At 39.9% G+C, this 107,895-nt stretch overlaps 5 protein-coding genes and 1 long non-coding RNA gene across 10 annotated transcripts; 3 read left to right on the forward strand and 3 right to left on the reverse strand.

Annotated features, from left to right (window-relative positions):
• Nucleotides 1-5,802: 5,802 nt before the first annotated feature.
• Nucleotides 5,803-7,135, reverse strand: LOC130082475 (uncharacterized). The gene is made up of 4 exons (XM_056247327.1): nucleotides 6,932-7,135; nucleotides 6,338-6,835; nucleotides 6,020-6,228; nucleotides 5,803-5,938 (listed from the first exon to the last, which is right to left on the reverse strand). The coding sequence occupies exons 1-3, from the start codon at nucleotides 7,110-7,112 to the stop codon at nucleotides 6,059-6,061; spliced, it is 849 nt and encodes a 282-aa protein (XP_056103302.1). The 5' UTR covers nucleotides 7,113-7,135; the 3' UTR covers nucleotides 5,803-5,938; nucleotides 6,020-6,058.
• A 28,178-nt stretch (nucleotides 7,136-35,313) lies between these two features.
• LOC130082425 (leukotriene B4 receptor 1-like) lies at nucleotides 35,314-36,277 on the reverse strand. The gene has a single exon (XM_056247278.1). It carries the CDS (start codon nucleotides 36,196-36,198, stop codon nucleotides 35,314-35,316), a length of 885 nt encoding a protein of 294 aa, XP_056103253.1. The 5' UTR covers nucleotides 36,199-36,277.
• On the forward strand, nucleotides 35,762-66,089 carry ehd2a (EH-domain containing 2a). Of its 2 annotated transcripts, none has more exons than XM_056247325.1 (9): nucleotides 35,762-35,850; nucleotides 45,698-45,754; nucleotides 46,689-46,790; nucleotides 56,999-57,256; nucleotides 58,075-58,251; nucleotides 58,542-58,639; nucleotides 61,622-62,034; nucleotides 64,871-65,035; nucleotides 65,187-66,089. In XM_056247325.1, the coding sequence occupies exons 4-9, from the start codon at nucleotides 57,033-57,035 to the stop codon at nucleotides 65,751-65,753; spliced, it is 1,644 nt and encodes a 547-aa protein (XP_056103300.1). In that variant the 5' UTR covers nucleotides 35,762-35,850; nucleotides 45,698-45,754; nucleotides 46,689-46,790; nucleotides 56,999-57,032; the 3' UTR covers nucleotides 65,754-66,089. The 2 variants fall into 2 exon arrangements, with proteins under 2 accessions (XP_056103300.1, XP_056103299.1); XM_056247324.1 differs by having other exon boundaries at nucleotides 46,689-46,753.
• LOC130082477 (uncharacterized) lies at nucleotides 50,400-51,684 on the reverse strand. Its single transcript, XR_008806777.1, has 3 exons — nucleotides 51,546-51,684; nucleotides 50,774-51,471; nucleotides 50,400-50,586 (listed from the first exon to the last, which is right to left on the reverse strand). It is a non-coding gene; the product is annotated as an uncharacterized LOC130082477 (long non-coding RNA).
• Nucleotides 66,090-67,908: 1,819 nt separating the features above from the next.
• Nucleotides 67,909-70,053, forward strand: selenow1 (selenoprotein W, 1). 2 transcript variants are annotated; one of them, XM_056247328.1, is made up of 6 exons: nucleotides 67,909-68,001; nucleotides 68,510-68,534; nucleotides 68,647-68,700; nucleotides 68,853-68,927; nucleotides 69,513-69,609; nucleotides 69,723-70,053. In XM_056247328.1, the coding sequence occupies exons 1-5, from the start codon at nucleotides 67,973-67,975 to the stop codon at nucleotides 69,588-69,590; spliced, it is 261 nt and encodes an 86-aa protein (XP_056103303.1). In that variant the 5' UTR covers nucleotides 67,909-67,972; the 3' UTR covers nucleotides 69,591-69,609; nucleotides 69,723-70,053. The 2 variants fall into 2 exon arrangements, with proteins under 2 accessions (XP_056103303.1, XP_056103304.1); XM_056247329.1 differs by having other exon boundaries at nucleotides 69,726-70,053.
• A 2,723-nt stretch (nucleotides 70,054-72,776) lies between these two features.
• On the forward strand, nucleotides 72,777-107,487 carry akap10 (A kinase (PRKA) anchor protein 10). Of its 3 annotated transcripts, none has more exons than XM_056247323.1 (15): nucleotides 72,777-73,021; nucleotides 75,182-75,229; nucleotides 77,386-77,571; nucleotides 83,207-83,779; nucleotides 86,489-86,587; nucleotides 86,904-86,988; nucleotides 93,906-94,029; nucleotides 94,434-94,570; nucleotides 96,152-96,296; nucleotides 96,418-96,588; nucleotides 97,623-97,732; nucleotides 98,570-98,652; nucleotides 99,982-100,034; nucleotides 100,145-100,225; nucleotides 106,326-107,487. In XM_056247323.1, exons 1-15 carry the CDS (start codon nucleotides 73,000-73,002, stop codon nucleotides 106,329-106,331), a joined length of 1,923 nt encoding a protein of 640 aa, XP_056103298.1. In that variant the 5' UTR covers nucleotides 72,777-72,999; the 3' UTR covers nucleotides 106,332-107,487. The 3 variants fall into 3 exon arrangements, with proteins under 3 accessions (XP_056103298.1, XP_056103296.1, XP_056103297.1); XM_056247321.1 differs by having other exon boundaries at nucleotides 72,778-73,021; nucleotides 100,145-100,240; XM_056247322.1 differs by having other exon boundaries at nucleotides 72,778-73,021; nucleotides 98,573-98,652; nucleotides 100,145-100,240.
• The last annotated feature ends 408 nt before the right edge of the window (nucleotides 107,488-107,895 follow it).

Raw genomic sequence — 107,895 nt, forward strand, 5'->3', positions numbered from 1 at the left:
CAAACAATAAAATCAAAACCAGCGTTTCAGTTGTTCATTAGTTCAAGTGGCCTTAATGCATGCACGGCTTTTCAAAATTTCACAAAGCGTTTTGAGATTATTTTGAATGAAATATTGAAGTTTATAATTAAGTGTTTTGGCAGACCACGCCGAGTGGCCCTATGCATTTTTCTAAAGTCGGGTTTTATTCGAACTTTTGCTAACGACAAAAACAGTTTATCTGTCGTCTCTGTCTCCGGGAACTGCGCGTCACAAAAATGAACCGAAAGCCACTTCAGCTCAGTCACTATAAGAAATCGGCTCTGTCTAAAGCCTTTAAATGTCTAAATATTCTGGCTAATAAATGTTATCTGATTATGTAATCCATATGAAAACGAGAGGTACAGAGGATGTACTCAAACATGTAGCCTGTAAGCGCTTCCCAATGAGAAAATGACAAGACAAGGGTGAAAATCTCGCTCTAATTAAATGTAGCAGGCTAAATCGCCCTGAATTAAAATGTAAAAACAGATCAAATAATGCATTTGTCGAAATGTTGCGATATTGTTTCATTTAAGTTCATAATTATTCAATACATGTTATTTAATTTAGCAGCATTACCACGAAGCACCGTGGTTCGATATTTATTTGAATAAAAAATAAAAATAAAAAAACTTAATTCACAAATTGCATGCCTGGTTGAAAGGATCCAAAGATCCCTGTAGACTTTAATATTGAGTTGAACATTTTGTTCATGAAAACAAATTAACATGCGTTTTTTCAGATTATATTTAGTTTTGCTTGGAAAAAGCTGGCCCAAACCAGTTTTATTTCATCAATTACTGAAATAATTAAATATTTAGTAATAAGCTTTTATGACAGAAATATCACTAGGCTACATGTAACTTAAATCATTTAATTCCTTCATTATCAACACGGTCTAGAATAGCGATTTAAGTGTGAATTGTGACTTCTCTTTGTGTTAAATCAGCCTCAGACTCCAATAGCCGGTGGGGGGTTGGAGGGACAGTTCAGTGCTGTATCGAGCGCGCAGGACAATAGGCATAGGTGTTAATGTTCCTCTTTCATATGGAGAGCGAGGGAGACTAAATAAACTTGTTAAAAAGAGATTCAGCGCGAGAGAGGCAAAGAAAAACGCATGTTTTAATTTAATTATGTTGCTTTGGACAATTTTCGTTTTGTAGGCCTACTGTTTTAATTGTTTAATATAGCTGTCATTTCTTTGGCAATACAAATTTAAAATGTCGCAAGAATAAGATTAGCCTAGTGTTTCTTATTTTGCATCGCAAAAGAAATAAACTCTAAACCCGATGCAACCCTGTTTTAAATAAAAAAAACTGTCCCGACACTTTATTTAAACCTTGAAATGTTCGAACTTGGTTTCAAACTTAAGTAATTTTAGTGTTCTTTTACATTACACAATAATTTAGCAGACTAAAGACGTGCTTCTTCATTTTCATTTTCTGATGCAATCGGCTGACAATCTTCCTTCATCAGTTTTTGTCCTTTGTGCAGCGGCTGCGGTTCCAGGAATGTAGCAAATTTATGTTGTAATAATAATTAAACAAAACTCTTGACTTTAAATAAGTAAACAGTTATAAACAGTTAGCTATTTAAGCATCAAGAAGGTTAAACATAAACGCTGTAGGGCAACATCGGTTAACAACATGTATGCTACATTGAGATTCGATCCGAGTCGATTGAAGCTCCTCGAAGCTCGTGTTGTTGCGTTAACCACTGAGCTATCGTCTATACGTCTGTGACTGTTTTTATTGCAATGTTTTACTTTTTCATTATTTATTCAATTTCATTTCAGTAGCCTAATTTCAGTATTGTGATTATGAATTATTTTAACTACGTTTCACTTGTTGAATTCATCTGCTACCAGCTTTCAAACGCTCTGAATCAGTGCGGTGCGGCAGCAGATTACGCATTAGAGAGAATAAACAAACACTTTTCAGAGTCTATGATTGTAGCGCCTCTTGGCGGTAAAAGGCAGCAAATACACCCCACATTTTACCGCCGCGGTGGAACGGCTGATGTGGGCATTGTCATGGCTTGCCTCGACATTTGCGTTTGAATAGCGCGCGTCCTCCGTGGGCGTGTCAGATTAACGCGTAATGAAGTGTAATGAGCTGGGGAAAAAAAATCTGACAGCACTCTCTTTTCATACAGATTACATAAACTGAGAATATTTGTTTTTTATATAAATTACATCATTAAAAAGAAGAGAATTCAAGCTTCATAAAGAAAAACCTCTCGTGCCTGTATGACAAGTATTTGCAGAGTTAGAGTTAATTTTTCGGACGTGTTTCAGAATGGACTGCACTGACAGAGAGAAGGCAAAACTCGCATCATGTTTATTTTTCTTTATTTGACAAAAAGCACAAAACTTTGTTTTTATTGTGAGTATACAGAAAAATAATAGACAATTAACAGGATCGATTGATGTATAACACTTATATGTACGATCAAAATCAACAGAGTATTTTAAGTCTATTTTTCTGCTATGTGAAAAAAAAACGGCAAAACGCGCGGGCGCGTTTCTGGTCCCCAGAGGGTTAAGCCAGGTGCTTCACACAACATGTGACTCAGAACATCATGTGACTCAGAACATCATGTGACTCAGAACATCATGTGACTCAGAACATCATGTGACTCAGAACATATCCGTCACACACTGAACCTCTGTTGTGTTAAAGAGAAAGAAAGGGGTCTACCTGGAACTCACCTGGGGCCATTGGACGCCTTCCCAGTAGGGTCGAGAACATGGTAGTAGTGTTGTTTTTGGCGGCCTGTTTTAATTTTAGTTTTAGTCTAGTCTTTGTGTCAAGCTGTCATTTTAGTTTTTATTAGTTTTAGTCACGTTCATACTCTTTTTAGTCTAGTCTAGTTTTAGTTGACGAAAACTGATGACATTTTAGTCTAGTTTTAGTCGACGAAAACTGATGACATTTTAGTCTAGTTTTAGTCGACGAAAGACATAGTCTAGTTTTAGTCAATGAAAATTGTATTTTAGTCTCTTTTTAGTAATGCAATTCTATTTAACCAAGTCAATATAGTATAACCTAGTAGACTAGTATAGACGAAACCAAAATTTTCTTTTAGCCAAACCCATTTCAAACAATCTTATCTTCTTATAGTTATCTTATTATATTATTGTTACCTTATAGACTCAAGAATACATCCATTCCAGACACGGAAGACGCTCTGATTTGAATTTACAACATATTTATTTTACCAACCAAACATGTTAGAAGTAGCCTACACACATGATGAAAAAAGTTTTTCCAAATGTCAATTCTTCTTTTTCTCCCAAAGACGAATCCCTTTCTCTGTGTCAGACTTAACTTTGTTTGTTGTCGTTTATGCTAACGCCTGTTTCACACATACTCCTGTTTCACACATATTCCGTTTGCAGTGCGTATGTGGTGCGTTATTTTTCCCCGCACCCATGTAGAGCCTATGGTTAGAGCGCTAATTAACTAACGTTAACGTATCGTTTAAATATCAGTTTGTTGATGGTTGTTATGACAAACGCTCGATAATCCGAGCTGTTGATTGGCCCAAAGCTGAAAACGCTCGACAAACGTTCGATTACACTAACCACTGATTGGCTGGCATCCAGAGACCATTGCTGGGCATATTAGAATGTGTAATACAGGTGTGAATGGGACAGACAATGTTTTTTTCTTTTTCTTAAACCATATGATAGGCAGCAGACACACAGTATAGACCTATATAACTTGTTAGTGCAAAGAATCAGAATAGTACAAAGACATGGCAATGTATACAGGTGTGAATGGGATACACAATGTTTTTTCAAGCATAGTGTCACTGTGCTGTAGAAGAGTTTTGGCAGGTGTGGACCGGTGTTTGTAGGAAGCCTCCACACCGCGGCAAGGTCCCGGTCCTTGTGGAGGGGAAAGTCAATGTCTTTAAAAAAACAACAACTTTTTAAACAACTATATACACCTGCCCCTGCGAGAATGCGAAATCAGTCCGGGGCGCGACCCTGGTCCTTGTCCTTCATCTCCCTCAGCCATTCCTCCACACTCTTAACCCGCCGCGGCAGAGCAAAAATGTACATTGTCATAGCGGGTGTGTCCGGTCTCCCTCCGCTTCGGCTGGCCGCATTTCCTGCACTTTTTTACTTGTGGCACGCCGGCCCGGGCAGCGACGACTGTTCCTGCCGCTGCCCTCTGCTCAGCCCTCTTCCTCCTCAGCCATATAGTTTTGTACGCAGAGAGAGGCTGAGGAGAGGGAGCAGGAGGTGCATCCTGCACTGCTTGTTATCCTTGCTGTCCTGGCATCAGCTGCAGTGCAGGCAGCTGAGGGCCAGCGTGATGTGCGGCGGCCAGCGGCAGAGGGAGGACGTGTGGGGCTGGCGTTGTCTGAGGGAGCGTTGGTATGGGGACCACCCTCACACTCTGCTGGGGCAGTGAGAGGTCCAGAAAGAGAGGCTGTGTTGCCGGAAAAGGCCCTGTTGCAGCTGCAGCAGCCGGTGGTATAGCCAGGACAACAGCTGAGGGGGCAGGCGGTAAAGGCGCCAGTGGGCGCACTGACGCTGACAGAACAGGCACCGGTGCTGCCACAGCCGGTGCTGCTGCCAGAGGTCCCGCCGTCCTTGGCGCTGCTGTCCTCGCCTGGCCTGTTGCTGCTGCCGGAGAACGATCCACCGCTGCTGCTGGGCACGGCGCCGAACCCGCTGCCGCTGGTGGTCGTCCCTCTGCTGCAACGCCTGAAGCTAGCACAGTCCTCTCCTTCTCCCGCTGCATCCTGGTGAACCTGAGAACGGATTTCAACGTAGAATTTTAGTTACATGTACAATTTCGAGAGCATGCCATTCAAGCATGTCATTACCATAACATCAAAAGCATCAAACGTACCACAGCGAGAGGGTCCTGGCGTTCAGCTCAAAAAGCTGTATGGGCGCCCGAGCCATCAGCCTCTGGTGGCCCAGCACAAGGTCCCGGATGTGCTGGTACCGAAGCAGTATGCTGTCCCACCGCGACCTCCGGGCACCACGCGCACGGCCGCCTGAGGGGATCAAGCGGCAGAGCTGGGTGCATACTGCCTCTACCAGCCGGCTTGTGCTGGGACTGCTGGCAGGTCCAGAGGTCTCTCCGACCAGGCAGCTGTGGACAATGGACAAAAACAATGACAAATATGAGCATGATAATGGGCAACATTACATAAAGCAGCTTGTTTGTACACCAGGGAAATGTATGATGGAAGTGCAGCCTCACCATCTCAAGCTTTCCACACCAGGTATACTGGTGCGGCTTGGCTTCGCTGCCATGAAGCGCCCGTGATTTGGCCTGTCCCTGTAGTGGGGAGGGTAAACTACTCAGGCTCTGTCGTACGGTGACAGGGCCTCGTAGAGCCTGATAAGCTCATCTACCCTCCCCTCGGACAAGGCTGGGTCGTGACGCAACCCCCCCAAGGCCGTGGCCAACTGGACCACGGCCAGGTACCCCGGCTGGTCATCCGGTCCTCTGTAGTCCTGCAGACACACAAGAAGAGATGGAAAACAATAAGTCAGTTGGATGGAACAGAGCGAGCGCAGTTTTTGGTGATGCGAGATGCACTGCAGTCGCAGACCACAAAGAGATGGCGTGCTTACCTCAGCAGCCTGCTGAGGCTCTGGCAAGGACCGGCCGGGGGAGTGGGGTGCGGGCTCCGGGGCACCAGTCGGACTGGATGGCGCGGGTGCGTCAGCCAGTCGCCCTGACTGCGGGTCCGTCTGAGGAGCTGGGAACTCGCCAGACACGTGGAGGGTGAGGTCCTCCACCTCCTGTGGGCCGTCGGCGAGCTCGTCATCCTCAACGAGTTGGGGAACGTCCCCCCCGCGCGTCCGGAATGTCAGGGTCCAAGCTGACGTCCTGCAGCACTCTGCCCGTCTGGGAGTACAGGTACTCGATGCCGATGAGTTCCCCTGAAGTACAACAACAGTCAGTCAGGTACAAATATCATTCAGTGTGGACACGTGTAAGCGCGGTGGCTTGAGTGTTCTTACCAGTGTACTCCCTGGGCTTGGTGTAATCCTTGACCACACTCATGCCAAGCACCCTTTGGCTGAGCTGGTCAAGGGAGTGCTGCAGGGGCCATTGTAGGAGCGGAGCAGCGGCCGTCCCTCCTGTGCCACGGACGCCGCCCTGTCCGCGTTCCACCGCGTCAACCCCTCCAGGAGAAAAGCCTGGAAGTGCCAGGGATTGGCACTTTCTCCTGAGGAGGAACACAGATCTGTTTAGCAGTTTATTCAGTGCACACAATGTGAATGACAGCGAGTCCATGACAGTGAAAGATTGACATGACAGGGAAACATGTGGTCCACCTGGAATGAAGCGGTTGAGATGCAGGTGGAACGACTCCAGGGACGTGGAGCCTCGTGCACAACGGTACACCGGCAGGCTGATCCCCCCCTTGGTCACCCTGCCGGTCTCAGTGTACAGCTCCACGCCCGGCGGGTCCTGGATGCAATGGAGGTGGCGCTGGTGCTCCCTCCAGATCTTCTGGATGCGGTCCTGGTCCAGCAGGGAAATCCCCATGGTGTCTCGTCCGTTGGCACCGCCGAAGGTTTCCAGGAGGTCACCGATCAGCCGCTCCGTCTCCGCCGCTCCACGCGTGCGGCGACGGCAATGGAGAGCCATATTCTTGCGGCTGACGTGCCTCCACGCTCCGGCGTCGGACGAGAAGGTCATCCCCTGCGCCTCAAGCATCCTCTTCTTCGCCTTGAGCAACCGGGCTGCGTCCTCTGGGTCCCACAGGAAGATGCACGAAGACAGCTGCTGCAGGAAGGGTTTATACAGCTGGTGGCTCTCGGTGGTGACACCTGTTATGGAAAAATGCATGTTATATAAAGTTATGGAACCATGATGTCTCTTACTGTGATGCTGTTTGTTTAATTATTGTTTTTGCCACAACGCACCTGACGCGAACCGCCGCATCAGGTGCCAGATGTCCAGCCGGACCACCAGCTTGTCCCACTTCCCGAACATGTCAGCTGTCTTGGATCCCCCGTGGGACGAACAACAGTCCCGGTCGACGTAGAGGAGCTGAGGCGGATCCACCCCAGCGTCCCGATACCGCCGCATTAACCCCGCAGCCATGGACAACAGGCCGGCACCCTCGGCGTCCGTGAGCACGGACATGAGCACCTGTCCGTGCTCGTTGCCGACGTTCGTTGCCCACGCTGCGGTCTGGGCGGCAGCACCGGCGAGCTTCCGGGTCACCTGTTTGAAAGAATAAAGCATCCGAGTAAGGCTGCACGCACATAGCCAGAGTATGAGACTCCACACCACATTTATATACATATATATTTATACATGCATAGCACCACATTTACCTTCTTGGTCGAATCCATGTTCAGGACCGTTCCGAAGACGGAGGTGACCCGGGCCTTCACGTCCTCCAGGCGGGAGAGGATGTCGTGGCAGTACACCATTAACAGCCACGCGTACTGGGGCACGGGTGGCGGTTTTGGTGGTGGGGTGCACATGCGCACGACACCCCGCGACGTGAAGGGCTCCATGACGCTGAGGTAGTGTATGGACCGCCGCATCCAGGCCTCTGTGTGTGCCTCACAGAGTTTTTTGTACAGCTGCGTGGCGCTGTTCCCCCGAGTACGCTCACGCAGCTGGATGATAACCCGCCGGTCGCAGGCAAGCCTACAGAGAGGAGCACATCATGTGTTAAAGAAGAGCCACACACAGACAGAGCGAGGGGCTGCGTGACAGTTTTCAGACAGCTACTTACTTGTAGGTGAGGATTGCAGGGAAGAGGGCGCGATGCCCCTCTCCCAGCTGACTCACGACCTCCTGCGACCAGGCAGCTACCTTCCTCTTTCACCGACGGCACTCCAGGTACTCGGTGGCCATCAAGTACCAGCCGTCGATGTCCAGGACCCTCCGGATGGTCCTGTAGAGCCCACACTTGGTGAGGGCCCTATCACAGCATGTCGGCCGGACGCCCCACAGACGCAGGGGCGTCCAGAGGAACAGCCGACACGCGAAGAAGGCAGCTGGTGAGGCGGGTGGCTGAGTGTAACTCGGCTGGGGCTGAGGGGGGTCCCACCACAGCTTGAGGTCTGTGGTGAGTTTGCTCCTCCCCTCGCTGTCTGTCCTAAACAGCTCCCGGCCGATCCACTCCTGCTCTTCCACGGTGAGAGCTGTCCGCCAGCTGTCAGGCAACCGGGACTGTGAGGAAAAAAAAAAAACACACAAACAAACTGTCAGGAGGCTGAGAGGAGGTGCTACATGCAGTTTGACAGTCAACTTCACTGAGTTGTGCCGTCCATGAGTACGGGCACGGTGTCTCTGTGTGTGTGTGTGTGTGTGTGTGTGTGTGCGTGCGTGCGTGTCTTTGTACCTCAGCCGAAGCAGGAGTGGGTGTTGCGGGCTGCTCCACTTTCCTCTCCTTCCTCTTCCTCTTCGCCGGCGCTGGTGCCAGGGTGGCCTCTCCAGATGGCGTCTCCTCCACGGAGACGCGACGGGGCTCCTCCCTGGTCAACGCCTGTTGAACAAAAAGCCTGTTGAATTGTACTACTTGAAAAAAATATGCATTGCATTAACCCTGCTTGTATTTTAATGCATTGTATTTTTAGGGCTTGCATTTTTATAGGCTGAAATTTAGCATGGTTGAATATTTAAGCTGTGAATATTTCAAATCAAAACATTTCAAACACATTTTCATTAGTAAAATTTCAATAATCCATATTCACCTTTCATATTTAATTTCCCAAATATTCAAACTGATTAAAAATACAACCTATAATATTCAACAGCCGGTTTTCGGTCCATTTTATTTCGCTTTGCAAATTCGCTTCCACAAATTCAGTGGTTCAAATTCGACAGTAAATTCAACGTTGACATCCAGGAGCTGCAGGAAAAGCAGTAGATTACCGAGCATAATCTCCATCTGCTGTTAGTCGACCACACCAGCAGGGGGTGCAAGCGCGTGTTGTTGACGAAGACCAGAGCAACAGTTAGTGCAAGCCATTCATTCATAAAAACTTATTTACAAAAATGTAAGTGTATTTGTGATTATTATGACGTCTGTTTTATGTGAAATTCAGTGTGTTCACGATTACTTTTCCTGTGTAGCCTACATGCATCTTTCTCTACCATGAACGATAATGTTATTCCCCCGATGCGGATGTAACGTTACAGATCCAGTGTTACATTTGACATATTTCTCTTGGTTGTTTAGTTGCCTTAACCTTATATTGCAGTGATGTGCTGCATGCAGTAGGTTTTGGTTTCCCTCAATATGTCAGGATTCCCCTGCTGGACATATAAAACGCTTAACGTAGCTTAAAGACATAAAAGACCAAACTCGCAGGCTAGCAGATGGACTCAGAATATGAATTTAACGCGCAAAGTTTAATGCTGAGCGTTTCCCAGTGATATACTGGCATAAATTTGGTTTGACATTGGACATTCGCACATTTAGGGACCGTCTCTAAAGTTACATACGAAATTGGTATACACGTTTCTAACTTAAATACCATTTGAAAAGAACGACTTATAGTCATAAAACCAACTGTAAAGTGTTCATGTAGGTGTCAGGCTCAGGCATAATGCGCAATTTATTCAAATAGATTGAAGTTTGCTATTGAAGTTAGAAACGTTTAGGCCTATAGGACTTGTTACTTTAGAGACGGTCCCTAAATGTGCGAATGTCAACCCAATTTTACATTTAGTCTTTTAGCTGGCACTTTTATCCAAAGCGACTAGTTAAACTAACAATATAGAACAACAATATGAAAGTGCTACTTCCCAGTTTAATCTAATGCAGTACATGTACAATACATACTTTCCAAATAAGGTGCGAGTTTGGTCTTTTATATCACTGTAGTCCATTAAGCTACGTTAAGCGCTTTGTCCTGACGGAATTCGGGGAATCTTTGAGTATGATGATGTATTGAGGCCGAGGGAAACAGATTATAATCCCGTTCACTGTAGAAAAGGCTGATAACATAAGGCTACACAGGGAAAGTAACAATGAATGAAACATAAAAACAGCTTTTGTGCCTTTATCATCTTTTCCGCATATATACTGACCCAGATAATCGTCACAAAAAACATAATGCATGCTGAGTTTTTATGAATGAATGGCTTGCTCTAGTCTAACTGTTGCTCTGGTCTTCGTCAACAACACGCGCTTGCACCCCCTGCTGGTGAGGTCGACTAACAGCAGATGGAGATTATGCTCGGTAATCTACTGCTTTTCCTGCAGCTCCTGGATGTCAACGTTGAATTTACTGTCGAATTTGAACCACTGAATTTGTGGAAGCGAATTTGCAAAGCGAAATAAAATGGACCGAAAACCGGCTGTTGAATATTATAGGTTGTATTTTTAATCAGTTTGAATATTTGGGAAATTAAATATGAAAGGTGAATATGGATTATTGAAATTTTACTAATGAAAATGTGTTTGAAATGTTTTGATTTGAAATATTCACAGCTTAAATATTCAACCATGCTAAATTTCAGCCTATAAAAATACAAGCCCTAAAAATACAATGCATTAAAATACAAGCAGGGTTAATGCAATGCATATTTTTTTCAAGTAGTACAATTCAACAGGCTTTTTGTTTCAAAAACATTTGGGATTATTTTACTTCCATAATTAACATAACTTGACACAACAGGTAAAAAATTACCCCAGGGTCAGCCCCCTATGCACTGGCAGCCATTAAACAAACAGGCTTATTGTTAATGCATAAAACATACACTTAAACTTTATATTTTGATTTCATGTGGTGATATTATGATCTTAAGGGTCTAAAGATACTAACTGTATGGTCTTTTCATAATTTAATTTTGTTTTCAGAGATCGCCACATGTTGTCCCATTAATTTCCAATGCATTGCATTACATTACATGTTAGCGATCTCTCAAAATGTATTTAATCTTTGATCAGACTACCTGGTTATCTTCCTTAGACCATGTAAATGTAGTTACTACAGTTTGGAGTCGAAATTCGAAGTGTAAATATGGTTTAAATGTGTAAACAGGACGCCTGACGTTGACGTTAATTAACAAACGTTAACGTATTTTTAAATATCAAAACCAGCGATTGACAGCATAATACATCGACGAATTCCATGTCAGTACATAGTAAAAGTACTCTGGGAAGACAATGTTATGTCAGTACATTCGTAATATTCTATTTATTTTTGTTTTACTCACTCACTCGCTTTCTCTCCGTTGGTTGCTATGAGTGACGACAAACGTTTGATTATACTAACCGTTGATTGGCCCAAAACGCTCGACAAGCGCTTGAGTATACTAACTGTTGATTGGCCCAAAACGCTCGACAAACGCTCGACAATACAAGCTGCTGATTGGCCCAAACCCGAAAACGCTCGACAAACGCTCGACAATACGAGCTGCTGATTGGCCGGCATACAGAGAACATTGCTGGGCATAGAGCGCAAAAGATTCATGCCAATCTTCTCTGTTGGCCCCCTTGCGGCCCCCTGCACACCTGGGCCACACCCATTCACCTGCTCCACATATATCCAATATAGACATATTCCTCTCTGCTCCACCGCCAGCATCCCTCTCTGCTCCACTGACAGCATCCCTCTCTGCTCCACCGCCAGCATCCCTCTCTGCTCCACCGCCAGCATCCCTCTCTGCTCCACCGCCAGCATCCCTCTCTGCTCCACCGCCAGCATCCCTCTCTGCTCCACCGCCAGCATCCCTCTCTGCTCCACTGACAGCATCCCTCTCTGCTCCACCGCCAGCATACCTCTCTGCTCCACCGACAGCATCACTCTCTCCTCCACCGCCAGCATCCCTCTCTGCTCCACTGACAGCATCCCTCTCTGCTCCACCGCCAGCATACCTCTCTGCTCCACCGACAGCATCACTCTCTCCTCCACCGCCTGCATCCCTCTCTGCTCCACCGCCAGCATCCCTCTCTGCTCCACCGACAGGAACATCTTTGAGACCTCCTTCTCCTGCCTCTTCTTTCTGGCATTATGCCTACATACAGAAAAGATGACAATTAGCATAGGTAGAGATGGGTGGAATGTGCAAATAGACAAAAATGAAAAATGAACAATTTATTCTTGAACCTACCACTGGGAGAGTGTGAGCCGGGCCATGATTCCAGGGCTGTCCAGGACTACATCCCTGATCATTCTATAGGCCCGGAGTATGGCAGCCCACCGTTTCACCCTGACTCTGGCGATAGTCTGACCAGCAGGGAAGATGTGGCATAGACAGATGGCCTCGACCAGACGACTCGCATTGTGCCACTGAGCTGGCCCACTGGCTTCACCAAGGAAGCATCTGGGAAGTGAGAAAGGGAGAAAGCAATATTAATCTGATTATTTGAAAAATATGGGGCAAACGACTGAATAACACTGTAATGTTGTGAGATACAACTAATAGTGTATATAGTTCATCAACTAATAATCTAGCTCTCTCCAAGAAATAGACTGCTCCAATTACATTTTTTCCCTCGATTTTATTTTAATCTAAGTAACTTAAAGTGCAAAGAAAAGACTATATGCAGATAATCTGCAAAAAAAAACTATTCCATGAAATATTGTCTTGAAACATACGAATGCTCCAAAATAATGGGTTAATTTGGAAACGTACCGCTTCAGACTTTCTATGCCTGGGGTCACACTGGTTGCAGAGTTGCTGCCCTTAAACCTGCTCTTCAGCACTCTGTCACGGTGGCGAGGCGGGTAGATGAGAGGGCCCTTGTCATGCTCTGATAGGCTGTTCCACAGAGCTACAATCTCATCTACCTTGTCCTGTGTGACCAAGCCTTTATGGCGCAGGTCAACCAGACTGTTGGCCAGCTTGACGACATGCTGATATCCAGCTTGGCCATCTGGTCCCACACTCTCCACCTCGGCATCAAAAGAAATTATTACACATCTACACTCACCTAAAGGATTATTAGGAACACCATACTAATACTGTGTTTGACCCCCTTTAGCCTTCAGAACTGCCTTAATTCTACGTGGCATTGATTCAACAAGGTGCTGAAAGCATTCTTTAGAAACGTTGGCCCATATTGATAGGATCGCATCTTGCAGTTGATGGAGATTTGTGGGATGCACATCCAGGGCACGAAGCTCCCGTTCCACCACATCCCAAAGATGCTCTATTGGGTTGAGATCTGGTGACTGTGGGGGCCATTTTAGTACAGTGAACTCATTGTCATGTTCAAGAAACCAATTTGAAATGATTCGAGCTTTGTGACATGGTGCATTATCCTGCTGGAAGTTGCCATCAGAGGATGGGTACATGGTGGCCATAAAGGGATGGACATGGTCAGAAACAATGCTCAGGTAGGCCGTGGCATTTAAACAATGCCCAATTGGCACTAAGGGGCCTAAAGTGTGCCAAGAAAACATCCCCCACACCATTACACCACCAGCCTGCACAGTGGTAACAAGTAGGGCTGTAACGATACGCGATATAAAATCGAAATCGCGATACTCAGGTCCACGATCCTGTATCGCGATGTGAGAAGGCAGAATCGCGATCACACCCCTTCCAACTCCCAGAGTTATCCTTCCTGTCCAGAACCAGGGCTCAAATTTCGGCGCGGGATTGCGGGTATTGCGCATAATTCTAATCATTCCCGCAGGTCTCCCATTTATAATGCGGGAAATTCCCGCAATCGTAATCCACACAGATAATAAAATCAAATTATTCTTTTAACAACTATCTTCCAGACGCAATTTCACAAACAGCGTGAGTGTTCAGCGGTGCCGAAACCGAAATTGACAATTTTGCGTGTTAAAGCAATATAATCCGCGAAAAATAGTTACTAGCCAGCTGTTTTTGAGGCGGATTTTCTATGAATGTGCGCATAGAAAATCCGCCTCAAAAACAGCTGGCTAGTAACTATTTTTCGCGGATTATATTGCTTTAACACGCAAAATTGTCAATTTCGGTCTTTGTGAGTAGGCTATACTCTAAATATAGTCGGTTTTGTCTTTAATTAGCATAAAACGCATGCCAGTATAATGAACACAGGATCCGTGCACTAGCTCTTAAAGTGACGGCAGCCATGTGTCTGTCATTAATTTTGTTGTCAAAACAACAAAAGATGGCTTTAAGTTAAAGGAATCAGGATTAATAGCCTATGTATTTAATTTATTCAGGACTAAAATACTACCCAGTGTTATTTTCCATTTGATTACTTTATTCAGTATCTGTATATGAATACTAGTGTTAGACCTATTCAAAAACTTTTCTCTTTAATTGTCTTTATTTGTATCTTTATTCTATTGTATGTATCCCCCCCCCCCCCCCCCCCCCCCCCCCCTCAGGCCCATGAGAACTACCACATCTTTAAATTACTATTAGTATTATTTGAAGTTAACATTATAAAATAGCCTACGTAGACCTACACCACAAAACTAGTTGAGGATAAATTATTTAAAATTTGGCAATTTCAGCATTATGGACGTGAAATTTGCAGCCAAAACTTGAAATATAAATTCTCAGAAAGTGCATTAAATTAATCCTCAATTGACCGGCAACACGTCCAACATGCAGATGCATATCCTACGGCACCATCCCGAAATCAATTTAGTTGGAGTACAGTTGCAAGTAATCTGGTGCAGAAGCTTCCATCTGTTTTAGGTTTTTTTAGTGATCCACAGAGGGTGCATAAGTTTTATGAAGAAAATGGAGTCCAGCCAAATACTTTTTATTTTAAACAAGTAACAGAGGAGCTGGTACTAAAAAAACTCAAAGGCCTAAATCCTTCTAAGGCTACCAGTTTTGACAACACCCCTGCCAGATTCCTTAAGGATGCTGCTGAAATTATCACTCCTGTCATAACTTATCTTATTAATTTATCCATTAAAAATAACTATTTCCCCAGTAAATTTAAGGTGGCAAGAGTGATACCTTTATTTAAAAAGGGGACCAAATCTGATCCTGGAAATTTCCGCCCTGTATCTATCTTGTGTTCAATATCAAAAATTGTGGAAAGAATAATTTATGAGCAAATAGATAGTTATTTAGCAGAACATAACCTTTTATTTGACTTCCAATCAGGCTTTAGGAAAGCCCATTCCACTGATACCTGTCTGCTTTATCTTACAGACTTTATTAGGAAAGAGGTAGAAAAGGGGAATTTTTGTGGCATGGTGTTAATAGACCTTCAAAAGGCCTTTGATACGGTTCAGTATGATGTCCTTTTGAACAAACTAAAAGCCCTAGGATTTTCTCCAGCATCTCTTCAGTGGGTGAGCTCATACCTGGTGGGCAGAAAACAGGTGGTAGATGTGGAAGGGACCTTGTCCTCACCACTTAAATTAACTTGTGGAGTTCCCCAGGGGAGTATTTTGGGTCCTCTCTTTTTTTTTATTATATGTCAATGATATGTCGTCAGCTATAGACTGTAATTTGTTTTTATTTGCAGATGACTCAGCTATTTTAATCTCTCATAAAGACAAATCAGAGGTGGAAAGGCTGCTTAGTTCAGAACTCCTTAACCTCAGTGTTTGGCTAACAGACAACAAGCTGTCTCTCCACCTTGGCAAAACAGAGTCAATTCTTTTTGGGTCCAGAGATAAACTGAAAAAGGCTATGGGGTTTAGGGTAGTTGTAGGTGATGTTGAAATTACAGCCAAGGAAGCAGTTACTTACTTGGGCTGTATACTAGATAATAAACTATCAGGGGAGCTTATGGCCCGAAAAATTATCTCAAAGGTAAGCCAAAGGACTAAGTTCCTGGCAAGAATATCCAGCCTCTTAGATAGTAAAACCTTAAAAATCCTGGCCGATGCGCTTGTTCAATGTCATCTTGACTATGCCTGTACATCTTGGTATACAGGACTTAATAAAGGCCTTAAAGACAAGTTACAGATCTGTCAAAATAAACTAATCAGAGTGATCCTTAAATTACATCCTAGAACTCATCTTCTTCCTGACTATTTCTCCAGTCTTGGGTAGCTTAGAGTGGAGGAGAGGGTTTCTCAACTAAAACTGTGTTTAGTTTATAAGATAAGAAATAATCTGGCACCCAAGTATTTATGTGATTACTTTTCAAAAAATTAGTGATACACACAACTACTGCACCAGGGGAAGTTCCACAGATTACAGGCCCTGCCGTTTTAAGAGCTGTGTGGGAAAGTATTCTTTCCTATACTCTGCAGCTGTCTTGTGGAATGGTTTACCTTTAAACCTTAAACTGTTGAGCTCTTCCTATTATCATTTTAAATCTTCAATAAAAAATTGGTTATTAAACCTTTAAAAAAAAAAAAAAAAAAAATAGAAATAAGGAAAGAGAAATAGAAATCCTTGAAGTAGTAGGAATACTGTACTGTCCGCTTGTGTGTCTGCTTGCGTCTATCTGGGAATTTAGCCCTTGTTTTTGTTCTTTTTAGTGTGTTTTTATCTGTTTTATTTTGTTTGCATTTTTTTGTCCCCTTTATTGTTCTCAATGTTTTTAATTCATGTATTGTCACTTATCTTCCATCTTAAGGACCACAATGGAAACAAGCCTTTGGGCTTTTTGTGTTTTTATCCTTTTGAACACTTCATGTTGATTGTTGTTGTTCAATAAAGTTTTCAATCAATCAATCAAAACAGAACACAGCCCAAAAGCAGCAGCCTACACTGCCTAGTATAGTTTAAAAATTTGCATAGTTATTATTGTTCTTTGGTGTTTAGATTATACAGGTTTTTCCTAATGTTATTTGATAAAAATACCGGTATTTTTTGTCTTCTCTCAAAATCTCTTTTTTCCACCACAAGCCCCGCCCCCTCAAGCCCCGCCCCCGTGATAGAATCGCGATACGAATCGAATCGTGGGTCAAAATTCGTGATACGAATCGAATCGTGGGTTTGGTGTATCGTTACAGCCCTAGTAACAAGGCATGATGGATCCATGTTCTCATTCTGTTTACGCCAATTTCTGACTCTACCATCTGAATGTCTCAACAGAAATCGAGACTCATCAGACCAGGCAACATTTTTCCAGTCTTCAACTGTCCAATTTTGGTCAGCTCTTGCAAATTGTAGCCTCTTTTTCCTATTTGTAGTGGAGATGAGTGGTACCCGGTGGGGTCTTCTGCTGTTGTAGCCCATCCGCCTCAAGGTTGTGCGTGTTGTGGCTTCACAAATGCTTTGCTGCATACCTCGTTGTAACGAGTGGTTATTTCAGTCAAAGTTGCTCTTCTATCAGCTTGAATCAGTCGGCCCGCTCTCCTCTGACCTCTAGCATCAACAAGGCATTTTCGCCCACAGGACTGCCGCATACTGGATGTTTTTCCCTTTTCACACCATTCTTTTTAAACCCTAGAAATGGTTGTGCGTGAAAATCCCAGTAACTGAGCAGATTGTGAAATACTCAGACCGACCTGTCTGGCACCAACAACCATGCCACGCTCAAAATTGCTTAAATCACCTTTCTTTCCCATTCTGACATTCAGTTTGGAGTTCAGGAGATTGTCTTGACCAGGACCACACCCCTAAATGCATTGAAGCAACTGCCATGCGATTAGTTGATTAGATAATTGCATTAATGAGAAATTGAACAGGTGTTCCTAATAATCCTTTAGGTGAGTGTATATTATCAGTCATATCATTCTCCAATATCAAAGTAACATATAAGGTTATTTATTTGGTATGTGTAGCAGTGAAATATGTAAAATAATCTACAGCTAGCCATTCATTATTAAAAAATAACCCCCTAAATGAAATATCAAAATGATCACCCCATAAAACCTCATTGTTGATTGCTAATGGGTATTTATTTACCTGGCTCTGAGTGGCTGTCTCAGGCAAGGAAGACTCTGCTGGACCTATCTCGGATGATGACAGACTAGGAGGTTGTAGGGCCGCCGTCTGTTGGTGAACGGGCTGCAGGGGATTGCAGATGTGCTCCATAAATTCAACAGGAACATTGAAGCTCAAATCCTCAAACCCCTCATCTCCCTCCAGATCACCCTCCTGGTCTTCATCCTGAAGCCCATCTGGGGTGTCAGGATCGGCAGAGTCTTCATCAAGAGCTCTATTGGATTTGGAATACAGGTATTCTTCACCAATGAGCTCTCCTATAGAAAAACAGAGTGCGTAATGCAGATGTTTTAACAACACAAATACAGCTGCTACCCATAAGTAGCATGTGCACGACCACAATACCTGTGTATTCGCCCGGGCTGGTATAGTCCTGAACCATCCTGAAGCCCAGAAGCTGTTCGCTCAGAACGTTCAGGTACTGCTGAATCTGGCCCCCGTAGCAGATGTTTTCCCTGCTGCCACCTTCAACAGCAGCGACTCCACGTGCTTAGTTCCACTGCACCAGCCCTTCGAGCAGGTACACTTGAAAGTGCAAGGCACTTGTATCCTTTAGTTGAACACCTTTAGTTCCGGAAGACATGTCAGTGCATCCTTAGCATATACAGACAGCAGCCATTGGGTTTGCCCGGACAAGGCACCATCTGTGGTATCCAGGCAGCAAGACGGCTGGGGTCTGTGGCGTGGGTCATGAACTTTGCTACCAATCACAGATCGGTATTCGACTGACTGGGCAACCCAATGCTCTCTATGCCTGATGCACAGTTGCCTGTACAGGGCAGTGGCACTTTTCCCCAGTGCCCCTGCATCATCCTGACGACATCCTTATCACTGGAAAGCCTGCAAGATTAAAGTATAAACACAGCATAATATAAAAAGTCTATTGAGCACAAATCGCCATTTGAAGTGCCGCACATACAGCCTGACAAGCAGCTGGTCCTACTCTGCGAACATAGCGGCTGCCCTGCCTTTGCCCGTGGAAGAGAAACAGTCCCGGTCTACATATAGGACTTCTGGAGGAGCTTCCCCGGCTCTGCAGTAGCGCTCTACAAGTCCAGAGCACATGGGAAGCAGACCATCAGCCTCCGTAAGGACACACATGAGGACCTGCCCAAATTCATTGCCCACGTCTGTGACCCATGCTGCTGTTCCAGCCGCTTCACCAGGGAGCTTCTTAGTGACCTGAAATAGGATTTTAAAGAAGCGTTGATATGGAAAGCTTGCACAGCCTGTGTCTGTGTGGCATATCTCTACTAATATTGAAGTTGTGAGTTTGTGTCCTCTTACCTTTTTTGTGGAGTCCAATTTAAGGATGGAGCCATAGATGGAGGTCACCTTGGCCTTTAGTTCCGGGAGACGTGTCAGTACATCCATAGCACATACTGACAGCAGCCATCCCAAACAAGGCACAGGCACCATCTGTGGTATCCAGGCAGCAAGACGGCTGGGGTCTGTGGCGTGTGTCATGAACTTTGCTACCAAGCACAGAGAGGTATTCAGCTGACTGGGCAACCCAATGCTCTCTATGCCTGATGCACAGTTTCCTGTACAGGGCAGTGGCACTGTTCCCCAGTGTGTGTCCCCACATAATCCTGACAACATCCTTATCACAGGACAGCCTGCAAGATTAAGAAATTAAGAATACAGCATAATATAAAAAGACCATTGAGCATGTAAAACCATTTTCTCATGTTTAAACCTTAAAAAAAAAAAGTCTGCCAACCTGTAGGTCAAAACCGCAGGAAACTTATCATGGTGGACGGGATCAAGTTTGTCCAGGATATCCCGTGACCAGGCTGCCAGCTTTTTTTTGCAGGACCAGCATTCAAGGTACTCGGTACCCATGAAATACCAGCCACCTACATCCAAGACCCTGGAAGATGCCTGGAAGTGGAGGAACACAGATGTGTTAAGCAGTTTATTCAGTGCACACAATGTGAATGACAATGAGTCGATGACAGTGAAAGATTGATATGACATTGAAACATGTGGTCTACCTGGAATAAAGCGGTTGAGATGCAGGTGGAACGACTCCAGGGACGTGGAGCCTCGTGCACAACAGTACACCGGCAGGCTGATCCCCCCCTTGGTCAGTCTGCCCGTCTCGGTGTACAGCTCCACGCCCGGTGGGTCCTGGATGCAGTGGAGGTGGCGCCGGTGCTCTGCACAGATTTCCTGGATGCGGTCTTGTTCCAGCAGGGGAATCCCCATGGTGTCTCGTCCATTGGCATCGCCGAAGGTTTCCAGGAGGTCACCGATCAGCCGCTCCATCTCCGCTGCTCCACACGTGCGGCGACGGCAATGGAGAGCCATACCCCTGCGGCTGACGTGCCTCCACGGACGAGAAGGTCATCCCCTGCGCCTCAAGCATCCTCTTCTTCGCTTTGAGCAACCGGGCTGCGTCCTCTGGGTCCCACAGAAAGATGCACGAAGACAGCTGCTGCAGGAAGGGCTTATACAGCTGGTGGCTCTCGGTGGTGACACCTGACGCGAAGCGCCGCATCAGGTGAAAGATGTCCAGCCGGACCACCAGCTTGTCCCACTTCCTGAACATATCAGCTGTCTTAGACGAACAACAGTCCCGGTCAACGTAGAGGAGCTGAGCCCCAGCATCCCGATACCACCGCATTAACCCTGCAGCCATGGACAACAGGCCGGCACCCTCGGTGTCCGTGAGCACGGACATAAGCACCTGTCTGTGCTCGTTGCCAACGTTCGTTACCCACGCTGAGATCTGGGCGGCAGCATCGGTGAGCTTCCGGGTCACCTGTTTGAAAGAATAACGCATTCTGTATTGAATTTTCTAAAGAGTCATTTATATGATGAACAGATTGAATTTAGGCTTTTATTCACATTTAAACATTAATCTCGAACAGAAACAGAAACTCAACCGAACCTGTGTAACACGAGAATGAATCTCATTCAGTCCCTCCAGAAAAACGCGATTATGCGATCGCATGATTTAGTGCATAATCAGCCAAAGTCCGCATATTTATGCGGGGGGGCGCATTTTTTCAAATACGCCGCACTTTCGCCGCATAAATTGCAGATTTCCGTGCAAAATATGCGGGACTTGCATGATTTCATAATCCTCGCAATTTCGTTGCTTCACACAAGAGCAGCCATATTCCCCTTGTTGCCATGGGAACGTTGTGAAGTGACGTAATTACGCAAGGTGAACATCATCGAAAAGCTGTAAAACAGGAGAACACTTTATTTTTTTATTTTTTAATTTTTACAGAAGTTGTAGCATATTCCTTTTGTAAAGCTACAGAACTTGTTTGACTCATCAATGTTTTGTAAGTTTGATGTTTTTATTAAGGTCTGAAATAAAACAAGATGAGAACTTAAATATTCCCAGCACTTTCTGTGATGTAGTATGATTGCTTATCATAGGAAGTAATAAGAAATGACTCTTTACATTAAGGTAGTAGCCTAGTGAGAACAGGGTGTTTGGTGAATTACTTTTTTTTCCATTTTCATCAAACCGCAGTTTTTGCAAGTTCCCGCAGTTTTTGCAAGTTCCCGCAGTTTTTGCAAGTTCCCGCAGTTTTTGCAAGTTCCCACAATTTTTGCAAGTTCCCGCAATTTCATCGCATAAAATTGCATAAATATCCCGCATATTCCATCGCATATTTTAGAAAATTGGCCGCATAATCAAGGACTTTTGCCCGCAACAATCACAAAAAAACTTTTCTGGAAGGACTGTTCATTCATTCTCACACATCAAGCGAACATACTTGAGCTTTCCTTTACCACAACTGATGTGTGAGTTGATAAATGTTTGTGTGAATAAAAGCCTAAATTCAAACTGTTCATCATATAAAGCGATCTTTTCTCTTCAAATTTTTTTTACTACACCGCTTGATTCATATTAATTAGTCTTACGATCTCTTTATGAACTTTTTAAAAGCGTCAAAGTGGTAGTTGCGTAGCTGTCAACGGAGGGACAGAAAGCTCTCAGACTTCATCAAAAAGATCTTCATTTGTGGTCCAAAGATGAACGGAATTCTTACGGGTTTGGAGCGACATGAGGGTGAGTAATTTATGACAGAAACTGTCAGGTAAGATTTCTAAACAAATGTCTAAAATAATTGTTTTTCTTTTACTTTGTCTTTTATAGTTCCTCCATGTGCATCGCTGGCTGTGCTCCCTCCTCCATCGGCTATGGCTGATGCAGCCCTTAAACAGGTGCCAAGGGTCACGGCTTGGAGATGGAAGAGAGCTGAAGAGGACAAAAAGTTTCGGTGGAACTTCCACTTCAGCTGGAAAGTAAAATGTTGTTAAAAAAAACATTACACTACTGGATATTACCATTAAGAAAATGTTTCTAAATGGCTGTCTGAGCAGAAGAGGCATGTAATATGAACAAGAAAACGCGAACAGAGTAAACAGAAAACGACACTAAAACAGAACATGCATGCAGAGGTGGACAAAGTACACAACTTCCTTACTTGAGTGAAAGTACAGATACTTTGAAGTCCATAAAAGTGCATCTATTCATCATAAAAGTGCTCCACATGGCTCCGGTGGAGTTAATTTGGCTCTAAAAGAAGCTACTTACCAGACAGAAAGTGTCCGCTGATTGACCTCGAACAACTAAATCTAGGTCTGTCCCTTCAGTGCAGGGCAGTTCCCCAGCCTCAGTATGGCCTGGTAGACTTGTAGAATGGCAGCCCAGCAGTTTATTGAAATGCCAGTCTGTCAATCAATTTATGGGCAGCAACAGTCTATCTGAAGCAGATACGTAAAAAATAAACAGGAATTTTCGGACTTTTGATCATACTGGTATGTAGCCTACACGTTGTCATGTTTATGACGTTTACAGACGGTAGGCCTATAAATCAATCTAGTGGAAACTAGGTTTGAACAGAATAAATGAATATGAAGCAAAACACCCTTAAATTCTCCCTGTGTCCTAGAGCCTGCGGATAATAATAAGATAAGATAATACCTGACAGGACTTGAACACATTAATTCACACTAATAACCACAAATTAGGCTATAATATTGTGTAGCATTATAAAAGCGCAATGATCTCATCGCGAATGCGATTCGTGTATTTTCCTAATACGCATGAGTCAGAAATTAATTGAACTTTTGAATCGGTTCTTCGAATCGATCAATTGAATATAAAAAAGTAACCGCTAAATCGGCTTAGCTTGCTGGCTGCACTCTGTGACGTTTCTGTTTCTGCGAATAATTTTTCCATATAATCAGCAAACTTTCGACGGGACACGGAGATAACTTGATAAACATGTAAACACTCATTTATAGTGTGCATTTACATTGGATTAACCCTCTGGGGTCTGAGGTGTTTTTGGGGCCCTTGAGATGTTTTGACATGCCCTGACATTTGTGCTTATTTCAGCTACTTAAAACATACCATTTGCCAACATATAAATTTGCTGTATTCATCACAAACTCTGCTACAATAATATGTGAGCAAAATGGATGTACATGTTTGCATTTTATAGAAAAAAAAAAATTATGCGTGGTTAGTACGTTTTGGGGGAAAAAATGTCACCGCAATAAGGCCATTTAACACATACTGAATAGTTGTCCACAAGACTTTTGAGTTACTATTCTTGTAGGCTAGAATTTTTACTTCAAAATGAAGTGAAAATCATTCTGACCACTCTTTCACAAACAACAATATAACGATTTACATTTCTTACGTCAGTTTTTAGTCAGCACTGCTGTATGCGTGGGAGTGTGAATGGCCATGAATATTAATGTGATTTACACCTGGGTGGGAAGACTAAAGACACTCCCCCAATGGCCCATCAAGGTGCTGTGAGGCAGCCTGAACTAAGAATGATTCACTGATGAATAAAAAGTTAAAAAGAACAGCATTTATTCAAAATAGAAATCTTTCCTAAGAACGTAAAGACTTAAAGTCATTCCTATCACTTAACACATCCTTTCAAAAGGCGTCGATTTCGGTGGGGGCGGTGGGTACGCGTCCCCACCAGATTTCGTCATGAGTCATTTTGTGCCCACCACTTTTGGAAACATTGAAGCACGGATGTACCTAATACAAATAAAACATCTCCAGTTAACTAGCAGAGCATTCATTTAATCCGCTCTTAAATAAGAGATCTAGCGCTAAAATGTTTTGTTTTTGAACTCAAGCTAAGCGCTCGTGTCCGCTGCTATCAGTGTCATGGATACAGTGTTCTCTTGTGGCGGCGTGCGCGCAGTCTTCACTCGGACGCGCTCTTCAATCTATCGCTGTTTCGGCGGACACTATTCATTCCGGTGTAATCACAAAATAAAAGGCACACAACTGCTTGATATAGACTGTAACCACTGATGAACATATTCGGTTTTGATGAGAGAAAAAAACTATACCGAGGGCGGATTAGAACCCGTAACCTCTGACACGCTTGGCAAAAGATCTGCCACTAGACCACTGAAATACTCAAGCAAAACTTGCGGATCGATATATTTCACTAAATCATTATAACCTAAGCAGTTATTCAAAAAGTTTACACGAGCGTATAGGTAATATTTCCTATGTTAAGAGTAGGGATGCAACGATACCGCTTTTTCAAAACCGATCCGATCCGATACCAAAATTCTGAGTATTGGCCGATACCGATACCAATCCGATACCAGTGCAGTTTTTTTTATATATGAAGTAAAATTTCTATAACTCTGTGTTTAACATTGTGTGTTAAACACAGAGTTATAGAAATTTTACTTGATATAAAAAAGAGTGATTATCAGTTCAACACACAATCTACTTAATACAGACAACTTCATTTTAAAGAAAAACAACAAATCCAAAAAATGTATGATCATAATCTGTGACAAAAATGCTATTATAAACTAGATTAGCGGATAATTCAGCAGTAAAATTTAGTCTAGAAAAATCACGAGTGCACAATAATTTTATAAAATCTGAACATTTAGTGAAAAAAAATTAGGGGAACAAATAAGAGACAATAAGTGTAACACTAAATCTGGTCAAACGTTACAAATTGCTCTTTGTATTGTTGTAAAATACATTCATGAAAAACAAGATAACAAAAATCAAAAAGATAAATTATTATATATAGCCTATATAGGCTACTATAAAATTGAGACATGTTTTAAATGTATAGCACAGCTGTTTAATGAGGCAGCAACATATGATAGATAGGACAGAACAAGAAAGGCTATTAATAATCTTTCATTGCGCAAAAGTAGTATGATATGATTATGAAAGACTCCAATACAGTGCGGCACACATCGCTTATGCGCATCCCGAGCGCAGAATGATGTGCTTGAAGCAACACGGAGTCACAGCGCGTCGAGTCCGCATTGAAAAGTTCAAAGCACAAAGGAAAGACATATCGATGCGTAGTGTATTGTACACAGTATCTATCTATGCAATCGTTTATTGAGCCTTTTCTTTCAACAGTTTTAAATTTCAGTTACTGTGCGCGTGAAGAACAATTATAGTGCTCTGAGTCTACTCTAGTGTTGCGATCTAACAGACGCCCCATAGAAAGTAACATGATTTAGTTAAAGCAATAAAGTCCAGCAATATAAAGTTGTTTTATGCGAAACCATAGACCTTTATCTACAGATCAAGTATAATAATAGTAACATTGAATCATCTTGGAGAGTTTCATCGTGTTGACTCTCGTACCCCAACGCAACGCGCTGTTTGATGCTGAATGGAGAATGACTGACAGCCGCAGCGGAGGGAAAAAGTTTACGTGGTCTTGAATTTAATGACTTAAATATTAATTTATATCTCACATTATACTATATAATGGCTTCAGAACACTTAGAAGATAGTGCATGAAAACTTTATGGTGCTTTATAATGTTTTTGTGCCTTTTGTGGGGCTTAACAATAACACAGAATAGTATGCACAATATAGGATTTGGATCGGCCTCGTCTGACCGATACCCGATCCGGCAAAAATGGCAGTATCGGAGCCGATACCGATATATAAAATATATAGTCTGAAAATTCATTTGAGCTCTATGATCAGAAAAGGAATTATATAACACTAAACAACTTACTCCGAGCTTGTATCATCGGCGGGGTCAATTCGTTCTTCAAAATGCAGCCGTTCGTCGTCCAAGTTTCAAATTCCTCTGAGGAAAAGGTGAATTTTTCCCTGCTGTCCATAATCCTCTGAAGGAGTAGCGTGCTGCCATCCTCAAAACGCGATGAACTATCAGTGATTCTGATGAAGAAAGTTACTTCGTGTTGTTATGGCATTGATCGGGGGGCGTGCCGCGTGTGCGATGCATAGATCGCCTATTTAGCATGTGAATAGCGCCGGGGCGGCCTCAACTCATTAAAAATAATGAGGGGAGAAAGAAAAAACTGGACCTCTCCTTGGTTTCAAACGGATTACATAAACTGAGAATATTTGTTTTTAATATAAATTACTTCATTTAAAAGAAGAGAATTCAAGCTTCATAAAGAAAAATCTCTCGTGCCTGTGTGACAAGTATTCGCGGAGTTACAGTTAATCTTATGACGCGTTTCAGAATGGACTTCACTGACAGAGAGAACGCAGAACTCGCATCATGTTTGTTTTTCTTTATTTGGCGAAAAGCACAACACTTTGTTTTTATTGTGAGTATCCACAAAAAAAATAGACACTTAATAGGATCGATTGATGTATAACACTTATATGTACGATCAAAATCAACAGAGTATTTTGAGTCTCGCCGGTGTGATTGCCGACCCCAGAGGGTTAAATTCAATGTTTTACATTTAGTGTTATGATTTTGCACTTGCTAATTTTGCTTTACGTTACGATGTTCAGTTCACTTCCGATAAATTTTTGTTGTGTTATGTTACATGACTTCAGACTGATAGATACCTACCATCCAGAAATTAATTGTTGTTTGATCTACAATTAATGTCTTTTTAACACATTCACATTCTTGAAGTGATTGCAAATATTTTTTTTAGCTTAGCCCGCAGCATTGCGCTCGTGAAACGTGATTTTTTGCTTGTTATATAATAAGAAATGTTTCCAAATTACTGAATTTTATTTCTCCACTGTACAACAGGGATCCTACTGAGTTGGTGATGGAGATGGGAAACCCCTCAGATCTGAGTGTCTCCATGCTCCATTATCATCAGACCTGCCAATCATAGATCCAGAACTGTGGCTAGACTCCAGGTCTGATTCAAGTAAGATAAATAGCACGTTTAAGCTAAGCTGTTCCTGTTTTTGTGACTTTCTGGATGTCCAAAACAGAATTTATGCCTTTCTCATTTTATACAGAAAGCAGAAACCTCCACATCATGCCCTTTAACCTCTGTCCGTCCTAAAACAGAGGATGCTGAGCTGAGATCCAGTGTCTCTGTGAATAAGTGCCGTGTGTGCAGGAAAGAGTTTAAAACCAGCTGTGCACTTAACACACCTCTTGATCCACAGACATGAAGGGCCACATACATGTGCTGGCATCTCAGTGATTCAGTTATGGCCATTTATTCTAGATCAGAGGGTTTCAAACGGGTCCAGCAAAGGAGTGCAAGAGGGTTTAGAGATGATTGAACACTATAAAAACTATAAAAGAATATATAAAAAATAAAATAATAAAAAGTTATTGAAATATAAATAATACATTAGTACAGTACTATATACAACCCCATGTGACATTTACTGTTAAGTGAATAGTGAATGAGTAAAGGATTGAGCGGCTTTGAGTGAGCATGTATTAATGTATAAAATACAATAATGCCTATCATGCATGTCATTTACTACCTCAACAGGATGTTATGATAGACCTTAGCTATCTCCCATTCACTGCTACATGAGTTTACCCTACTGCGACGAGTTTCGCTTCTGACAAGCCCGGAATTGTAAGTAAAATATATATTAGGGCTGTCAGTTAAACAACGGCGTCAATTTTTTTATTGCGCGATTAACAGTCTTTTTGGCCTAGCAAACTTTGACGTTTTTTTCACATGCTTTTGCAACAGGATGCGGCATGCGCGGCGCTGCTTATTGAAATAACCCATTTATTTCAATGGCTTGCGCCGCGTGAGGACGTTTTGTTGCATCGTCGACCAAAGCGCAAGCGGATCTAGCTAGACCGGAAACAAAACAACAACACTTGTTTGGGCTTGCGAGCCGGCCAAATAGTTGGTTAACGTTACGTTTTGAGTGGATGACGAGCACGAGACGCTGAAATGGATGCCAATAAGAATCTGAATGGAAAGTTTACTTTTTAAAAGTTGCCAAATGGTTCCATTGACAAGACCAAAGTGATCTGTGTGTTTTGTCGTTGTGAACTGAGCTATCATCATCACAGCACGTCCAGTCTGAAATGCGACTTGATGGCCAAGCACACACACACACACACACACGCACACACAGCTGATGCGAATTTTCCGCCCCCTCGTCAACATCAGAACCTCGTCAGTATTTCTTTCACCCTTTTATTGATGGACAGTGTTACATTGTGTGAGAGATTATTTGCTCCAAGTGAGAATGTTAGTGTGAAATTGAACACAGTATTGTCAATGTTGTTTTCAATAAAAAACATTTGCACAAAGCAAGCCGATCCACTTTTCCATGTTGATAAGAGCATTAAAATGAGAAAAAATAATGGTACAAAAAGAAATTGAGACATTTAGAATAGATAAAAATGTGCGATTAATTGCGATTAATCACGAGTTAACTATGACATTAATGCGATTAATCACGATCAAATATTTTAATTGTTTGACAGCACTATATATATAGTTAAATTTATATATATATATATTATATATATATATATTTATATTTTGTAATCTTATAAGTGTGTTTACTGTCACTTGATAAATTTACTGCAACCATGCTGAATAGAAGAAAAAAAGCACACACAAAAACAGGGATAGTTTAAAAGGCAATCATGCACTAACAACTAAATATCTTCCATAGGCTGAGAGATCACAATCTCGTAAAGGTGCATCTAAGAGGTCTCGTTGTCCTGACCCTTTAAAGCACCTGATCATCCCCAGTCCACCTCTGCCTCGCTCTTCTTCACCACAGTGGGCCCAGGATCAGGAAACCCAGGGTTTGCAGAGATGCCTTGGTTACCCCAGCCATCTGCGCTCGCCAACCTATCTGTCAGACACTGCTGAGCCCTCGGTTTCATCCCTACACCCCTCAGCCCATCTCTACTCTAAAAGCCTGCCGCAGTATCAGCCACCCAGCACCCTCGGTGAGCCCTAAACCCGTGATTTCAGCTTTAGTTCGATTTATTAGATCCTTTTTTTTTGTTCCAACTTCCTGCCAAATAATTGTAACTTTTAAACCCTACAGATGGCGCCCCCTTCCCAATTGACAACACAGCCGTCAACATAAGGCCGTGAGTCACTCTACATCTGTATTAAAGAATACCTATTATGCTTTTTTTTACATTTTCAACTGTCTTAATGTTGCTGTTTGAGCATGAAAACTGTCTGCAAAGTTACAAAGCACAAAGTCTCTCCAAAGAGAGTTATTCTCTTCGAGGAGCTCCTTATGAATTATAGGGTTCCTTCCCCCCCACAAGAATGATAGTATGGGTTTATTTTAAGGAGAAGCGGGGGGATAACCGGGGATAATATTCGACAGGATAACCGTCGGGCCAGGGTTTTTGCAATTTTGCATTGCATTAATAGAATCTAAAATCTCTTGCAGCTAAATTGGCTGTTCTAATCTTTCTTTATGATCTGGATTAATTGTCTGAATATTCAGGTAATTCAAAAAGGTTGACATACCTGATATATCCCCACCAAATTCTGAAGTATATAAATTCAGTGTTTCCCCTAGGATTTTTTTCCGGGGGGGGGGGGGGGGGTGAAACTGCTAGTGTTGCGGAGCGGGCGTGTTACGGATACGTGGTGTAAATTTTTTAGCAATCTAAAAGCATGTCCAATTATTTAAAATAATGTATTATGAATCATTAAACTTATACAACATTTAAAAAATATATATGAAAAAAAAATTCACCCTAATTCTGTGTTGTGTTTTTTCTGGTAATAAAATGAAGACATAAAACACAAATTGTTTTTGTGAAAAAAACGGGGCCGCCCCCCCAAAACAATGGTAGGGGAAACACTGAAATTAGAATACATTTTTTTTTAAAGTTTCATTAATTTCGTTAGGATCCACTGTCAATTGTTGTGATGCGTTGCAAATCTGTGGAATTAACCTGGAAGCTGATTGACACTTTATCTGATGTGATAAGAAACGGCCCGCTTTTTCCCCATGTTCATAAATATAAGATATAATTTCACATCTGATGACAACTTTAATTGTCTCCCATAAAATCAGTGGTGATACCATTTCTGAAGCATTTGTGAACAAGAAGTTGTCTATCGCTACTTATATATGTCTGTGGAAATTTGTATCTGCCAACAGGGTAGAGTTTAATCACCAAGTAGGGCGCTGGATACAATGCTGAATAAAACGTAGATCAAGAAGCAATGGTGCATGATCTGATATTATAATTACTTTTCCACTGAAGGAAGTAGTGTATTATCTATAAAAATTTTTTATCTATTCTTGAGTATGAAGAGTGGACGGGAAAAATAAGAGAATTCTTTCTTTTGCGGGAATAAAAATCTCCACGGATCCAGACAGCCCATTTGTGCCATGAAAGTAGAAAGAGCTTGGGACATTTTAGACTGGAGCGTGGTTTTCGGATTTGAACGATCTAGAATTGGGTTAATAACACAATTCAGATCCCCACCAAAACTTAATCGGAGTTTAAGTTGGGTAAAAGTGAAATTATTTTATAAATGAAATGAACATCGTCCCAATTGGGGGCGTAAACACATATTCACACATTAATCAATCGTTAGGTTATAAAAGAATAATGAATAAGACCACGTCGGCAATGCATGACAAGCAAGTAAAGAGAAAGGCAAAAAAAAAAAAAAAACACACAAAAAAAACACATTTGGCGGTTACCCTCCTAACCCTGAAGAAACTGAACTTTTCCTATATTTGCCTCAAGAACAGAGACAAATTGCAGGCTCCAGTACATTACATTATCAAATTCCCAGTAATCCATTGACTGACTTAAAACCATTCCAACCTCTAGGGAGCAACCCAACCTTTAACCTTATGAAACATTCTCAGTGAGTTAAAACGCTTTTGTGAATAAAGTCTTAACTCAGTGGAGTCTATGTCACAGAACCATCAGCTTGTTTGAGTTCAGTTTAGAACAACAAACTATTTGTGAAGCCACAAAAAATAGTAATAATAATAACAAGAAATCAAATAAAGAAAAGAACTGGTCAGAAAGTGTTTATACCTTTTTCAAATGATTAGTCTCAAGACGTATTTTTTTTCCCGTCATCCTTCGCTCAAAAAGGAGACCTTGAGCGTAAAAATAAATAATCCAGGAAATCCTAAACATTGATACTTTGATCATAGAACTAGGGGTCGACCGATTATCGGCACCGATATCAAGCATTTTTATGGTTATTATCGGTATCGGCCATTTTCAAAACCGATTTGCCGATAAAATAATTTTATTTTGAAATGCGCTATATTTGGCTCTAACGCAGCCACGTCTGTCGGAACTCACCACTCTGTAGACTAGACTAATGTCCCCGCCCATCTGATTTGTTGGGAGTCACGAGTCCGGCCAATCAACACGGAAAGCTGAAGGCACTGAAAGTTTTGCACTCTCACACCGAAAGCACTTGCTGACTTGGAGCTGCTTCACTGATCATCATTTGTCTCTCAAAGTTAAGGCAGCAGCAGACTTTGCTGAAGAAGCAATAAATAACTACACTGAAGTTGCAAAATACCTCAATATAATAGAGCCCTGTGATTTCCGCGATGCAGAAAACAGACGAAATCCAGTCATAAAAACGGAATTTACTGTGTAAAGCGGAATATCACGGAATTTGTCAACTTTTTGATGAATTAATAAAAAGCAGGTCAGTACAAATCAAATTGAATTTCTAACCGCAAAAAGACTATTTAAATATGAATCCTGCGTGTCTCTAAATGAATGGCGCAGACGCGTGATTTCATTTACCACACACACACACTGAAGCACGCGTGAGGTTTGCGCTGCTTTCAGCCTCAGCCGCATCATTATATGAGGACATGATTGCATAAACATCATCTCCAGAGTCGCTTAGTCACTTCATGAGCTTTTTAATGCTTCAACTGAGAAAAGTTATCATCATATCATATCATAAACACACAGAAACTCAAAGATCTCCACGGCAACCCGTCAAAATAAAAGTTCAGTTTTTTCATAGGGCCCTAAAAATGTAATTTTTGTTAAACTGTAAATAAATGTAATAAGTTTGATGATTTCAATTAATTAGAAATGCTTTTTGATTACTAAAATTTAATTTAAACATTAAAATAGAGTCTTTAAGTTTTACAAAATGTTTACAGAATGCTAAAAAAGTTTATAAAATGCAAAAGTTATTATAATTATTATTATTAATAACAGTTCTCAGATTCAAAGATAAGTTTAAAATCATTTAAAGAAAGTATTTGTCAAAACCCTTTGTTATTCCCTATTTTGACATTAATTTACATTTTTACACCAGACATATATCGGTTCAAAATATCAGTTATTGGTCTATTCGATCTGTAATAATCGGTATCGGCATCGGCCCTGAAAATCACATATCGGTCGACCCCTACATAGAACTGTTTCGCTGCCTCCGATGTGTTAAATATGAAAGTTTCTTCATTAAGAGTCACTCTCAGACGAGCCGGGCAATTGAAATCGAATGTTCTTCTGGTAGAGTGATTGCTTGATGCCATTGTAAGACGCGCGTTTCCTTGACAGGATAGCGCTGAGATCTGGGTAGATTCTGACTGGATTCCCCTTGTATTTCGCCTCATGCCGCCTTGCCCATCGCAGTAATTGCTCCTTTTCTTGGAACTTGTGAAAGCACACCACAAATGGACGTGGTTTACGGGCGTCAGCTGGCTTTTGACCGGGTGATCGATGCGCTCTCTCAAGCAGGGCCGGACTGGGACACAATTTCAGGCCGGGAAATCCTAAACCCATCCAGGCCATCCTATGCACCAAAATAAAATTTAGAAACACGGACAACCCTGTTTTTTCCACCCCTACATTTATTTCGCAGTATGACCATAACATAAAAACATAAACAACCAACCTAGAAGTAAAGCAGTTCTAATATCAAATGGGTCTGCACATAACGTCCAACGTAAAGTCCAAATCTGTTTCTACCTCTCTACTTCTTAAATATCCAACATTTAACAACCCTAATTTTCTTAAATATGTTCATTTCTTTATTTTTTTTATTTTGCTTCTACCTGTCATCTCACTCCCTAGCTGAATCTGATGTGTGATCTTTGCAACTAGTGCTAGGTTGGCTGTTTCCACCTTCATTTGATGAAAAAAAAAAGGAAATTTGTATTACCTTATTAAATGTATGCATCATCTTTCATGTCAAATTCTTACATTTGATAAAAAAATTCAGTTATAATAATAAGACACTATAGGGCTGTGTTACCCATCAAATTAAATAATGTGCACTGCAATTACAACTGCAATAAATAATGTTATGATATTTATGTTTTAAATAAATGTTTGAATATACAAATAAAAAAAATGCAATACTTAAACATTAAACTAAACCGCCAATAGGTGGCTTAATTAGTGAGTCATTCATACAAAAGATTCGTTCAAAACGCTGAATCATTCAGTAACAAAACACCGCGCTGCTGTAGCTTTCCTTTGGAAATATTTTAGTCGGTGAAATGGAACAAAAACAGTTAATATGGTTTGTGTCTAAAATGTAACTTAATAATAAATATTAACTGCGCTACTTGTTTATTGAACGATAAATTCAATCTAACATTTTCAATCGTGATAATAATAAGCAAAACAGCTCCCTTAGTTGTGTTATGTTAAACTAAATAATATGTTATAAAAAATAAAAAACAACAATTAGAATTTTTACGTTTGTAAAAACTCACAGAAAACTGTGAGTTTTCTGTGTGCTGTTTCAATCATTTGTTTTGATTTCTCCACGAATGTAACGTTAGACGGGCGCTACAGCTTACATTAGCAAGCAGTTCAATAGCCTATTAAGTTAACGAAGAAAAAAGTACAGTTTACAGATGAAACTGACCTGCACTGAAGACCTGAACAGGTCAGTAGTTTTGCAACATTTTGTGCTTCTTCTTGCAGTTCTTTCTTTATCTTTGTCCTTTCCCTCTCTGCTCCACCTGGCCATTTTCTCTCCATCATCGGGTGCTGCTCGCATTTTATGTTTAACCGTTTTGGCTGAGGCGTAATTTAAAGTCGTATCGTAGCCTTGCCAGTCAAGAATAACAGATACATGATTTTATTTATTATTAATATTAATAATAATTTTATTGAATGATGAATTAGAAAATGATCACTGGTAAAGGTAATAGGCCTAATATCAAATAATAATAATACAAAATATATTTAAAAACATTTTTTTTTAAATGCTGGCTGGCAGCAGGCCAAATTAGTCGCCAGGCCACCGGGAATTGTTCCGGTTCTCCCGATGGCCAATCCGGGCCTGCTCTCAAGTGCTGGTGGCTTGTCGAAGACCTCCGTGCCTGTCATCTCTAGCAACATCTCGGCAATGAACGTAACGGGATCTTGACCGTTTTCACTCCCTTCCGGAACGTTCACAATCCTCAGGTTAGCCCTTCGCGATCTATTCTCCAAATCTTCAATGCGGTCAAGGAGAGATGTGTTCTGCGTTTGCAAAGTTTTTATAGTATTTTCGCCCACTGTCAGCTTTTCAAAATTCTCCCCAACCAGGGATTCTGTCGCGGCCAAATGACTTTGAAAGCCATCCACAGTCTCTCTCAGTGCATTTACAGAGCTTTGTAAAGGACCAATAGATTCCCGAATCTAGTCGGAAATGTCTTCCCTGATACTAATGCGCTGTTTAGTTAATTCAGAAATCTACTGGTCCATGGAGACAGATTCAAAAGTTTCTGTCACTTTTGACAAAAGTTTCTGTCAAAAGTTTCTGTCATTTTTCGAGATTGGAGGTAGAGGCAATGGCTGCTAGCTTACCGGCGATGCTAGCAGTAGCTCTCCTGGTCGGTGGGACTGAGGGGTGCGGTTGCTTCTGCTTAGAATGATTCATAATTTACCCAGCGATGTTCTAAACGCTGTCGTAGATTTTTCCCTAAACCTAACTGCATACCTAAGTCTACCTGGGTCGTCTCCTCATCTACGTTCCCTTGGTTGTCTTCAATCGACATTCCCTATCTAGTTGGGTTGTCTCCAATCGACATTCCCTGGGTTGTCTTCATTCAGCATTCCCTATATATAGCCTATTTCTCTAAACTAACTCACCTGCTGCGCAGCAGAAAATAACAGACAGACTTCAGCAAATGTCCTTTAAATGCTTTAATCACGGCCGGGAGAGTTCTCGACATTTCTCAGAGAATCTCCCCCAAGAAGCACAAGGCCGGAACAGTCACTTCCCTTTGCACAAAGCAAACATGAATATTAGACACAGAGAATAACGTCAGAGACGCACATTTAGTTACAAATAACTAAAGATTTCCTCCTTACATTTCTGATATTGTTGTGGCTGGTCTGACTGTACTTCTGGATCGCAGCGCTGAAGCAGAAAAGGCGTAAAGAAATGGGTTCACACAACTGTTTATAAAGAAAAGAGCCCCAGTTATATCGTGGCTAGCATTTGAATCCCATGACACTACCATTAAAACAACGTTGTTGATCGCACAGGGGATGCCGAATATGAAGAAGGCCACTACGATTCTGACGGCCAGTTTTGTCAGCCTGTGGCTGTTGAAGAAAGCTGAATGACTTATCCGTTGATGAAGTCGAAGGTAGAAGCCCAACAGGCTGAAGAGAGGCACAATAAACATCACTAGAATCTCGACAAATAAGACAACTATTTTTTCTTGAGTATTGCTGTAATCCGGATAACACTGTAGAAACCCGTCCTCCGTCTGCTTGATGCTTCGGAAATAAAGAGCGTAAGAACCCAACGCTCCACTTGATGTCCATATCCCAAAAATCAGCCCGTTTTGACCCTTCCTTCCAAGCTTCGCCCATCGCTGAGGATACAGCACCTGCAGGTACCTTTGCACACTCAATAAGGTGACAGAATGCACACTACAGTAGAGGCTCCAGTACACTAGATAGGAAAATAACTTGCATAGAGCTCTGCCAAAAACCCAGCCGTTCAGAAGGGCATAGATCCACACAGGCAGAGAAATCAGACTCAGTAGATCAGAGACAGCCAGACTCAGCATCAGTTTCGGGGTGAAGCTGTCCTCCTTTAAATGTTGGGCGAGCATGACCATCACCGCTAGATTACCTGGTAAACCCAGCGCACAGCACAATCCCAGAACACTGCTGGACATTAGTGTTTCCACTGAGGTACGGGCAAACAGAGAGCCATTCGAAATGTTCTGGTACTCCATGTTTACCTGCCAATTGCTGATGTGAATATACAATTTGAGGTTTGCCAGTCTTCGGTTAGGATGCAGTCTCAATTGTGGTCTTGTGGAGAGACATTAAGATTCTGAATGTAAATAAACAGGCATGCAAATGTTTGGGGAAAAACATTGTGCAGTTTGATTTACATACTTTTTTAAACCGTCAGTCTGGCCATAGACGACATGAATGAGCTGTTTGTTGTGGTGTAACTAGCAACTGTCTTCCTTCAACATCTGTTAATGTTAATAATGGGGGGTGTGATCTGTGATCTGTTTTGTAGATCACACTTTTTTATGATCTACAAAACAGACAGTCACCAAAACAATAACATCATGTATTTAGTCTAATATAACTGATATTGACCAAATTCTATATTAAAACAACACCAAAACACAAAATATTAAGTTTCTGATCAAAGGCGGAGGATGATAGCCTGACTACGTCAGACTTCCTACTTCCGCTAATTTCATTTCGCTCCTGTAGTCAGTCTGAGATAGCAGCCTATCTTTCTGTTTTCCACCGGCCTGAAAACAGCCTGGCCAATCAACGAACAGAGGGCGGGCTGAAAGCCGTGACGTAGTCGGTAAGCGCCGTGTTTAAGATTAGGTCAGGGAAATCGAAAACGACCGCTGATATGGAGACGCGGATGCAATTCGCTCTGTTGTGGAGAATATTCCCGGCATTAGCAAACTGAAGCCCGAACACGAAGAGTGTGTATTAAACATTTTGAATGGAGGTGATGTTGTGGCCCTACTCCCTTTGGGAAAAGTTTAATTTATCAACTATTACCGATCGTCAGCGAGAAACTGGGGAGCCTTTTGACAGGTCAGTGTCTCTTTTCTTTTCCAGGTCTTAAATACCGTAAAACTTTAAATAATAGCCCGGGCTTTTATTTGCCCAAATCGTCGAACTGCACCGGCTTGTACTTGAGATAGGCGTCTAACTTATATGAGACAGGCCTTTATAGTTGAGATGTTGTTCATTGAGATGTTGTTCCTAGAGTCTATAATCTCTAAAAATCTCCAAATGCTCCACGTGAAACCGCGGTCTTCCGACCTCTTACTATCTTGTCGATTGATTTTTATGAATATGCGCGAGGGAGAGAGAGCAAGACAGCGCTCGTGTTGTTTGTAGACGTGGGAGTGCGCGCGCGCGGCCGGGGCTCTCTCTCTCTCTCTGCTCGTTTGTGCCCTGTCAAGCGCAGCAGTCATTCTATTACATCACTCACAGATCAAAAAAGTCGTTTACAGCCATGTTCACTCGGGTATTTCGCTCGCATCATCAAGTGTTTACAGTGGAAGTTCGATCATAGATTTGAGTTCGATGCATGATGTCTGTGGTTCGATGGCTGTGTCGGCGCATAACATAGGTCATAAACAAACTTATCTGATTGGCTTACGGGTAACCAATGATTTTAAACTTCAGTACGCGCCCCCTAGCGAGAGAGAAAACACTTCTCTATTATGCTATCCCAGACTCTGTGTACGAAGCAAAGTGAAGTAGCAGAGTCTGGTATTACCAGGCTAGGAGGATGATCCAACACCATGAGGATATGCGCTTCCCCTTTAAAAACATTTCTACCAGAAAGACTCAGGTGATAAATTGATTTAACAATCGTATATTTATTAACAGCTCGGCAACCATGAATTTATAAAGTTCTTTGGCGTTGGGATGCACGATACCATCTTTTTCAGAATCGATCCCATACCAAAAATTCTGAGTATCTACCGATACCAGCGCAGGTTTTTTTTTAAATCAAGTAGAATTTCTGTAACTCTGTGTGTTGAACTGATAATCACTCTTTCTGTGTGTTAAACACAATACAATACAGACAACTTCATTATAAAGAAAAACAACAAATCGAAAAGAATATATTATCATAATCTATGACAAAAATGCTATTATAAACTAGATTAGCGGATAATTCAGCAGTAAAATTTAGTCTAGAAAAATCATGAGTGCACAATTGTATAAAATCTGAACATTTAGTGAAAAAAACATTTAGTGGGGAACAAATAAGAGACAATAAGTGTAACACTAAATCTGGTAAAACGTTGCACATTGCTCTTTCTATTGTTGTAAAATACTTTCATGAAAAACAAGATAACAAAAATCAAAGAGATTATTTTAGATATAGCCTAGGCTACTATAAAATTGAGACATGTTTTAAATGTATAGCACAGCTGTTTAATGAGGCAGCAACATATGATAGACAGGACAGAACAAGAAACGCTATCATTGCGTCACTGCATTATGATATGAAAGGCTCCAATACAGTGCGGCACACATCGCTTATGCGCATCCCGAGCGCAGAATGATGCGCTTGAAGTACAAAGGAAATACATATTGATGCGTAGTGTATTATACAGTATCTATCTATGCAATAGTTTATTGAGCCTTTTCTTTAAACAGTTTTAAATTTCAGTTACTGTGCTCGTGAAGAACAATTATAGTGCTCTGACTCTACTCTAGTGTTGTGATCTAACAGACACCCGGTAGAAAGTAACATGATTAAGTTACAGCAATAAAGTCCAGCAAGATAAAGTTGTTTTTTTTCAAAATGTGATAGACCACAAACATGAGGAGAAAAAATCCTAGATTGAACCGTTTTGCTCCTATAGTGTGTGGTGTGCCATGATGTGACAAAGACAGCACACCACACACTAACAGATTTTCAACCAGAGTCTAGACTGTGAACACACGAAATCTCGCAAAATCTCGCGAGACTTCACAATAATGTCCACATTAATTGTAGGGTGCTTCTCATTTCTTATTTGTGCATCCTCGTTTTCTTTCCTCGCTTCCTTTCCTTGCGTCTCAGCTCCACCCCCTGCAGGACGCGAGGGAAGGCTGCAAGGAAAGAAAAGGAGGACGGAGGAATCGAAGGAAAGTTTTTTTAATACTTTGGAATACTCGATCACTCGTGCGTCACTTCACTGCGTCATCAGCAGCGCTCAAAGGATCTGCCCTTATGTTGTTGAAGTTTGGCTATTTAAGAAATTTGTAATGAATAATAATAAAGCAAGATACCCTGTTGAAATATGTGAGATGTGTGCTTTATATAAACTGCAATGGTAAAGTATAAATTAAAATGATTGTGACCGACGTGAAGGGGGAGGAGAATTGATACGTGCGTCACGTTTAGTCGATAAAACACTTCCGCAAAGCATACAACTGTGCATCCTCGCTCATAGCTCCTCTGGAAGCTCCTCACTCCTCGATCCTCGCCTCCTCGCGGTGCAATTAGAGAATTGAGATGTCCTTCAAGATGGCTGAGCTCGATCGGTTTCCGGGTCATAGGATGGAGGACGGAGGAGCGAGGAGACGAGGGATATTGAGAAGCACCCTCAGTCTGTGCTGCGCCATGACTGCGTTTGTTATGCTTCCGTCTTCCATCATCTCGCTTTCTGATTGGATATTGTTTCGTTTCACGTGATAATCTCCAGAGCGTGCGAACGTTTGTCATCGGGGTTCCCTCCACACATCAGGATTTCTGATCGTAAATATTCAACATGTTGAATATTTACGATTCGCGATCGGAGCGGCTCCGATGTTCTTCCGAGCAGGTTCGGACACTCTTAACACACCTCACATTAAGGGAGAATCTGATAAGATAATCTGTAGAACCATCAAGATAATCGGGACATACCTAGGATTGTCGGAAGGGGGAAAATCGGCCCAAAATCAGCCCGATTATCTTTAGGTGTGTACCCAGCATAAGTTATGTGTTACTATATTGCGTTTAATATTCCACTAATAAGACACATTTACTTCATAGCCTTAATTTTGGTAGATTCTTTTTACTACCGTGCGGACACCCTGTAATTGAAAACCATATAGACCCAGTTAGATGGGGCTTTGAAAATTTACTACCTCGTCAGATGACGTTTACTACTTTTTACTACTTTTTACTGGCCTTAATTTGGCATAATTTAATTTACTACCTTTTACAACCCCGCGGAAACCCTGCCCTGGAGGTAAAGGAAGGGACCATCCTGGTGGTTGTTGGGGAGGAGATTGGTAGCGTCAGAATCTGCGAACTCAGACAAATGGAAGTACCAATCTTTTATACTATGAGTGTTAGCACATGATTGGTTAGAAGTGAGGTAATACGTGGTGCACTGATTGAGTCTTCCTGGCAGAACTTACGCTAAAGCTTTCATTTACTAGGCTTTATGCAGGATTTGGCATGGCAGAAAGCTCGCAAAGAGCGCTCATTTTATTATCATTAAAAAGCGGTTATACAACTTCATTGCGATCTGACAAAAGCTAAATTGTCACTGTGTGCACTGAGTGCTCTCTCCTCCCCATTATTAGTAGACACGCCCCTTACTGCTGATTGGTTACAAGTGTGTTTTGGGACTCTGTCCGAAACAGTTTTCAAAAGTGTTTTTCAAAAACTACTGATCACACCTTTAAGCCCTCACTGTCAGCCTGTTCCTTTTCCTGTATTGTTTGTTTTCATTGAAGTGGTTGTTATATCCTCACTCCAGCCCAGGACACTGAGAGGTTTTTTAACACCTCCCACTTATCTCAGGGTCGTCGCCCTTGCAGAAGTGGGCTGTGTCTTCACTTGTGAGGCAGTTAACTTCTAGTCATGTCTCAGTACGGAAAGCATCATGTGATCTTTTTGAATTTCCAACTCGAGAGATGCGCATTAGCGATGCTAGTTTTAAATACATACTCATTTTCCATGATGGACCTTCAATAGAGTCTTTAGACCGTATCTGTCATCATGTTAAAAATAGTAATAGCAAGGTGAGCTCTTTGAAATGTATCAACGGTGAATCCAATTTTGTGTTGTAGTTCTTTTGAAATGGTTGCTTTTAGGTCTAAACCTCCAGCTTTGACTCATCCCCTGAGAGGATCATAACAGCAATATTAGCTCAGGTTTAGGCACCATAGGAGGACTTTAAAGCTGGTGTCGTGTGAATTTTCACAGTTTTGAAATTGTTTTTAGAGAACTGTTTGGCTTGGTTTCAGAGCTCAGTTGGAGCTCCAGTTCCCTTTAAAAGGGGAGGGTGGGGAAAGATCCATAAGGAAAACTCAATTTAGCTTCTCATTTTCACTTTTATTCGCCGCCTTTGCCACCTGTACGTCAGAAGGGGGCCCAGTGTTGGGTAAACACGTCAGACCCAAACGTGTCTGCTGTGATCCCTCCATGGGGCACTTATACTCGTCACCTTGTCCTTTGTCCTTGTTTTCCTTCAATCGGTCTGGTGAGATGGGTCACACAGCAGGGGTTGGTAATTACGCATCTTCAGTGTGTCCAACAGCATGAAAAAACAAAACGAGCTCTTAGGCCCTTCCAAATTATAAGCTACAACTTTTTTTTTACCTCATTATGTATTATTATTATGTAAATTATGAAGTACAAAGAACCACAAGAGTGAGACATTTACATCCACATTTGAATAAACCACACTTCCAAGGCTCGATATATTCAAATAGGAGCTTTACAAACAAGAAGTACAGTACAAGATATACATCCTTTCTGGGTGTCACGAAACTGCTCCGAGACACGAAGGTGGAGAATCCAAATGCAGTTTTATTAAGGGGTAATCCAAAACAGGCAAGGTCAAACACAGGCAGGTAGTCCATACAAACAAACACACAAAGCAGGCAGGGGTCAGAGGCAAAAGAGTAATCCAAAACAGGCAAGAAATCCAAAAAGACCAAGAAAACGGGGAGAATGCTCAGAATTGCAGTGTGACACTAAAACAAGACTTCGCGGTGAGTGAATGAATGAACTTGGTATAAATAGACAGACTAACAGGATGATGAGACACAGGTGAATGCAATCAGAGAATGAGGTACAGGTGAATGTGATCAGTGATAAGTGATGGTGAGTCCGGGCAGTGAGTTATGGGAAATGTAGTTTGTGAGTGATAATAGTCTTATCTGGAGTGCCCTCTGGTAGCTCTCAAGGGCACTCCGTTACTCTGGGGGGATGAACTGAATTTACAACAGAAGTTTGTTTGCTTTTGGCAGGTGGTTTATTTGGGTCTATATTTACAAGAAGGCATAGAACATCAGACTGAACTCTGAACATTGAAAACACAACTTTTATTCAGTTTCTAAAACAGTTACCCCCACAATCTAAATGAAGTTGCTCCTGATGTAAATTAAGCATAACAAAACTTGTGGTCTCGATGGTAAAACAAGAAGTCATGTACCTGATTGATCTCGACATCCCGCTGTCAAAATGGTGCTGGGATAAAGATGTTTAGACACTGAAAATATGCCCTGAAATATAGGAATTTACTTTAAAATCATAACTCTTTACCCACCATTGACGTTTTTAATTTTTTTTTTTTTTTGCCATTTATGATACAACACTTTCCGGAAGTTGACGGAAATGTCCGGCAATCCAAATTTTCACTGTTAAATAAGTTTTTATTTTAACAAGCTATTATGCATCTTCTGAGTGAGTGCAGAATCTCCGGATCAAAAGATCTCCAGTTAACTAGCAGAGCATTCATTTAGTTCGCTCTTAAATAATAGATCTAGCGCTAAAATGTGTTCTTTTTGAACTCCAGCTGAGCGCTCGTGTCCGCTGCTATCAGTGTCATTGATACAGTGTTCTCTTGTGGCTCGCGCAGTCTTCACTCGGATGAACCTTTCTCAAAAGGTTCGACTATCAGTCGACTACGGCAAAATCTAACGAATCAGATTCGACTATGAAAATCCTTAGTCGAAAACAGCCCTAGTGAAAAGCAAAAGAAAAATGCAGAAGGCATTTTTTAAATATGTTTTATTAATAAAGGCATATAACCAGTTTATTTGTAGTCCACTGACAATTAGTTTTATACAATTAGTTTATTAATTAAATTAATAAAAAGACCTTGAGATATGTTTGGTAATTGTACCTGAATGAATTTAAAATTAATTTTCTATTTTTCAGATCAATATATTTGTTTTCCTTAATTTTAATTAACCCTAACTTTATTCTCATCTGAATTCTAAATAATTGATTTCTGTATAAAATAATACTACCATTAAAAACACATTTGATTTTCTTTATTAATCAATGTAGAATGTGTAACTTAAAAAATAAACAGATTAGTGCTGGACTCGAGGATAAGAAATGAAAACCAATGCGATATGATGAATGTCCAAAAGATGGCACCCACAGACTGTTTTGTTGGATAAATATGTTTTGCTTTTAAAACTGTGTGTGTGTGTGTTTGTGTGTGTTTTTGGGTGACAGTTGTAGGTTACAGTTTGACAAGAGTTTAGAGTGTGACAGAAGCACAATGTTGTGTTTTATTGCGAGTTTTATTGCGAGTGTACACAAAGTAAACACTTAGCAGTTTGAATTATGTCCTGTATGAACAAAATGACGGAGTATGTTTTTATGTTTCCACTGTTCGATCGCGCCTCTCTCTCTCTCTCTCTCTCTCTCTCTCTCTCTCTCTCTCTCTCTCTCTCTCTCTCTCTCTCTCTCTCTCTCACACACACACAGTTCGATCGCGCCCGCGCCTCTCTCTCTCGTGCGCGCGTGCACACACACACACACACACTCCAGCATTGCAATCTTGACATCGCAGCCTGTTAATTATGCTGCGTTCACACCAAACGCGAATAGAGCAATATTTATCGCTATTTAGAGTTTTATTTATTTATTTTTATACCGTGTATTCTCCGTGCAAATTTGTGCACCGAACTGTGACAGTGCACGAATTTGTGATTAAAAACACATTCGATTTTCTTTTTTAATCAATGTAGAATGTGTAAGATTAAAGCTCCGAGGACAAGAAATGAAAACCAATGCAATATGATGAATGTCCAAAAGATGGGACCCACAGACTGTTTTGAAATGGAATTGGATAAATATGTTTTGCTTTTAAAACAGTGTGTGTGTGTGATTTTGGTTGGGTGACAGTTGTAGGTTACAGTTTGACAAGAGTTTACAGTGTGACAAAAGCACAATGTTGTGTTTTATTGTGAGTGTACACAAAAGTAAACACTTTGCAGGTTTAATGATCTGTATGAACAAAATGACCGAGTATGTTTTTTATGTTTCCACTGTTCGATCGCGCCTGCGCCTCTCTCTCTCTCTCTCTCTCTCTCTCTCTCGCGCACACACTCACACACACACACACACTCCAGCATTGCAATCTTGACATCGCAGCCTGTTCATTATGCGGTCACACCAAACGCGAATAGAGCGCCAAATTCGCGTCTAGTTCGACGCTAGTCCAAAGCGAATAGGATGCGAGTATAAAGCCAACGTTTGAAGTGAACGCGCGTTCAGAGCTAAGCCGATGGTACAGATTATGTGTCCCTAAAGAACCCGCGTATCTAACAGTAGTTCCGCATTACATTAATTAATTTGCACGCGAGTTTTATTTATTTTTATACCGTGTATTCTCCATGTAAATTCGTGCACCGAACCGTGGCGCCCGTACCGTTTCGGTTCAATACGAATACATGTACCGTTCCACCCCTAATATATATATATATATATATATATATACAGTATATATCAAATTGTAATACTGGTAGAACTGAAAGATCTGCCTGGGCTATTTTCTGAGAAAACAATGGACCTTTCTGGAAATTAATATTTGAACTCTCTCTTGCAAAATTAGCATCCCCATCCGAAATGCAATCACACACCTCAGTATTGTCTTATTTTACATTTCTTTCCCTTCACCCCCTCTTTCCCCCATCTCTTCTCTCACATGCTGAGATCCCCGGAAATTCACCCAAAAATCTATGGTTTAATGTGAACAACTATCATACAACAATATACATGTTTGATATCATTGTATTGTCATTATCTTTGATATCATAGTAACACCCCTGATATATATATATATATATATATATAATTTCTTCATATATACTCTGTATATAAAGCTGTTTTTTCTAACTAATAGCCTATCATGTTAACACGCAATATTGTTTATGTCTTGTGGCAATGCTATTGAAACAGTATTTTAACATTAATGGATTGGGGTGCAGTAGGTTATAACAACAGCACTCTTTGATTCATTGATTCACACAGTTCAGGGTTAAATGATAGATTTCAGAGCATTGAGCAACTATATTTTGTAACAGATACATGTGGGGAAATTATATTAAAAGTATGTTGAACTGTTGAGAGAACATAAGCTCTGTCCACAATCCTTTAATGGTAAAATAGTAAACAGAAAGAAATGCAAATTGCCTGTATACAATTAGTGGCATTCAGTGAACACTTAACTAAGGATGATGATCTAGGCTAGTTAAAATAATGATTCTCTGGTTTACTCAGACCTCTCCCTTATAATTGTAACTTAAGAAGACTGAACCAGAGGGAAGCACTAGTGCTGAACGGGCGTGGAAAATGGTTGATGTTGAAAGCTTTGCTGTTTCTGACTGCAGAGGAGGACATTTGTCTTCATCCAGCACTGGGACACTGAAGACAATAAAACCTATATATAATACTCAAAAGGAAAGCCAAATGACTAAACTTTTAATTTGTGCATTTTTAAGGAAGAAGTAAACTACAATTGCTGTTGCATAAAGAAAATCTTAACTGGTCCTAAACAGGTAAGATCTTAAGATATGGCTTAGCATTCTTATTTAATCTTTTTTTCTTCTTCAATTTTTAATATGTATATGAACTGATATATGTCAATTAACTTCAGTTGTAACCAGTGTTGGGGGTAGTAATGCGAGTTACCTAATCAGATTACTTGTTTAAAGTAACGATTAAAGTAACTTTACTTTTAAATTTACAACAAAATATTGGATTTTCAAGTAAGTAATTCAAGTTAATTTGATTTCCCATTCTTTGGCTGACACCTCTCTTGCCCCATGTGAGAAATTGGGAGTAAGGCAGAGGCGTTGTGTGCGCAGGGTCGTCTTTTGATGTGAAAAGAGAAATACTCATTTTGCTTTTAGTGTGAATGGGACTTTTACATTTGCAAAAAATATAACTTCTCTTGTTATTAAAAAACAAACATAAAAAACAAGCGAGCCCAGCCCAGGTGAGAAACAGTAATGCAAAAGTAATGTATCCTATTAATTTTCATTAAAAGTTACTAAGTAATGCAATTAGTAAAAGTAAGTTGTTGTTTTTTTACTTTTAAAAGTAACTTTCCCCAACACTGGTTGTAACCATCATTGAAAAAAACTTTTAAAATGATATTAGATCAGTTGACTACATTTGAAATTCAAACCTAAAATAAGATGTACTTGCCACTAGTGTGTAAGCACTGCAATTATTGCTGTTTATAAAAGCTTACATAACAGTATTTTTTTGTACTTTTGTTGTTTTATGTATTACAAAGTCCAACACTAAAACAGTATGTATGTACATGTTCATGTCTCAGTTATGAAGGAAATAATTTCCCCAGTTTCCCCCCTCAGCCCATGTTTATGAACTCTAAGGCTGAGCTCCAGACAGATGCCATGACACTATCATTTCTGTATGCTTTATATGTCTCACTCCACCCTTGGACCTTCACTTTTTTCCCATCAGGCAAAATCTGAGAGAGTCCTGAGAAAGAGTGGGCTACTCCCCTCTGTTCTGCAGATGTGTCTGGGGTTAGAGCACATCTGTTAGCTCTACAGCACCGTCAAAGTGAGTCCATCTACACTTATTGTTAAATGTGATCACTAGGAGCATGCAGTGTAAGTTGTTAAATGCACTTGACAGTGTATATGCCATAGTCAATTAATAATTAGTTAAACAATGCATTAAGTATGCACAGATGAATTTGGGGTAGCAGCATGAAACCACCATAAAACTATGACGTCATTCTTATACTATTATACAATGTCAGAAAAAAAAAGCAAACTAATCAAAACAGGAGTAATACTTTCTAGTCCCTGTTAAAAGTCTGGCCGCAGCTTTTTGGACCAGCTGGAGGTGAGATGAACAAGATTGAGCAATCCCTAAATATGAATTGCAGTAGTACTGTCTTGTTGAAATAAATGCATGATTAACAGTTTCCAGATCAGATTTTTCCAAAATCATTTTGGGCAATGGAAAGGTTAAATGGATGTTAAAGGTTCTTCATAAAACCGTAGATGCCAATAAAGAAAATTTATTTGTAAGAGTGTAAGATAATATTGTGAGCCTTCTGGGGTAAATAAGGTACAAAGATGTCAACATAGAGCACCCTCAAAGGGACACGCTGTTGGACCTCTAAAGGTATCATTTTTTGAGAGTGAATTGTACTTGGGTTTTAGGACTTTGACATTTAAATGTCTTGTGTTGGTCAACCACTTTCTTCATTGTGGCAATGAAGAAAATCTGTGCCGCGAGTCACATAATTGATTGTTTACTTTCACTGTCACGTTACGCAAAATGGGAGGAGTATGGCAAACAAATTAACGTTAATCACGGAAGGAAATTGAATATAAGGAAGTGTGTCGTACCTGGGAAAGGCGTCACCCGTTTGTGCATTGAGAAGTTTAGTGAAATCGTGACGGATCGTTGGGGAGAGACGGCCGCTTGTCGATCTGTTGTTTCCTGTGGTTGAAGTCTGGTGCGTCGCGAAAGTCGGTGCATTCCCAGACAAACAATGATGGAGCTGTTTTAAAGACAAGCCAAAGCTGCTGTATCCGCCTATCCTAGTGTCGAAGAGGACACTCGATACTCACTACACCTGTTTCTTGCCTGCAAATGTGGTCAGTACCGCTGCGACGCCATACACACATTACGCACACACCCACTCGCATTTCACTTTTGCACATTCAGTGTGCTTAGTTGTTTTTCATAATTTGGTGTTGCCTGTTAAAATGATTGTTTGCTGTTGGTGATTTACAACAAAATGAATGAGTTGTTTACTTTTTTTCTTTTTTCCTTTCATATGAACAATTGTGAATGAATGTGGACACGAATCTGCCAACGTGGATTAGTGACGCGTTGTGACGCGATGGGACGCGTGGATGTTGCGTTGATGTTGCGTTGAAGTGAAGACGTGGGAAGTTTTGCACGGATTTAAAGAAACGTCAGAGATGAGATATACCGTGGAACTTTTTGTGTGTTATTAGTATTATTATGAATAAATATCCTTTGTGAAATGATTTTTCTTTTTTGATTATTACTATAATTTTTTGTGTGTGTAACAGGTGGTTATTTTTTGGCTATCCTGGGTTCATTTAAATTTTGACAGGTTTTATCCTGTCTGGCGCCAGAACTCTTCTTTAAAGTCATTTATTTGTATTAGGGCGGCCACCACCGTTACAGAGTGGCGCCCGAACAGGGACATGAACATGAACACTTGAACATTTGAATTTGAGCACTGTGGAACCTAGTGAAATTGAACTTTGGACATTTTCATTTTGAACATTTTGGAACTGTTTGTGAACTGTGAACAATTTACTTGGAGAAAAAAAAAAAAAAAAAAAAAAACACTCTGAGACCCTGTGACTGTAAACTTTATATGTGATGGAAAATATTTTTTGGGTTGTGTAAACTGTGAACGCTAATTAGAGTGCTATCTCTTAGGTGTCACAGAAATTGAGATAAGTGAAGGTGACTTACTTTGAATGCTTTTTGTTTCTGACTTAATGTTTTTTTTTTTTTTGAAAATATTGATTGAACATTTGTGAAAAGTTGTATTTTGTTGTTTTGGAAAAATTTGGGGGAACAAACAAACTGACACACATCTCATTTACTGATACATTTATTTATTTTCACACCCAACATTCTTACACTCCAACACTCATGGCAAATACCCCTCCTTCCCAATCTACTTTTGTGGAAATGGAGCCTCCACCAGACATCTCAACTCCAGTATGGCCGCCCGTACTGCGACCTTGGATGCCTCTGGTGCCACCTTCAAGTGCTCCTGCCTTTTACCATACCCCTATTCCATTCAGCCCTGGTCATCCTGGAACCCATGTGCACACGTCTTTTCCTGCTCTGGCTGGCAGCACTCCAGTGCAAACCCTCACCTGGGCACCACAAGTGGATAACATGCAACTTTGTACTTCATCTGAAGGTGGAACTCCTTCTTCAGTGGCACAACATGATCTACCCAGAATTTTACCGACTCCTGGAAGGGAAATACAACAAGTCACTGCTCGGGTTCAAGGGAACTGGGATACCTTGTTTGATTTAATGACAAGACAAGAAAAAAGAGTGAATGAACTTACCAAGGAAGTGAAAGAAACTTCTTCTTATCACAAGAGTCAGATTGCTGATCTTGCTGCAAAAGTGGAGGATAACAAAAGTCAAGTTTTCACTCTGTTTACTACCACTAAGCAACAAGAGGAGTCTGAAGCAGACAAACTGATTAAAACAATGAAGCTAATGATCACTGGAGAACTCCAAAAGGTGGAAACTACCTTGGTGTCTGAACTACGCTTCATGGTTGATCAGCTCCAGTCAGAGGTTCAGCAGGACATCAAAGCTGTTCAAAACGTATTTCAAACAAGCCAGGATAAGATGAATTCACAACTCCAACAATGTGTTACACAGACTGATCAATGTCTCACCAGTTTTAAAGAATTGAAAATTGAAGTGGAAAAAGGATTTCAAAGTGTCAAAGAAAGTGCGGATCAACGAAAGTTAAGTGTATTGACACCATCAGATCCTTGCACCACCACTTCATCTCTGCCATCTGTTTCTGCTCCAGTGACATCATCTTCTTCAACCCCTCTTTCAACATCTGTGGTTAAGAGTGACCATATAAGATTAACTTTCCCCACTTTTGGAAGGCCTTCAGACGATGCAGACCCCCTACTGTACTTAACCAAATGTCAGGATTTCATGGCTTTACATCCCCTGACAGATGCAGACATCTTGGCTACCTTCCGTACTGTCCTATACGGAACAGCACGTGACTGGTGGGAAGTCAGACGGTCCAACATAACCACCTGGAATGAGTTTGAGGCTGCATTCTTATCTGCTTTCCTTTCTGAGGATTATGAGGACGAACTGGCAGAACGTATCCGTACTAGAATTCAGAAAGAGACAGAAACTATTAGAGACTTTGCGTTTTCTTACAGAGCTCTCTGTAAAAGATGGAAGGCCGATCTTACAGAAGGTGAGATTGTGAAGATGATACTAAAGAATATAAAGCCATACCTTGCAAGCCAATTACGTAGCCGAGTGAACACTGTGGAGGAGATGGTAAAACTAGGACATCAACTGGAGAAAGATTATGAACAACAGCTTCGTTATGACTGTGGTCGAATGGGCCCAAAGCATCTACCCACATCACCACGATCTTCCTCAAACCAACCTGCTGAGAAAATCCCAGTTCAATGTTGGAGATGTAGAGGACAGCATCCACCAGGAAAATGTCCACACTATACCTCTCCACAGTCACCCCAGACATCTGGTCCACAGTATTCCACCAGCGGCAAACATCCTTATCACCCGAAGTCAAGTGGTCACCCTTCCAACAACTCTGTTGCTGCAACTAGGATGCATAAGTCACCATCCGCAAGTAAGAAAACCTCATCCTCAACTGCAAGCTCTACTGAACATGTAGCGATACCTCAACAATTAGTTGTTCCCCTTTGTATTGATGCCTGGTCAGGTAAGGCCATTTTGGACACTGGTGCAAGCTTCACACTCATCCATGAGAATCTCATGAGGCAGCTTACCTCACCAGACCAGCTCCAACCATGGTCTCGTGGTCCTCTTTATCTGGCAAATGGAAAAGCAGAGACACCATTAGGATGGCTGTACACCACAATTCATTTACATGACCAAGCATTTACCTTACCTACTGCTGTACTTTCCTCCCAAGCTCTAGCCTATGCTGTAGTCTTGGGGTTGGACTTTATTTTCTTCAGTGGCCTGCAACTCAATGTCATTGATCAGAAATACTCCTTCAAGCTTGATCCTTCAAAAGAGTACCCCTTTCAACCAGGAAATCCAAGTGTGCCAAATCTAAGTCCCCAAAACGAGAGGAGTCAACTTAGAACAGCCACACAAAACCTTTCCTTGTTAACTTCTGTTCCCCCTCTATCATCGCCATTGCAAATTCAACCACTTGACAGTATTGATGAAAATGCATTGATAAAAAAAACTGTGGACGCTGCTCATTTACCCTTGGAAGGTAAGCTACAGTTACTCCAAATCCTGGAAGGCCGCCCTCAGGTATGCACACTCCGTACTGGACGTACTGAGGTTCTCCAACACCGCATCTATGCCACCAGCCAAGTACCGATCAAACAACGACCATACCGTTTGTCTCCCATCAAGCAACGTGCACTGGATGAGCAACTTGACGAAATGTTGAGACAAGGAATAGTTGAACCCTCCCACTCTGGTTGGGCATCACCAGTGGTCTTAGTACCTAAAAAAGACGGCAAACTGAGATTCTGTGTGGATTACAGAAAAGTCAATTCTGTAACTGAAAGTGACGCTTACCCTCTTCCCAATATCACAGAAATTCTGGAATCCCTCTCTGGGGCAGCCATCTTTTCTACTATTGATCTCAACAGTGGATATTGGCAGGTGACCATGGACCCCAATAGCAAAACCCAGACAGCCTTCATCACTCCTTCAGGTCTCTATCAACTTAATGTTATGCCGTTTGGGCTCAAAAATGCTCCCGCAACTTTTCAGAGGCTCATGGAGACAGTCCTGGGAGAACTAAGGAGGAAAATATGCTTTGTGTACATCGATGACATCATTGTGTACTCGCCTTCAATAACACAACATTTCCATGACCTCCAGGCTGTCCTCCATAGACTAGAGACAGCTGGTCTCACCATAAACTTGAAAAAAAGTAAATTCTGTCTTCAAGAACTCAACTTCCTAGGACATGTTGTAAGTGTCAAGGGCATTTCAGCAGACCCTTGTAAGACTGAAGCCATTTATGCCTACCCTGTGCCTACAAACTTGAAGGAAGTTCAGCGTTTCCTCGGGTTAGCGGGGTGGTATCACAGGTTTGTTCCAAATTTTTCTAAGATTTCTGAACCCCTTAACGCACTGAAAAAAAAGGGACATAGTTACAAATGGACAACCCAGTGTCAACAAGCGTTTGACCAACTCAAGACTTGCCTCACCTCACCACCTATTCTTGGCCATCCCGATCTTCAGCGTCCATTCATCGTGTACACCGATGCAAGTGATACTGGTCTGGGTGCCATATTAGCACAACGGAAGGATGCTGGCAGAGAGGAGGTTATCGCCTATGCAAGTCGAACCTTAACTGGGGCTGAACTCAATTACACTGCAACAGAGAAAGAATGTCTGGCAGTCATCTGGGCCCTGGAAAAGTGGCAACATTACTTGGAGCACAAGCTTTTTACAGTTGTTACCGACCATGCTGCACTGCAATGGGTCATGAACTCCACCAAAACCACCAGCCGCCTCATTCGTTGGGTTCTGCGATTGCAGAAATTCGATTTTGTTATTGAGTACCGAAAAGGGAAGCTAAATGTAGCTCCGGATGCTCTATCCAGGTCTTCAAATACCCCAGGATGTAACCTATACACCAGCGGAAAAGACCCAGCACTGCCTGTGTCAGATGTTGTCCTATGGGAAGAACAGCACAAAGACCCTGAAGTTTCAAAATTATTGCAAGCAGTTGCAGATAATTGTGCCAGTCTGATTGACCAGTATGAAATTATTGAGGACAAATTGTATCATAAAACATACCTGTCAAATAACCAACTGCATTACAGAATCTACGTTCCCAGCACTCTGAGATCCACCCTTCTCCCCAGCATTATCACTCCACTCCCATGAGTGGCCATGGCGGAATCTACAAGACCTATAAACGACTTCAGGAAGTAGCATTCTGGCCTGGCATGTGGACAGCCGTAAAACAGCATGTGAGAACCTGTGTAAAATGTCAGACTCTGAAAAGTGATAACCGAAAACCTGCTGGAAAGTTACAGCAATTCACTACCAGCCGCCCAAACCAAATGCTGGGAGTCGACCTCATGGGACCATTACCCCGTAGCACAAATCAAAATGAATACCTGTTGGTTTTTGTCGATTACTATTCCCGATGGGTTGAGTTGTTTCCCATTCGCAATGCCACAGCCAAGAATATCGCCACCATCTTCAGGAAAGACATCCTAACACGGTGGGGCGTACCGGATTTCATTCTCTCAGATAGAGGCGCTCAGTTTGTTTCATCTGTTTTTAGAGAACTATGTGAGAACTGGAGTGTTACTCCTAAATTAACTACAGCCTATCACCCACAGACCAACATGACCGAAAGAGTAAATCGAACTCTCAAGAGCATGATGGCAGCCTATGTGGATGACAATCACCAGAAATGGGACCAATTCTTACCAGAATTCAGATTCGCCCTTAATTCAGCTGTTCAAGAGACCACTGGACTAACCCCAGCAGAACTCCAGCTTGGTAGAAAACTCAAAAGTCCAATGGACAAAATACTCTGTGGGCCTAATCTAACTCCAGACGCTGCCTCCTATGATGTAGTTCATCATCTCCATCACCTGCAAGCTCAAGCCAAAGAGAATAGCAAGAAAGCCAAAATGAGACAATTGCGAAATTATAACAAGAATAGAAGAGATGAACTATTCAAAAACAAAGACCGAGTGTGGTTGCGCAACTTTCCTCAGTCTAATGCACAGCGTAAATTTAGTGCAAAACTAGCACAAAAATGGAAAGGTCCTTACCGTATTCTCCAGCAGCTGGGTCCTGTGAACTACCAAATAGCCCTTGAAGACACAGGAGAAGATGTACGCACAGCTCACGTTTGCAATTTGAAAATGTGTTATCCAACGGCTGCTGAAATTGAATTACAGGAAAAAGCGAAACTCCTGGATCTATTCCAAGAAACCTCAGATGACGAAGATTTTCTAGGATTTTAATTGTTGGTTTCTCTCTCTTTTAAACAACCATGGGTTGTTTTCTTCTAGGGGGGGAGAGTGTGGCAATGAAGAAAATCTGTGCCGCGAGTCACATAATTGATTGTTTACTTTCACTGTCACGTTACGCAAAATGGGAGGAGTATGGCAAACAAATTAACGTTAATCACGGAAGGAAATTGAATATAAGGAAGTGTGTCGTACCTGGGAAAGGCGTCACCCGTTTGTGCATTGAGAAGTTTAGTGAAATCGTGACGGATCGTTGGGGAGAGACGGCCGCTTGTCGATCTGTTGTTTCCTGTGGTTGAAGTCTGGTGCGTCGCGAAAGTCGGTGCATTCCCAGACAAACAATGATGGAGCTGTTTTAAAGACAAGCCAAAGCTGCTGTATCCGCCTATCCTAGTGTCGAAGAGGACACTCGATACTCACTACACCTGTTTCTTGCCTGCAAATGTGGTCAGTACTAGGGGTGCGCCGATCCGATATTCGGTATCGGTATTAGTCCGATACTGGCCAAAATCACTGGATCGGATATTGTATGAATCGCGGGAGTATATTCCGATCCGATACGACCACGGACCTAGTCCTAAACTGTCAAACAAATGCTTAACAACACCTGAGAGACATGCCGTAAAGAGAGAGGAGCAACATGCGTCTCGCTGCAGCTGCACGCAGGGTCGCCAGATTTTCACAACAAAACCCGCCCAATTGTATTTAAAAAAATAGCCAATCGCATTTCGGGGTGTGAGAGGGAGCGCGGACTTGGCAACACTGGCGTCACGTGAAGAGTAGCTAGAACGTGACTGAGTGAGGTGAGACCTGTCAGCAAATATCATGTCAGCTGTGTGGAGTTATTTTAAAAAAGTGTGCATGCTGTTTTGTGAGTCTCCGCAACGGCGATAGATTGGAGCGCGTCCAAGTGAAGATTGTGCGCGCGCGCCACAAGAGAACTGTATCCATGCAACTGATAGCAGCGCTCAGCTTGATAAAAAAAAAAAAAAAAAAAACATTTTAGCGCTAGATCGTCTAACTATGTTAATTAATGCTCTGTAAAATGGAGATGTTTTATTTATTTGTATTACATCTGTGCCTCATAATGTTTCAAAAGTGGTGGGGGGCAATATCGATCCTGAGAAAAAGTGGCTGGGACATGTCGCACCCTCAAATTACACCTATGAACCCCTGATGTTACATGTGAAAAACTTTAGAGCTTGGATTGTCTACCCAAAATGTTTTTCCCCTTTATCAGGTGTGTAATGGCCTAGTAGAGTTTAATTTGTGAGTGCCTTATTGTACTATTCTGTTCTATTGTACATTTTATAATGGAGATACCATTATTTTTAAGGTAGGTTATACTTATTTAAGTTATGATTACATAGAGTTTTGTGTTACATCCAGTATTTGGAACTGGAATTATATATTTTTTTATTTGCACAGTTGGACTTTAAATTTAATTAATTGAATGGTGCTGAATAATTAAAAATGCTGCTACAAGCTCTGTTTAAAAATTATTTTAATAAAAATTAAGCAGTACGTATTTCTTCCTTTAGGGGAGTAGAACATTTATTGCACTATTTGAGCATGATGCTTTTTAGATGGCTAGGTTAAGCACAGTGCATCCTCCTGACAAACGTGTTATTAACAGCTTAATTAAGAGGGAGAAAAATATGGTATGGTATTGTATCAGTATCGGTATCGGCAGATACTCAAGTTTGTGGTATCGGTATCGGACATGAAAAAGTGGTATCGAGCCACCCCTAGTCAGTACCGCTGCGACGCCATACACACATTACGCACACACCCACTCGCATTTCACTTTTGCACATTCAGTGTGCTTAGTTGTTTTTCATAATTTGGTGTTGCCTGTTAAAATGATTGTTTGCTGTTGGTGATTTACAACAAAATGAATGAGTTGTTTACTTTTTTTCTTTTTTCCTTTCATATGAACAATTGTGAATGAATGTGGACACGAATCTGCCAACGTGGATTAGTGACGCGTTGTGACGCGATGGGACGCGTGGATGTTGCGTTGAAGTGAAGACGTGGGAAGTTTTGCACGGATTTAAAGAAACGTCAGAGATGAGATATACCGTGGAACTTTTTGTGTGTTATTAGTATTATTATGAATAAATATCCTTTGTGAAATGATTTTTCTTTTTTGATTATTACTATAATTTTTTGTGTGTGTAACAGGTGGTTATTTTTTGGCTATCCTGGGTTCATTTAAATTTTGACAGGTTTTATCCTGTCTGGCGCCCGAACTCTTCTTTAAAGTCATTTATTTGTATTAGGGCGGCCACCACCGTTACAATAATCTGGGGTTTTCTTCCTCCTGACATGGCAAGACAAAGCATCAATGTTCTTGATGAGCAGTCAGCATTTTCTGATTTCTCTGCACTCTTTAAATAAATGTCAAAAAATGCTATACGTCACATTACTGACATAAATTAGATATTAAATTGGTTTTGTAAAGAGGGTTCCAAAGAATTAAGTCAATCTCCCCTCTCTCTCTCTCTCTCTCTCTCTCTCTCTCTCTCTCTCTCTCTAATTCAATTCAAATCTGCTTTATTGGCATGACAATTATTTCAATGTATTGCCAAAGCCTTTCCAATCATCATACATATACGTACATTAAATAAATAAATAGATAAATAAATAATAAAATAAAAAGGTAAGTAGAACAATTAATCAACATTTCAGAATTCTATGAACAATTTAGAATTCAGTGAGTGTTTGTGAGTGTGTGTGTGTGTATGTGAGCGCATTACTGATTAGTCGACTCCTCCCTCTTTTTGTGACAGGCATCAATATATCTTGCTGCTAGTAGGATACAATCTCTTTTTTCACCTAATAAATGTTGAAGTTGTGTTTTATTGTTTAATTTTGTGATGTGAAATTCTCTCTCTCTCTCTCTCTCTCTCTCTCTCTCTCTCTCTCTCTCTCTCTCTCTCTCTCTCTCTCTCTCTCTCTCTCTCTGCCATTAAAACCATCATATATTCATTAATTTTTGTATTATGTATGTACATGTAGGAAAACTCTGAAGCTCTCAGACCGCTGCAGCCCAATGGCTGGTAAAGAAATGAAGAACAGGGGTGGTAAATGTCTGAAGGAAGTTCATACAGTTACTGAGGCTTTAAAGACCCTCTACCGGCAAAAATTGCTCCCTCTGGAGAAGTATTATGGTTTCTCCGATTTCCACTCATCAAGCCTTGAAGATGCAGACTTCGACAACAAGCCCATGATACTAGTGTTGGGTCAGTGCTCTACAGGCAAGACCACTTTTATCAGGTGAATAATGATCGCATCTTTCTTCAGAACAATATGCATAGTTAAGTGCTATAAAAAATAAAAATAAACACTTGTTACATGTGAATTAATAAAAGTATAAAAACATGTTTAAGATATATTTCACATCTAGTAAGTAATGTAATGTCTTGAAGAAGTGCATCTTTTACCACTGTTATACTAATATTATATTATATTATCCATTAAACAGGCAAGAGTGGAAATATCTGGACTACATGCATCTCATGGGGATTCAAGTATTTCACAATGTGATAAATAACAGCATGAACAACATATGACTTGTTTTTCAGCATCATAAGACAATGTTCATAATCTCTTTTATTTTTTTTTATTTTTTACTGAGGAAAAGATTAATATGTAATTACTAAATCAGAATGTCCTGCACCATTGGCAGCAGTGTTGATTTTAGGTCAGGCATACTAAACAAACTCAGAAAACTTGAACAAAGGCATGTGACCCACATTCTTAAAACAGGTCCAATTGTGATAAATGAATAAAGTACTGGATGAGAAACTTTCCCACGCCTCCTACAAGAGACTGAAGAGTTGTAGTGCACATTGCCTGTTTAAGGGATTGTATGATCACACTTTAGATAAGGGCCCAAAACTTCTTTTGCCTCAATAAACTCATAATTACTGCTTTTAATAGGTAGTAAGTTAGTTGTTAAGTTTAGGAATGCCCATATCCTAATATGCATGCTGATAAGCAACTAGTTAATAGTGAGTATTGGACCCTAAACTAAAGTGTTACCAATTATATTATATTATCTAGTTTAAGCAGTGTGTTCTTATGTGTGTCAGATATCTTCTTGAACAAGAGTATCCAGGAAGCAGAGTAGGCCCAGAACCAACAACCAACAGTTTCACTGCTATAATGCATGGAGAGATTGAGGGAATTATTCATGGTAATGCTTTAACTGTGGATCCCAACAAGCCTTTCCGCAAACTCAGCCCATTTGGAACCACTTTCCTCAATCGGTAAGTGAGACAGAAGCAATGATGCAATAAGAAGAAATAATAATCACAGGGGAAAAACTCTGTTGAACTTGGACAGAAAGAGTCAAAATCACTCCACCAGCAGAGATTACTCTTGTGAAAGGGTGGACATAGCCTGGAGAAGAAAACATTAATGCATCATTATTTGGCTTAAGCTGACGGTATCCCTTTGAGGAAGCATCTGTGGATGTTTTTCCCATGTTCTGAAGATACTGATACTGAATTAGCATAAGACAGCTGGAATGAAGTAATGTTCATCTGCTTTTTCTCAGATTCCAGTGTGTACATCTACCCAACCGAGTCCTAGAGAGTATCAGCATCATTGACACACCAGGGATCCTGTCTGTGGCCAAACTCAAAATGAGTAGAGGTATGAAGTGTCATAAACAGTGCTGTACGCAACCAATGAAGGGATGAAACGACTTGCATGTAAATCATAATATTCACCCAAGGCCTGCCTTTATACTCCATATACAAGTAAAGAGGTGGAGTTGAATGTCTTCTCATTGATGTCGCCCTCAGAAGATTGCAATGCTCTTTGGTGCACATTATGCGACAATATAGGGTGAATTATAGGGCTTTTTTGTGCCCTTGAATGGCACTTCGGGAAGGGGATGCTGTTACAAATGGAATTGAACAACTGAATCCCTTCACTAAGGGCCCTTCTAAGTCTGTAAGTGAAGGGTGCATGTGATGATCACTTTAAGGAAGTAATTTGATCCTTTATGGTCATGTGACTGAGGGTGATGCATATAGATAAAAGTAACTACTTGCAGGATCCAAAGGAGACAGCAAGTTTAACAAGTTGAGGGAACACACACACACACACACTGGATTTTGTTGGGTTACCATGTTTTGTAGGGGACATTCCATAGACATAATGATTATAATACTGTACAAGCGGAATATTCTGTCTCCCTACACTAACCATAACAGATTTTTTTTGTTGCATTTTTAGATAAAAAAAAGAGATAATTCTGTTTGATTTATAAGCTTGTTTCCTCATGGGGACCAAAAAAAGGTAAAAATTTACTGGTATTACTTTACTTGTGGGGACATTTGTTCCCCATAACGTAGGAAATACCAAGACCACACACACAAATAAATAATTAATTTTAAAAAACAAATATCATTTTTAAATGTACATTCCAAGTGAAGATAATGAGAAAATTACATAGTCTTTCATTGCTCCTTTTGCCAAGTGCATTCCAAACGGGTACATTAGAGATGCAAGTGCCCTTCTCCCTCCAAAGTCCTCATTTTAAGAGCTCTGACTTTCAGAGTGACTAGGGTGGGGTTGGCTCCCTCAAGATCCACTTTCCTGCAGAGTTTAGCTCTAACCCTGATCAAACACACCTTCATATTAGAGCCCGACCGATATATCGGCGGGCCGATATTAGGCATTTTCCAAACTATCGGTATCGGCATTTATAATGGCCGATAAATGAATATTTTAAAAAATGCGGGTGCAGTGATTCATAAGGGTGGCGCTGCCAATAAAGCACCTAAAAGCTGTCACAAAGAACTGGCAAAAGTAATGATTATGAATACAACAAATATAGCAAGGAGACATTTTAATTGTTTATTAATTAACAAGTGTTTTCAGTCAGTGTCAGCCAAAGATGAAGTTGACCATGCTGACTTGCGATCTTCAGTGAACGCGCGCCAGAGAGAAATGCACATTTCATACGATTACAAAAGTCTGTCTGTCTTTCGTTTTGAATTGTTCTGTTTAAAAGTAGACATTTCAATTTCAGGTCTATACGCTGAGTTTCGGTTCATGAGACGAGCTCCAGTTCACCCCCAGGCGCCTCCGTGTCGAGATTATCTATCGTCTGCTATATTTACTTCTTAAATCCAGGCAATTGGTTGATGAAACATTGATTAAAATTAAGATACAATTAATACAAAACGAAATTCGATTTAAAGAAAGGTTTTGTGCTTTCTGTTTGATGTCTATGTGAAAGTTTCAAAGCATATTTTAGTGCCGCTTTCAGAGCGCTCACGTCCGTAGTGCTGAACTTGTCGCGTCTGTAACATTGTTTTTTCCTCATAAATGCGAACACGAAAAATAAAATAAAATGAATATTTTATGTAGCCTGTGGAGACTGAGAGCCAACCCTTCTTCATCCGGTGGGTAGTAGCCTACTTGTGATTTGCGCAGTGTAATTCACAGAATTAATTTCTCTACAAGCCTCTGTCACGTATTGTGTGAGCTTGTGACTCTTGCAAGCGCGGAGCTGAGAAGTCCTGATTATTTTGTCTGCTATATTTACTTCTTATTTATTAAAATCCAGGCTTTTGGTTGATGAAACATTGATTAAAATGCGTGGCGCGAGCAAAAAATCTCTGACAGTAAACTGATTCTGCTTTGTCTCGGGTAAACAGCTGTTGCGGCGCGAGCAGTAACGGCCGCGTCCAGTGTTGACAATGTTAAAGCTCATTCTGCCTATAACGCTATGTTACAACATCAAGCAATATTCCAATAATTTATATAATTATAACACTTTATATAGGGCCATTTTGCATTAAAGTAGCCTAGTTTCACATTTAGTACATTTTGCTTACTAATTATTTAAAATAGTATAAAAGTACTGTACATATGTAATTAAAAACGTTTCATTATGATATTATTAATTTTACTTTAGTAAAAAGATCTGAGTTCCTCCTCCACTGGTAGAGATTAGAGGAATTAAGAGTAAAAATAGAAGATAATAAGGTTTTGTCAGTGACACTTTTTATATATTTATTGATACAAGTTATGACTAAATTAAAAGACAAAGTCGTTAGTGAAGATTATGCAACAGTATTTATAATATAATATAATATAATATAACATGCAATGCAAACTAGTTTGGTTACATTTCAACTGTATAATTCTCATTCTATCATTCCCCCTGCCTCCATTACATATCTGTGTCACACAAGTGTTTGATCACCACATTTGAGTGATCATTGCAAAACGTGTTTATAAAATATATTTATTCTGTTTATACTGTGTAAAGTACCCATCAAAAGTTTGTACACACCAATAGGAAAGTGTCCAAACTTTTGACTGCATGGTATACTGTACTATAATACACATAAATAATATTGCTACTGTATTATAATATACACATAAACAATATCGGCCGATATATCGGTATCGGACTTTTTTTTACTCCCTAATATCGGTATCGGCCCCGAAAAATCCATATCGGTAGTTTGTTCAGGTTTGTTTGATTTACAGTTTGGACATTGAGGGCCAGAGTAGAGGATAGGGACTCTCACATCCAATTGAACTGTGCTTATCAAAATTTGAATATCTGATCAAACACCTGTGCATTACTTCATCGTCTCTTTCATATTTCAGGGTATGACTTTCCGGCAGTTATCCGCTGGTTTGCAGAGCACGTTGACCGCATCATCCTCTTGTGTGATGCACACAAACTAGAGATCTCTGATGAGTTCTCACGCACTATAATGGCATTGCGAGGCAATGAGGACAAGCTCAGAGTGGTGCTCAACAAGGCCGACATGGTGGACTCCCAGGAGCTGATGCGAGTCTACGGCGCCCTCATGTGGTCCCTCGGGAAGGTGTTCTGCACTCCAGAGGTTCTGAGAGTCTACATCGGCTCCTTCTGGTCCTCTCCAATGCGTATGACAGACAATCGGAAACTGTTTGAGCAAGAGGAGGAAGACCTTTTTGCAGACATTCGGAATCTGCCACGAAATTCTGCACTGAGGAAACTCAATGATCTGGTGAAACGAGCACGGCTTGCGAGGGTGAGGACCTTTGTGCTTTTCACGACTAATTTGGTTCCATAAAATATCAATTGAACTTCAGTAACTTTTAATCCAAGTCTGTTAGCTTTGAGGTCATCTATGTTAGAGGATTGAGAAGTTGACAAAATTGTCATTGAGCAGATACACAGGCTTATGCATTTAAGTCTTTCTCTTCTAAGAAAAAGGTTAAAAAACATTTGTTTTACATCAACATACAACCTATTTTGACTTGCTGTGATGTAAACCCTTTCTTAATAGGACAGACCTTTCAACATGTAGCATCTGAACTTCCTGTTTTATTTGGAAATACAGCAACACTGGGGTGGGGCGGGGTGGGGGTGGGGGGACTAGTGGTGCAAAGGTGCAGTATGTGATTTTTAGCGACATCTAGTGGTGAGGTTGCGAATTGCAACCAACAAATGTTACTGGTGGCCAACAGGAAAAAAAATTGTCGTCCGAGACAGCGGAGAGTAGCCAGTTAAGCAGTGAGGTTTCTTTACAAAGATAAATTAAGAAATTAGGTTTACTTTATTATTCAGTAAAACGATATGTTAATGTGAATATTATTGTTACTTGTTCATCATTGTGTCAGTGTTTTATTCGCTGACTTTAGCTAGCTTTCTTGCACAAAGAACAACATAGTAACGACAAGCGTTTGTCCGTTTAGGGCTACTCAACTGAACTTTATTTATATAGCACCACTAAAAACAACCATTGTTGACCAAGGTGCTGTACACTATATCAGATATCATCAGCATTTAACACCATGTACAACATCAATTACAGAACAGAACACAGAACAGACCAGACACAGCACAAATCAGCTACAATTATAAGCCAAAGAAAAAAGATGCAGTGTAGAGGCAGTTCTAATAAAAACAGGTAGGCTGTTCCAAAGTTTTGGTGCCGCAACGGCAAAAGCTCGATCTCCTCTCGTTTTCAATCTAGCCCGAGGAACATTTAACAGTCTCTGGTTGGATGACCTAAGAGACCTTCCAGGATCGTGAATGGATAATAAATCAGAGATGTATACAGGAGCCAATCCATTCAAAGGTTTAAAAACCAGCATCAAGACTTTAAAATCAATTCTGTAATGGTTAGGGAGCCATTGCAGAGATTTCAGAACTGGAGTAATGTGCTCTCGTTTACGCACACCAGTAAGGAGCCTAGCAGCTGCATTCTGTACCATCTGCAGACGGTGATGCTTGGTTAATGCCCAAATAAAGGGAATTACAATAGTCAAGCCTTGTTGAAATAAGCATGAATCACCCTTTCAAAGTCCTTAAAAGAAAAAAATGATTTGACTTTAGCTTGGACTCTGAGATGAAAAAAAACTGGTTTTGACTACCATACTAATCTGTTTGTCAAATTTGAAAGCACTATTGAAAGACACGCCCAAATTCTTCACTAATGGTTTCACACATGGAGACAAAAGGCCAAAATTTAAGCAAACTGTAGAAACATGTCGGTACATTTCAATGTAAGGGGACCCGCGGAGTATGTAGATAGAAATGGCTCATTCTAAGGTAATAAAAACATTACGGTTCATTAAGTAAGGTCTTAATACACCACTGAAAACATATAGTTATGTATATGATATTGCATTTCTGTCAACAGATCCTTCTAAATATTACACAATGCACCTTTAAGTGATTGTGTCTCTTCAGAATATCTAGATTAAACCGCTCAATTTATGGATTGTTTTTACAATGTCTTTTTTGAAGCACACTGTAAACCCGAATAAGTTGGCACAACTCAAAAAATGTATAATATTAATACATTTTTTATAATATAATATTTTTATTTTGTATTTGTACATTTGAATTGTTCTTAACTTGAAATGTTTGAGTACACTAATTCATACATTTAACTTAAAATTTCATGTAATCTCAATGTGAACACTTTTATTAGTATAAACTTAGCTAGCTTTAACAAGCTAGTTTGCTAACATACTATTTTGTTAACATCTTAACAATAGTATGCTATGCAGTAACACTTGCAGCAATATAAAGGTTTTATTTGCTCTCAAATCAAGCTCATGCACCACTTGTCACCATGATGGTAACTATCCTAAAACCAACATTAACAGAAATTCTTCTAAATTAGCATAACAAAACATTAATCATTACTAAATCACCCGCTTAACATTAATCTTGAACAAAAAAATATTGTATTACACTTAATTTTAGCATTTACTCTCCCTTTCGAGTGCTATCGGCAAAGCATGCTGGGAAATATACATCTCAGCCGTTTCAGTTAAACTTAAGTTCGTCTAAATTAAAAGAAATAATTTCATAAAACTCAAAACAATGAAACAGTTCAGTTTACTTAAAATATATCCATTCTGTGAACTTGAAAGAAAAAGAAAGTGCTAAATACTCATAAAAGTTAATTTGACTGAACTAATTAGTTTAAGTTTTTCCTACTCAAACCAATTAAGTATTTTGAGCGTTAGGGTTTACAGTGCATCAAAGTGTTGGTGAAATGCGTTTTCAATGGAGGGACAGAAATCTCTCTGGGTTTGGAACGTGAGGGAGTATTTGATGACAGAATTATACATTTTGGATAAACTATCCATGTTATTATGCTGCATCTCTACTACATAATATGTGACACACCGCTGCTTTTGCTGAGATTGTGGGAGCGATTGTTTTGAAAGAGATGAGAAAACGTGGAATTTGTGAAAGGTGTCTTTTTGAGAGAACAAAACACAATTTTTGACTAATTATTTAGTTGCTGTGATTGAAATACACCTACCTGCTTGTTTTGTTGCGGTCAGTTGATGTAGTCCTACTAAAACATGAATGTGGCTTCTCTATCCTTTCTTCACCCACAGGCCCATGCTTACATCATTGGCTCTCTAAAAGAAGAGATGCCTTTCGTTTTCTGCAGAGGAAAAAAGAAGAGAGATCTAATCTATGATCTTCCTGTCATCTACTCAAGAATCCAACAGAGGCATCAGATTCCACGTGGAGATTTTCCAGATTGCGCCAAGATGCAGGTGTATAACAGTTCAAATACTTTATAATCAAGCATGCCCATTATGAAATGTATTTTCTGCTGCTTCTATAAGCATAAGAATTAAAAGTAAGTTACACTACAGTATATGATATCTGTCTGACAAGCGGTTTCACTCTCACATCATCACACAGGAGCAACTCATGAGTCACGACTTCAAGTTTAAAGGCCTCAAGCCGAAGCTCTTAGGTGGGTTGGATGAGCTCCTAAACACTGACATTGCCAAGCTGATGCCTCTTCTACGCCAAGAAGAAAAGGCAGCTGACCAGCTTTTAATGCAAGGAGGACCTTTTCTAGGGCCTCACATGGGCCCTTTTATTGTGGGGAACCCATTTCATCACTCTGGATCCAATGGAGAAAGTGCTCTTGTGTCAGATGAAGAATGGGTGGTATCAAAAGATAAACAAGAGTACGATGAGATCTTTTACAACCTCTCGCCTCATGAGGGCAAGCTGAGTGGGACTAAAGTGAAGAACTGGATGATGAGCACTCGTCTGCCCAGCTCAGTTCTGGGACGAATCTGGAAACTGGCAGATGTGGACTGTGATGGCATGTTAGACGACGAGGAGTTTGCTTTGGCCGGCCATCTCATTGAGGGCTTAGAGGGCTTTGGTCTCCCTCATGAGCTACCTGCACATCTAGTGCCGCCCTCCAAAAGACCACGCAAGATCTCTGCCACAGAGAATAGAGACAATGAATAGTCTGCAGGTCTTTATAAGCACCTATTAAGGGAGTTATTCTCTATATCAGTTTCTGAACTCCCTGAAACGCCTCGATTGTAGTCTTTGAGTTTTTTCTGGGAATGAAAATGTCATAATATTCATCATTTAAATAATTCCCGTCCAAGGCTTATGCAAAATAAAAAACTGGTCCAGCTGACCAATGAGATTGCATTTCAGAAAGAGGGGCTTCATGGAGACAGGAACTAAACAGACTTGCAGCAACAATGTCAAATATATCAAAAAATGTGTTTTTTGAACATTCAAGCATGAAAACCTATTATAGTAGAACAAAATCAAGATTTTGTAAAAGGGCATATTATGATGATAGGGTTTATTCAACATGCAAGTCATTAATACTAATGTATTCACTCAAATAATGCCTAAAACCACTAATAGTTTGCAACGGTTGGATGAATAAATCCTCCATATAATCTCAGTTAAGACGAGTTGTTTTGATGGTTCAGATTGCCCAAGGGTTGGGAACAGCTTGTTGTCCTCTTGGCTGGTTGCAGAAACGCCCTCGAGACTGTTGCTGAGGAACATGTCAAAACTCAAGTGTTGAAGTGTTGTAGAGCCTGAAGTGCCTTATTACATTTCAAATTATAGTTGTCAAGTAACATTTATTTTAAAAACAACAACAACAACAACAACTGTTGGTCAATAAGTAACTCCAGCAATCTTGCTATCTTTTTGAGTGTTTGATTGAACTATGAGTTGTTTTTATTTTATGATTTTGTGCATATTGTGGAATATTATTAAGAAGCTGTATAAAAAGGCTGGATATTATTTTATAGAATAATGACCATTGTCATGATGTACAACTAAGCACCTGTTCAGGAAACCTACTATATCATATCAATATGTCCATTTATTGCACAATAAATTGTCAAGCCCAATTGCATACAGCCACTATGCTAAGACTGTCTTAAGAACCAGTCTGACCAACTAGCAGTAGGTCAATGAGTAGAAAAGTTATGACCAGTCCTCCTAAGAAAAAAATACAACTAAGCGATATTTTTAATTCATTATGAAAACCCCTATGTAAGTAAACTTTAGGAGTTCATAGCAGTGGCTGTTTATAATAAACTTTAGCTCTCAAACGTTGTCCTGTGCACTCGTGAATCTCTGCTTGCTCTTTCTCTAGAATTGTCTTCTTTGGTGTTTCCTGAAGCTTTCGACCACCAGACTTTAACGTTTGACTGATGAAAGAAGAACACATACCTTTAAATGGTAAAGAAATGACGGATTCACCTTTGTTTCATCATGAGATAGCATTTTCAAGCTGATTTTAGCCAGCAAGTTCTCTAATTATTTTATTATTTAATAGTTATTTTCCAGTTTGGTCTAAGTGCTTATTGTAAATATTGAATTTTATTCAGTGAACTGATCATCAGACTATCGGCAGCAGGACCCGAGACACGAGTTAACTTTTGTGTAATTCATTCATCAAGCGCACCATCGAGTGGAAAAAATGACAGTAGCCTACTCTCCTACTCTTATAGGCTATAAAAATTATAGGCTATAACTACTTGCCGACTGAGTAATGAGAATGTAAAAAAATAAAAATAATAATAAGGGGCGTTCTTTGCGTATGTGTGTATATAGCCTCTGAGAATCTGAGTTGAGTAATGTGTTTTATATTTGGTAGGTATGCACGTGGGGGCCTATGATTGTTCTTTTTGTCGTCGGATACCATCCATATTGAAACGCAATTAAAGTATGCCGAAGATGGTGCGCAAAAGCTAGCTCAGGTGGGTCAAAAAACGCACGAGAAGAAGACATCAGCCATCACAAACATTCGCACAGGATTTGATTTCTCAGAGGACCGCTGTGTTCGCCGAAAACAGTAACTTAACTTAGGTCATTTGCCCTGGGATTTTTTTTACAAAGGTTGTGTGAGAAAATCACTGACATGACTGATTCGGAAGGGATTAAAATTAGTCCAGTCTGAATAAGGCTTAAAGGGCTGCTCCGTGTAGTGAACAGGAACTGTATGAAGTCTCGCGAGTCGCGAGAGGTGTGTGTGCTCTGCTGGTGGTGCATGATGCGTCAGTTGCTCCGCCTCAAGTCTTTCATAACATCCCAGGAAATAGCAGCAAAACAAAATTACAGAACAGAAAGTAATTACATCAGTTGAGTCTCTGCACACACAGCACAACCACCGCTTGATCCAGCCAAGACCCACAGCACCTGGCAGGATGACCGTCAAAGTTCATATCATTTACTGGTAGGTTAAATTGTACTTGGCGATGTATTTTGCTACACTGTTGACGCTCAATCCAGCTTTTCGACAGATGCTTTTCCCTTTTTTTAAGAACCTGACTTATAAACGCGCTAAGTTTAACACGTTCGAAAAAAAGAAATGTTTAACCAATTAAAGCTCGTATGTGTCGGGCAATAAAAATGACAGGAACAGTCAGGGTTGCTGTTGCTTTTTTTTTTTTGCTCTTTGTGTTCTGGTTGCTAAGTCCACCCTTGCGTTTGAATTGCTTGGATTCTTGCAAGGTTAAATATTTCCAATTTACATAATAAACATGTTCGCGAGCCATAACTGGTGGCTTACAAGACTGGAATCAGAAATATTAAATAATGCTTTCACCGATTCTCTCAATCTCAATTTTCACGAAACAGTCGTACGCTAAGTTAACCCTAGTTACCATGCAAATTAAGGTTTGACCAATGAGGTGAATACCATTTAAGTGTAAGTGTGTGTGTGTGTGTTTGTCATCTCCTAGTGGTGGATGAGGGTACAGGCCCAAGGTAGGTTTTATTTATTACTTATGTATTGTGTGTATATCATAATGCAATATAATATTAACGTGTGGAAGAATATTGTGCATCTATACATCTGTCTCTTTTGTTATTCAAATAGTTCACCAAACTCAAGACGTTGCTTGAGGATGAATTCCCAGGCGAACTTGAGATCGTATGTGATTTAAATGATTGCCATTTTTTTATGGTGTAATTCTGAAAATAAAACATGATGCTTTATTAAATGTGGAATCTACAGTACAATTGGTCAAAGTGTTGTTTTCTCATAATTATCTTTCTCATTTTACTATGATTTCTCATGCTCAGACTGGTGTGGGTACACCATCATCCACAGGCTGGTTTGAGGTGGAAGTAAATGGCAAGTTGGTGCACTCAAAGAAGGTAAGAGTTGATCCTCTCTCACTGTTATATATTGCATATGATTTACCACTATATGACTCCTGGCTTCATACTGTTTCTCACTTAAACTGCACTTTAAGTCGGCATGAAACAGATGTTGAAATATCCTTTTCTTCATTATTGTGACAACCCGGACGAGTCAGACATCTTCTTGAACCAGAAAGAATGTAGGGCGGGACTTGATTTTGTCCATTGGTAATTGGTTGGATGGTTGTGGTTTTCTATTGGTCGATCTCATGTGAGTGACAGGTTGCCCCGCCCTTGCGCCAGTAAACACTCATCAGAGAAGAGATGAAGCTGCAATAGGGAGGGGAAGATATTTTAATTAAAGATTACAAGGGCACATGAATTGAAAAAAAAAATGATGTGCACAAATAATAAATACTGCAATATTCCATAAAAAGAGAATTGTCCATTTTTATTTCATGGTGACATTAAATTGTACAGTTACATGTCTTCCTAATTACTGCACAATCTTTCTTTTTGATTGAATTGTTTGCTACTCAAATCTAAAATGGTAAAGTACAGTTGTAATATTTTATATTTGTCTGATATTTTCTTTGACAGAATGGAGATGGGTTTGTTGACTCCGATTCTAAACTCAGAACAGTTGTGACTGCCATTGAGGTGGCCATGAAGAAATGAGCATGGCCTGATCGTAGAGGTGAGAATAATCCACCATAGAGCCTTTTTGTATTGGCAAAATGCACGTTAACATCTCATCCTCTTGTCTTTTTATCTTTCTTTTTAATTCTATTTTGTCTTGTATTCTCTCAGCAGCTTTTCTTCTCTGTTTGTTGGACTCCTGGGCAGGGCAACAATGATGGTGACGTCCAAAGTGTTTTTTGCATGGATGTTGCTTGATGCTATCCGCTCTTCCCGGGAGAAGACACTCAGAGCAGGAAACTCTGTGTAAACTGCTTCAGATAAACGCTTTAACGGTTGAAAAAATTAAGGGAAAATAAAAAATGGACAGAACATGTCAAGTTGTGGTTCTTTGGGCCTGTTTTTTTAGTTTTTCTCAATGTGTTTGCCTCTGTAAGAGCGCACGTTTACAACATATTTTGGCATTGTTGAAGATTTTCATGCAATAAAAATGTTAATGGTGGAGTGTTGTCTTTTATTTTTCTACACTTTTTTTTAAATTGGAGTCATTTTACCAAAAAAGGTGGCAGCACAGACATTATCCATACACATTGTAAAGATAAATTCGCAATTAACTATGTCACATAATGTGTTATTTTAGCCAGGCATAATGTGAATGACCCAGAGTCTGTCATAGAAGCGTTTGGAGCATTATCAAAACATAAAATAGAGGGAGATGATGAAACTGTAAAGGGACAATTGATATATTTTACAAACATGCCATTTTAGTTCCATTAAAATATTTTGCTTTTGTGTAATTCACAGTTATATACAGATGAGCCAAAAATAATTTGAACACCTGCGTAATATGGTGTTGGTCCTCTACGTCCTGCCAAAACAGCATCGACCCGCGAGGCGTGGACTCTACAAGACCCCTGAAGTTGTCCTGTGGTGTCTGGCACCAAGACGTTAGCAGAAGATCCTTTAAGTCCTGTAGGTTGCGAGGTGGAGCCGCCGTGGATCGAACTTGTTGGTCCAGCACATCCACAGATCTGGGTGATTTGGAGGCCACTCAGGCCAGGGCAACACATGTTCCTCAAACCATTCCTGAACAATGTGCGCAATGTGCCACTTCCACCAGGGAACACCGTTGTCATGAAGGGGTGTACGGTACTTGCTCTGCAAGAATGTTTAGGTATGTGGCATGTGTCAAAGTTGCGTCCACATGAATGACCGGACCCAGGGTTTCCCATTGGATCAGGTGACTTTCTTCCACTGCTCCAAGGTCCAGTTCTGTCGCTCGTGTGCCCGTTGATGGTGCTTTCGACAGTGGACAGGGGTCATCATGGGTACTCCGATCGGTTGGTCTGCGGCTACGCAGCCCCATACGCAGCAGAGTGCGATGCACTGTATGTTTTGACATTCCTCCCATAACAATCATTAAAAAAAAATTATGATTTGTGCCCCAGTAGACCTTCCGTTGGCTCGAACCAGATGGGATAGCCTTTGTTGCCCTCGTGCATCGATGAGTCTTGGTCACCCAACACCCAGTCGCTGGTTTGTGGTTTGTCCCTCCTCGTCCTCGGACCACAGTTGGTAAATTCTCACCACTACTGACTGGGACAACCATCAACACTTGCCGTTTCAGAAGCCCTTTTCACACAGAGATTCCAGGAAATACATCGATAATTTGTGCCAGGATCGTTTGCTTTTGGTTCATTCCCACTGTCAGTGGTTTTCTGGAATCTGTGTGCAGGTTCACACTCAAAAAGCATTTAAAAAAAAAAGTATAAATCCATGTAGTCTTTCAATTACCGGTAATATGTCATGAAAATAATAATTTAAAGTCCCCCTGTGGTAAAAAAAATAAATCTTTTAATGTTGTTTATATGTAATATGCTTTAAGTTGCTGAGTATTTTCTCCTTAAAACTGCAGTGAACCAAAGACAATCTCAAAAACGTGGATTAAAATCGCTGTTGTTTCCGACGTCACAAACTACCTTAACCAATCACATCAACGTGTGATTGTCAATGATGGATCTTTGAGCTGGTGTGAGTGAGTGGAGGCGGGGCTAATTTGCATATTCACAGAACCGCGTATACTAAATGAGGGAAGGGTGTAGTTACATTCAAGCTATTTTAAGCTATGAATAATTTTTTTCTCAAGGTAAAACGTTTAAATATGTCATTTTGGTGATCAGAGATGAGTATCCAAGTAAAATGACTTCTCGAACAATAACAAAATGTATGGTGGGACTTGATTTTGTCCATCGTGAATTAATTGGTTCATTGAATGGTTGTGGTTTTCTATTGGTGGATCTCCCTGATAGCGTGCGTGTTTATAATAATAATAATAATAATAATAAACTTTATTTTATATAGCGCCTTTAAAAAGTATCTCAAAGCGCTTCACAAGAATAAAAACATAAAACATACAATTAAACAAACTATGCATTTCTGACAGAAAAACGTAATAAAAAAAAAAAAAAAAAAAAAAAAAAAAATCTGGAAGACATTTTTGTACAGTCACAGTGTTTGATCATCTGCAATATGTCTAGGACGTTTTCTGTCAAATGTCAAATAGACGTTTAGAAAATGTCTTTAAGATGTTTTATGATTTAGAATGTATGTAAAAATGACATCTTAATTGATGTCTATCAGATGTTAGAAGTCATAACAGACATCTTGCAGACGTGCTATCTGGGCGTGACCATAGGTGCGTGTTTATTAAATATTATGACGGCACATGAATAAAAAAAAAACATGTATAATAAATTATCCAATATTTTATTAAAAATATAAGAATAGTCAATTTTGATATAATCGCAACTTTATTTGTTTACACTACCATCCCTATATAGGCCTACATACTGTTAAAAGCAGGCAAGGATATAAATACTCCACCAGGAGAAAAGAATCGTGAGAGAAACCAGACTCGGCAAGGCACAATTGCAATAAATCTACATACAATTATGTAGTTGAATAGGCTATAGTATATGTATGCCTCACAGTGCTCAATTTAATATGTCCGAAGACAATTATTGAGTTGCAATGATGTGTGATAATTTGTCCCTCCTACAACAACAGGAGTGATGTCAGAGACACACATGTTGTGAATGTCACCTAGCAAGTCATATCTAATTTTGTGATACAGTATCCTCTCGACGACACAGTGTAGGAATCTTATGTGGCCTGTATGGGAATTAAGTCTTTTGATTTGTCAGGTCTTTTCCCATAATTCCAGCAGAAGCGCTGTGCCGCAGACACTCCGGAAGTGAGGCGTTTATTGACAATATGGCGACCGGGCCAGCTAAGAAGGGACTGGAATTTTTTTGGGTTTGACAGAGAGCGCAGATGTGGATGAGCAACGCGAAAGCTGTGCGCGATAGAGTGTTATGAATGAAGGGACTCAGGAGCTGTCGGGATGTTGTCTCTGAGCTGAGCGAGTGTTCACAGCTTCAGATTCATCATGTCGTTCTTCAGGCGGAAAGGTAAGGAAGTGCTCCGCTCGATGATGATGGACAGTTTGGGCTTTTCTGGACCGATGCTGAGCTCACGTCCTCATGAATGTGACATCAAAACTCTTTTATTCTTTATGTTGGCCATATAATCTCTTTTATGCATATGCATATCTTCTGCACATCGTGTAAAACAGCGATAGAGGGATTGGATGTTCCCTATACGAGTGCACGTTTTAATATTTAGATCATCAAATGAAAACTTGTTAATTATAGTTACATTTTAGTTGAAATAACGCTGATTCCTAAAAAAACCCCGTTGTTTTAGATGTTCGAAGTAACACGCATATGGTCTAACGTTATGTCAGTCGACTGACAGGCTAGCCATGCCTGAAAAAACTCATGTTGGAATATCATAATATGGAATGAAACAAGCATAATTTTATGAATCATATCCTGAATAAACATACATAGAAGCAAAAACTATTTTTTTTATTCTAGTTTGATCCCATTTCAGTTGATTTAAAGTTTTTGTCAAGGAACTTCTTTCATTCACATCTTTGATCTGATGGTATAAAGCTAGATTGTCAAAGGTCAATCGTAAATGTTGTATCTATTGTATTTAGACCAGTAAGTTAGTTCTCAACCTTTATGACTGAAAGGCCTCCTTTTTTTCACAGAAAATATTCGAAGGCCCTACATTCTAAGCTGATAAAAATAAATAACCTCAAAAACCTGTCAGTTTAATGTTGTACATCTATATTTTTTAGTTTTTTGTTAAGCTTCTTAATTAAGATTATGTTGATATATTTAAATTTGCTGAGGCCCCGGCCCCCTGATTGACTATGGGTGTGTTCACACTTGGCATGTTTGGTTAGATTAAAAAACTAACCTGTTTTGTCTCGTCGTAGTCGCAATGTTGCCCATCACAGTTCAGTACAGGCATCAGAACCGCGTCTCCTCGCAACAGATCTTCATTTGTGTGTGACGGAGGGATTCCTGACGCTATTTTGACTCCTTTACTCATTTTATAAGATCTTCATGTTCTCAGCTGGTCAAAATACTATCATATGTAGGCTATGCACATAAACGAGTGCATTTAGCCCAGAACACAGCATTGTTTTGGAGGTTTGGTAAGTTCTGTTGCGAAATAGACATAATAAAAGCCAACCAATCAGATTGTGAACGTATTCATCCCTATGCCTGTAGGTTCGGCAAAATTAAAATGCCAATGTGAACGCTACAATGTTAAAAAGATAAAATTACCTGGACTAAATGTTTTGTTTTGTTTTTGGTCCAGACCAAATGAACCAAGTGAACCAGCCGTTCATCCCTCTGTCCCTACCTTTTTTTTAATCCTCCCTTCTACAGGGTTCCTGTGGTCATGAAAAACCTCAGGGAAGTTTAAAATTTTGATTTCCAGGCCTGGAAATGATTTACAAAAATTTATTAAGACTAGAGTATATATAAAACATTTTTTTTCTCACTTATCTGGAAACACAGCTGGAAACATTAGAATGAATTGGTCAAAATGAGTGGCGATGCTGCTGCTGTCTTTAGTTGTTCATATTAAACCATAAGATTGATCTGCAGTTTTGTATCTTCACTAAATAAAGTGACCGATCTTTCCCAGAACCCCTGTTCGCATGACAAAGAGCATAAACATGTATCCTGTGACAGTCAGAGCCCTAAGGGAAGGAAGGATGCCCTCTTAGCCCATGTCCTATTTACCGTAATAGGAACCTTTTCTCTTTGTTCTCAGTTCTGCAGTCTTGTCATTACACTTTGTTTTCTTTATCCATCAGAGATATGCGAGTTAATATATGTTATGAGCTCAGCAGAGAATTCATGAGAAACATGCTGCTCATTGTAAAGAGAAATATCATCCTCACTCTTTGCTTGCACTCCTGCCAACAATGATCGGGATGTTGGATATGCTTGTCGTTTTGTGCTCCATGATGCTAGTCTGTTTGTTTGCTCCAGCAAGGCCTCACCCCATGCAAATAATCCAGAAAACATGCAGTGGAAAAACTCAAGAATAAGTGATGTGTGGATTTGTGCAACAGCCTTTTTTGCTTCAAATAATGGGTGTCTGTGACTGGTTCCCAAACGGCTGCTGTGCTGGATAATCATTAGGACAAGAAGAGATGCCATAAATTATAAATGATATTTCCTGTGTTCTTTATCTTACAGCTAAAGGAAAGGAACCTGAGAGACCAGCAGATGCCAAAGCCAGCAAATGTGAGGGTGATAGTCCTTTTTTCTTTATAGTAACTTTTGTGATGTTGTGGTGGGCTGTCATAGAACATGCTAGAATGTAGAACAATAGACCAGGTTAATTTGTATCAAGTTATACCGGTAGTTTCAGTTGCTTGGCATGTGACCCAGACTGGAAATATAGTGTCAAAAAAAATGTGAGGGACTAAAGGTCAGTTCACAGTTCACACCAAGAACGATAACTATAATAATAACTAGGTTATATTAGCATCCGCACTAACGGATGATATTATTCTGTTTATTCTAAGCACATGCTGCAGTTTTGCAGCTTTAAATGCTTGAGCTCCTTAAAGCAGGATGGACTCTGATTGGCTGTCTTTTTTTAAATCATTCATCAGATGGAAAAAAGTTCAGAAGTGATTCCAATGATATAGTTTCTCGGTGCCATTATTATTATTGTTGTGGTGTGGACTCTGCTATTCTTTTATATTTTGAATGATTTTTATAACTATATCTTTATAGCTAACATCCTTGTGAGCAGGCCTTTTTTCAGGACTTTTTTACATTATGCTTGCAAACTGCTTTTCAACGGAAACTTGTTTTTTTAATTATTTTAATAAAAAAAATACGAAAAGCCAATTGTTACTCTTTCTCACAATTCTGACCTTTTTCTCTCAATTGCGAGTTTATATCTTGTAACTCTGGCTTAAAGGGATACTCCACTTTTTTTGGAAATAGGCTCATTTTACAACTCCCCCAGAGTTAAACTGTTGAGTTTTACCGTTTTTGAATCCATTCAGCCGATCTCCGGTTCTGGCGGTACCACTTTTAGCATAGCTTAGCATACATCATTGAAGTGGACAAGACCATTAGCATTTCTAAAAAAAAAATGACCAAAGAGTTTCGATATTTTTCCTATTTAAAACTTGACTCTTCTGTAGTTACATCGTGCACTAAGACCGACGGAAAATGTAAAGTTGCGATTTTCTAGACTGATATGGCTAGGAACTATACTCTCATTCCTGCGTAATAATCAAGAAACTTCACTGCCGTACCATGAGTGCAGCAGGCGTAATGATATGACGCAGCGCCTGAAAATAGTTCCGTTGTGTTGACGGAAGGTGGCCTATTTTAAAGCCTAACAGTTTAACTCTGGGGGAGTTGTAAAATGAGCCTATTTCCAAAAAAAGTGGAGTATCCCTTTAAAACTCGTAATTGCAAGTTATAAACTTGGAGTTGCGAGAAATAGTCGGAATTGCAAGATATCAACTCGCAATTTTTACTTTTTGAATATATTTAATTGTGAATATATTTCCGAATTCCGACATTATTTCTTATAATTGTAAGATATAAACTCGGAATTGCAAGAAACAAGTCAAAATGTTTTGATAAAATGTGTCTATTTTTTTTCTGAGAATTGTAAGATATAAACTTATAAATGTGAGTCCAAATTGCGTGTTTATATCCTATTTCTATTATATAGAAAAAAGTGTGAGATACAAACTTGCAATTCTATTCCTCCCAATTCAGAGTTTAGCCTATATGACATACCGTTCTAAAAACATGAGACTCATGTTAAAAGTTCACCTTTAAAAAAAATCATCCATCTGGAGACCTTGACGTGTTTTTTTTCTTCTTTTCTTTTTCTATCATAAAACGTATTCTGTGTGAATTGCCCCTAAAACTTATTATTTTTTTTTATTTTTTTTTAGCAGTCTGCTAAGTGTGATATAGAACAATATTATGGCTAGTCATTGGACGCTCAACAAGAAACAAATAGGGAAAGTGACCAGGGTTGGTGTAACAATTTGTAGAGTTTATTTGGAAAAATGAACAATCTGTCCTAAACAATCACATTCTCAACATGCTGCACATAAATGTAAATAATTCTGCTAACTCTGTTTGATTCAAATTATAGATTTTTTTAATAACAGCTTTATGCGCTCTAGAATGTTTACTTACAAAAATCTATACCATTTCTAGGGTTGTAACACTCAAAAGCTTTGCAGGTTTTATAGTCTTAAATGAATAACTAACCAGGGGAGGACATGTAGAGGTTTATCAGCATGTGGTAAGCATTTCTTACCAAGATAAGCAGTGCAGGATTGTAGATTGGAACTGGAGTGAAATGTAGAATTCTGTTGTGTTTGAGTGTTCCTTCTCTGTGTGCTTGTCTCCAGCCCCAGTGTCGCCCCACTCCCCCTCCCTCAGTGGGCGTAACCATCATGCTATCCTGGAGGCGGCGGGACCCAGCCATGTGGCCATCAATGCTATCTCAGCCAACATGGACTCGTTTGCTCGTGGCCGCACTGCTATCCTCAAAAAACAGCCTAGCCACATGGAGGCAGTACACTTCGGAGACTTAGGTACACCTGCCATGAATTATACATGCCATTCAATACTGATTCAAAATGAAATCCTGATTCTGTGTCCAGAATTTTTAAAAATATTATATTTATTGTAGTATTTTCAGTTTTACTGACAAATTAACAGTATAATCACAGGACAGGACCAAACACAACTACACGCACACAAAAACCCCCCCCAAAAAAACAACAACAACAAAAAAACTCCTTCGGTTAGATTCAAGTTTGCAGTTACCGGTAACCACAACACGAGGTCAAAACAGATTTTTGCCCAACGTGACATTATGGACAAGGTGAAATTTTACAAATGGACCAAATGAGATGTATAAAATATGTAAAAAAAAAAATTAATTTTAAAAATAATAATAAAAGTTTTGAAGTTATCGTAAAATCCTAAGCATAAAACTGTCAGGACAACAAAAGACACTTGTGCTGAGCATTTTAAATGAAATCTGGTGTTTATCAGCGGCCGAGGGAGCAGGAATTCTCACATTAGTTGGAGGATTTAGTGAAGCTTTCTGGAGTGTTAGAAATGGCTTTTGCAGCGCACTGGCCGAATGGATTTAATGTGTAGTGCCGTAATCTCTTAACCTTTTTATAGCTCTGTGATTGGTGGAAACCTGTTCAGACAAACTCCTCCACTTTAAACGTGAATATGTCCGTGTCTGTTTATCTGTTTCTCCTCCAAGTGCTTCTTTTCACAATAGACCTGTCACAACTATTATATAACCACCTAGTTAATACGATTATTATACCTCATCATTATTTTTGCTCTGTTTTCCAGGAAGAGAACCTGTAAATATTAAATGCATATATTTGCTAATAGTTTTTTTTTTAATCCACGTTTACTGCACCGGAATTAATATTTTGGTCCGAAACCGAAAATTCAAGATGCACTTGGCCGAAAACCGAAACCAAAAGTGACTTTAAAATTTATTTTAAAAAATATATATTTTTTTTGTTTAATTGTATTAATATTACACTTTCTAATTATTTTCATTCATTTTCAAAATTCGTGAAAGTGATTTTTTTTTGGAAAATGAAATTAAGTTTATTTTAAAAATCAATTAAATTAATCAAATGTATTTATTAACACTTAAATAAACTGAGTTTAGCAAAAAATGTCATTGAACATAAGGCTGTTTTTATATCAACGTTTAAATAATAGAAGTCAAAATTTAAAAGATCACTAATGAAAGTGAAGCTGTGAAGGATGAATTTTCCTTTGTTGATTATTCAGGCAAAAATGCAAAAAAAGCCATGGTCATCTCAAAGCATGGACAAAAACAATTGTTGTAAAAACTTATTGTAGCAACATTTTTAATTTTACAGATTGAACTTAAGTTTACAGTAACAAACCATATATTTAATTAACGGAAGTAATGTTAATATACCAAATGACTTAATTCTGTTTTGTACCTTTACAATATACTGACAACCAATGTTCCCTCTAAGCTGCGCGCGTGCGCGGCCGCGCACTTCTGATGCCTCGGCCGCGCACTTTTAAGCGGCGGCCGCGCAGAAAAGAATAAAATGACACACAGAGGACTGACGCGAAACGTGTGGGGAAATCCATTTGATTGTAGTTTAAGTGAGAAATAATTGCAGTGCTCTGGTCAACCGCTATAGAGAGAAAATTGGTGAATGCAGTTTACAGGTTTCATAGAAAGAGAATGATGTGAGCACGTGTGATTGGCAGTGAGTCGTGTGTGCGGACCAAATAGCTCGATACGAGAGGCAACGAGAAACGCATAGACATGTGAAATAAAATAAAATCATAATGTTTTAAAGAAGAGTGGTTTGATTAAAGTGGTGGAAATAACGGTTATGGACACAGAACAGTAACAATTACACGCCCACCCGCGTGCAAATTCATAGTTTAAATAGATGTTTTTGTCTGTGGGGGAGTTTCAGGGATGGTTAGATTATAAAAGATTAGATTATATTCATTTTTCTTGAAAATATTTAGCTATTAGATCTATTTAAATGCTTTGTTTTCATAATAATATAATATGTTAACAAATTTAAGCATTTAAACTGATATATTATATCACTTCAAATACTTCAATTCGTTTTTTTTAAATATTATATTATGCCTATATTTTATTATATTATAAGCCTAAATAAAGAATCTCACAAGGGTATTGTTTAGGGCTCCTTGCCATTAAAAAGTTTGAAACCCCCTGCTAAAGAAAATATTGGAAATTCATAAGCAATAAACAATCATTTAACTTTTGATGGTTTAATGCTTCCTGTACACAATTAATTGACTGTCAAAAACACTTTATGGTTTTCCCAAACCATCTCGGTGTAACAGCTTACTTTTCTTCCATACTATATTCTATTATTGTAAAGAATTGAACTGTCCTGCAGAAGGTTTTGTAAATTATTTTTCATAGGATTTCTTGGTAAAGACTGTACAGTTAACAGCACTGTAAAAAAATATCAGGTAACCTAAAATGTCCTTCATTTAGTGACTACTTAATTTGTTAAGAAGCTTGTTTTTCGAAAATATGATTTAATACCAATAAGTTACATCATGGGTCAAATAAAATAGAAATGGCACATTCAAGTTAAAAGTTACAACTGAATGTTGAAACCATTGTGTTTCTACATGCTGTACAGGTCAGGTATAAAGAATATTTTTGCTCAGGTGGCGAAAAATATCCGCCCAATAGAAAAAAGTTTTGCTCAGCAAGAAAAAAAATTAGAGGGAACATTGCTGACAACCACCTTAATCACAGGTCACAGGTGGTTATGAGAAAAACAAATGATTAAATCAAACTTCATCATAAGTAGCTTTTCAACAAGCTGAGGTAAATGGTAATATTTAGAAGGTGCGCACAGTGTCATACACACACAAATACAAAACCCATCATGGTATTAACACAAGACACTAAAATAATGCAATAAACATTAATTTAACCACATAAGATGTTACCCTAATGTACATAACTGACAAGAAAAAACTAAGCAGAAACAGTTATTTAAATGAAATCCATAAAATGTTAAGGGTTACACTTATTTTTTTTTTACTGTAATTTATAAGATGACTTATTATGAGATGTTCTTTTTCACTTCCAAAAACTGTACATGGATCAGTATTTTACTGTAAAATGTCCCATTAGACATTAGATCAGGTTTTTACCGTAGCATTTTTACAGTCTTTGGTTAACAAACCAGTTTTGCAAGGTGACTTGGTAAAGACGATGCTTTTAACGTCAAATCTTAACGTGTTGTCTCCACACAAAGAGGGTTGGGATTTTTCCGGCTCAAGTACCCTTCTTCATTGCGTTCTGATACTGGAATCATTTTGTAGAGTTCACATCTCAACCATCTTCTGGTGTCCCGTGGTGTTGAAACCGGAAGGTGTGGCCTTTCAAAGCATTCAAAGGAGGTCACTGCTCTATTATAAGATTTGTTTTGTGTATGTGTTTATTTATGGAACAAAGTCTTTGCCGCTGCTGTATAAGAAGTAATAGATGGCTGGGTGTGATCTGGAGATCCCATGGGTTTGAGTTGGAGGCATTAAAGGTGCTCTGCTAGTCAGGTGTTTGCTGTAGGCATCATTACTGTTGTTCATACTTTAGGGTTTTTGAACAAACATCTAATACTAAGTGTTTTTTCCAATATTGTACATTCCTACTATCAACGCAGTGCCCTGGGATCCTATTGGGTACTTTTGGACAGGCAATCATTGCTTCATTTGATTATTATTATTATTTTATTTGTTTGTTAAGTCAAGTTTTTATTGCTATATGTTTTATTTGTTTTTGTTATTGTTTATTGGTGTTTTGTTTATTCCTTATTTTGGGTTTTGTTTTGTTTTAGTGTAAAATCCAAACGGCTTGATTATTGAAAGTGTTTAGGCTTTTTAAAGATTAAAAAAAAGGAGTGAATGGATTTTTTTCATTGTATGGTGATTGTGTCCACACACTGCAAAGACACATTTATATGCAAACACCATATAAAAGTGAATTTTGCATCTGATGACCCCTTTAATGAAATTTATTTTAGTATAAAATGAAATTTTTACCTACTAGTAGGGGTGTAACGATACACAAACCTGACGGTTCGGTTCGTCCCACGGTTTTGAGGTCTCGGTTCGGTTCATTTCGGTGGGGTGGGGGGGTTTAGAAAGCTAAAATTGCTTTTATTTTTTATTAAACAGTGCTTTAATGAACAAATTGTGTCCTTGTCTTTAAATTAATTCCATTACAAGTAAACGTTTCTCAAGGATAACAAAATTATCTGCTAATGCTGTAAACTACAGCCCTTACTTGCACATTACTATAACATTAAAGCTTAACAACAGAGCCTAGACTTTTAGCCTAAATGATATAATAATAATCAACATTCAAATAACAAATTGTATGAAAACATGTAAACTGCACATAAGGCAATTTTTGCATTAAAAAGTTTTTACTCTAATTTGTTAATGTTTTATAATAATTTACACAGTTGCTGTTATTTTCATGACAACTATTTTAAACATACATTAAATAATCAAGATATCATAAACAGGTTAAGTAAAATATAATATATAGGCTAATATATAGCATTTATTTAGTGAAAGAGTTAGCAAACCAGCAAGCTGTGGACACTGAATGACTTGCCTGAGGTAAATATAAAGCTATGTGAAAAACTAAGTGTTTTATTGACGTATTTCCGCTGTTGAAACACTGATTGAGTGTTTACACGAGTTATGATGCCTTTCAGTAAGTATACTGTATCTTTCAACATACCTTCGGGTGTCCATTCATGTTTATTCTGTAACTGAGGAAGAGATGATCGCGCTCCGCGCTGCCGCATGCATACAGTGATATCTGTCACGCCACATCTAAGAGCGCCAAAACGGCATTTATTGTTTGCATTTCGTGATCAAATAGACATAATTTGAAAGATTACACCTTGCTTATTATCAAAAGTAACAAAACACTGAGCTTATTGCGATTATTTGTGGTTAATGGTGGTTAGGCAACAGCCCTGTATTCGTTGTGTACACATAACACATGAGGTGCAATGAGCCGGTACTGGGCGGGGCAGCAGGGGGCGGGGCGTGTTCGGTTCGCCATGAGAGTATCGCGATACGTATCGTGGGTGGTGAATCGCGGTTTTTCGGTTCGGTTCAAATATCGTTACACCCCTACCTACTAGCCTGTTGCTTAGTTTGATATATTCAGCAGACTGAAAAAGTTTTGTAGAGTAAATAGGCTACATTGTATCACTCGAACGTGGGCAAATTGAGTGCCAGTCACAAAGCCAGTCACAATTAACAAAGCTTATTGGTGATTTAAAATGTTATCGTCCAACGTGATGGCAACTAATGGAATTCAATAATTGTCTCGCAAAATGACGACATCTGTCCTGCAACAGAGCAAAAACCAGGTGGTCACCCTACTTACGACCCAAGTCCTTCACATAGAAATCAGTCTACAGGCTTTCATAGACAACCTAGGAAGCCTGGGAAGATCTCCTTTTTCAAGTTTCCTTACAAGCTGTTCACACATTGGCAATAAAAAAAGCATTAATACATGAAAATTCTTACATATAGCCCCTTTAAGTATGTTATCTCTCTCGACTTAAGAAACATGGTTTGTAGCACTGGGGTTTAAAAAGGGTTTTTGCTTTTCAGGTCGTTCCAGTGTCAATTACCACCTTCAAGAGACTCGCTCTCGGCTTTCTAAAACCGTAGACCAGATCCTGCGAGACAATGTGGCCATGCCCTACTTCATACAGTTTATGGAGACTCGCTCAGCTGATCACCTGGTCCGGTTCTGGCTTGAGGCTGAGAGCTTTCGGTCCACTAGCTGGTCGAGGGTCAGAGCACACAGCCTCAACTCAGTCAAACACAGCACCTTGGCTGAGCCGGCGACTGCTCTGGGATCTCCCGACTCCCCAGAATCCCCAGAAGAGCCCAGCAGGCCCTCAGCTCTGGACGAGGGAGATGAAGAGGACCCCTTCTCCTCCCGGACATCCTCCAGACCTCACACCCCCAGCCCTCAGGACACTAACTCTTATACCGGGGCTCTAATAGGCCACCGGAACTCTGTTAGCTCAGAGGGGGCGGCCCGGCCTGGGACACCCCACCTGCAGCCCACCGTAAGATCAGAAACGCCCACCAGACAGCCCTCCTCCAGGACAGGCACTCCAGTTAAAGGCCAGTCTGCTGGTGGCCTCCGTGAGCTCTCTGAGAAACTTATGAAAAGTGAGTACCAATGATGGTTTTCGCTGTTTGTTTTGACATTATTCCTGCACTGAATCCCTCCAGCTATGGACGATAACTATTAGGGGTGGAACGGATCGTAGTCGATCTGTAATCTGTACGGACCAGGTTCGCCACGCATGTGATTTGCGGATTAACTGCTAAATTGCGTGTTTAGTCTTGCCAATGTACACATTAAAAAAATTGGCGGGCGGGCGTTTCAGATAACGCTCGAAAACCAAATTGATTCTCTTTCGCGTTTCCTTGCCCTTGAACGGACACATAAACACAAAATCATGTCTAAATACCCGTCTCGGTAAGTATTCTCTCGGTTATGTCATAAGTGAACCGGTCCGTGCATTCGGTCTTAAAGTGGCAGCACACACCTAATATTCCTACTGTTGTCTGAGTCATTAATGTTAATAAAACAACAAAGTATAGCTTTAAGAAAGATGAAACTATATTTAATTTCTCCAGTGAACAAAGTGTAATTTTACATTTAGGCTTAATTATTAATTTCTGTACCGGAATACAACTGTTAGACTTTGTAACTTAATTTTATTTTCATCTCTGCTTGTAATTTGTGTATTTGTTCTTATTTTATTACCGACAGTTTACATGTTTTTAATAATGTTTAAACTTTATCAGTTAGGCTAGTAGTTTTTGATGTAGTATCGAAGAACTTCAAGTGAGCTTTAAGTAATAAATGAAAAGCAAAGTTACCCCCTCCCCCCCATATATATATATATATATGTATATATATATATATATATATATACACACACACACACTCACTTTAAAAAAAAAAAAAATATCCGAAAAAGGATCCGATCTGTGGCTTAAAACCCGTAAACGATCCGAACCGAGAATTTTTGTGATCCGTTCCACCACTAATAACTATAAAGATAAAGAAAAATCTAGAAAAGTTCTAAAAATCTTTTCTAAATATAAAATAATAGCAGAGTCCACACCACAACTGTAATGATAACTATATCATTGGAATCACTTTCAGAACAAATTTTTCCCAGCTAATGCCAAACTGCAGCATGTGGTTAGAATAAACAGAGCAATACTGTGCATTGGTGTGGACGCCTAATATAGTTATAGTTATCATTATAGTTATCGGTCTTGGTGTGAATGGGCCTTAAGAGAACATTCTGAGTTAAATCCTGCTCAAGTAACATGTTCTATGGTATGCTATTGATTTCCACATACAATAATTGACCCTTCCCTCAATTAAAAAAGAAAACGTGTTTTGCAAATTTGCAATGTAAAGCAGTAATTAGAAGCTTGTGTTTTGTTAAAGCACTTTTAAATGTTTATTATTGGAGATGAAAATTGTCCTTTAGGTGGAGCTACTTTATTACATAGAAGAACCTCTGGATATTTGTTATTATCATAATTCCTTTCCTGGTAGTTATGTCACATCCTGACATGGACACAAAAGCAAAACTTAGTGTGAAACTAGTTAAAAGATAAAACTCTGCCCAAGCAAGTAGATTTTTATCACACTAATTTCATGTTAACACATGTGATGCTTAACGTAAATGTTATTGTTATGCTTTAGAAACAGTACAGGCATGCCTGATATATCAGTACCACATTTGTTAATTTAGTCAATTAAAAAAAACAAATTTTTTTTTTTAAAACTGCAGGGTTTGCAGTATTCATCAGTAATTATGCAAAACCTGCACCCTAATCTTCAGTTTAAACAGAGCATTCCAGAGCATGTGCTTAACTACAATGAGTTTTCATGGTTAGTAGCTTTTTACCATTACAACATATTCCTTTAGTATATCAGACGATGACTTTTAATCTCCATGCGGCATTGGTTTTATTGACCAAGCTTGGTAAATGATCCCATTTAGCATCTTGGCAGTGGACTACAATGAACAGAAGTCAGGAGCTGAGTATTCATTTATGGCTAATACAAAGAATGTCCAAGCTAAAAGCGGTGAATGGAAAAAGTCAGTTGAGCCGAAAGCCATCAAATCAGCTTTAGAAGGGGAGTCAGATCCTATCAGCCCGTAGCTTCTGCACCGAGAGTATTCAGTGTCTTAAAAGGGAACACGTCTTTGTCCACCTCATTGCATTTTATAAGGCTGGATCTGGATTTTCTGAACGGCTCATATGGATTTTATGAAAAGAGCTTCAACATTTAAACATGCTCTGATGAGATTCCTTCTCAGACAGACACCCATTAAACCCAAACACTTTCAACATAGCCTTTAAACACAGTCTTACTTCTCCATGGCTGATCGGCAACCATAAATCTTAATATGTATGTGTGTGTGTGTGTGTATATGTGTATATGTAAACTTGTATGTGTGTGTATATATGCACAATGGTGCAATTCAAACTTCTATGAACATATACTTCTGTGAAAGATTTAGTTTTCTGGTGTCTCTAACAAACACGGTCTTCAGTATGAAATATGCACATCCTGTATTTGAGTTTGATATTAATGTTTAACAAGGTGTAGACGTACGATTTTTCCCTAGGCCTTTGCTCTAACTGCACTAGACATTTGTTTGATTAATAGTGACACTTAAGCGCACATGAGGCTTTGATAAATAGCCATGGTTGAAATGTGAATTATTACAGTTCTGTGTAGAGGGATGTTGAATATAATAAAGGTGGATTGATTCTGATATGTCTTTCATCCTTTCCTTTCTATCCATTTCCAATTTCCGCATATTTTTTTGTTTGTAGGTATAGAAAGGGATGCTGTTAACATTTTCACCAAGTACATATCTCCAGATGCTGCTAGGCCTATTCCCATCACCGAACAGATACGCAACGACATTGTGGGTAAGAGAATTCCTTATCACAAATGACCTCTGTGTTTAATGACTGCTTAAGAAGTACTCAAATGTTGTTTTCTGTGTTTGAACAAAAATATATATATTTAAAAGAGATACTGTGTGATTAGTAAATGAGCGCCTGGTTTTATGGATTCGTCCTCTGGATGCTTGTCGTTACATACCTTATTTTAATTTAAGGGCATTTTTATGTTGCATATCCTCAGAATGACTGTCTCTGATTAGCTGGAATGGGCTTAAACATTTTTAATAAGTTGGGATGTTGGGATAGTGTAGATCTAACTTTTTTTTAAAACTTTTGCCAGCGAAAATCTGTGGTGAGGACGGACAGGTGGACCCAAACTGCTTTGTCATTGCACAATCTGTTGTTTTCTCCATCATTGACCAACAGTAAGTCATTTTGTTTCCTGTCCTTGACAATTATTGCTCTTGTATCTATAGAAGTGTACATTTATCAGTTTTTATTCTATACATGCTATGTACTCAAGAGGCAGACTGTGTAAGCATGCAGACTGAGGTCTTAGGCCTTTCATGAACATTAAGTATTTTTTAACTCTTTTACCGCCAGCGTTTTTGAAAAAAGTTGCCAACCAGCGCCAGCATTTTTTGATAATTTTCACAAAAGTTTCATGGCCCCCAGAATATTTCGTTGTATGAATATCTGAACATGCAATAAATCTAAAGAAAGAACAGACACTCTGCTAAAAAAAAACACACAAAAAAACACAATCAGTTTTAATATAGCTTCATGGGTCCTGGGTCGAGTTTTCATTCGGTAACATTAGGCAGTTTTGATTTATATGCTGTTTAATGTTGATGATCGCAGTATTTTACACATGCACCTGCTTATACACTCACCTAAAGGATTATTAGGAACACCATACTAATACTGTGTTTGACCCCCTTTCACTTCAGAACTGCCTTAATTCTACGTGGCATTGTTTTAACAAGGTGTTGAAAGCATTCTTTAGAAATGTTGGCCCATATTGATAGGATAGCATCTTGCAGTTGATGGAGATTTGTGGGATGCACATCCAGGACACGAAGCTCCCGTTCCACCACATCCCAAAGATGCTCTATTGGGTTGAGATCTGGTGACTGTGGGGGCCATTTTAGTACAGTGAACTCATTGTCATGTTCAAGAAACCAATTTGAAATGATTCGAGCTTTGTGACATGGTGCATTATCCTGCTGGAAGTAGCCATCAGAGGATGGGTACATGGTGGCCATAAAGGGATGGACATGGTCAGAAACAATGCTCAGGTAGGCCGTGGCATTTAGACGATGCCCAATTGGCACTAAGGGGCCTAAAGTGTGCTAAGAAAACATCCCCCACACCATTACACCACCACCACCAGCCTGCACAGTGGTAACAAGGCATGATGGATCCATGTTCTCATTCTGTTTACGCCAAATTCTGACTCTACCATCTGAATGTCTCAACAGAAATCGAGACTCATCAGACCAGGCAACATTTTTCCAGTCTTCAACTGTCCAATTTTGGTGAGCTCTTGCTAATTGTAGCCTTTTTTCCCTATTTGTAGTGGAGATGAGTGGTACCCGGTGGGGTCTTCTGCTGTTGTAGCCCATCCGCCTCAAGGTTGTGCGTGTTGTGGCTTCACAAATGCTTTGCTGCATACCTCGGTTGTAACGAGTGGTTATTTCAGTCAAAGTTGCTCTTCTATCAGCTTGAATCAGTCGGCCCATTCTCCTCTGACCTCTAGCATCAACAAGGCATTTTCGCCCACAGGACTGCCGCATACTGGATGTTTTTCCCTTTTCACACCATTCTTTGTAAACCCTAGAAATGGTTGTGCGTGAAAATCCCAGTAACTGAGCAGATTGTGAAATACTCAGACCGGCCCGTCTGGCACCAACAACAATGCCACGCTCAAAATTGCTTTTATCACCTTTCTTTCCCATTCTGACATTCAGTTTTGAGTTCAGGAGATTGTCTTGACCAGGACCACACCCCTAAATGCATTGAAGCAACTGCCACGTGATTGGTTGATTGGATAATTGCATTAATGAGAAATTGAACAGGTGTTCCTAATAATCCTTTAGGTGAGTGTATATGCTATCGCTTGTTTCTGCTGCTTCTTCGCCCGTATTTTGATCAGGATATTCAATTCTCTCTCAGAAGGTGTAATAGCATAGCACCCTCTACCTGATAACAGTGAAAACACAAAAAGCCAGAATATTCTGTCAATGGCGGGGAAGCGTTGTCTCATAAATGACGCCAAATTCTGTCAATGGTGGGGAAAGAGTTAAAACACTGAAGTATTTTTTAAGCTTTAAAAATGTCTCAAGTTAAAGCTAGTTCGGTCCTGAAACTCTAGATCAGAGGTCTTCAACACTGTTCCTGAAGGCCCACTGCCCTGCAAAGTTTATATCCAACCTGCTTCAACTTGTGATTTTCAAGCAGTCCTGAAGAGCTTTCTTAGCTGCTTCAGGTGTATTTGAACCATAATTTACTACAAGCTGATTGGCCTCTTGCTCAGCATTTAAATAGTCCGGTTCAGTGTTCGCTGTAAGCTGGTCCTGCAGTTCCTCTGAAACGCCCCACCTCCCCCAGCTCCACCTGCCTAGATCTGACATGGGATTTATGTATGCCTATTCATGCAGCAGCAGCATATCCTTCAGGTTCACAGCAGCTTGTCTGTGTATCTGTTTGCAATAGCAAGTCCATACACACAACGGCATTTGTAGATCTAGTCCGCCAAGACCAAATACATTTAAGGTAGGGTAGGCACTGTTTTTCAGAAACACTTTTTGTCATACTAGTTGAAACTATCTTCGCATCCTGATAGCAATCAATAATAGAAGAAAAAAAATGAACCTATATCTTCTGTGGAAGTCTCAGGACCAAAACATTTTCTGTCTAAATGTAATGATAGGATGTCCTACCTGCCTGTCACACATACATGCATATTAGGATTTATGGTTGCCGATCAGCCATGAGAAGTAAGACTCTGTGTTTAAAGGCCCTTTTAAGACCCTGAATACTCTCGGTGCAGAAGCCACAGGCTGATAGGATTAGGGCTGCACGATATTGGAAAAAACTGACACTGCGATATTTAGTTTTTCTGCGATATATATATTTTGATATGATAACAATTTCATCAGGTGATTTGAATAGCTACATTTTTAAAGAATTATTCATCATCGGATGTAATACAATTAATACAATTTATCTTTGTTAAAACTCCGAAAGTGATTTTCTTTCTCTTTTGTCATTTGATTAACATTGGTGACACAAACAGCTGAGGGTATATTAGGCTGCTGTCACTTTAAGACAAATGCATGGATCCAGTATAATGATACGCTTCCGTTTTTCTCAGTACTGTTTACAACACATAACCGACTGTGTTTACTAGGATACTCGCAGAGATGGACATTTTGACTTAATTTTGCATGTATGCGTGTCCGTTCAAGCTCAAAAGTATATATAACTTAATTTGGCATTCACGTGCTGTCTGCGGTCCCAGGTTACTTGCGCTTAAACTGACAGGACTTAACCCTCTGAGGACTAAGCCCTTTTTGGTCCGTTTTCTCTGTTTTTACATTTGGGCTTATAAACCATATGTAATGGAGATGGATCACTATGTGTTTGGTATCTATGGATTCAGAAGACCCTAAGATAACATAAGCATACATGTAATGTGTTTATAAAGGAAGTATGAGTGCAAAATGTACTATAAACTAGAGAATTTCATAAACGGAAATTAGATTTTTCTCATTTATTTCTGAAAATCACACATCACACAAATAGTGAACAGTTTTTGAACAAAAAATATATGTCAAAGCCTTTGCTTGACAGACATGTGTGATTGTTAAATAAAATGTGTAAAGAACAATGAAAAATGTAACTTTATTTACAAATAGTCCCAGGCGTTTTTCTTAGGAATACTTAGAATTTTCTAAGCAATGCTTTCTCCTCGTCAATCTCCAGTAATTGTTCCAGAGCTTGTTCCACCGTAAATCGTTTACTGCTTGCCATCATAAAAGTGCTAAAACAATAAATAATGCTATAATTGTATGCATGTGTATATATATATATTATAATTGTTCTGTCTCTCTCTCATATAAATCTCTGATAATCCGCTCCGTAAGCCTCCGTTCGCTCTCTCTCCTTCTCTCCATTCAACGCTGTTTGCGTCATATCACTAACTATATAGGACCACCCCTTGCAAGGCTACAGAGTCCTTTGATTTGCTAGAAAGGTCATGGTAACCTTCCTCTTATTGGGTAAGAAAAATATTTCTCCATCGGCAATTTTTCCATTGGTTGTTGTTCGCGGAATCTGCCAAACAACATCGATTTCATTGGCCTTTTACATAGTGGTATTGCGCAACAAGGAAGTGTGTATATTTACAAGCCGGGTATCACTGTTTTCAGCGGAATCTGAGGAACACGGTAAAAATAACCGCAGCTCTCTATCATTAATAGTTTTTAAGATAATTACACATTTGTAAAAGTATGCCATTTTGGGCGGTACCGCCCAATCCGTCCCCAGAGGGTTAAAGGAGAACTCCGGCGCAAAATGAACCTTTGGTCTAATAAAACATTGGTACCTAGTCAACCGTTCTCTGAGATTTGTTTTCATGATAATCGAATGTAAAGAGTTTTATCTCTAAAAACTCAACTGTTTAGCGTATAACGCTAGTAATGGGGGCATCTATTAAGTAAAAATAAATCGCTAGTTTATACCACTAACAAGACTCAAAATAGCCCCACACTCACACAGTAACATAATGAGGGTCCCTACATGCAAAACGAAGCATTGAGAACTTTGTAAGTGTACAGACCGTTTAATAAGAAGATATTTTATGAAGACAGTCCACTTCGTGTATACAGACAGGAGCCATCTTTGGAAAACAGTCTCGACTAATCAAACCACGAACGCCATTCATACAGTTCAGAAGTTCACTGAACTTCATACAGTTCAGCTCACTTAGCACATCGTTCCTGGTTTGATTAGTCGAGACTGTTTTCCAAAGATGGCTCCTGTCTGTATACACGAAGTGGACTGTCTTCATAAAATACCTTCTTATTAAACGGTCTGTACACTTACAAAGTTCTCAATGCTTCGTTTTGCATGTAGGGACCCTCATTATGTTACTGTGTGGGGCTATTTTGAGCCTTGTTAGTGGTATAAACTAGCGATTTATTTTTACTTAATAGATGCCCCCATTACTAGCGTTATACGCTAAACATTTTTTAGAGATAAAACTCTTTACATTCGATTATCATGAAAACAAATCTCAGAGAACGGTTGACTAGGTACCAATGTTTTATTAGACCAAAGGTTCATTTTGCGCCGGAGTTCTCCTTTAAAAGCACATGCAAATGCTAAAATTCACTCTATGAATCTTTGCAATAAATGCGCGAATCACATGCGTTCCTATCCGGGGAGCAGCTGGCCTGTACGGTTCACGGATTAATCACGATCCCTATACTTGACATCGCACATACTGCAGATGCACACATCATAATATTGATGCTAAAACGATATATAGTGCAGCCCTACTGTCAACATATGTATTTCCAAACCTCCACGTACCTGCTCGCCAGACCTCACACGTCATCAGCTCGTTCCATGAGGTTATGCAGAGTTGTAGACAGACAGTCGCCGAGCGCCACAAAGAAACAGCAGCCGCCTTTTACAGTTCCTTCTGATCCAAAACAACAAGCTTATGCTGTGTTCACATCATGTCGTAATTACCGTAATTAGAAGATGACAACCCGTACTTGGAGCCGTTCATGTCCTCTGACTCGGAATTATCCATTTCTATGGCAGCACTATCAACGGTGAAATTAATCTGCAGCAGTCAGATGGTACAAGTTAGAGCTAAGGTGTTTACGTTCATTATTATTGTAATATTATGTGCTTTAGACATGAGGTAATATAACGCCGTATCGAGGCTTTGCAGACTCTGCTGTGTGCGTTCTTGTGTTTTGAAGGAGGCGTAGCTTTGGAGACTCTCTGAAGGGAGGTTCGGATATCATGCTTGTAAAGCTAGCTTGCTATTGCTAGCCTCTACGAAATTGCCTACCCTACCGTTAACATTGCCATATCCATTAGCATGCTAAAACTATTCAGAGATTTGTGATGATTTAAATATATTTTGTTCCATTCCTTTGTTCTCCTTCTAGCTGTTTTTGAACACATACTGATTTTGCGAGGTGTAGCTAGCTGTGCTGCCTCCAGAAAATATGCTTTGCATGGAGGTGGTACTTAAATTGTTTATCAAATTTATTTACAGGACGGGGGGCATGTATTGTTATTTTGCCTTAAAGGATTAGTTCACTTTAAAAAAAACTTTTGCTGATAATTTACTCACCCCCATGTCATCCAAGATGTCCATATCTTTCTTTCTTCAGTCGAAAAGAAATTAAGGTTTTTGATGAAAACATTCTAGGATTTTTCTCCATAATGCACTTTACTGGGCAGCAAACGGTTCAAGGTCCAAAAGACAGTTTCAGTGCAAACTGCAAACTGTTCAAATGGCTTTAAACGACACCAGACGATGAATAATGGTCTTATCAAGCGAAACGATCGCTCATTTAAAAAAAAAATAACAACGTTTAAGTTTTATAAGCTCACATGCTCGCCTTTCTCCTTTCTGTGTAACTCTCCTGTTCGAACTCGTTCATCAAAATGAACAAATCTTTTCCCGAGTCAATTCGTTCATTTCGGTCGTTAAATGAATCAAATGACTCGAAAAAAGATTTGTTCATTTTGATGAACGAGTTCGAACAGGAGAGTCACGAACGTGCATCACAGAACAGAGCAAGGTGTATTTGAGCTTATAAAACTTAAATTTTTTTATTTATTTTTTAAATGACCGATCGTTTCGCTTGATAAGACCATTATTCATCGTCTGGTGTCGTTTAAAGCCCTTTGAACAGTTTGCAGTTTGCACTGAAACTGTCTTTTGGACCTTAGACCGTTTGGTGCCCAGTAAAGTGCATTATATGGAGAAAAATCCTGGAATGTTTTCATCAAAAACCTTAATTTCTTTTCGACTGAAGAAAGAAAGACATGCACAACTTGGATGACATGGGGGTGAGTAAATTATCAGCAAAAGTTTTTTTAAAAGTGAACTACTCCTTTAATTGTTATGTTAATGTATTCCATTTTTTTTGTTTTGTTACTGTTTTATAATTAATCATACAAAATTGACAGGCCTTATCTTAATGAATGATGTGGCTCTCTTTGCTCTTTATTTATTTGAAATGTATTTGTTTATGCAGTGGCTTTTCTTTCTGTAATTACATGGAAATGTCTGGCATCTGTTTCACAGGCACTTTATCGAGTTCTTGCGCAGCCATTATTTCTGTAAGTACCAGATCGAGGTGCTGACCAGTGGCTCTGTGTTCCTGGCGGACATCCTTTTCTGCGAGTCAGCCCTCTTCTACTTCTCTGAGGTGAGGATGCTTATTCATGACTGACCGACAGGCATCGTCCTCTTTTTCATTCATATATGCAGTTTATATATACAGATGTTGAATTATATATAATGTGGTGTGCTGTACTTTTTAAATGCGCTTTAAAATTGGATTTAAGTGTTTCATGAGTCCAGATGTTAGGTGTCCTTTTAGAACACACTTTCAAGTTGAATTTATGCATAGAGCTGTATAAGCACAGGAAATATGCTGAGTTCGACAATCTGCCCAAAACCTGTTTCAAAAATAGCAGAATTCCCCAAAAGTGCAAGTGTGCGTAAAACTTGATGGATTTCTGATCCAAGTACATTTAAAGTGCCAAGGGATTATAAAGTGGGATTGAAACCTAATTCAAAGTGTGTGCGCGTATGTGTGTGTCAAAATAGTACATGGAGAAGGAGGACGCAATGAATGTGCTGCAGTTCTGGCTGGCTGCAGAAAACTTTCAAGATCAGTTGGCTGCCAAGAAAGGCCAGTATGACGGACAGGAAGCCCAGAATGATGCCATGATCCTTTATGACAAGTATGTCCTATCTGAAATTCAGTATAATCTCTGTTTTTGCACAATATTCTAGTCTAGTACTAGAGATGGATCAGGATGATAAACTAACCGACTAGTCATCAAATTATCTCAGTCAATTGAGTTGTGAATTGTGAAAGATTTTTTAACATTTATTTTAAATTGGTGGTACGATAGTCAGGATAAAATTTCAGGACAACTTCTCAAAATTCAGGTTTTAAGCCTCTTCTGCTCACCAGGACTACATTTATGTGATCAAAAATACAGTAAAAACAGTAATATTGTGTAATTATTACAATTTAATATAACTCTTTTTTTTTATTTAAATTTTTTTTTTAAAATGTAAATTATTCCTGTGATGCAAAGCTGAATTTTCAGCATCATTAATCCAGTCTTCAGTGTCACACGATCCTTCAGAAATCATTCTAATATGCTGGTTTGATGCTCAACAGCATAATGCTGCGTTCACACCGGACGCGAATAGCGCGTCAGGCGCGAGTGATTTCAATGTTAAGTCAATGCAAAGACGCGTTACGCGCGTAAAAAATTCCTGCGGCGCGAATGAGGCGTAGAGCGTGGTGCGGTAGACGCGAATACGCCTCATTGCGCGAATTGAGCGTCTGGGGTGTTACGCGCGAATGGTGCATTTTGTTCATTCACGCGAATTCGCGTCTGCCGCCCGAGTTGAAAAATCTGAACTTTGGCATCAATTCGCGCCGCGTTAACCAATCAGGAGCCTAGCTGCTTGCTGCTGTCACGTGGTGAAGTATCTGGATGCTTCAATAAATTATGTTGTAATATGACTAAATATACCTGGTGTGGTTCTAATGCACAACAAATCAAATATTTTATCACATAAAACTTGATTTCAATATATGAGACATTAATTTTGTATTGAATGCTAATTATTCCATATCTAGATTATATGAAATATTATTATAATGTAAAGACAACCAACATACTATAGTGCATAAATTCGTGTCTGGACAGTGTTGTGTGAGAGAGAAAAAAAATCACAGGACAGGTTAATCACTTTTGGAGGCTGGCTCCATTTATCATCAACACAAAAATAAATGACATATTAGGTGGGTGAGGGCGAGGGTGATCCTTGCTCCGATGCGGGACAACAGGTCATCAAACTGGGCGCGGGACAGGCGGAAGTACCGCTGAAAGCGGCCGTCATCCAGGCGCAGCTCCTGGAGCGAGCAAATGGTAAAACTCGCCAAACTGGGTTCGCCTCCGAAGGGTCTGGTGGACACAAATACGGCGACGATGATCCCTACGCCGCTGTTCTGCTCTCCAGAGCAAATACAGAGCGGTGACTCTCCCGATGAATGCTCGGTCAAAATAAAAAAAGATGGCTGCCAACAGGTTTCGAATCCGACACGCGTGACGCGCGTAAATTTCACTTCAAACTTTTGTAACGCGTGTCAGTTTCACTCTTGACGTGCGAATTAACACAAAGTGGTCAAGCGTCAAATTAGACGCGCTATTCGCGTCTGGTGTGAACGCAGCATAACGATTACTCTAGGTTAGGTATTGTTAGGTAGACAGAAGACATGACAGTTCATATGTTCTCCTTAGGTATTTTTCACTCCAAGCCACAAATCCATTGGGTTTTGGTGACTCTGTACGGATGGAGATCGAATCCAATATCTGTCGAGAAGGCGGACCTCTCCCAGACTGCTTCAACACTCCACTAAGACAGGCCTGGACCACCATGGAGAAGGTGGGTTCTCAACTCTAAACCTCAACACTTTCCTGTAAATGTGTGCAAGGGATGATAAAGATGGTAGGTTTGTATTGAGAAGGAAATTCATACTGAAGTTTTCTTGTTTTCTCAACCTCAGGTTTACATGCCAGGCTTCCTGTCAAGCAACCTTTACTACAAGTATTTGAGTGACCTTATTAACTCTGTACGGGTGGACGAGTTCATTGGAGGAAATGCCAACACTCCGAACCAGGGCTGGACCCAGGAAAGCGACCGCAACTCGGGCGTCACGGAAGGGTCACAAGCCCAGGTGATTCACTGGTTCAATGGTGGCACAAAAGGCCACATGGCTCTTTTTTTAAAGCTGCAGTCCGGCGTTTTTCCTCTTCTCTGTTCGAAATCTGCAATTGCAGTCATTCGCGGAATTATCAACTTTACGTGAGTTGTAGTTCAACACCCTCGACACGGCACAGCGCGGATGAACACAATGTTTGAGGAGAGTGTGCAGCTGTCAGTCACCGCGCCGGTGTCGATACTGGCATTCAGAATCACAGATTATTCTTTTTGGAAGTATGACCAACATAAGAATTTTCACCGGAAAATGTCATCTGAACTAGTAAGAAACATCCACCTTTGTTCTGGTTCTGACATTGCAGTAAATCGCGCTGATTAAATCTAACAACCGCTTATAAGTTATCATATCACGCAAAACCGTGCAAATTATACTTTGTTCTTAAATTGTTAATGTTAACAACGTCAGCAAGCATTGCGTGACTACATGTAATGTCCTTCCGATATGTATCCTTGTTTTCGCATGGGTCCGGTTGCAGTCTCTTCTTTCTGTAGCCACTCCAAAGTCCGAACGAAGTCTTTTGCATTTACAGCGGGTGAATCTGTTGTCACTGGTGATTGTCGTTTGACCCTTTCTGGATCCGCCATCAAATTGATAAGTTTAATTATATCAAGTGCTGTGAGAAAAGGCTATAAATCTCCACCTGCAACATCCTCACACTCATAGCCTACTAGCCGAGACTCCTCCTTTATGTGTACAGATGTGACGTAATGACGCAAACACATGCTCGAATCTCCCGCGGAAATCCACCAGTTCCACTGGAATTAAAAACATTATTACAAGCTTACCGCTTTGAATCGAGCTAAGGCAAGCAGATAGTTTTAAACACTGGCTGGTTATGTATTTTCTCAAATATGTATCTTGGATAATTTTTAACCCAAAAAAAGCTACGGACTGCAGCTTTAATAATAATACAAAGATTGTTCAGGAAAATGGGTGCAAGTATAAGTAACTGTCCTGATATCCCAAAATGTTTTCACTTCCGGTTGCAGCAAGGTACTAAAAAAGCAGCAATCAAGATCCTGAAGAACTTCGATGAGGCGATAACGGTGGACATCGCCAGTCTGGACCCTGAGTCTCTCTACCAGAGACCATATGCTGGGTGAGTCTGGGTTTGAAACCCCCATACTTCCTTTAGGGCTGGGCGGTATGAGGATATATAATGTGGCTAGGATATAAAGTGTTTATCGTTAGAGAAGCTGCGAACAGCATGCAATCCCGAATTCAGTTCTCTTTCGTGGCTTATTGCACTTAAATGGTCAAATATACACACACAATTATGTAAAAATGTCCATCGTGTGGAGTATTCTCATAAACACAGTCAGTTATGTTCTACGTGAACAGTTGAAAGTCCAAAAGCGTATATTTGTCAGTATATTCGGTCCATGCATTCAGTCTTAAAGTGACAGTAGACAAATATACCTTCTACCGTCTGTTTCAGTAATGCTAATCAAACTAGACAGAAAATCATTCAATGCTCTTGACTGAATAACCTTTGTATTTTTTAATAAGAATCAATTTATTTTTAATTTATATAGAGAAGACTATGCAGTGTTTTATTTTAACATTTTATTATTCAATTTCTGCACTATTTCTTACATGTACTGTAACCTACTGTACATTGTAGTTTATTTAATTAGTTTCTTTGTTCTATTGTTTATTCCTATTGTTTGTATTATTTGCTTCTTTGTTCTTATTTGTAATAACAAAAATAAAATGCTTGCATATAATCATGATTTCAGGCTGACGTAGATGGAAAAAATAAGCACTTGATAAAAAATATGTACTTTTTCCTGGCTAAAAAATGTTAGCTAAAAATAAAATGTACAATTTTTTCGTGGTCCGATTGGGCTTGCAGAAAAAGATCCTTATTGTTGAGGCCTGGTATTATACACAAAACATTCAGATCCAGATTCATTGTGTCTCGCTTTCATCTCAGAAGAATGACCTTTGGAAAGGTGAATGAGCTGGGCCAGTTCATCAGAGAAGCCGAGCCAGAACCAGATGTGAAGAAGTCCAAGGGTAGGACACACACATTTGATTTTTCTCCTCTCTCTCACTTAAAGCTGCAGTCCGTAGCTTTTCCTCTTTGTCGCCATCTCTCTGTTCGAAATCTGTAACTGCAGTGATTCACGGAATTATCATCTTTACGTGGGTTGTAAATCGGCATGAAACAGCGCGGATGAACACAGTGTTTTGAGGCGAGTGGTGCTGTCAGTCACCGCGCTGTGTGGATACTGTCATTCAAAATCACAGATTCACTTTTTGAAAGTTTGACCAACGAAAGAATTTTCATAAGAAAATGTCTTCTGAACAAGTAAGTAAAATCCATTTTTGTTCTGACCAACTAAGGGGGAAAAAGCATTCGACATGATAAGCTTCGTTAGATTTAATCAACGCGATTTACAGCAACCGTGCAAATTATAGCCTACTTTGTTCTCAAATTGTTCATGTTAACAACATCAGTATTGCGTGACTAATGTTAAATTTAATGTGTTTTATGGTTACCTGTGTAGTTCAGAATTCATATTCTCCATAATAGCAAAACGAGAAAGGCACAACAAAGGAAACTCCATAACTGTGTGAATTAAGAAAACGTACTGTTACACGATTGAACTATTGAAATGTCTTAACCTACTTGTTCAGCAGAAAAAAGCCGTCTCTTCTTCCGTTTTGAACCCCTTCAAAACACGGAGTTCACGCACTTTTCAAAAGCCCCGCCGATGTTTAAATCCTTGTGTTCACATGAGACGATTTCTTTCTCTTTCTCTAGCCACCTTAAATCCGAAGTACGAAGTCTTTTGGGTTTTATAACTGCTGAATCTCCAGTTGACACTGATGATTGTTGTCTGGATCTTTCTGGATGCCATAAGTTTAATCATGTAAAGTGCTGCGAGAAAAGCCTATACATCTAAACATCTCGTCACGCGCAGTATAGCCGGCTAGCCGAAACTCCTTCTTTATGTGTACGGGTGTGACGTAATGACGCAAAGACATGCTCGAATTTCCCGCGGAAACCCACCAGTACCACTGGAATTAAAATCATTATTACAAGCTAACCGTTTTGAATCTAGCTATGGCAAGCAGATAGTTTTGACCACTGGCAGAATGTTTTTTTTTAATATAATTATTTTGGATTATTTTTAACTTAAAAAAGTTACGGACAGCAGCTTTAAACACACTTGCACATGTTGTGTGTGTTGTGAGTTGGCTCTTAGTTATGACATGCTGAAGTGCATGAGAGTGTTGCCATGGCTATAAGTAGCCGGTGATTATGGTGAAGAGCGGTGGAAAGCAGGATACAGCTCTGTCCAGCTCACTCACTCACTCTCACTATTTCCTTTCTGACAGGTTCAATGTTTTCTCAAGCAATGAAGAAATGGGTGCAAGGAAACTCAGATGAGGTGTGCACCTGCTTATTGCATTCCTATTACATGCGCCATCTTTTTAATCAGTGGGAATTGATTTAAGCTTGTTATGCTTCATGATACACTGACTTTGTTTTTGGTTTCAGGCACAAGAAGAGATGGCATGGAAGATTGCAAAGATGATCGTAAATGATGTCATGCAGCAGGGACACCATGAAAGCCCTGAAGTAAAGTCAACAAAAGTACATCATATTATTTTATCTTTGCATTTATGCTTGAACTTATGGGATAGTTGACCCAAAAATGAAAATTCTGTCATTTAATTCACGTCGTTCCAAACCCAGACTTACTTTATTCTTTGGAAAATTCCTCAATCTTTATGCTCCTCATTTGCATAGTGATGCACCAAAATATACATACATACGGTACATATATAATATATATATATATATATATATATATATATATATATATATATATATATATATATATATATATATATAAAAACCCGACAACCTTCAGCGACAATTTACCTCTCAATATATTTTTATTTTACTTATATACATGTTTGGTAATCGTGAAGTGCATCCACACTTCTGACATGTATTCATGTTGCTGATCTGTGTTGTGTGACATTGCAACAGTCAAAATGCATTATCAGAGAAGTGTTATTTAAACTTCACTTTTGGTCAATGATTTTGGTCCTCCAAAACTACTTTCGAAACTGAATATTCGTCTTCGGTTTAGATGTTTTTATTTTGGTGCATAATTTATCATACAATGACTTTGGGTTGAGACAGGTGCTGTCAATCTTAAAAAAAAAAAAAAGACAATATAGTGAGTCGAGAAATGTCACAGAAAATTTGACATCAGCGATGCCAAATGACATATTGCACGGCTCTGGGGAATGCTTGATTCTGATAGGTCAGTCGCAACCATAATCAATAACAGTGCTGTTATAATAGTCGGCTCGTCCAAGTATCTGAAGCCGGCGCTTCTCCCATATCACACAGCAGACTCGCTCTTGCTTGTTTAATACAAAAGCAGCTCCTGCCGTCTTGAGTTTTTTTATAGCTAGCAATTTCCTTGAAAATGAAATTGGATTTCAGTATTAAAAGTACTGGAGTATTTTTATCTTCTTGCCAGGATGATAATAAACAGGTAATATTTTAAAACGGTTTCTTCTCAAATCAATTTTTAATGTCCACATAATTTATTTGATGAAAAGCTAAGTAGTAAGTGGTATGAATTTACTAAATTTATTCTTTAAGGCCGGGACACACCAAGCTGACGGTCAGCCGTTGGGCCATTTTTGAGCGTCGGTTAGCTTAGTTTTTCCGGTGTGTTGCGAACCGCTGGCTGTATCCGGACTCCGTCGGGTTTGTTGGGCCGATTCAGCATGTTGAATCGGCGTCGGGCCGTCGGATTGGCTGTTCAGCTTATGCCGAGTTCACACTGAACGATTTTAGGTAGTGATCCACCGATGTGAAAATTGTGGCCGATACCGATATTTACCGATATCGATATATTTTACGATATAAAAACAATTTCACCAGATGACTTGAATAGCTCTATTTGGAAAGAATGAATCATTCTAGAATAACTGGGGTGGTTTTGTCATGGAGTAAATCCGCATAGAAACTAATATTAATAGAATGTTAACTAATGTAGTTAACTAGACTTTAATAAATGGAACCTTATTGTAAAGTGTTTCCGATTTATGTCTCTTGAGTTCAGTGTTGGACAGATCAGTTGTTTTTAACCATTCATTAAAGTGAATCGGTTCAAAGGAGTCATTTACGGACCACGCAGACCCGGCGCCAGACACAAATTCACGGACGGGCATTCATTTTTTTCAGGGAGGCACAAATGAAAACAACCTCATAGCATCATAACAGAATCGATTATGATACTATGCAATGATCGATAGAGCATAATAATTATATAATAGGCTACTGACGCTAAAGGTACGTTTACACACTGCCTCCGCAAGTTTTTATTTAGTTTTTTAAGTAGGTTTGAGAGGTGTTTTCAGGTAATCAGTGGGGTGCTGTGAATTATTATTATTGAAAAAAAATTGGGCATGCATGTTGTGTGGACCTCTGTCCCTAGGGGGGTTCGGGGGCATTCTCCCCCGCAAGAAAATTGTGTACATTTTAAGTTTAAATGCATCAATCTGGTGCACATTGAGAGCTCAAAATTAAGAGCTTCAACCGGCTTCGACCCATGAACTGTGCACATTGAACAAAGAAAAAGCATTGACTTGTACCTAAAGAGGGCTCAAACATCTTGTTAATTATAGTCTCAGTCTACATTACATCGTATTTTATATTAAGCTATAGAATAGGAAAATTACACTACTTTTGTCCTAATTTCTTCACTTGTAAGAAATAAACCTTTGAGCTTTTATTTAGGAGAAAACACAAGATCACCATGCTGATCGTGTGAGCAAGAGCGCACTTTTCTTTAAATCACGCAGCACAAACAGAATGGCTAACGTTAGCCTACTTAATTAAAGTCTTGTGCTGTTTAGCCAAAAAAACTAAATATAATACCGAAAAAACTCGACATGTCAACAAAACATAAACATCTTCCCAAACACATATCAAGCTTATTTAAAAACCTCGAAAGCATAAACACTCATTCAAAGTAATACAACGTATTACGTATTCAGAATACAAATTATGAGTAGGCTAACAGTAGTCTCCACAGAGCATAAAATATTCATTTCATTTTATTTTTCGTGTTTGCATTTATGAGGAAAAAACAATGTTACGGACGTGAGCGCTCTGGCACTAAAAGATGCTTTAAAACTTTCACAGAGACATCAAACAGAAAGCAAAACCTTTCTTTAAAGTGAATTTCGTTTTGTATTAATTGTATCTTAATTTTAATCAATATTTCATCAACCAATTGCCTGGATGGATTTAATAAATAAGAAGTAAATATAGCAGACGATAATGACGAACCGGAGGCGCCAGCGCGTGAACTGGAGCTCGTCGCAATTGAACCGAAACTCAGTGTAGGCGTATAAGGTAGCCTGCCTCACAGACATGTCTACTTTTAAACAGAACAGTTCAAAACGAAAGAAAACAGACTACAGACTGCTCCCTGCTCATGTAATCCGTATGAAATGTGCATTTCTCTATGGCGTTTGAACGAAACGTTTGAATAAAAGACTCGCTTAATAACACCGCTATCACATGCATTTCCGCGCTCTCTATCGACAAACCAATCAATCCGTTTACAATTAGAAAAAAATCAGACCAAACACTTTTTTTTTTTTATTCAGGAGTTATGTATATTCAAAAGGATAACTTTTGATAACAGTAGCCTATTGATAAAAAAGATATTGTGCAAACAAGCAAGGACTGGTGGGACTTGAAGTGGAGTTGGTGAAGGGAGAGACTCGCTCAGGGCGGGCACTAGTGACTCACAGGGCGGGCCAGGCCCCCCAATGCCCGCCCATGGCGCCGGGACTGGGACCACGGCACACGTTGTGTGATTATCCAGGCAGTTTAGGACATCGCACAAGATTTGTCTCAACACAGAAAACATTTCATCACTAGATAGATTATTATTTTTTGTTTATTGAAAGTGTGGTTTATGTCATCTGAATGTGTGGAAAGCTTTTCAGAGAAGATAAGGCAACTTTATTTTAGCACAATTCACAACCAGTGGTAGTTCAGAAAAAAAAAAACTTCGGTCTTCCGACCTTTTACCATCGTGTATTCTCAAAGATATTCAGTCAACTTAATTCATAAATATGCGCGAGGGAGGGAGAGAGAGCAAGACAGTTTGAAGACAATGAGAGTGACCGACCGGAGATTTCACACTCTCTCTGCTCGTTCTCTCAGTTAAACAAGCGCAGCAGTCAGTCATCTACATCACTCACCGGTCAAATAAGGCTTTGGCGGGACAAGTAAGGCTAAAAGAAAACAGCGCGCAAGTTCCAGTCTTCTTGCGCTTGATGTTTAAACTGACAGGACTTGCGCTCGTGCAAAAACAAACATCCCCGCCCCCACACTCACATCTACACACACGTCAAATAAACAGGAATGATTATCGGCCTGTTCACATCGACCCTATTTTGACATCGGAACGACACCGATGTGTAAAAAATTGACCATATCGGCCAACATTAAATCGGCAGCCGATATATTGTGCACCACTAATTTTAAGCCAGATTTTCGTATGCTGACAGGTTTTGTGAGATCGCCAACAAATGCCCGAAATCATAGGCAAATCGGTGCTCGTTCACGTGAGTGACAATCACACAGTGTGAATTGTCAAAGACGCGATCTGAGAGAATCGCTGATGAGTCGCAGATGCCTGTGAGATATTTGGCATGCTAAATATCTGGACCTATCGGCGATTCAAAATCCTGCTGTGTGATTGTGTTCTGACTGAAAACTATAACGGCGATGACCTGCAGCCAATGAGAGGGCAAGAAACAGGACGGCGGGATGTTCGGGGAGGAGTTATAGACCAGAATATCAGTATTTTAATAGATATATTTACAATTATATCAAACAGAAACAAAGCACAAACATTTGCTTGACCAGCAGCAACAGAATTATTTATTTACCCCCAACTCTCTTTACAGAACACACAGTCCTGGCTCCCCTCGTCTCCCCAACCATTTCCTCCTGCATGATCTGTTTTTTCTTTCTCCTTTTCGCTTAAAATCAGCGGACTGACAATTTGGATCGCAAGCTTCTTGAAGGCAATCATTTTTAATAACAATTTCAGTCTCGCTCGAGAACTCCGATCACACGCACACGTGATCTTGTGTTGTTTTCTAATCACTTCTCGCGTGTGTTTGGTTGTGAAACGTAGTTTGCGGACCAGACAGAAATTATCGGCGATTCTTTCTTTTGTAAAGTCATGCAGTTTGAAACCTCCTGTCGCCGATCCACCGTGCAGTGCACACAGCAGCAACTGAATGTTACCCCAGATAGTCGTGCAGTGTGAAAAGAACAGTGACCCGACTACTTTGAAAATCGTGCAGTGTGAAATCGGCATTAGCGAATGAGTCAGTGCACTGAGCATTCAAATGCATGAATATTTTCATAAAGACATGAGCCGACTGGAATGAAGAAAGTTGTCAGCATGATTGATATTCAAAATAGTAAGCAAGGGCTAGTTTCAGTTTACCTTTTTGAATGACGAAAATGGACTATTGATACCTGCTGATATAGACATATTATTTACTTACTACACGTAGGTTCAGAACGCACATGCTAGTTGACAGTTGCCTTTAGTCCTTTCGATGTGTTTAAGCGCAGGTTTTTTGACAGAGGCCACTAGATCTTCGACGTTGGCTTGGTATGTCCTGGGCTTATCTTGTTTGTTGGTCTAGAATCAAAGCTGCTTGCTAGGAACTGTTTTTCTTTGCGGAAGCTTTGCGTTTAATGAGCTAATAGAATTTGAACTCAAATCAATATGTTATGTCTAGTTATTTACTTAAGTAGGGTCGTGTTAAATGGGATAATGTACATCCAGTCGGTTGTCACTGCATAATGGTGCATTCACACAGGGCGTTAGTGTTAAAGCTTTTCATCTACTTTGGGTGGGTTATGTCATGCATTGCTGAACTGAATATAGGCTTTATGCACAGCTTCACTACTTCCTGAACTTCAGCCAGCTCCTTTGTTTCCTGTCTGCCATTATTGGACAAACTGATTAATCCAGGTGTGCCTGATTATTGTTACTGAGGCCAGGCACACCTGGATTAATCAGTTTGTCCAATAATGGCAGACAGGAAACAAAGGAGCTGGCTGAAGTTCAGGAAGTAGTGCAGCTGTGCATAAAGCCAATTGGGGGTTCCGTCGCGCCGCGTCACTGGCGTTGCTCGCGGCAGAAGTTGAAGCTCAACTTTTCAAGCGCCAACGCAGGTGTCAGCCAATTAAATTGCCAAATACCTTGCGCAGACGTTAGCCAATTGTGTTCATGCAACACCGGAAAAGTAATGTGATTGGCTGTTGTCACTATGACGGTCACGTCAGCACCAAGCTTCAGAAACGCCCTCCGTCAACCGTTGACCATTTTTTTTGTTCGTCATTTTGCCAAACAACTCTGTTTAGGTTCCATAGAAGAAATTCATGCATGTTTGGAACAAAGTGGGGGTGTGAAAAAGATGCCAGAATTTTCATTACATGGGGAACTTTGCCTTTGCATGGTTGTTGTGTATTCATAGCCAATTTAGGCTTCTTTTAGAATTGCAGGCATACTACTTTGGTTTGATTCTATATTCTTGTGATTCTAAGTTTCTGTCTGAATATCTTCAGAAGGTGTGCAGAATCTGATCTGTTCTGTTTTCATCAGCTATGAGCCTCTGGTTCAGTGTGGAAGCAGCTCGTATCATCCCTCCTGACGTCCAAACAACCTGAAGACCAACACAGAGCTGAACTGCGTTAACATATCAGTGAGGACCCGAAAGAGGCATTCCGTGACTTCCTGCATGTGTTTGTGTGTGAGAGCCTGAGTGTTTAGATATGCACACTAATAGCCAAAATAAGATTTCTGTATGACCCCACCCCATCATTTCTAGCACTCAGAAGGATTTGTGTTTATTATTTGAAGAGGTGCGAAATGAGTTAAAGTACAGACGTAAATAAACCAGTCAACCAACAAGTGAGAGCTGTCGCACAGCGGGCGAACAGAACAAGACTGAATGAACACTGACGCAAGCTGTGGAATTTCAAAAACCACCTGAGTCGCTGTTGCGCTTAGCTTTTACCATGTCGACCAACATTAAGCACACGGGAATCTGAACAGGAACTGGTCTACGAAGTGGCGGTGACTAGTTTACTACGATTTTTCCTTCCTCATCTTAGTTCTTATCTCACACTTCTCTTTTATCTTTCTTTTTCATTCACCTTTTTAAAGAGTGGCTGTTAAGTGCTTAGGTCCTTTTTTAGTACAAATAAAGAGAAAAACAAAAATGCAGAAATACCCAAGGTGGCTATGTACAGTTTTATGGTATGCCATAGTGGATGTAAGTCAATCAGTGTCTGAGACTGTTCTGTCCCGCTCTCATGGAGCTGAAGTGACTGATGTTACATTTGAAACTGGAATGGGAACAGGAGAATGTTCCCTGACTGCAGTGCAGAACTCCATCTAAAACCTGATTCTAGACTGTAGAGATACGCAAACTGAACTGCAATGTTTATCCCCGTTCTATATAAATGTGGATTCCTGGTTTACCGCCATATATTAATGTTAGCTCTTTTTATGGTGATTGTCTTTTTTTTTTTTTTGTATGATATGTCAAAACTCTGTCTAAGCAAATCTCAATGATGACTGTTTTTGAATTGCGTACTTGGACATGAAGTTATTGCTTTGGACCTCATTGAGATGTGGACGAGAAACAGACAAACGACTTTTGGTACTATGTACCACTAATATGTTTTCTGACATATATGTGTACTTAATCTATAATATATTTAAATGTGTTTGATTTAAATACATATAATGTTGAAATGTCCCTTGACACAGTGTTTGTCTTTTGTTTTTGTCTTTACCTGTATAGGCAGGATATGCACTGTGAAACTGGATTTGGGCCCAAGTATTGAGCATAAAAATAAATAAGGTGTGTAGGCAGGGCTTACAGAGAAAAGTTCTCATTGGCTAGTGTTTTGGCATAGGTAGATGGTTAAATACCAACAAAAGCATTGAAATGTTGTTTTGCTTTCCACCTCATTTTAGTTCCATCACAAAGGTTTTGAAAGAAAATGCAAAAAGCATTAAAATACACTCACCGGCCACTTTATTAGGTACACCTTGCTAGTGCCGGGTTGGACCCCATTTTGCCGTCAGAACTGCCCTAATCTTTAGTGGCATAGATTTTGGTTAGATTTTAGATTTTGACATGATAGCGTCACACAGTTGCTGC

Source organism: Rhinichthys klamathensis, unplaced genomic scaffold (assembly GCF_029890125.1).
Source record: "Rhinichthys klamathensis goyatoka isolate OS25496 unplaced genomic scaffold, OSU_Roscu_1.1 h1tg000046l_1, whole genome shotgun sequence".
Classification (NCBI taxonomy): domain Eukaryota; kingdom Metazoa; phylum Chordata; class Actinopteri; order Cypriniformes; family Leuciscidae; genus Rhinichthys; species Rhinichthys klamathensis.

Excerpts from the sequence above, each read along its gene's own strand:
- LOC130082475 (XM_056247327.1), bottom strand. The coding sequence starts at position 7,112 with ATGGCTGCGGGGTTAATGCGGCGGTATCGGGACGCTGGGGTGGATCCG. Across the intron at positions 6,836-6,931 it reads GATGCGGCGGTTCGCGTCAG|GTGTCACCACCGAGAGCCAC; the intron begins GTGCGTTGTGGC and ends TTTCCATAACAG. Across the intron at positions 6,229-6,337 it reads TCTCAACCGCTTCATTCCAG|GAGAAAGTGCCAATCCCTGG; the intron begins GTGGACCACATG and ends GTTCCTCCTCAG.
- LOC130082425 (XM_056247278.1), bottom strand. The coding sequence starts at position 36,198 with ATGGAGTACCAGAACATTTCGAATGGCTCTCTGTTTGCCCGTACCTCA.
- ehd2a (XM_056247324.1), top strand. Across the intron at positions 57,257-58,074 it reads GGCAAGACCACTTTTATCAG|ATATCTTCTTGAACAAGAGT; the intron begins GTGAATAATGAT and ends TATGTGTGTCAG. Across the intron at positions 62,035-64,870 it reads AACGAGCACGGCTTGCGAGG|GCCCATGCTTACATCATTGG; the intron begins GTGAGGACCTTT and ends CTTCACCCACAG.
- akap10 (XM_056247321.1), top strand. The coding sequence starts at position 73,000 with ATGTCGTTCTTCAGGCGGAAAG. Across the intron at positions 86,989-93,905 it reads TTCTCCATCATTGACCAACA|GCACTTTATCGAGTTCTTGC; the intron begins GTAAGTCATTTT and ends TCTGTTTCACAG. Across the intron at positions 97,733-98,569 it reads TACCAGAGACCATATGCTGG|AAGAATGACCTTTGGAAAGG; the intron begins GTGAGTCTGGGT and ends CTTTCATCTCAG.